The following is a 144,179-nucleotide window of genomic DNA, read 5'->3' on the forward strand; positions in this document are numbered from 1 at the left end:
GGCTACAGATGAGAATTACTTTCTGAATTCCCCAAAACTCATATAAAATGGTCTTAAGTTCTTCAAACATTGTTTTTAACAGCAGAGTTTTTTGGTTGCTCTTATGGTGGTGCTTCTTGTTCTTGCTTTTGCTTGTTTTGGGGTCTTATTTTCAGTTAGCTGCTTGAAACTCTGGTCACTTAATGCATGCCTTAAAATTTAAAAAAAACAACTAAAAACTGAGAAAAAAAATTTAAAAATAAAGAAAAAACACACCAGAGAACATCTAAAAAATGTCCCCTGGTATTAAATATGTATCTTCAGTGTCAGTTACTGGAAGAGTAAATGAAAGTTCTGTGGTTTCAGAACTTTGAAATTTGGGAAGTCTTGTGATTGCATTTAAATGCAAAAATTCCACCTTTTACCATTAGAAAAAGAAAAAGAAAAAAAAAAAGAAGTCCTGAGCCTATATAGTTACCTTTCTGAAGAAGAAAATGCTAATGGCTGGGGACCACAAGGACTTAGCTATCTATTACTTCTAGTTCATAGGGTATTCACTTCTGGTTATTAAATATGTCAGATTAAAGAAGAAAAACTAAAGGAGCACTACATGTAAAGTACTCCATGCTAACATAATCCTCTAATAAACAAGTGCCAGCCTAGTGCAGTGATATTGAAGAGGAAAAGGAAGCCACACTCCTGGTACAACTCCGCTGTAAGGAAAAGAGCATCTCTACAAAAGAGGTCATGAAGGAAATCATGATAGCAGTGGGGGTGGATGGTTTGAAGGAAATATAAATTTGTTTGAGTAAGAGGTCCTCCTTGGGGTAAGATTTATGGAATAGACCAAAATGCTTTCTGGAACTTCAAAGCCATATATACTGGTAGCCAAAATATCAGAGTCATGGCAGCCTTTGCCTGAATGTGGCCCCAGGTCAATGCTCAGGAAAGGAGGGGACAACTGAGCCCAATCTCAGGCCTAGCACACATTCAGGACTCTGAATTGCCTGATGGACTTCTAGCCAGCTGCTAAATTTAATGAAATTTATCTTCTCACAGTTTTCTTTTTTATTTGTATTATTATTTTAAATAGCACTCATTAACAATTTTCAATTCTACTAGGCAAACTTGCCCCTCACCAAATTTTTAATCTACCTTTTAAATCAAATATGAATCAAATTCACTGTTTTAATATTCATCCCAGAGCATCAGCTACTGCTGCCCTGGATTTTTATTAGGTTTTTTTTTTTTCTGTCTCCACAGCTGGGTCATAAAATACATTTCTAAGTAAACTCAGCTAACTAGGACTCATTCTCCCTTGGACTTTTAATCCCTTTTTTGTCTTTTAATCTCTTCTATATTTTATCATTGGTTTACAACCTGAAAGCTTTTCTAAAAATACTATATGTGAAAATTTCCATGTAATGACATAATCACTGAGATATTAAAAAAAAAAAAAAACTTCAGTATAGAGGCAGGAGCTTCAAGATAAATACTGAAGTCCTAAATTAGTGAAGACCCATCACATTTATTTGGAAATAAATGGCATACTTAGTTCTACTTTTGTCATAAAAAGTGTCATAAAAAAGTGTACAGCACAAAAAAAAAAAAAACAACATTTTTTTCTTTTATAAGTAACAGGAATGCCTCCAGCTATCTGAATTAATCATGCAAGTTCTTGGTTAAATTCAATGTTCCATATAGTATGCATGGAAATTATAGTTTAATGATATAATATTTCTTCCTTTTCATGTGTGTGCTACTCTGAAATTTTCAAAGTGGTCAATAAAACATTATTCTATAAATGATAAATTAGTAATAAACAAATAGTTATAAAAACAAATATTTATTTATTTTTAGTGAGCTTTGAAAGTGATACCTAACTTTTAAAGTTGTTTTCTAATATTAAAATAAAAATCATCCTGAGAATGATTGCTATATTGCATCTGTAAAGCAAATCACACGTTCCAATCTTCATACAGAAACCTTTGATGTGAAATGATAACTTGATCATATGTGAAGATTGGGCCATTCAACAGTGTTTGATTTCAGGAACTATAAAAACAATCTATCTCTGTCAGTAGTCATAATATTTATCTGCATAGAAGAATCTATTCCAACATTTCCTGTTTTATAGAAGAAGAAACTGATGTCACGTTAATGAATTGGAAGAATTTGGATCAGAAGGCACTTGAACCAAGCCAGACATTTTTGTTTTTTATTTTGAGACAGGATCTCACTAAGTTGCAGAAGGTCTTGTAAAGTTGCCCAGGCTGCCCTCAAACCTGCTATTCTCCTATCTCAGACTCCAGGGTTACTGGTATCACACATTTACAACATGGGGCCTAGCACTCAAGGGAATGTGAAACAATTTTGCAAGCGTGGTAAAGTCATATGTATCATCATGCCTTTGATTCTGTGTGATAATCAGTATTAATGTCACCTAGTTGCAGGTCATGTGAACTACAATAACAATCTCTAAATGTTATTCAAACAAATTTTCTGCATATGATGTCAGATTAATTTTTGCTCTTAGGAAAGTATATTCTCTTTGTGGGAAATAAAAGTAGAATTGTGCACTCTTCTGTAAACTTAGCAGGCTTAAAGTGTCAGGATTACCAATATGCTAGTAATCACTTTTGTTGTACTATTTTGCCATTGCCCTTAAGAGTTCTCAAGACACTTTTGATTTGAAGCTTCTCCTTTGATTTCTGCAACAGACAGCAAAAGAGTGCTGCTGTCACAATTATTGACAGGGTGGAACATTGAGCCTTTAGGCCAAGTCAAGGAATCTAAGGCTTCATTGAAAAACTTCTAACATCAATTGATTGAAACTACTTTTTTAGCCAGACATATTTGTTCCTTTATAAACTTACACAAGAGACACGAATTAAGTACGTACTATAAACCAAGATCTATAGTATTTCTGAGATTCCAAAAGAAAGTAAAGCTGAATCAGTCTGTAGGTCACTGGTGGAAGACACAGTAGGGGAAAGATAGACAGGAACCAAGACATTCTGAACATATAGGAAGTGAGTTTCTGTAAGAGGAGCTACTGATCCAGTCTTTGAAGTAGGCAAAGAAGATATTTCTAACATCAACAACAGCATGAATCCATAGCAGAATATGGACCAGCACTATCTCTTAGAAAACTGCTATCTTACAGAGGCAGCATAAACACGAGTCCTTAGTGAGAGATGAACCTGGAGGTGTTGGGAGAGGCAGTTTACAAGAACATCTGAGATACTGCTGAGGACAAAGTCAAATTTACATTTTTACATAAAAGACAAGTGTGATTGAATTACACAGAATTGATGCTAGGTACTAAACAAGCAGCTTTGGGGTTATTAAAAATTGCAATACTATGATCTAGATGAGAAACTAATATTTTAATTAAAAATTATATCAGATAGGAGGGACATATTTTATCAATGATTCACTAATAATAGACTGGAATTAATTTGAAAAATAAGTTCTAAAAAAAATTATTCTAGAATACAATCAAGACTTATCTTGTTCTAGTTACTGGCAATTTTGCTTCTGAAACAACTGAAAACTATGGATGTTGACCAAGGTCTAGCACCTAGCAGCTAATAGGAATGAGATTAAGGAGTAGAACATACAGCTTTAGAGTAAAAGTCTACAGCACAGAAACCTTTCCACGTAGGGAGCTAAATGTGATTTTATATAAAAGGTTAACTGATGATCAGAGAAGCAAGTAGAAAGTAAAGAGGAAATGGTGTTAAGGAAACCATAAAGTGAAATAACTTGAAGAAAGATTGGGACCTCCAAATTAAATGCCTTCAAAGAGACCAGGAAACATGAGGAGCACCTTTCTCTCTTGAGAGCAAACTGAGTTGATTGGAAGCAGTACCTGAAAGCTGAAGCAGTGCTGTTGTGAGTTCTAAATGCTGAACAGATATTTGGAGTCTCAGGGGAACCAGGATTTTAATTAAGGTGAACTGTCAGTGACATCACACTGTCAAGGTGCAACACAAAATTTTCAATTCTTAGCAATTCAGACTTGTTAGTCTCCAAAATTAAACAGCCAAGTTCTAACTTTTGTTGGACAGCAGAAAAAAAACAAATGTCCTATAGATCGAGTTTGGAGGTGCTGACTAGGTAAATTTTAGAATGGAAAACAGAAATCAGACTGTCTTGATGTTCACACTACAGCTATGCCTGGGCCTGGTTTTGGAAAGAGCAGTGATATGTTTAAAATCCTGTATCCAAAAGATAATGCTGCAGTAATAGAAAAGTTTTTGTGAGAGGAGTTCTGATAGAATTCCATCTCAAATTATACAATAAATTACTGGAAATAGAGGAAGACTCTATGCTTTCATTGCAATGCTAAAGGACTGTGACAACTGTCGTGATAAGCTTTCTCTATGTTCCAGTTATTACACTTAGGAGTTTTTCATATTTTTACATGAATTAATGCATTAATGAGTTCAATGAAGACTGAACAGTTTATGCTTCCATTCTGAGGTAAAAGCGGCCAATAGGGTTTAAATAACTTGCAAAATATTGTTTGTGTAGAAGTAACAGAAAATCTAAGTCAAAGTCTAAAGTAGCATTTAAAAAATGGTTTCTGGTCTCAAATTATAGAAAGTGTTGATGGTTGAGCTTCAGGCATCATTTGTAAAAACAACAACAACAACAAAAAAAAAAAACAAAACAAAAAAAAATCAAACTTTATTTCCATTCTTGTAATTCTAGGGTTATGTCCTTTTCTGATTGACTTTTTCCATTCAAGTTCTTCCCAAGGTGTTCTAAAAGACTATCAATTTCAGACATCCACACACCTATTTCTAGAGAAAAAAATAAAGAGAACATTTTCTAGAAAGTCCCAGCACCTAGCTCTTTGAGTTTTGTTGGCTTGAAATGAGTCACATATACAATCCTGAAATAATCATTGTTAAAAAAATTTTTAAAAAATTATGTAGTTTAAACGTGAGCCTATTGATTCCACAGAATTCTACTTTTGCATGCATGGAAGAGTGGGTGATAGAAATAGTGCTAGTGTATGGACAGTTTAGGGACTGCTTTCTGCTTTCTCTCTCTCTCTCTCTCTCTCTCTCTCTCTCTCTCTCTCTCTCTCTCGTATTTTATTGTATTTTCACTGGATATGATGGCAAATGCCTGTAATCACAGCGATCCAGGAAACAGGTTGGAGGACTGCAAGTTGGAATTCAGCTGTACTTTACTGAGACACTGTCCCAAAATTTAAAATAAATAAATAAAAATAAAGGTATGTAGCTCAGTGGTAGAGCACTTGCTTAGCATGTGTGAGGTCTTAGATTTAATCTCTAGTACTACACATGCACTGAAATTACTTTATCTTTATAATAACTTTCATAAGATCACATTTCCATTTAATTAGAGTACTTCTGAATTCAAGTATATATAGTGGGCCAATTTTATTATAGTCTACTTTTTTTTTGTATTTTATTATATTTTAAAAATACGTCCCAAAGTCACTTTGTCTAATACACAGAAAATAAAATTCAGATGAGAATTTAATATTAAGGGAAGAGCTCATCACTCATGTTAGTGTTAAACTTTGTTAGCCTATAGGTGATGAAAAAAGAAAAAACATAAATTTCTGTGTATTTAATTTATTTTACATGTATTTAAATAGCATATACTACATACACTTTTCTAGATAATATAATTCATGGTTTTTCAATTTTATGTATTTTTCTTTTCAAATGTTAGCTGAATAAGTGTCAGAATGTATATCATTCCATACATCCTATTATATGTCTAGAACATTTACAATGTTCTAATACAATGTACATAAGGCAAAAGTAAAAAAAAACAAAAAACAAAAAAATGATGCACCTCTTGATAAATCTAATCTTTCCCCAAGCATTTGAGATGCTTTTTAATTCATAGTGGTGAGGATGCAAATGGATTTAGGCAGTCTCAGAATGATAAACAGCAAAGGACGTATTTGATGAATAGAATATTCCTATACATTGGGAATATTTTAAAGAAAAATTTAATAGAAACTGTATGTTAGATTTAATACACTTAAATTGTCTATGCATTTCCAGCAAGTTTATGTACTTATTTACTAAGTACCCAAAATGCAAGTAATATAATATGCAGAATATAAAATTTTCATGCTAAAAGTGGCATTGGCAGAATATATGTTTATGCAATATGCTTTCTTGTATGTTGAAAGTGATATCTGTAGATACAATAGAATGTATGTTGACTGAAAGGATAAATTCATGCACCAACAAATTAATGACTACTTCAGTTGAAGTTGTGAATTAATATGACTGCAATCTACCATTGTCTTGCTACAGTCATCTGTGGAAGTATCAAAGACAGTGATAATAGCATTGACCTTCAATTCCTGTGTTATGAAATGCAGACCGTAGAGATACTATAATGACTTTCAGACACTGATGATATCACTCTTAACTTAATCAAATAAATAAAGCATAATTATCACAAGACATATGCAAGCAGAAGCAAGGCCTATGTGGTTCCATTGTGAAAGAAAGTGACTAGTCTTTTCTGTGTTCCAGAACCCATATACACTGTGATAGAAATTATGAAGAAGAGACAATAAAGACAACTTAATCTCACCAGGGACAAAGCATAATATTTTAAAGTATGTATGCAATGTACATGCACACACAATATGTTAACATATACGCATAAAAATTTCTAATTAGTACAACCTAATTTCATGAACCCTGTTGTGGCGGCTCACACCTAATTCTAGCAACCTGAGAGACTGGGGCAGGAGGATCACAAGTTTGAGGCCAATCTTGGGAACTTATCAAGACTCTGCATCAAAATTTTAAAAGGGAGGGGTGTTGGGGTGTATTTCAGTGATAAAGTATCCCTTGATTAAACCCCTAGAAATGCTAAAGGGAAAAACAAACAAACCAAAAAAGGGTGTTCCACAAAAATCACGAACCAAGATAAAATAAAAAAACTAAAGGTAAAAAAATAAATAAAAATAAGCTAGAAAATGACCAATTTGCCGATTAATATATAACATAATGTGTAAAGGACAGATGATTAAGAATATGATACCAATTTATATTTGTATGTGTGTGTGTGTGTATGTGTGTGTGTGTGTGTGTGTGTGTGTGTGTATCTAATGCATACACAAGATGGAAATGACAATAAACATAAGGTGATGGACTACCAAAGTGCAGTCAAAACACAACTGCATATGAGAACTGATGAGAATGCTAGAAATCATACATTGGCCAAAATGTAAATTAGTATAGTCCTTTGTAGAACAACTTGACAATGGATATTGATATGTTTGAATTCAAATGACTTTAGACTGAGCTGTGCCAATGGAATTATTTGTGTTAGAATTATTTGTGTTCAGAATTATTTGTGTTAGAGACAATAAACAGAAACTTCTAAAACGAGTACTCACTAAGTAAATATTAGTTAAAAATCAGAAGAATTTTTTTGTGCTTTTGTAGGATGTCTACTCAAGATTTGAGTGATCAAAGTAAGGTTTGAGAATGTGTGCATGTTTCTATATTTTATATAAAAGAAAGCTGAAACAGGGATAATTGGGTAATTAGACGGTACAATGAGTTATAATGAGACAAAGACAATGACGTGTTGGAGAAGTAGGATAGGCCTAACAATGGCTTTGGAAAGCCATACACATTCATTTTCTCTATTATCCCTTCTGTGTCATTTGTTATCCCCAGTGAGTGTGGCTCAGTTATTCCTGGATCCCCCAGCACATTTAATGTGACTTATCCCTAGAGTTTGTCTCTCCGTGGAATAAACTTTCTTCAAAAATCCTCATAGAAGCCAGGAGTAGAATGATGGTTCCCAAGAGCTGGGAAGAGGGGGATTGTGGAGTTCTTGGTCAAAATCTCAGGGTAAATATATTCAGGAGATGTACTGTACAACACAGTGACTGTAATTAATAACAATGTACAGGTGGATTTACATACAATGAAAACATTGTGATTTGAAAATAATTTAAGTATTGAATAATACACTCAACATAGGAAAATCACAGTTGAGCCTAAACCTGCTTTCAACATGTTAAGAACCGTTATGTTAGGTTAGAGTTGGGTGAAATCAACACGAACTTATTTTATAAGAAAGTGCTGAATACTTTATTTAATTCGTTATACCTATCTCCAAAAAAGAGCATTGGTGGTTTACCCTCATGGTCAAACGGTTGACTGTGGGAGCTGTTGCCTTCTGTTGATGCTTCTGAGATTACTAAGGGGGTGTCCTATCTACTGTGTATCACTAGCTCAGGCAAAGAGCATATTTCACAATTTGAAGTATGGTTTTTACTGACTGTAAAATGAATGTATGCACAAATTTCATATTATTTTGAAACTAAAACAAAAAGTCTTAAGTTGAATTGTCACTAAGTCAGAAACTATCTGTATTATATACCTGAAAATCACTAATGAAATTAGTACAAATTTTAAGGTTTTTTTAACCCAAAGATTGATAAGTATGTCAAGTAATGCATATAAAAAGTAACTCAATTTAGCTACTCCATAGTGTATGCAAATATTTTAAACATCACGCTGTATACAATAAGGATATAGAATTTTATTTGTTAAAGAAATGAACTAGGGCTGGGACTGTGGCTCAGCAGTACAGCTCTCACCTAGCACAGGCGGGACCCGGGTTCCATTCTCAGCACCATGTAAAAATAAAAGCATTTTGTTGTGTCCGTCTACAAAAAAGATTCCCTCTCTCTCTCTCTCTCTCTCTCTCTCTCTCTCTCTCTCTCTCTCTCTCTCTTCTTAAAAAAAGAAATGAACTAGAAAAAAGTACAAAAATTTTACCTCATTTTATTCATTTGTCCATATAAATTATTTTTCTCAAATATTTTTTCCTGATCACTATAGAAAACATTCCTCAATTTTATTCTGAATTGTAATCCACCCCTAAATTTATATGTCCAATACCAAACTATTCATGTGTATTTCATGACACAGCATTTCAAGAGTTTTTAAGCATAAATGAAGTCATAAGGGTGGGGCCCTAAACTGATAGATCTGGTCACCTTATATGAAGATGAAGAGATGGCAGAGCTCTCCCAGTTCACATGAGCACAAAGGAAAGACCATGTGGACAGAGTGAGAAAGTGGCCATCTGGAAGGGAAGAAGAAAAGTCTTACCAGAAAAAAAAAATTCACAGTTTGGTCTTAGACTTCTTCCCTCCAGAAATGTGAGATCATTGCTTTCTGTTGTTTAAGCCAAACCAGCCTTTAGTATTTTGTTGCTGCTATTGTTTATCATAGTCTTACTAATACCACATCCAAATTGGATCTCAAATGAATTCTAAATATGATCATTTAGATGTTAGGGAACACTTACTTAGTTCAGTTTCTCTCAATTGGGTTCCCTGATGCATTTTCTTTCTTCATTATTGTATAATACAACTCCATGTTCAATTTTTCTGTTGCTCTTAGTTTTATATGTATATGTTAAGGTTGGCTTAACTATTACTAAAAATACACTATTAAATTTGTAATGATTAGGGCAGTGTAAAGTGAACTTGAAGTGATTTGATACTCTGCCTCAAACATTTTGCACACTATCTGCAACCATTTATAAAGTAATGTTTTGTCTGTGAACTACATTCTCTCTGCACTGCAGTTAGAATGTTGTATTATTGTATTTGAATTTGAGGCATAGGAAATAAATTCCAGGCTGTTGTCAACATAGAAGACCCCTCCATTTTCAGTGCAAATCATTGATTAGTATATTATTTTCCTATTGCACACTAAATGCCTTCGCCTCAAATCCACAATCTTTTTCTACTTCCTGGGCATTTAGTAATTAATAATGTTAAGAACAACTGGTGTGCGAGTTTAGCACTGAAGAAGGTAGTCTTGCTTAGAAGCATAAATATTCCTTAAATTTAACTGAGAATTATTTTTTTTAAATTTTTTATAGTTTTAGATGAACAGAATGCCTTTATTTTATTTTATTTTTTGTGGCTGATAATGATCGAACTCAGTGCTTCACACACTCTAGGCAAGCACTCTGCACTGAGCTACAGCCCCAGCCCTCTAACTGAGAATTCTTAACAACATGAAACATGTAACAACATGAAAGTTTTGTTTTTTGTGTTAGTATAGAGAAAAGCATGGGAAAGTTGACATAGCAAGCCAGGCCTCACCTATTCTTAAATTGAACAGACAGCTCTTTTTAATAATGTGCTTCAAGTAGAGAAACATGTATTCTTGCTATCATGTGACTAATAGAACTGAATGAAAAATCTCTGCTACTTATATGTATTAATGAAGTACTCTCACTCTTTTAAGTGACAAACTTTATAAATGATTTACACAAGATTTTAATATTAGATTTCAAGAAAAAAATTTCTTCAACATGTTTATTGGAAGTTCATAATAACATTAAAAACAGACACGTAAAAAGGAAGACAAGATTATATTTGTATTCCTCTTTGATATTGCATGTGGTATAGGTTTGGCAAACTTTTATTAAATTTATTACTACATATATCTATTTTGTTAAATATTTTTATTTGCTACTTATTAAAAATGTTTTAAGTTCAAATGTACCTATACAGTAGAACAATTCACACCTCTCAAACTGCAATTTCATATTTAGGATTAGGGTAATATTTAAAATTGATAGGCTTTTCTATAAAACACATGTATGGTAAAGAAATACAGGTAATGAATCTGAGGGTAAAGATCACTGTTGAGGAGAGGAAAATTTATTCTTGATAAAATGTTCATATCTACAACATTGAGCAAAGATCAGTTTTGATGACTCCTTAAGACAGGAACATAGTGATTCACAGAAGCAAACACTAATCAATAATCAAATTTCTTGTGTGTGTGTGTGTGTGTGTGTGTGTGTGTGTGTGTGTGTATGTGTGTGATTATGGTTTCGTTATGATTAGTGGTATGATTAATGCAACTATTGATGGCATGGAAATGTTGGTGCTGGTGATGGAAAATACTACTCATCACTCTTATCTACTTAGCAATATATTCCTCCTTTCCTTCTAGAAGTTTCTTGCCCTGGGAAAGGCTGCTATAACATGTTTTTCATTTGTTGATAGAATATACCAAAGCATATTAAGCAAAAGCATTTGATATTGAATATCTACAAAAAGTTGTCATTTATTTCATAATTTTTATTTATTTGTTTATTATTGATTTATTGTTTTGTGGTACAATACCCTCAGCTCTTCTATTTTGTATTTTGAGACAAAGTCTTGCTAAGAGGCAGAGATTGGTTTTGAACTTGGAATCCACCTGCCTCAGGTTCTTACTGAGCTGGGATTTGAAGTACACTCCACTGTGCCCAGGGAAAGTTAGCACTCTAATCTCTAATACTTTACTTTTTTTAAAAAAGTAATGGTGAAGAGTGGATTCATTCCTTTAGACTTTATAAGACTTAGTTTATTCAAAGTTCAACTTGAGAGAAAAGGCTAAATAAATAACTGAATGGAAAGGGCCAACTGTGCTTTCCCCAAAAACAGCAACTACTCTGAATGCCTCCAAGGGATAGAGTGCACAGTAAAACTTAGGATGCACACATGCACACACACACACACAATATATATATATCCCTGCTCAGCATATACATATGTGTGTGTGTTTATGCTTAGCAGAGATTTCTAATTAAAAGCAAAATATAATTTTTTACAAGTTATGTATGATATCTTTGATTTATTTTACTCATTTAAGAATAACAATGTCGAAGAAGACATTGGGAAACTGTACTTAAAAGGTTCTTGAAGACTGATTTATGAACGTGCTTAAGTAGATAAGATAAAAATACAGAAAAATTCTCTCCAACTTCCCTTTAGTACTTAAATAATATTCTCAATTTCAAAAAAAAGGAGTAAAGCTGCAGATAATTTGGACTGTCTTCAGTGTTTTTCAATGCCAATGAACCCTCAGTTTAATTTAGTCTTGAGACCAAGAGGTGTTCTGTAGCTATTTGACACTGCAATTAAATATGTTTTTTCACTTTTTTAAGTATTCTTTTCTAATTAAAGGCTTCCTAATGCGTGTATGCAGTTGCTGATTTGTAACCTGAAATTGCAAATCACTTAACCTCTAAAGTTCAGTAAGCCTCTAAACATTTTAGCTTAGCTATTGATATTCTAATCATGAAATTAAAGCATCCACAGTAAGCAGATGAGCTAATGTAAGTGGTGTCCATGTTTTCTTTAGTGTAGAAATCAATAATACTATCTTGACAACTTTCAGTTCAATGATCTATCTACTGGAAATGGACTTAACTTTTAAAATAGATGTCTAAAATATGTGCTATTTGAAGAACAGCTCTATGATTCCACATTTTTAAATTTATTTTAACTCATATGTGAAAATATAGCAATTATATATATTAATGATATGTTGTGTTATCCTTTGACACATGTAAAAATTGTGAAATGTTTAAATAAAATTAATGAATCTCCTCAAATATTCATTATTTATTTATGATGAAAACCTTAAAAATACTATTTTCTTGCTTTTAGATGATAAATTATTGTTATCTATAGTCCCCTAGAGGCAGTACCACACCAGAGCATCTTGCTCTTCCTCTTGTTACTCAGAATATTCATCAACATTTCCCCTATTCTCCACAACTCTGACTTCCCCAGCCTTCGTGAACCACCATATCACTCTCCACCTTTATAATATCAGATGTTTAGATTCCATAGAAAGGTGAGATCATGCAATACTTGTCTTTCTGTGCCTGGCTTATTTCATTTAACATAATGATCTATAGTTCCATCCATGCTGCCACAAGGGACAGGGTTTAATTTCTGGGGCAGATTATTATCCTCTTTGTAACTTTTTTTTTAATCTCCTCATCAGTTGAGCAACACTTTGGTTGTTTCCATTTCTTGGCTATTGTGAATAGTGCCACAATGAGCAGAGGAATGCAGATGGACTTCCACATTCTGATTTCATTTTCTTTAGATATATTTCTCTTAGAACCACTGGTTCAAGAAGTTGTTTTGTTATAAGATTTTTGAGGATCTTTCACACTAATTTCCCAAATGGATGTACTAATGTGCATTCTATCAAGCATTGAGCAAGAGTTCTGTTATTTCCCTATCTTCACCAGCTCTTGTTAGCCTCTAAGTCTTTTTGATACTAACCATTTGTAATACGGTGATGTGATATCTCACTGTGGTTCTGATGTATTGTTATATGATGTTTTGATGGTAACAGTTAAATTTTCTTCATTGGCATAAAATCTCATGACATCCATGAGAAATGCCAAATTCCAAAGGAAAACAGAGTGCAGCAAATTATAGAAATGGCTTTCAACTCTGTACAGGAAGAAAGCTAGAATCACACTCTCTTATTTTCCAGGTGCATATGTGCTCCAGGTCAAGGCCACGGATGCAGATGACCCGACCTATGGAAACAGTGCCAGAGTTGTTTACAGCATTCTTCAGGGACAACCTTATTTCTCTATTGATCCCAAGACAGGTAATTTTTTTATTAGAGAAAACCTAATCACCACTCCTTCAAATATTTAAACTTTAATTAATTCTTGGCATGTAAATCACCTATTCTAATACAGCAAAAAAGATTCTGTGAGCTTCATACTGAGTAAAGAAACTAGCATCTCACCTATCTGCTATAGATAGTGACATGTGTAAATCTAAACATTTTCACATATACTTACAACTTCTCTGGTTGTCTTATTTTAAATTTTCAAAAGTCTACTTTTTTAATATCTGGCTAAATAACTTTTCATTCCAGGTTTCTTAAATGAATTAAATTACATTCCATTTTTAGGCTTATCAGTGCATGGAGAAATCCTAGATTATTTTTGCTGTCTGTATAAGTGTCATAAGTGGCTGGCTAAAGCCAAGAGACACGTTTGTAATAAAGCAAAGGAGAGCATGACAGACATGAAGACCATTGATTCTGTAGTCTGTGTCTTCAAAGCCATCACACTTCTAAAAAAAAAAACAAAACAACAACAACAACAAAAAAACAACAACAACAACCTAACCTAAATTGCAGATTTAAAAGTCAAATATAATATGGATGATGTAGAAAGGGCAGGAAAATATGCACATAAAAGATCTTATATCCCTCCCACTTTTTTTGTGGTGCAGGGGATTAAACCCAAGATCTCATGCATGTTAAGCAAGTGATCTACCACTGAGGAAACCCTCACCCCTATTTTCCCTGATATATCACATGAGATCTCTGTTCTTCTAAGCAGTCTGTTTTTGAACACTAAATACATTGTTATGGAGAGTCATCCACTCTAACCAGTGAATGAAGAAGGTATTCCATGTCACATCAGAGTTAAAGCAGGAACTCCAGGTGATAGCCATTCTATCCCCTCTTATATAGTGCAATTAAATAAGTTGCAAAATAAATTGGGCACTATTATTTATGTTAGCTTAAGATAATGGGAATTGTCAACATATACTAAAATAAACTATCTTTAAAATTTGCAGATCAATTACTCTTGATGAAAAATATTAAATTTATAAATTTTAAGACACATTATATCTATCTATATATATATATATATATATATATATATATATATATATATATATATATATATATATATATATATATGTATACAATTTATTGATATAATCCAAATATATTTCCTAAAAGAGGTATGTGCTGAAATCTGGTATGCCAATGAGATATGTTATTAATAGTTAGCCATCTACTAATGTTGCCTAGAAACAAAGCATATTGTTTTTCTACTAAATTGGAAACAAATGCAGGGCATACAGAACTTACTGTCAATGCTCACTTCTTTCCCTTGTGATGAAGTCAATGGGGAAAACAGAAATTTTGAAGCTGAGAGTAAGATAGTGAATTTCTTCTTTGTCTAGACCCAAAAAAAGAGTTGAGAGTAAAGAGAACACATCTTTCCTTTAAGAATTCTGTTGAGAAATGTTATAGTTTGGATATGAGGTATTGCTACAAAACTCCTCTGTTAATGAAGCAATGTCCAGAGGTACAGTAATTGGATTGGGAGATCTGAAACCTAAAGTTCATCTTTGTTTGAAAGGACTAGATGGTAACTGTAAGCTGGTTGGGCATGGCTGGAGGAGACATATGACTGGGAATGTGCCCTGCAAGGGTACATCTTCCTTTCCCCACCTTCTGCCTCCTTAGTGCAAGAAGAGCAGGATTCTTTTACCATACCCTTCCCCCCATGATATGCTGCCTCACCTTGGGCCCAGAGCAAGGAATTGGCCATCAATGGACTGAGACCTCTGAAACTGTGAACCTCAAATAAATTTTCCTTTTTTAAGGTGTTCTTGTTGAGTATTTGTGGGACAGAGATAAAAGGCTAACTAAAACAAGAAGCAATTATAAGGGGAAGAGAATCCAGAAGGTGAAAATTTCCTCTGGTTTAGACAGAGTATTGTAGATTAAAACTCAGACCATGAAATGCTACCAGTGAGTGTGTAATGGGGAAGTAACCTTTAGAAGGTATTTTACAGTAAATATGGCAGTGAATGTAGGAAGATATATGTCAATAACATTATTAAACAAGATTTTTGATTATTGTTAACTATGGGAAAATTATTTATTTTAGAAGAACGGGGGAAATTGAAGAAGAAAAAAGTTGAGGATGTTGTTCAATGAAGTTTATGTTGACACAAAGTTTCCAAGAAATTACAGAGTTTTGAAAAATGGGCAGAATATATAAAGGATTAATGAAGGGACATCATCTAAAATGTATCCTTTCATTAGATTGGGTCATTAGTTTTTCTTCATATATAAATATAAATGTGATTTTCTTAGTTGTAGGTGGAAAAAATACCTATATTTAATTATTTTTTTAATGTGGTGATAAGGCTCAAATCCAGTGCCTCATATGTACAATGTGAGTACTCTACCACTGAGCTACAAACCCAGCCCCTGGGCTATTTTTTTCTTAAAGAGTTTTAAATCATATCCAAATTTACTTTTATTGAAAATCTGATAAAAAATGAAAATATGAATTACTTCAGTCTCTGAGGAGCACTCCTGAGAGAAAAAAGAAAGAAAAAAAAAGTATATAGAACTTGTGAAGAAAGAGGGTCAGTTTTAGAATACTTTCATGGGTTTGCAATTATGTACTCTATAGACTGCATGTGTTTATATCCTAAGCAGGGTGGCCAATGAAAGATGAATGACTTCATGCTGTTAAGAAAAACTGTAGGTGATGTGGATATAATTAAAACCTAACTGAAAATAAGAAAAAAATATACAGAGATAAACTAAATACTTGTGTTAAGAATATACTAGCTATAGTCAAATTAATGCCATACAGATATCAAGTATGTGAGTCAAGACAAATGCTCTCCTTTTGAGTCTACTTGGGCAGTGTTAACTTTAAATAAATTCTAATTCATTTCAAAAGTATTACACTACACCATAATATATGAATACACATTATGACTTCATAATTTCATGTTTATATTTTTGTATAATGCTTATTATATAGAACTAAATGTGAAACAATTCTGGCACAAAGTACATAATAGATTTTTGAAGCATTGATTTTCACTGGAGACAGAAGTCTTCATAGTAGCCATGCCTCAGACCACTAGACAGAAAAAGAGTGAATGGGGCACTTCATTAAAAGAATGAAAACTAGTTCTTCATGCACAAAAACAATTAAGTAGACTTTTTGTCAAATTTATCACCTTGTGATAGATAAGAATAAATCAAAAATCAAGGATAATTGCAATTTCTCAGAAATACTTTCCATTTGTTCCAGCCATATACCTTCTTTTTATGATTCCTCTTTCTGTTATTAAATAAAATGCATGAAAAGCCAATATTATCTAAAATTTTCCACATTTGAGTGTAGAGAAGAGTTTAAAACAATTCTTAAAGGAAGAGTCTCATCAAAACTTCTGGTGCATAAATACTTAGGAAGAGATAAATATTTCTATATTTTATTTACTAGACATGAGAAAATAAAATTGATGCTTGTACTGATATTTCACTTTGATAAGCCTTCCTAACATTTCTGAGTAGATATGGCAAGATTTTTTTTCTAAATATAAACACATGACCTTAGTATAAATTAATTTATTGAATGAAATAAATCAAGAAATGGTACTTTTTAAAATTTATTTATTAGATAATTTTTTGTCTTAACCAAGAAATACTTTGCTATAGCATGTTCATATATATGCCTTAAGTTATAAATCAATAATATTCATAAAAATCCAAATGTAAGTGCATCTATAAAACATGCATTATTTTATTATATTTAATGTTTATAAGACATTGAATTATTTATTATATCATATAATGATATATTATTATATCTAAGCTTTTATCAGCTAATTATATAAATCATAATGCTTAATTACACTTAATGTTTAAAGAGCAATGAAAAGCCTTTATAAGTTATAAAATATTTTTTAAAACGCAAAATAATGTAGTATTTTATCTAATGCATGGCATCAGAATACTGCTGAACATAGTAACCTTAATAATAGAGATATTCAAGTTAGAACAAAAAATATTACTCTTAATAACTGAATCTAATGCATTAATTAATGTTTAACATTTTTTAATGCATTTAGTTTTTTTCCAAATGATTCCAAGTAACTAGTCTGCATTAATTAACTAGTGATTTCCACATTGTATATCTACATTGTGTATCATATGGTGATGATATTTTGTACTTTTCTAAAATATCTGAGCCCTACTTGAGGAAGCTTATTAATATCAATTTCAATATATTTGTTATTCCATAAACTTTAATTTTGTCTGTATACAAGATATAAAAAAATCAACATTTTAACTTTTTAAATGCAAATTTTAGCAGTATTATGTATATTTACATTGTTATGCAACCAACAATGGACAGATATATTGTATAAATAACAAGGTATAGATATAAAACTAGTATTCTATATCCAGAAATTTTTGGCCAATTTATTTACATTAAATTTGAAACATGTGTCCTTTCTAAATTCTTTTAGAATTTGTGTATGTATACATCATTTATATAATTTATACCAAAACAGTTAAGGGAAAATGCAGTTGCATGAGCTACTTTGTTTTTTTTTTTTTGTTGTTGTTGTTGTTGTTCTGATATTCCAGGCTGTGTGACCCTCCTTAGTTCAGTGACCTTACCAAGATTTTTGTTCTTGAGTCTATCATCGTTCATTCAGATATAATAATCTTCAAATCTATATTCTATGTGTTCTTATGTTTTGACTTTTTTTTAAGGTTTTAAAGTGTTTTGGTATTCTAAACTTCATACTAATATTGCAGCATGGACCATACCATATGTTTTGAACCAATACTTTATAAGACCATGCAAATGCCTGTGATATCTTGTGTCTTGAAAATTATTTTCATATTAATTCATAATATAATTTTGTCAAACTTAAATTTCTAATATCTCCATCCTTCAAGGATAAGAGTGCTCACACAAAGTAGCCATTCTTTCAATATGTGTTGGCCAGAGTGAATGAATTGCCAGGAAACATTAAAACAAGGACTCGTTATGGACACACCAAGGGCAAGAAAATCAATAGATGCAGTGCATATTAAGAAGAAAAATGTGTCAAGGAAACACACCATTATTAAGATAAAAAAGCACACATGTTTAGCTATTCTGCAATGTTTTGCATATGTGTAGCAATATTAGCTGGCCATGAATTCATCATAGAAAAAGATCCCCTTGTATTGGGCATTGTCCCTCTTTAAGAGAAGTGTAATTGAGTTCCACTAGCCTTGATTTAGAATAAGCAGAAAGATATAAGAATGTTTGACCTTGAAAAGACAATACTTCAGAGGGATGTAAAATATGCCGGTAGGAATTAGTTTCATTCTGTGTTGCTTTCGAGGAGAAGCTCTCTCAATGGCTCTCTAATCTAAATACACTGTTTGTGTGTAAAAAGGGGATGTGTCATAATCTTATGAGCTTGACATCACTGGATTTGGTATCATAGATCAATACCATAATCGGTAATGTGTTTAATTAATAATTTTTTTAATGTACATTTATTTATAACCTATGGTCTGGCAGGTTCTTGGCCACAGTGATACTGAGATGAATCAAGTAGATTCCCATCTACTGGGTGGAGCCCATCAAGTCCTCAGAAGGTTATATTTGAATTTTGTAATACACAATTTTCTATGATGAATAATGCTACTAATGGACACTACAGATATAGACTGATTAGAGGGGTGAAACTTCTTGAGGAACATCTCCTGGGGAAAATGACTCCTAAGTCCTATGGAACTGTTAAGGCCTATTATAGTGGGAGTTCCCTGTTAAAAATAACTTGTTAATTCTTCTTATTATCTAAATACATTGTTGACAACATTTACATCTGCATCCATCACTGCATACATGAAGTTCATATAAACTTCATCTATGCAGTGATGGATGCAGAATTTTTACTAATATGTATAATGGCATGGGTATGAGGTGTTTTCTGAAAATTACTGTTTATGCAGTAATATTTAGAGGTAAACTTATTTGGCCATGAGACCTATAAACTTATCTGTCCATCTTATTTTAAATCACTGGGTAATAACTACAGGCAGGTGGGATGTGGCTGGAGGAGATAGATCACTAAAGGATGTGGCCTGAAAGTGTATCTTCCCTGTGGCCCTTCCTCACCACATCCTTTCTCTTTCTCTACTTCCTCACCCAGCCACAGGGGAGAAGCTTTCCTTCACCGAACATGTTCCCCCATAATGTGTTGCATCATCTTAAGCCCAGGGCAATGGAGTCAGTCTGTGATGGACTAGACCTCTGAAATTGTGAACCGCTAATAAACAGTTCTTCTTCTTATTTGTTCTTGTTGATAATTTCTGTCAGAGAGATAAAATCAAAACAATATGGTTTCAAAATGCATCATTTTTGGCCAATTAAGTCTAAAAGGAAATGAAACTCAGTAACTTTTCAAATCAACTGATAACAAAAAACAGATCTCTTATATAGTGTTTTTAATTACTTAGCTGTGAAATTGAAAATGGAAATATATATTATGCTGCTAAAGTTCTTAGTTCTTACACTATTATTATTGTTCCTATCCTGCCATCTATCTTTAACAGGCTTATATATAAAATATATTTTATACTGCTTTCTCCACATTATTACTTGTGTAAAGGTTGATTATTACTTGGTCAATCCTGGAGCCTATGATTTACTTAAAGAGATCACTCTCTGGTCAAAAATAATGCTTATTCAAGATGTTTCTCATGATAGAGCAATTATAATACATCTAAGTCCAAACTAAATCCTTCATCCCATTCAAAATTATATCAGAAATTCTTTTCTGCAAATAGTGACCAGAATTTTTAAAAACACATTAAATAATAATCTCTCTTAAAAAAAATGTATGTATGCTTTTTTTCCATATGGTAAATTAACTGTTACTTTATTAAAATCTACTTTTTAAAATATTATTTATTAAGTGGCTACTGTATCCTTGAAATTATTCTAAGTAAGTATTCTCCAAAAATACAGAGAAAAAAGCTTGCTTTCAGCAACTGATATTTTGTTGGCGACCACAAACCAAAGAGAATAATTAAGAAAAATAAACAGGGTTTTGAATAGCAATAAGAACTAAAGAGAAAATGACAAAGGTCATGAAATGCTGAGGAGTAGTATCTCTCATAGAATAATGACCCAACCCGAGTATTAAAAGTTGTTAATTGCTTGAACTTGCAGATGTGTTATATTATATGCAAAGAAGAGCTAAGTAGCAGGTATAATTTATCCATCAGATTATCTGCTATGGAGATGGGGATCATCCTGTTTCCTTTCAGTGGACCCAAGTAATCCCAAGGGTCTTTCTTAATGAATCAGAGGAGTCAAAAAAGAATTAAAGAAGCTGCTTCTGTTGCTGCCTCAGAAGATGGTGAATAGTGATGAGGATACAGGCAGTTAGGCATTCTCCAGAAGATGAAAATATTTAGAAAGGAACACAGCACTGCTGACAGCTGGACTTGAGGCTAACAAGACCCTCTAGAGTTGATATGGTATCAAGCTATTATATTTATGGTAATTGGTGACAGAAGCAATAGGAAACAAATTTAGCATGAGAGTTTGGATCAAATGACCAAGAATGTTTTAAAAAGATAACTTTGAGGAAAAAAAAATCTGAAGGAAGTTGAGAAAATTTTCATGAACCTACGATGGGATAACATTTGCAGGAGGCAAGAAGAGAAGGTAGATTCCTCCAGTGAGTCAGGAAGGGTGTTAAGGGGAGACAATCAGAGAGCTCAGTGGGAAGGTGGGGATTTTGTGAAAACTTTGAGAGTCCTGCAGTTTCTGAAGACTTCAGAGAGAAGATCATTGGAAACTCACCATTATAGCTGCTCTAATGAGAACACATTGGTGGCCTTTGGGACTTCTTGGGGCTAGATTACTCAGTGAATGGAGAATGATGGGATTCATTTGTTGTTCATCTCCCAAACCCAAACTATAATGCTATTCTAAATCTCTAGGACTTGGAGGGAAGAAAATAACCTGATTCCCTTCTGTCTTTGAAAATATTTTCTTCTTCCATGACACAATAAAGATTGATTAAAATATAGCATAGACATTTCTGTCTCAGAATTAAGCTTTAAAGTGACATGAAGATGAATTGGGAAGAATGTAAAAGGCTTTTGCAATGAACCTTATTCTATGTATTTATTTGATATTTATTGCAAAATAAATAGATACACAGGGAAAAGACCATAGTGAATTGCTAAATCAGGGCATTGATATGGGGGATATTGTGTATCTTCCCTGAATAAAAGGAAAGAAAAAAAACATGCTTGTATTTTCTGATTTGCAGGCAACAAAACATAAAGAAAAGTGGTTTCAAAATAATGAGTATCAAGTACACTAAAAGTATTGCATATTATTTTACCTCTATTACGTGAAGGTAAATAATTTTACCTTTATTACATATAGGAAAAATATAGAGAGTTGTATTAATAAAGGTGAAACAGGAAAATAGATATACATTCATAAAAATTATTAAGAATCTTTTCAGTCTTCTTGCAGCCTTCTGTCTATTGAGGGAAGATAAGAAAAAAAGAGCAAGTGTGTACCATGAATAACGGGCATCTGAGCCTGAATCCTGTTGGATATAGTCACATATGAGTCAGAGATGGAGCTGGTCATTGAGGCAGAAATGACTTCTTAGGAAAAACACACTAACATAGGAACGAGAAAGATGAGCAGCCTGCCATCTGTGGAACAGAGATAATAAGAGTGAGATGTCTGGAAAAGTACAGGGGCACAGGTAGCCTGGCAAGGCTGGGATAGCAGAGGTAGAGTGCTCCAAGGTGTGAACCTCAAATGCCACCCTCTCGGAATCTATGACTGGTGGTGGTGTGTGACTGCAGTGAAGCCATTTCTCCTGAGAGTTTCTCTATCCCAACTATGTTTATAGGGAATATAACAATTCTGGAATTTGCATTGCTCAAATGAATCCCAACCACCTTGTCCTTTCGTTAAATCACCATCATTTTGAATATATGGCTAATATCATGATTGGTCCAAGACTAAAAGTTAGGTTATCAATGCTACTAATCCATGGTCACCCACAAATTAGAAATGTCAGTCTCCCGCTGATTGACACAGTCACTACACTGCTGAAAAAGAAAGACAGCAGGATGAATCTGTCAATCTGCCTCAGATAATAATAATAACAACTGTAATGATAACAACAACAACAATAATAATAAATCTATATTAAATCCAGTAGGATCTGTAATAACTTGGGGATTGTGCATAATAGTCCCCCAAATTGTGTTTTTATTCTGGACTGTCACCAAGTAGATGTCAGAAGACTTTTTGTGAAACTGAAAAGTGATCACATAATTTTCAAGATGCTTTCTCAAAAGGCTTATTTGTCTTTGAATAACACACTTGTCTGCCTGTTTTGCCACTCTGGAGTCTTGTTTCATGTCATGTTCTCTCATCTGCTGGGCCTGAGGGCTCTTCCAGTGGGCTTTGAAGTAGGGACGCTCTGCTGTCTCCTCTCCTTAGAATGCCCCACCCTGTTTTTTTCCAGATCTGCCTCCTCTTCTCTGAGATTTCATCTCCACAGTCTTTCCTCAGAGGAGATTATTCTGACACCCCCACGTCCAAGGCACTTGCTCTTATAGTCTTCACAACACTCATCACCATATGAAATTGCCTAAATCACTGTGTACTTCCTTATGATCTGCTTTTTACTCCCACAAACACAAAACCATTAAATATAAATTTTGAAAGGAACTGTACAGAGAGTGTATGAATTATCATCCCATATGTCTCATATGCCACTATGGGACAGTTTGAGATTAGTTTAATTAAACTACAATTGGCTAAAGCACATGCACACTTTAGAGAATCACTAAGGCATACATAGTACCTGGAGAAGGAATAACAAGAGGGTGCTGTTAGCTTACTAAGACTGAAGGAGAGAGAGGGTCTAGGGACACAGGCATTATCTAGTGAGGGCCCCTGGGATAGAAGAAATGGGATGTGGGCTACTATGGGAATAAAAGCCCAGGCCAATTTCTGTTTTACTTGACAATACACTGCCAATAGACCTAAGGCTTCCTGGAGCCAAGGAGCAAAGTCTAGAAAAGTATTAAAGTAGATCTGTGGGGCGGGGGGGGGGGGAAGGAGAGGGGAGGCCGCAATTGATTGTGTCTATTATATCCTCAATTCTTTTTTTAATTATTTTTATTTTTTTATTAGTTACACATGACAGTAAAATGATCTTGACAATTCATACATTTGAATCAAATGGGGCGTAATTTCTCATTTTTCTGATTGTACAGGTTGCAGAATCATATTGGTCATACAGTCACGTATATACATATAGCAATAATAATGTAATAATAACAATATATTGTCTATTTTATTCTGCTGCCCTTCCTACCTCCCTTCCTCTCCCCACTCCCCTCCCATCACATCTCTCTACCCAATCTAATGTGACACACTTCTTCTTTTTTTTCTCCTCACAACATTATATGTGTATTCTGTATAATGATGAGGGTCTCCTTTCATCTTCCATGCAATTCCCCTTTTCCCTCTTTTTCCCACCCATCTCTCTTCCCTATTTAAAGACCTAAAAAGAGCATAGTACAGGTGCACAGCCACATCAATGTTTATAGCAGCACAACTCACAATAGCTACACTGTGGAACCAACCTAGATGCCCTTCAATAGATGAATTGTTAAAAAAAATGTGGCATTTATACACAATGGAGTATTACTCAGCACTAAAAAATAACAAGATCATGGCATTTGCAGGGAAATGGATGGCATTAGAGCAGATTATGCTAAGTGAAGTTAGCCAATCCCTAAAAAACAAATGCCAAATGTCTTCTCTGATATAAGGGGGGTGACTCAAAATGGGATAGGGAGGAAGAGCAGGAGAAGAAGATTATATCCTCAATTCTAATAACAATAGGTGAATGAAATGTTTACTTTAGTACAAGGCTTGCCTGATCTGTGGTCCCATGTCTTAGTACTGAACTTTACCTCTTCATTCAAAAATTAGCTTTTGTAAAATTATATACTAGATGATCACAGATGCTGTTTATGATATTTTTTCCTATATAATATTGTATTATTTTTCATCTCAAAATGGCATTCTTGGAACATTTACTGTATTTTATAAAATAATCAGACATTCATCAAGATTGAGGGACTATTGCCAAAGAAAATAAACTCTCTGAAGACTATTTTTCTTTGTTATATTATTTTAAATGTGTAAAACTATCTCAATCATATATGTCCATTTATATTGGCAGAAACTATGTAACAATATTCTTCCCATTCTAGTTGTCTTGATTAATACATTAGAAATATCCTCAGTTAGAAGATATTAAAATAATCCCAGGATTAATTATCTCTGTCTCCTTTTATCCAACAAAAATGATTTATTTTAGAATTCTATGGGATGAATTAAAGTAAGTGGCATCATTTTTGTGAAATATTTATACTGTTCTATAAAATTCATTGGTTTGTTTTCAACTGCTCTCCTATAAGTCAGCCACTGTATCTATATACAAATACCAAAAGGAAGGTAGATAGGATGGACACTAATACTAACATGAAAACTTAGTTGGCTTGAAGCATTTTCTTCTGCTTCCTGCTGTCTGGTATGGAAGTACTGCAGCTCAGTTCTTTGCAAAGTCCTCCTACATCAAAACTATGTAATCTATTCTTGCTTGTTTGATTGGTTTTTATATTTTAATTGATTGATACACAAGTGGCCATAAGAGGAATAATTTCCTGAAAGAGAAATTTTCAGCATTTTAAAAAGTGATGTAATGAAAAATTCTCTTTTCATGTTCAATATTATAGTCTTCCCGATTCCCCAGATTTGTACAAGTTACAAAAATGTGCAAATGTTGCATTTTATTTTTGTGGAACCGTGGTTTCTTGAATGTAAGTGATGGCGGAAAGAGCATTATTCTCATCATCACATATATTCTTGCTCTTCCGAAATTTTAATGTACTACCTTATAGTTAGTTAGGCAGCATGGTACCAAAAGAGGGCAAGGAACAGAAGGCAGGTCACCTATCATACCCAGGGCAGATGAAGAGGGCAGGGTGGCAGATTCCATGGGGACAACTTGACAAAATTAAAAATCACAGGGGGAAACAAGATCACAGGAAAAAACAGATATTCTGAAAGTGAGTTATATGTATCTACCCCCTTTGCAATTCTATCTTAATGTTTTGATCTAACTTCATTTCAGTACATAGCTTTTTTTATACACTTCACTAAGCAGAAAGAAACAAGTCCAAAATTCTCTCTCCTTTTCTCTCTTTCCTGCCTTCTCTCTCTTTTCTTTCTCTCTAATTTGATATTGAGGATTTTCAAACACAAACGAATTAAACAAATAAAAATATTTTATATATATTTGTAATTATTATATTTAAAATAAATTGTGCAAAGCTAGGCCTTAGTGAATAGAAGAACAAGTCAGTAAGCATATGAACATATGAATCAAACTCAGGGATTTATCTAAAATTTGCAGATAGCATAACTCAGAAAGAAGTCACACAGATTAAGGTAGGCAGGACAGAGACATTAAAAACTAGAGATGAAAAATCTTAGTTGTAAGATTTAGTTGGAAATAAGGCATCAGGAGCTTAAGGTGGAGACAAACAGATTGAATCAAAATGGTGTCAGTACCAATTCTTGAATAAAACATCATTAGCAAAATGAAGGCTGTCATTTTATAATTATTTCTTCTAAGTGTCAAAAAAAATTTCAGATTGCAGTTAAATCTGAATTGGCTTCAAAATGGCATTTGGTAGTTGGATAGTAAGTAGAAAGTAAAGATAAAATGAGGATGTATATTTGGTTTGTGATTTCAATGCTATGTGCTCCTGTTGACACTCTTTGTCATACATACTTGTTCCATTACGAAACACCACTATTAGTGCCACACAGGTTGAAGGCAAAGGCTGTCCCATCTTACCCTAAAACCATTGACTGAAAATAGGAATTAGGTTAATGCATTCAGTTTTTTTTTTTAAAGAATGCTGGAAGCTTTTACTTACTTCCTTTTGAATAAGTGTAAATATAAATTAGTTCTAAATTTGGACACAAAAGTAGAAACTGAACATCATGTATAAATATGCATATGAACCATTAAATTTATGACTAAAAATGTAATTATGGATAAATTCACTCGAACAATCATTTATTTGGTCAACCAGCTGTTGAGTCCCTTCCAAATATCAGGCACTGTCCTAGGTGCTGGAGGACCTGGTGACAAAGGAGACAGAAGTCCCAGCAATTATAAAGCTTAATGATACCTAAGTGAAAAATCTATTGCTAAAGTAACTGAGGGAGATGGTGAAAGACAAAATATAATGTGCAAAGGAGATTATTCACGAATTATAAAAAACTAAGTGGCATATTTATCCTAGAAAATGAAAGTGAAGAAGAAAATGGTAATCATTAGAAAGTGAACACTCAACAAAAATTGACCATGTACATTTTTTCACATGATTATGTTTACCAATTTTTTAAAACATTCTTATTTGAAATAGACACATTTGTATAAATAAAATTTAACCTAATGTTCTTAGTTACATTTTAGAACTAATATGGTAGTTTTTAATAATTCCTCACTGCTGCTCTATATCTCATTGTAGGGTTGTTTCCGAAATTAAATTATATCTTAAGTATTGAGCATTTAAGGTGTTTTTAAATAACACATGATTTCTCACCGGCATAACTTTGTTAGTGAATCTACATAGAATCATTTTATTGTGGTTGCAATCTATTTTATTATGGAAAGTACAGGATTTGTGATGTTTGTCTTCTGTTACTATTTCCCCCTCAAGGTATTATTAGAACAGCTTTGGCAAACATGGATACAGAAGTCAAAGAACAATACCAAGTTCTCATTCAAGCCAAAGATATGGGAGGACAACTAGGAGGACTGGCTGGAACAACAGTAGTCAACATCACCCTCAGTGATGTCAACGACAATCCAATTCGCTTCCCCAAAAGTATGTAATTTACCCTAACTCAAAATTTGCAGAGCCATTTGAAATTATTAAATTACAATGTTATATAATGCATTAGCAATTAAAATCATTTCCCAGACATTTTTTTTTTGGTTTCAGGGAACATAAGTCAACAGATAAAAATTGCATGACTTCAGAATTTATAATTTCAATGTATTTCACATCCCATATTATTTTAATAGAAAATAGAGTTAATAATTGAACAATCAGACTTATTAAATCAATGTTAACTAAAACAAAATATTTATAGTTATTTGGGTGGGATCTTACCGTGATACATTATTAATTTAAGACGTAACACAAATATACATAATCTGATATAAGGCATCCTATTTATAACACATGTACCATCATATTTTTTATTATATATTTAAGATAATAATTCTGTGACTCCATTTTTGTAAATATACACATGGAACTATTTTCATATACTTTTGTGAATAGGATGATATTGATGATATTTTATTATTTTAGTTCTGACTAGTTATTTCATTTTAGTTTTGCAATAGGTGAAAATTGCTACAGTTTCTTTTGATAATAGAATGGTTCACACCTGTATCCTCTCTATAACTCTGTGTTTCCCTTTGAAAATGAGTATTTCTCACTTGTATTTCATCTAGTTTTCTGTTACAGTATTACATTTAACACCAATCCGTACCTATTCACTTCCCAGTGCATTTTGGGGAATTATTTCTCTGTTCCTCAGAGTTAGAATATTGATGCTGAATGGTTTTAGTCATAGTTTTATAAGAAATTTGATTAAGTCATCAGGTAGTTTTTTTGTCTAGAGAGTTTAAAAACCAAAATGATTTTTCTTTTTCCACTTCAGAAGGACAATTAGGGAGTTCATCTACTAAAATCTGTAGCACTAAGAATATTTAAATAATTGTATGTTTTATTGCTTTGGCTACATGTTTTCATATTTGAATGCTTTGTCACTTTTTTCTTTATAGTTTCAACCTATATTTTCTTCATTGGTATATATTTTTATTTAGTAATCAGAAAGTCTAATTGCCAAATGTTTGGAATGGCATTTAGAAATCATTATACTTTAATGCATATGTTGATTAGTCAATTGAACCATTCTACCAGGACACATATTAAAAAATGCCATGTGATTCATGCTAAACATACATAGTTTCTGTCAATTTAAAAAAAATGTATGAATTTGTTTCAAAGATAACACCAAACTTTAGAACATGGAAAGTATATAACAAAGTTTACTAGATAACGTTATGAGCAATAACACAAAATTCCTTAAAGCAATATTTTTTCTTACTTTTTTATTGAGGGAAACAGAAAAAACATTAAAAGGAGAAACAAATAATTACTTTGATTACCTATTATATGATCTCATTAAAGAATATGGTTCAAATTCTAAAAGCTATCCATGTTTTTTCTTTTCTTTTTTCCTGTAGTTCTTTCTTATTTCTTTCTTTCTGTTTTATTTATTTTTTTTTTTATGTCTGCTTTAAATTCGGCAAGCTGTGATAGATTATTGAGCAGTATGGATTGAGAGATTTTTCTGTTTGCATGTAAAATGTGCAATATTAAACATGGGTTCAGATTCAGGTTTTGTGTATATAAAGCCTGTGGAATCTATAGTGTAGCAAATACGTTCTGGGAAATGTGATATTCTTATTTATATGGGTGATAGTGGTGTTTCCAGGTCAGAAATTCAAAACCACTACCAGTGGAAAGATGTCCTATTAGTGGGTATGTGTCAGGGTTTTAGCCCCTGGTTTCCTCCTGACCTGCGGGAGACATGGGGAAAGCATGCCCTGACCAGGATGAGCCAAGAAAGGCAAAGGTTGATTGGCCTTCGCCACCCAGGCACCCACACCCTGCCCTCCCTCGCCGAAAGACAATCAGACACGCTAGGGAGACCTTCAAAGCAGGATCTTGTTTATTGAGGAAGTACACACAGCTAATATAATGCTCAGGAGCCAATCAGGATAAAGGTCAGAGGGGTGGGGTGAGTTCACTTATACACCCTTCCCATGTTCTGTAAGGGAAGGCATAAGCTATTCACGAGGGTGGAAGAGTACTGGACCTATCCTGGAGGTGGTCTGTTTTTTCTGTCACCACCACACTACCTACTGGCTGATTGCCAGGCGCCATCCCAGCCACATGTGCGGCCCCAAGACTGGGAAGCAGGCAGCAAGTCATGTCCTACAGGTATGGGTGAAGAGTATTTTGTAGAAGTTTGGGCAGGGATAATAGACCTGGAAAATACACAGTGAAAGTCTTGATTCAAGAGAAGCTACATATAGTTAGGAGACACAAATTCCTGCTTAGATCCCACTGAAATAGAAAGATAACTTTAGATCGTATGTAGGGCGTAAAAGAATATGGATAGGTCCATAGGCTTGTTGGGTATTTATTCAAGTTTCAATTTGTGTTTTTAAGAGTGATTAAACAAGAAAGTATGTGAAAGAACAGAGCATTGAAACTGTTAGAGCATTTATAAGCTATTCCATGAACTTTATGATTACTGTCTTATCTTCTTTTTTACAATAACATTATTAGATTAATATTTATCACTTTGCCTATAAAGAAGATGGACCCTTAGAGAGATAAATACTCAGTTATCAACAATGAATTGAAGTTACAAGTTTTTTAACTCTGAAGTTCACAATTCTTCTAATTTAACATGATATTAAAAATAAAAACTATGGTTTTCTTTATATGCCACTCTAAAACAATATTATTTTAAATGCACTTCTAAAACAATCATAACATATATTAAACTGCCTATACTCATAAAGAGAAAAATAAGAGGGCAATAGAAAATTACCTAGCAGATCACTGTGATCAAATTATTTTATGATTGTATTACATGCACATTTGAACCACTGTCTAGCATTATAATAAGTGGGAGATATTGTTGAATTATTTGAAGGAAGAATGTTTTCATGTTTTGCATGAATAAAAAATTAGTCCAACTGCCTGAAGTTTTACATGTCTTTGTGTCAAAACCTTTTTAGTGTAACATCATTTTGAATTACATTCGTCAGAGAAAAAGACAGAATACATTTATACACAGTAAAACCATTCTTTTGAGGCCAGTGCTCATTTAGCAGAAACATTTCTCATATGGAGCAATTAAACAGCAAATGTGACATAAAATTATGAACTGAAATGATATCTATTTGAATGTTAATGTCAAGGAAACATGTATTTCCTACATAAATAACTTAAAGGAGAATTCCCCAGACTAGCTATATTTGCTCATGACTCTTAAGCAGTTATGATAAAAAATCTTGCTTCAGATGAATTTGACATACTTTTTCCATTGCTTAAACATGCACAACATAATTTCTTAGAATTTACTTATCACAGTGCATTATGGCAATGTGTATTCATATGCATGTATGACTTATTAAGCCCCCATTTGCATCCATTTTCTTCTATAAAAGAAGATGGGAAACCATAAATGGCAAATGTATTTGTATAAAACTTATGAAAATAGTTTGTCATTTTACTGTTGATTTAAAATTGATTGCCCCATGATTTTATAACTTTTCTCAGTCTGATAATGATGATGATGACTATGGTATTGACTAATAAATTACTATGTTTCACACAACATAGAAATTGTTGTGTGACAATGATTTGGATGTTCCTTCTCACTTAATTCTTATAATGACTCAGTTTCAGAAATAAAATTGCAATGCTATATTGTTTAAAAAGTAAAAGAGATTCATCCAGGAACTTTATTTTTAAATTAACTCTCTCTCTAGAGTGGAAATTTATTTTTGATGCCTATGTTTACCCAAAAAGTTCCTCCAAGTAACCCAGAAAAGTGTCCACAAATGAAACCAACAATACAGGATCAGAAGTGGAAATAACCTGATACCTACAAAAAGAACTCTGAAATCATATGAAGAGAAAGCATTTTCTTTTAAAAATGTTTTGCATGAGAGTTATATGGCTCCTATCTATTACAATCAGGGATATCTCTAGAGGATCTTTATTTGTAAGTAAGCTACAAAAATATTAATGATTTCTATTACATGAATTTTAAGTGGCTAAACCATCTAACAAGCTGATCTAAAGTATATATTATGAAATCAAATTACTTAAGTAATGGGGTCAATTCAAGAGTATAAACATATACGCACATAGATATTTATGTGGTTATATATACACAAGCATACACACAGTCTCAGAATATGTGTTATATGTGTTAAAATAGAATATCTCCTGGCCTTTGAGTTCAGAGAAGGCCTTATACTACTCATCTGGATATGGTGAGGATCACTCAGTTCCTTTCACAAGCTTCCTTGTTACTCTCAAGTGCATTTTTTACACCTCACTTCCTATCTTGCCTGGAAATTCTGGCTAAGGGCAGGCGACCTGTTTATTCTCCAAACACAAAAAAATAAACAAACAAAACCTAATAACACTCCCATAATATGGCTAATCAAAGCCTTTGAGCCTGGAGTAAGTTGAATACAAATGTTACAAAGTTGTAATATGTATACACTATGTATTTATGTTACATTATTGCAGAAGGGCAATAATGTAACATAAATTACATTAAGGGCAATAATGTAACATAAAACAAATTTCAATGTATTGCTTTTTAGATAAAATAGCTTTTATATGTGATAAGGACTGAAGTATACAGTAGTGTAGAGAAAGCCCACAGAAACAGTAAGTGAAGCAGAGCCTGGAGATATCTCAATAACAGAGTGGAAAGGACACGGGGATCTTCTGGACTCAAAAAGGAAGTTAAGTAAGAGGAAGACCAATGAAGAAATGACTTCAGCAAGAAGATGGCTTTTGTGTTAATATGATGAGCTTGATGGAGGGGAGAAAGCAAAAGGCCATTGAAAAAGGCTTTAAAATTCTTAAAAAGTGTTTTCAAAATCAAAGCCACAAAGAAATATTTCTAAGATATATAAGCAAAGAAGTGATACATGAACTCTCACACAAAGATAAAAAATAACTGAATTAAAGAAATCATGCTCTGTTTATCATTAGAGTATGAAAAATCTTGAAAAGAAAATGAAGTTATGAGAAGATGAAAAAAAGCAGATCAAGTCTTTATTACTTAAATTTCTGACATTAGTGACAGTCTTTAACCATAGTTGTGAAAGAATCCTAAAGCTACCTTTAACTCCATATGGTTCACATTTCTCTACTTCATTTTTGCTTTATTATTGGTCTTAGGAGCTATATAGACAAAGAAACTGGATTTTGAAACTGTTTTGTTAATAAGAGCAACACAGAACCAAGTTTAATAGTAAAAACCTTGGAAACAAAATTCTGATATGTAAGAAATATATCTTATTAACAAATATTAGATGTAATAAAATATATCATTCAATAGAAAAATAATTAAAACTGCAGTTTTATTGAAGTAATGAGTTGAAGTAATTGAATAATGTAAAAATAATATAATTTTTTATTTGAACCTGCATAAAGAGAATAAATTTTTAAATTTCTTCCCTCAAGCACCAAGTATAGATTTTTTAAGTAACTGACAATCACACAACTTGGAATAAAAACAGTGATAAACTTATGAACACAATATATATAAATGTACTGGATGGGAATCCATATCATTACAGAACAATGGAAATGTTGGAAGAAGTGATATCGACATTGATTCCTGAAACAATATTATTATAATAGTGTTAGTGGGAAACCAAAGCTATACTGAAATACTTACAGCACTGCAAAACATGACATCCTATTTAAAGGTTTGTATATATAGAACTATAAAAAATTAGAAGTGAAAAGACAGAAAGGGAAGGAAGGAAAGAAGAAAGAAGAAAGAGAAGGGGGAGAGAGAAAAAAATCAAAGAGTGCATTGAAACCATTCCTGAAAAAATAAATGATAGTCAGATATTTATACATGAAGAGATTTGTAGTGATAGCTAGTGAAACATTAAGGCACGGGCAACTAAACAGGGAAAGTCCAACAGTCAAATACAGGCAATAGAAAAAAAGAAAAGCCAGTGCATTTGCACATGATTCATGATGGTATGATGGCCATTAAGAAATCAAATTAAGAGACAGCTAGTTGGACTGTCAGTTAACGAATTGGTTTTGGCTAAAAGAAACTAAACTCTGCCATGAGAGAGAATATTACAAAACTTCATCTCTTCCAGATTATCTTATTAAAGTCTCAAAAGGAAATTCATGAGTAAACAATCCTTTGAATAAATAGATGAGGTCAGCTGAATTTGAAAGTCTAAATATTTATTTGTTTTAAGTATTTCTATATCTATCTATATCTATATTGATCTTTATTTTTATTTGTTTTTATGTGGTGCTGAGGATCAAACCCAGTGCCTCACAGGTTCAAGGCAAGTGCTCTACTACTGAGCCACAATCCCAGTCTTGAAAGTCTAAATATTTATTAAAATTTTGTTAGTTTACTTATTTTTGGTACCAGGAATTGAAACCAATGGCAAATAACCACTGAGCTACGTCCTTGGCCATTTTTATTTATTTATTTTTATATTGAGACGGAGTCTTGCTAAATTTCTTAGGACCTCCTAAATTTGCTGAGCGTGACTTTGAACTTGTGATGCTCCTACCTCAGCTTCCTCAACTGCTGGGATTACAGGCATCTGCCACCATGCCCAGATAGGATCTTAGTTTAAAGGTGCTCAATTTTTTTTCTAAATCATAAGAAAATTTGTATTATTTTTGTGGAATATTTTGATAAGGTTATTTGACAATATATGTTAGAATTCTTAATGTGCTATATCTTATTTGATTAATCAGAAATTATAGGGATAAAGTCAACTGAAAGAACTATTTACATATTTAAAGGAGGATTTAAGGGAATATTAAATGCACTCTGTTAAGATGAATAAACAATGGAAAGTTATTGATGCACTTGAAAGGATGTGAACTCTTGCCAAGATCCACATCATGTTTATTACCATGTAACAGGAATAGTGAGTATATAATTCATATGTATTGAATATATATATATGTATATATATATATATATATATATATATATATATATATATATATATATATATATAATAGAATGTGAAAGAGATTTTTATTCTGATAATAATTAAGTAATATAAATGGGCTGTTGAAATTCCAATGCAAATTTTTGAAAAAAATATAAAGGACAATTAGATTTGTAGGGAAATATAGATATGTTTATTGAAACTGTAGTTACTATAACTGCAGTATTAGATGTAAAACTTATACTTGCATAGAGGTACTTTGTAAAAAGGAAAGGAGAATCAGAAGTCCAGAAAAAAATGTAGTCAGTTTTCCTTCTTTTTTTGCACTACTGGCATAGAAAGAGTGTAGAAATAAATAAATTTTATCTTTAAAGCCCCATCCCCTTTTGAATATTTTTAAATCTCCTGATGATCTTTTTCTCCGTATTTTCACTGACTGTGCTCTTTAAACTTTGAAAATAGAAACCCTCCTGTTTATGCCTAACCCACTAAGTCACACATTATTGAAATGTACATGCTTCAATATGGCTGAAAGTATTAATTTTGAGTTATTTGTATTTTAAAAGCTTGCTTACTAACAAAATATTGCCTCAGTTTAATTGATTTCAGGTAGTAAAATGAGACCAAGTGGACAAACCAAATAAAGTAATTATTCTGTGGGTCAGAGATGCCACTTGACTTGTCCTTCTCATAACCTAGAACACCTGAAAGAGGTGTTGAACAGATTATCTGAGCTTATAGGGCACATCTCCCAGGACTGTGTTCAATGATGACACATAGTTGACTTGAAATTATCTGTGGTGGGAGTTCTTATGCCATAGAAGTTGACAAACACTAAAACCCAGGGCTTATACCTGCATTCCCTCCCTACTCAATATGTATGTTCATAGTCATACCCTACCAGGGTATGAATGGGAATTATGATAACAGTATAGACATCATAGTTCTAATGTGATGATAAAAATATTTATTGATGGGAAAGATTTTAGATACATGCTACAAAATGTAAAGAAGTTTAGAAATGATTCCTAAAAATAATTATTCTTCTTAAAGGGTAATATGTATTTTAAAATGTCTTTCTTTCCTTCATATTTATGTCCATTGACTTTCTAAAAGCTTTATACATTTATTCCATGTTATTTCTGTGTCAGAAAATAATGTACTCACTCCCTGTGAGTGATAGACATGACCCTGTCTCTTCTTGCAGAAGAGCATGAGGAAGACATTGCAGGTACCTCAGAGAGAAGTACTACGGGAGACTCAGTTAGCACACAATAACAGTAATACAGAGAAGAAATATGTGTGAGATCTCTGTTAGCAAAGACTATGATAGTTGTGAAAATGATAATATGTGTATAGATTTGAACAATTTTATTGGATAAAAATGGTAGTATTTATTTTCTATCAATGGAGGATTTTAATTTATGGAACAGGAGAAATACTACTTGCTGAGACATTGCATATTAGATATCTTTTGGGGGACATGGCAATCCTATAAGCTCTATGTGGAATGCAACAAGATCGATGCCTTGAAGTTTTGGAACATCATAATGTTTTGCCAAGTATGAAACTCAGAAGGTGTATATAGAGAAATTTAAAATATAAAAAAAAAATTAGTGTGAATAGAGTAAATGAAGTCAAGAGGATAGATGAAATTAACTAGAAGAGAAAAATCAAAGGGGCGGCTGGAGACAATGGCTCTTGACCATGATTGTCAATAGAACCAGAAGGAATGTAAAAAATCCTGTTATTCAGGTCTAAACACAGAACCACTAAATTAACTCCTCTTTGGGTTATTCTTGGGCTGCAGCATTGTATCCAAATCTTTCCATATGATGCTAACATGCAGCAGGAATTTTATCTGATCTTGAGGACATAACAAAGGGCATTGGGGAGGGGACAGCTGTGAAGTGGAAGAAACCAGAACTCTATATAGAGAATGTAAGAGATGTTAGAAGTGTGCTTCAAAAAAGAGGGAATGATGAAGAGGGTTGAATGATGCCCAAAAATTGTTAAGAATTTAATGACAAAGAAATAAAACTGGCAATATCAGAGGAAATCTTTAACAGAATAGTGGCTTCAAAAACCAGCCTAAGTCTACATGTGGCTTGCTTGTTAGGTAGAAATAGGTCACAGTGACAATAAAGGAGAAATTATGTTAAAAAGGGGACAATAATTAAAAGGGTGCCTGGAGTCAGTTTGGAGCAAAAGAAAACCTTTGTGAAATAATCAAATATGAACACTGTCTATTCTTGGGAATATCTCAGTTAAGAAGAATATTGATTGTGAAAACAGACTGTGTGATAAATTGTACCAGTATTTGCATATTGCTGGAGTTCAATAGTAAGAAGGGAAGATGAAGGATATCTCAATTGAAATTGACTAAATAGCGGGAGGGGGATGCTTACAGATGTGATAAAAGTTTATTATTTAAATTTTTACCATGATGCTAAAATGCAGTGAATATCATCTAGCCAAGTATTGTCCAAAGTCAAATGTAGAATTTAAAATGAAAATGTCAGAATGCATTTAAGGCTGTTGAGTCATTAGTCAGAACAAGATATTTTGTGTGTGTGTGTGTGTTTTTTTAAACACTTTTTATAGAGTATGGGGAATAATAGAAAAAGTTTATGCTGAGGTATTCTTTGAGAGAGTGATGAAGAGTTCCCATATAATCAAAGTAAGTAGTGTGGTTGCTCTTTTCCTAGCCTCAGGTATGTAGAGAAGAGCCTCCTCAACAACCAGGGCAGATCACAATGGCTGCTGTTATTTTCCCAGACAGGGAGCAAATCCTTGGGATAGTGTTTTCCATATGTTTAAGAATGTTGAAGTACCCAAGGAAAGCTGTTTGTAAAAATAATTACATGATAACAAAAGGAAGGGTAAAGATGTCGCTGCAGAAGGGAAAAATACCCAAGAGTCATTTTAAGTCCTACAAAGGAGATTTTCCTCATATTGAGAATCTGTGCGTGGAGTGCATCACTGAGGGATCTGGAGGGTGAGGCAGTGTTCTATCAAAGTAGAGGCAATTCCTTGCTCTTGGGGGTTGCAGGATGAGATGCTTCCAAGAGTTCTTCACTCACTGCCACTCAGATAAATCAGACCTGGAGAAGCAAAACTATACCTTAAAACAAGGACACACCAAACCCCTAGCTTTGCTGTATCCTACAGTTGGGGAGTAATATCTTGGAGAATTAATAGGGAACAAAAAACTGACCACTATATTGTAGTTACTGCTGCAGATGATGTTCTGGCTCAACATTGTTTTCATCCAAGGAAAGACATTCACTGAGGAAATGGAGAGGGGAAGAAGGAGAAAAATGAACATGCTGTACTTATTCCAATAACAGGAATATTAATGAGGGATTGTTTGCAGGTTTGGGAAAGTGAAAAATCTACATAACACCATTCTAATTTCATTCTGTGAAATACAGTTCACAGTCGTTATCTGGGAAAAGAATTAGTGAAGTTAGTAAAGCTGAGTTTGTGGAGAGTGGATTGGTTTAAAATAGAAATGAAAAGAGAATGGTAGTTACTTTAGCATCTGCATACTTTGCAAGCAATGAGGAAGGTGAATTCTAGGTTAATGATCATAATTTAAACCAATATCTAGCTGTCTTTCTTGTTTTTTCTTAGTCATACATCTCTCCTCTTTAGAAGATTAATATGACTATTAAGGGTTGTCTTTTGTCAGATATAGTAATAAAAGAATGTCAGAAACCAGGCATGGTGGCTTATCCTGTAATGCCAGCAGCTTGGGAAGCTGAGGCAGGGGAATCACAAGTTCAAATCCAGCTTCAGCAATTTAGCAAGACCCTGAGCAACTCAGCAAGACCCTGTCTCTAAATGAAATATTAAAAAGGGCTGGGGATGTGGCTTAATGTTTAAGCATCCCTGAATTCAATCCCTTGTACAAAAAAGGTGGGGGGCATTGGGAATATATATAGGCCACACATTAGTATTTTATTGAAATGATAAATCAAACTTTTCAAGTGGATATGGAAAGAACAGGAACAAGATGAGAATTTATACAGATTAATATACCAGTGGTCTTTCTGATATTGGAGTTGATAGATCACAGTGGGAGTAGCTGAACAAAGAAAATTATAAGTCAGGAAATTCTTAGCCTATTAGCTTTTTCATGTGGTTGTTTCTGTGGTTTGATTCTATGGATTGATGGTTCTGTGGATTGTTTCCTATTAGATGACCTCACAGACCCAATATCAAGTTGGCTCAGTTCACACACTCAGTCTAAATATCATACATGGAATAGAATTATAAACATTGCTTCAGACCTTCGAAGTTGCCATGCTAGATTAATATTTCTGATTTTTCAATTAAATTCTTCAATGACATTAAATTGTTAACACTCCTAGATATGTTTAAACTCATTTGAACATTACACAATATATACATATTTTTAAAAGATGGGGAACCTCATAAATATGTATAAATTTATGCTCTTATGTAATCATTCAAAAGAAAATTATTGAATTCTGAGAAAGACAAAACTATAAAAAATCTGTTTATCCATTTTTATATTGTCTTCAACATCCTGTGGACAAAGCTACTAGAAGCTGCAGTTGGACCTAATCTTTTACCTGAATTACAGGCATGCTAAGTAATTAACTTACTATATAAATATGATTTACATCTGGCCCTATATTTTTGCATTGTCTTATTTGCATAGAACCAGAAGTTTTAGATGGATGAGTTCTTATCACTCTTAGAAAAGATTTATTGCTATCATTACATAGAATTTATAAAACTTAATCCATTAATTTTAGATATATACTTAACAATTCATGTACATGCTTGTACAATTTAGAAGGGACATTTATAACCTTTGTAAACTTTCTTTTCTCTTTTAGTTGTTGAGAACTGAGATTGTATTAGATATAAACATTTCTAAATTGCACTAGATTTTACAAACATTTTGTTTTCCTTTCCTCTTCTGAGTTCTTTGAATTTCCTTTTTTTCTACTATTGTATTTAAAAAGGGAAATAATTTAACTAAAATAGTAAAGTTATTGGTGCCCAATCCTTGACATTTTAAAACGTGTTCAACCTGCACTTTTACTAAGTCAATCATTGCTAGAAAATGCTTCTCTTTTAATTGATACAAGTTTTTCAATGGCTTTAGGTAATGATAAGTTTGTGAACAATTTAAGATGAAAAATTTCAAAACTTTTTTAGAAAACTTATATCAGTAGAGTAGAATGAACACTAGTTCTCTTCAAATTTATTGTCACTGGTCTCATAGCCATTCTGAGACTGAGTTTGGATAGATTTGTCATTCCTGAGGTTCTATTTACAGATGTTTAATGTGTTTGGTTTAAGCCCAGATTGAATTCAATTTTGTCATCAGAAAGGTCTTTTCTTGCGGACTTTTTTTTTTTTTTAATTAAAAAAGTGCTTTAGAATTTTGAAGACAGAGGACCTAAAATATTACTAAACTATCAAAATATTTTGTTATTCCTGAATTCTAAAATTTTCAGAACAAGAAAATAAATATTTTAGTAAAATATAAAATAATTTTTCAGCATTCTCTTTTTTTCATTCTCACACATTTGTATGCAGCTTTCTCTTTCTTACTGTTATTCATATAGAAAAAAATATTATAATGCATATTCATGGGGACATTATCAATAAAAATATTATTTAAAATTTAATTAGTAGTAATGGATAATACAAAGTATGTTATTATATATATATATATATATATATATATATATATATAATACTAAATTTTATTTACTATTGTACCAGTGAATTTTTGAAAATAAATCTACAAGATGAATCAAAATTATTATTACACCAATCTTACAAATAAAAGAATCACTAAATATTTTGCCCAAGGTCACAGAGATATAGGTAAAGTTTCTATAAAGTTATTATTATTTTTTTAATTTACAACAATGTTGGTTGCTTTCTCTTGGTATGTTCTTGACATACTACATTATTTGTCTATTATTACATTTGCTTAAGAAATCAAATCATATGCAATTAGGTGCAATTAGATGGCATTTCAAGGAAAAAACATACAGGATCAGTATTTAAACAATTCTATGTCTAAATCTAATTATGTAATCTACAGTTAGGTGATTGTGTATGTATATGCATATACACATTCTGAATATTAAATGTAAACTTTTTTAAAAAATAGTATAATTATTTAGGTGGGCTCAAGGATACAATTTTGAGTTCTTAAAATGTTTAATAATTCATATCAATTTATTCTTAAACATTTCATATTTCTAGCATTCTAGTGCCGCAGTCCGGCTGCACCAAACTAATGGGGGGGGGGGGTGACGAGCAACTTGTGTACATTGATACAGCAGGAGTGGGAGCCGTTTATTGTAAGACAGGAGGGGTATATATACATTCCACACAGCTTATCTTAATTAACGTAAACTAGATACAAGAGTCAACCAATAAGGAATCTCCACACTTAATGGCTCTCTGGCATTACTTCACAAACCACTCCCTCTGGCAAAATGCCAGGCGCCAACTTGACTTGTTTACAGACCCTAACATTCTAGTATTTAAATTTTTTAATTTGTTCTTTCTAGGTATACATGACAGTAAAATATATTTTGACATATTATACATACATGGAGTATAACTTCCCATTTTTTTGGTTTACAATGTGGAGTTATAGTGGTTGTATATTCATATAAGAACATAGGAAAATTATGTCCAAATTATTCTGTGGTCTTTCCTATTCCCATCTCTCCCTTACCTTCATTCTCATTTATCTAATCCAATGAAGTTCTAGTATTTTTAAGCTCCAATTATTACCTGTCATATACAAATGATCTTTATAAATAGTTGAATGTTGAGCTCTTACACAATTTTTTTGTTATCTGAAGACTTATTGCTTTAAATATAAAATGTATTTTAAAAGTAAATTTGTAAAAATTTATTTCATCTTTTTAAAAAAATTTTCACATTGCTGAAAGTTTTTATGATATTTATAAATTGTTCATTCATTTAATATATTTGGTTATATCATATTTTCTCAGTAAATTAAAACATTATTTATATTTTTTAAGTACATGCACTAAAACCTCGATGCACAGAAGAAATGTAAGTGATAAATAATTTCTTTATTATGTCTTAATTTTAAGGGATACAGATTAGTCAAATGCTGTTACATCAACCATATATGGACAATGCCACTCTGAATTTACCACAAGTTTTCCAAAGCCATTAAATATTAATGAAATTTGTGAGAATGCTCTGAGATGACAATTCTCAAAAAGAACTGCTTAGATAACTTATAACTTATATTGACAGAGTACTACAAAGTATAGCTATCTTCACATTTATTGTTAATGGCCTCATAAAGTGTTCTTTTTTAAAGCATAAAATTCACATCTCAGCATAGTGTCTTCAAGGGGGGTTATTTCATCTCTAGTCTGCATTATTTGGTACCCTTCAAAGTTTAAAGTGCTTTTTCTCACAATAGAGGGTCTCAGTTCTGGCTAGACTTTCCATATTTACTAACCATTATCCAGTGGACATGACTCTAGTCTTTATTATTTTTCTCAATATACAATTTATTTATTTTTGCTTCTATACTTTTCAAATGAAAAGCTACCTTATAAAATTTAATACGCAACTTGAAGCTGCTCTCACTGAATATATTGGAAAGTGTCTGCAGAAATACCCTATGCTCTTTATATCCTCCTATTTCCCTAAAGATATCATCCAACACCTGCCCTGCACTCCTCAGGGAGGTATCCTCACCAACCCAACAGAAATCCCCTGTATAGAGCATCATGCTATTGCTCTCAAATCAATTTTTATTGTAATGTTTAACAATAAATTTCCTAACTAAATATCCTATTAGAGGGAGATTTATAGTACTCATTCAACTTAAACCTCCATTTCTCTATTTTTTCAGCAAAAAATTTAAGACTCTAACACTGATGGACCATGAGATTGAACTGTGACTAATCATACTATCAATTTAAGGGTTTTATTTTTTCTACTGATTTTTATCCCAATCACACAGTGAGAATCAAATGTTGTAGACTCACTTCCTAATAAATCATATTTACATTTAATTGACATTAAAAATTTTAAAAGGGGGATTCCACTTCTTGGGTCCCCTTCTTCCTCCGGGAGAAGTCTTTTGTGCTGTCCCTTAATAAACTTCTAATTTCTACTCTGAAAAAAAAATTCAAAAGGAATTGAAAAATATCTCATATATTCTGTGCTCTGTTCCTTTTCTCTGAATTTTCTCTTTGAGATGTTGAGTAAAACTTGAGTGACTATGCCCCATGCCTTACTGCCACACTAAAAATAAATTCAAGTATCTTCATGCTTGCTCAAAACTCAGGAGTCCCTCAAATCTGTACTTATTGAGAAATATTTGTGATCTGAAGAATGTAGGTGACAATGGTCACATTAATTTCTACTAGGTACTTGTCACTTTTTGATAAAAGACAGATTGCCCTTGAATGTCCCACTTCCCACTTTATCCTTCTTGGAGACAATTGGGCAACATTTAATCCTTTCATTTTTGATTTTTCTAGTTGATCTGGTGGCCTAGGTTTCAAACCCTGCTTAGAATTTAGTGAACATTGAACATCTGGCAGCAACTGTGTTGTTTGGCAAATAAAACCTAATGAAAATAATACTAGTTTATGAGAAATGGCTACTTTGATCAATTACTATGACTTTCATTAAATATGATTCCTTAATAAAGTCTATATTAATGCTCCAACATTGTCATTAGAAAGTTTTATTATCATTTGTTTGTATTGTATATTTACTTATTTAAACTGTATATGGTGTATTCTTTTAGAAAGTCATCTTACATGTATAATACTAAACAATTAATTACTTACTCACAATTATTTTAGGTCAGTATAAACTATACCTTCTAGTGGGACACAGTGGCTCATGCCTGTAATCCCAGCAGCTCAGGTGACTGAGACAGGATCATTGCAAATTCAAAGTCAGCCTCAGCAAAAGCAAGGCGCTGATCAACTTGGTGAGACCTTGTCTCTAAATAAAATACAAAATAGGGCTGAGGATGTGGCTAAGTGGTTGAGTGCCCCTGAATTCAATATCTGGTACCAACCCCAAATATATATATACCTTCTTTCTTGTGCATCAAATAAACAAGATATAGGTGGATATTTAGCCCTCTTAAGACAGAATGTGTGTTCTATTGAGGTGATGTTCTTTCGATGTCAGTTAAAATAAGGCAGATTTCAAAATAATTTACAAGAAAAAATGGGAAATATTTGGGAGGTAGAGGGTAGCTGGCAAAATTTAACTGTTACCAGGGCTGATGAGATTACCAAGTTTTGCCAACTGATTGTGAAATAACTATATATTCTATAAAAATAATTGGTAATGAAAAATGAAGTGACTTAATTTAATAATTTTTCATGCCATCTTGAAGCAAATAATTATAAGTTTAAAAAGTAATTTGTTGAGTGAACTTCACCATGCAAGAAAAGTCTTGAGTGCCGTCATAACTCAATATTCACATATGTACTAGAATTCTAAAAGAACTTAATCACTGCACTTTGTTTGTCCATGGGAAAGTGACATTCAAAATTTTTTTATAGAATTTGAAACTGGAATTCCAGTATCAAAATTAAACATGGAACTTCTTCATTCATTTTAGCATCTGCTAAAATTTTTAACTTTGATTTGAATATTATTGTTTACCCCATTAATATTCACTTTGATGAGATGTTCAAAAAATAGTATGTCTTATTTATTTTCTTTATCTTAAACCTTAAATTTTTGACAAAGGTTTTAAATTATGTCTACTATTTTCATAGTTCTGGAATATTTTCCACAGATAAGTATTCCTTTTTTTACATTTTTTTCTGATCCAGTACATATTTCATGTAATGTAAGTATTCTATTTGGTGGTAAAAATGATCAGTTTAATTTTTTCTCCTTTAATGAGAAAAAGAAAAAAATTGGGGAGTTCAAACTTTATGTACTCAGTTTAAATATTAGAAAGTATGCCAAGTTAATATGTATTAAAAATGAGCTGACGCCTGGCATGCGTGCAGCTCTGGGTTTGATGCACCTCATACAAATAAAGATGTTGTGTAGGCCAAAAACTAAAAAATAAATATTAAAAATATCTCTCTCTCTCTCTCTCTCTCTCTCTCTCTCTCTACCTATTAAAAAAATGAGCTGAATCTTTGTCTCCAATATGCCTTATTTAAATTCATCGAGGTAGAATTTTGTATTAGTGTACAGCTTATCATTTCAGTTCATTGTAAGATGAATTCATAGTCATTGTAATGGTTACTTTCTGTATACATAACCTTCAAATTCATAAATAACTATCCATCTATCTATTATCTATTTATTATCAATTTATTAATTATATATATATATAGATAGATAGATAGATATAAATATATATATATATATATCTTTTTATTGTGTTTTAGATTCTATTTTATTGGTATTGATTACTTTGGTGACAATTATGAAGACTTTTACCCTCACATAGAAGGTATAATTTGATATCCATCATATTAAAATATTTCCACACAGTAATTTTAATATAGCACACTCTATTATTTATAATACCCATTTAAAAATCAAAAGCAGGTCTACTGAAGTGAAAATGAAGTTATTACATATAATCATAATCCTTGACAGCAAATTGCCTTTGCATTTTGCTCTATTATGTTCCAAATTTGATTTACTTTGTGCAGTCTACATTTTTCAAACCTGATAATCTTCCTTTACTAGTTCACTGTCAATGCAAATTACATATATTTTATCAGGCATCCTCCATCTGAAAGTTCCTGAGTCTTCTCCTGTTGGCTCAGCTATTGGAAAAATAAGAGCTCTGGATCCTGATTTTGGACAAAATGCAGAAATTGAGTACACTATTGTTCCCGGAGATGGAGGGAATTTGTTTGACATCGTCACAGATGAGGATACACAAGAAGGAGTTATCAAACTAAAAAAGGTACATAAACAAAGGTTTTGACAGTTTACTATGTAAAAATAATTAAAGAAAATGAAAGAGTATAAGCAATTTTAATTTTACTTTAATTAGTAATATTTTAAATAAAAAAGTAATTATTATGAAGTATTCACTCCCACAGATAGTGTTATTCTATGATTTAACAAATATGGATTTATATTGAAAATTGAAGCATAATAATTTGATTCTGTACTTTTTTAACACTCTTATCAGAGTTTAATTTCTAATTAATTTTATAGCAATATATGTACAAAAATGATCAATTTAAAAATAAAAAAAACAATCAATAACTTTTATCTTACCAAATTTGATCTTGACATTTCATGACTTTTTGGAGAACACAGAGTATAAATATCTAAGTTAGCACATTATTGGTGAGAGTTGATATCACAGTGGAGAAACACTATTGTTGGTAAGTTTTATTCAGTGCAGAAGTGGAAGAAATAAGAAAGGATAATAATGGACTTGAGAATTCTGTAAGAAAAAAGCCTACAGAGACTTTTACTTTTATCAGTTAGGAAGTAAGACTAGAAATATCCCCAGTGACGAGATCATTGAAATAATACAAGAAAGAGATTTAGATGCTAATAGTAGTGAAGATTGAGAGAATTGTGATTCTGGCCAAACTTTAGAGCAAGAGAAAGAAAGGGAGAGTGGAAAGAGCAGTGGAGGAGGACAGCAAAGTTGTTCAGACCCTTGAAAGAAATTGTTACTTGCCCAATATGTAGTTTTGTCTTTTATTGGGTAGTGGCACATGAAGGAGTGTGTAAATGTGAGAAAGAAACCTGATTCCATTGGAGGCATGTAGATTGCTTCCATTATAATGAAGAAAACAATGAATTTTGAGTAGTGAAGTATAGCAAAAAAGTGAATCTTATTAAATTTAGGTCTTCTTTCCCCCTCTCCTTGTACAATGTATACTCTCTTAACCCCAAACTGCAGTACATGTCATTTCTGTTACTATTTATGAACATTTCAACCCAGAAGAAATATTTTTGAAATCAGTGCTATTAATCAGTCTTTTCTTCTCATATTTGTTAGGAGCTCTGAATTTTAATAAGAAACACTATGAATTATAATGAAAATCATCATAAAAGTAAATGTAAGCTTCATATAGATAGTCATTTTGTTTTTATTCCCACAAATGTACATAAATTGTACTTAGTCCAGAAGTTAGTTAACACACATGATACCATCTAAAATTATGCATTAATGCTGAATTTGAGAATTACACAAAGAAAAAAGGTGTATGATTCTTGTGTATTTCTCTATTGTTATTTAGTATTTCTCTTTTCTACTCAGTAACATATCAGTGAATATTCTTATTAATTTTATGTAAAAGTATAATATTTAAATATTTTTCAAAATCAATCCAAATGAAACAACTGTAACAAATATTAATAAGCTAATAATACTAAAAATGGTAGAAAATATTTTACTATTTATGATAATAAATAGTATCTTAAAATTTAAAATTTAACCATTAAATTAATTAGATTTACAAAGTTAATCTGAGTGACAGAATTAATACTAAATTATGCATATCTACATTTAAATATTCTTTCATCTTGCTATTATAAAAGTATTTTATATTCATCAATGTAGTTTTATATATTTTATATTTACTTTTATAGACACCTATTTTTCATCCATGCCTGTAAGTAACTGATGATTAGATGTCAATCAGAAAAATCTTTATTTTTAAATATATTTGGAAAGAAATAGTGTTATATTTCTTTATTATTTTATGAAGTCAAAAATATAATATTTAAAGGAAGTGTTGCAGTTATAAATTATAAAAAACTTAACTATTATTAATCAGTAAAAATGCATTTTCAGTCCAAGGAAAGATTAATAGTGAGTAGGTGCTACATCATTTTTTGTTTGAATTTTTGAGAATTTAAAAAAAAATTATTGGATTGACTTTGAGATTTATAAAACTATGGAAATGCCTTATTAAAATTGAATTACATAATGCAGATAATCAATCTGAAAAATGTATCTCTAAAAAAGACAAAACAGTGTTTCCTCCTGAGGTAAATTAATCATTCATCTTACTGGCATAAAACTCCTTGTCCAAATAAATCTGTGATTATACCTTTCCCTTCATCATTCAAGGGATATTTATGGTGTAGCCACCATGTCCCAGATCCATTTTGGACTCAAAGATAGACATCCCCTGTTCTCCAGCTCCATCCATTCAATTGGGAAAATCGGAAAATTGACACATGAAATATCTCTATCAGCAATGATAGATTCAAGCTGATAGGCATAATTCAAGGTAAAAAGATTACAGGAATGTGAAAGGCAGTCTTATAGTAAATGTCAAGAAGACTTTGGGGCTATGGTGAAATATAAGCATATTTCTGAAGAAAGACAGATGAACAACAACTGTGTACATTACATGTGTTCAGAAAAACTAAGCAACAATTGCAAAATCTCTCTCTGAGGAGGGACTGATGGACAAAGAGACTGGAAAGGTCAGTGAATAAAAGGAATGTTGATTGGAGAAAAGGTATTCAATGTCCCATGATGGAGGTCTTGTAGGTCAGGTCAAGGACTCTGAGCTTGGTAATAATGAGGGGAGTTATATGTAAATCACCTCTGTTCTAATAGAGTCAGTTTACTCTGTATGCTTTGAGGAAAATCAGACTTAAGCAAGTAAGACTTACTTAAGTAAGGCTGAGAAAAGCCCAGTGAAAAGATCACTGAAATTAATCCAAGAAACAGATTGAGATGCTCATAGAAGTAAAGACTGCGAGAATTGGTGATTCTGGCTAAATTTAAAGAAACAGTCAAAACATATTGTTATAACTATTTTTATCATGTAGAACATTACACCAAACAATTCAGTACTTACAAAGCCTGACAGAATACTTGGAGTCACTTTCAATGTTTTAACTTGCTGTGATCTCTAAATAAGGATCCACCAGGGGCAATCTCTACCTAGTAACCTATTCTGTTGAAAAAAATGCAATCTATAGACTACATCTATTAAATCTAAGAAGTAAGTTTTGCAACACAATTTTTGAAATATCTAACATCTATCTACGTGTTGGATTGCATGAAATGTGCTTATGTACATACATACACACACACACACACACACACATATATATATATATATATATATATATATATATATATATATATATATCAAACATGGTGGTATGATTTTATGAAAAAGGAATAATGGAAAAAATATTCAGCTGAATAAAGTGCATGGAAAACTCAAAATAAATTAAAATGGCAGCTGTATTTAAAATACAGAATCCTTTTGGTTAAAGCTCATGTAATAAGACTATTCAAGCATTACATGCAGTAGGTTCTCAGAAAACTTTATCTTGCACTTATTATTGGTCTTTGAAGAATGAAATGAGCAAAAATAAATATGAATGTAAACATCAACAGTAGTATTTTAATTTTCCATATGATCTTAAAATTATTTTTTGACAGTTCCTACATAAATCATATTTTTATGTATACTAAATACTTTTAGGAAATCCATAAATATATATCCTACATATGAATACATAGCTGTATTTTAAAGATGAGTTATTTTAAATTTTTGGCTGACAAAATTTTAAGCAGCAGTAGAGGAATAAAATAATATATTCTTCAATTTAACAGAGCTTCTCTTTTTTTAACCCACTTAAAATACATTCAAATGCTCAATGTTCTGAAGCACATATTTTCAATGTTGTTTTATCTTCAAAATCTTTTATTTAGTTTTATTTTACTGTATACTTCTCTCCTTTTCCTCTGTAGGGTGAGGATATATAAAAATGAAACTCAGGTTTATATAAGCTGAGGAGAATGAAGAAAGCTGTCATTTCACTGTATTACGTTGAATTCAGAGTAAAATTAGGAAAATTTGTAAATCTCTCCAAAGCACACAATACTGGTAAAAACCCAAACCAACTCTTACTCTACTCTTGCATGTTACACTGAACAAAGTATACACAAATTAAAATTCTCTTATGTGTTTTTGAATAATATAGCAATACCAACACTAGAAAAACTAGAATAATGCTTCTGAAAGTTTCAATCACATCTTAAAATCTAGGAGCTGGGATATATTTGCAATTAGAAAATCAGCTGTTTTAAATTCAAAAAAATTCTTATATTTAAAAGACAAATAAACTATATCTTAGTAATTACTCCCTATGAGAAAAATAAAAATAAAATATATACTTATTGAATATAAAAATGAAGAGGAATTCACATTAGTTAAAAAACTCTAAATGGATAAATATATTGAGAAACACTTTGGTTTGCTTGTTGCTGAATGAAAACTTAGGTAATTAAAACAGTAGAGTGAATACTTCAGTAATACAAAGAACAGTTTAATATCCTGCAGAATTTCAGAAAGAGTCCTGTACCATCTCTATAAAAATGTCTGTTAAGAACTACAAAGTAGTGGTGGCATCTTTTTAAAATGAAGAATGATGAAGTAGTGGCCTATTTACTATAAAATAAGTAAAACATTTTTTGAAATTAAAAAGTTTAACCAGTTTGATGTTATCTTAGCATATTTTTATTTTGAATTTACATAACTAAAGATCACATTAAATGTAAAGTAGAAGGATTTTTAAATAGGAGATGAAATATTTGACTTTTCAACAGAACGATTTTATAAATAGGCTGTGGCCTCAATTGGTTCCATTGGGCATCTATATTTTATATTTACTCATGAATCAGTAAAACTCATTAATTTTATCATTTTATATGACTGAGAATTATTTCCACACTATATGACTTGGTAACAGCACCATCATGTGGTAAATTTTAGAATATCTCTTAGGAATAAAATGAAAATAAATTGTAGACTAATTTATATGCTCAAAAAAATTAATAAAATTTAAAATTCTATTTTTAGTAACTCTGACATTCCTAATTTCAGAGAAAGGGGTACTCCTTATGTTGTTTCTACAAATATTATGTTCCTGTTTTTTTTCCAAATATTTGTCTTTCTCTTGTTTTTTTTTTTTAATTTCTAAACCTTGTTTATATTCTTTAAATACCTTGCCCAACTTTTCTTAATAGATTCAACTCTAAATTAACCCCGAATTAACAAAACCAAGGCCAATTTTTCTACTGCTTTGCAGATTTTTCTATTTGAATATTTCTTAATGCTTTTTTCAACCTCAAAATGTATAAAGCCATATTCCTTCTTTTTCTCCAATAAACATGTGACCTGTCTTATTTTTGTCCTTTCTAGTTTTTTTTAACAAAAAGTCCAGAATGCTTCTTAGGTTTCTACCATTCCCTTAGACCTTTGTTTTCCAAAAACAGGGCAAGAGCTTAGCCAGTGATTTCTTCTGAGCAGAAATTAATGTTGTGGCTTATATCCTTCTTTAATACTCCCATCCAACACTTCTAAGTATTTGCCAGCTTCACCCCTTATCTTCCTTCAGGAACTCTTTCATCCTGTGAATGAAGGGTGGGAACTACATCTGATTATCTTACTTAGACTTTTATCTGGTCCCCATTGCTGGAAAAGTCAAAAGCAGGCTGCATATTTTCTTTTACCAGCCTCTGTACACACTGTCACACACATGTACAAGCTCCTTTTCACCCACACCAAATTCACTGCAGGTGTCTACCTGAGTTGTTGAGCTGTTCCACATTCTCATGGAAGTCTCTTGCTCACAGGAATTTCAATACTTTCCTGTTACTTAGTATTATCTCCCTTGCTTATCATCAACGGTTTTTTTGAGCCCTCCTTCCCAAACTGGTTGTCTCTTACTTTATTTTACAAAATTTCAGCATTTCTGCAACAGCACTTGTTGTACTTATGACACTCATTTATGACATATCTGATTTTTCTTATTTGAAGTTCTTTATCGTGTTTATGTTTTGTCCTGTTTGTTAAAGAAAATCTCTAAAATATATAGGGTATTAATGTTTTGTTGGATAAGACAAAAAACATTTCATGTTCACTTACGTACTATATAAAGTTCAAAATATTTTGCAAAGTATATAAGAAAAGCAGTGTTTTATTGATTTCATTAATGGGAAATTTGAAGTGCATGGAAGAAGGATACATTTTTCAAAATCACATGGCTTATTTTCAACTATGGTGTATTTTGAAAAGCATATACTTTCATTGCAATGAATAATGATATGTGACAAAAAAAAATAACTGGCCTCTCCAGATAGGAATGATTTATACTGTACATGTATGTGACTCATATATTTCACTTAAGCATTTATAATACTTGATGAAACCTTTTGTCATTTTATGAAAATTATTATTGACAATGTGTAGCAAGAAGCCCTGACATTATTGCCTTTGTTTTGATTTATTTTGTCTTTGTTACTAGATTTGTTCCAGAAATTATTGTCACTAAAAAACAGACATTGAACTAATGTCCATGGTCTTTCAGGTACTTGCTAAATGACCGTAAAAATATTTTCAGTATTACAAAAGACTGGAATGCAATAACTTTGCAAAGAAAAACTAAATCCATTTTAAATAAGTAGTTCTGTTGTAATATTTTTAGAGATAAGTTGGATGTAGTGTTTATTTTATTCTTTAAATAAAATGGCAATTTTTTATTTATAGTTATATAATTTTTAACTGTATAAGAAATACTGTGAACACTGTCAAAAGTAAAGCCTATATTTAAAATATCCACATTTTATTTTGTTGCATGCTTCTTCACTATAGGGACTTTCTCATGTGGTACAAGAACATCAATTATTCATCAAATCTTTGATTATTTTTAGTGAAATATTGAATTTAATTCCTTCTTCAATGGAGATTTTATATATATATAAGCTTTCCCATCTCTTCTCTCAGAGAGGAATTGACTTTATTGATCATAAAATTAACTCATGGAAAACTTGACTTTCTTTCAAAATAATATGTGTTCTGAACATCTTATCTTTATTGTTCAGCTGGTATATAAACTTGCTTTGGAAGAGTGTTTTTCTAATGTATTTTCATCATGGTTCAGTCTGATTTAAATCTGTTTTCTAACTCCTTATCTTGAAAGGGACTAGTACATTTTGTAAAACATTACACTCCTCGCTCATTTGTGTCCCTTCACAGTTTTCTATTCTCTTGACTGTGAAGACCTACAAAGTGATTGAGTACAGCCTTAATGCCAAGGATACATTGTTTTTTGTTCATTTTTGGAGTGTTCCCTTCACTTTGTTGGTAAAACTGATAGATGCTCATCATGAAAACTGCTGCAATAACATTATAGATGGGAAGACGGCTAAGCCACATCCCTGGTCCTTCACTGTCGGCTTTTCAGGCTGAATTGAAGGTGTGGGTTGAGGTTGAAATCTGATACAAGGTTGGAACTCTTTACCAAGCTAACTGGTTGCCTGCAGAATTAACTTTGCTGAGGTTTTATGATTGTTTTGTTAATTCCTGGCTGAGATCAAGTCTCAATCCTCATAGGTATCCTTTAGGCACTTGCCACACTGGCTCCTGTGCTCACATGTTCACTTGCTCAAGACCAGCCAGAGCTGCTGGGGATATAGCTCAGTTGGTAGAGTGCTTGCCTTGCATGTACATGGCCGTGGGTTCAATCCCCAGCACCACCGAGAAAAAAAAAAAGTCCAGCCAGAATCATTTGCACCATTTGCTAGGTCAGACATCACCAGAATGTGTCTTCAGTCAATGTCAAATGATTAAGGGCCTTAGTTCTATATTCATATTATTTTTTCCACAGAACTGAACAAGTTGACAAGAGTAATATGCCATTTAATTCACAAGTCCCTCACACTAAGGAGCAGAATTATTACATAAAATGGTTGGGGGCAATGGGGACAAAAATAGGGAGCATCTCAGAATTCTGTCTGCCACAGCTGTTTTTTCCCAGTTCTCATGTATCTGTAATTATAGGTACCTGTTTCCACTCAACATTATCTGGAAACAACAGGAGGCCTAAAAGAGCCCAGGGGGTTATTCTGATATTTAATATTAAAAATAGCTTATCCTCCTTTTAAGTGAAACAAAAATTATTTGTCATTGAACATTTTATGTATATTTAATTATCTGGACTTCAGCAAAGAGTAAATAAAGCAATGTAACAAAAAGAAGTAAAAGGTGAAAATTTGACCCTTCTCTCACTTTGTATTCCAGAGAGAAGCTAAATATGCCATTCTCCAATTCACCATAGTCACGGTCTTATGTAGCACAATTTCCTATATTGTGAATTGTTTTCCAAAAGTTCTGATCTTACTAATCTTTTGTTACAGAAAAATCCAAAGAAGTTGCTCAGTTAAACTCTCTTTAGTCAGTCTTTTTCTTATTCTTCTAGAAAGGCTCACTGAATTAAATATGCCCAGAGCAATGTCATAAAATTCTCAAAGTACTGTGTAAAAAATAAATATTTCAAATTTATTTAATCCCATCAAAAATAGAACCAATTTTCTAGCAATTACCAAAAAAAATCTTTTCTGTTCTATAATTATATCAAATGTTAGAATTTTTGTCGATTACAAAATCTCCCTCCAAATATGGCTTTGGTCTGTCAGATGGGTGAGTACAGGCAAGTAGAGATGATTGGTGATTCTTTGCTCTTTCAGAGTTACACCATTTTGTGAATTTGCCTAAGGGTCAGAGTCGTGAAGAAGTCCACATAGAATATAATTGTGGCATTTCTCTTACAATTTTCTCCTGTTCTTTGATCTTCGTAGGAAATAACGTTTTGGTTGCAAAAAAAAAAAATCTAAATGTACAAAAAGCTTCTTTCATCTCACTCTCTATTTCCCTCACTGCCAAATTCTTACCTGTTGTGATAGGCCAGGACTTCTTTAAAAACATACATCATGTCTTATCTCCTAAAAATAAAAGTAAAATTAAAAAAGCGAAAAATGTTTCAGAAGTCTCTTTCTGTCTCTGGCTTGAAATCGGTTTACCAGTAAAGAGTCAAGTTCATCCAGACAGATGTAATGTATTATTAAGAGGGAAAATAAAACTATATATACAATATATAAGCTATATATACAAATATACACATTAGTACAGATAGTCAGAGGCATTTCAACATCTAGAGGAAAATTAGAGATGGGAAACAGTTGGTAAGAATGCCTACATTTTAGGATAGCCGTGGATTTGGTGCCCAAAAGAGAATAAGTCTGAGGTGGGGCAACTCAGTTTGCTTTGAAATCAAGGACTCCAAAGTTGTTAAAATTAGATTGCTCTAAGATAGATGTTAGGGTTCACTGTCAGGAAAATACATTGTTTAACATTTATGGAGCACTTATTTTTTTACATGCAAGAAGAACTTTGTATTTTCTTTAATTTGAATTAGCCAGTGAACTCTTTCAATTTACTTTTTTTTTCTCTTTTTTTCAGACAACTACTATGGTGTTTTAAATGAAATTTATTGCTTCTTCAAACTTCTCCATTAGACAACATGCCTTTATTCTATAATTTATTGAATGCTGAGAGAAAAAAAAAATCTTATTTACCTTTGTACCTTTCTGTTTTTCCAAGGGGATACCTCTTGCCTTGCCAGAATCTTTTATATTTTAACTAATTCAGTGGTGAAAGTTTTAATTTGTTATTTGTTTCTTCCTTTTTCCAAACGAAAGTTATTGTTGTAAAGAATTTAAATTATTACTAATTCACTACTCAGAAACTTACATAATAATCCTAACTTATATTCACCATTATAGTCCTTAATATTTAAAATATGTGTCCTGTCTTGTTTTGGTCTTATTTATTCGAAACTGTTCATTCTCACTATTTGTACTGATTTCTTCTTTTTGTTTTAAATAACATTTTGACATATTTTTCTGTAAATTAGCTGTATTTTCTTGAGTCTGATTCCTTTCTCAAAGCATGAGAGTCAAGCTTTAGATGGGTCAAAATATCATCATGGGATTATCCTCTATCTATGCTTTCTTAGATATTTCATTCCTAATCATGGGACCAGTGGCCATATTATCAATTTTATTTCTATTTGTTTTAAGAGAAATAAACATTTCTAACAGGAAAGTAATAAAAACTGAAAGAAATCAATGTTATATGTTAACAGGTATGACTAAATTATCAGAAAGTCAAATCAATTATTTGCATAGAACAAAGATAAAAATAGGAATAAGAATATAATGAACTTGATAAAATGAAGGGAATAATTAAAGGGGAATAAATGTATGGTCTCATGCGTTAAAAATATTGTGTGGAGACTTACTTGATGCATATACAAGACTTATAACTGATTTTACCATAGCAGATTTCATTAAATTGTGAGAGTTTTTAAATACATAAGTGATTTTTTTCTCTTTTTCTCAGAAGAAATACATAAAATAATACTCATGTCTTTAAAAGTGAAAATAAACCTCCTTTAGTTTCCTCTGGTGTGCTAGATAAAGGAACAGATGCTGACAAGGCAATTAGCAAATCATTGTGGTCACACTATAGGGAACTGCTTTAGCAAACAGAAACTTAAGGGTCCCCGTATTCACTGTTAATGTTAAATTTGTGTTGTCTTAGTTTTTCCTTGGAGATTAGAAGTCTGAGTCATTACACTTAAGCTTATCACTTAACAAAGCAACATAGTAGCACCATATTTCTGGAATATAGCATTTTCAGTTACTTTCATAATAAAACTAACATTTACAGTGAGGGTGAATGTAAATAGTAGCAAGTTAAAATTGAGCATTACTGAAAATCTGGAAAATGACTTGTATGTTTGTTCCAATGCCTTCTTTAATTTGTTCATATATGTTGGAAGCCTGAATTCTTGGTGATACTTACTGACAATGCATGGGAGAACCAGTATTTATATGGAGTTCTGAGAACACAAAAGACCAACACTCTTCATAATTACCATTGTGTGTGATTTTGAATCTTGATACAAATGTTTTCTAATAAAACGACTTATTAATTCATAATTATTTAAAAGAAAATGATACTAATGTCACAATAGGAAAAATGAACTTAAAAATGTGCTGTTATGCCAAATTTACAAATGGAATCTAGAAATTTTCAATTATACAATTCCATTTTTGTTCCATTTCTTTATCACTGCTTGCTTCCACTAGATGTCAGTATTGGATAAGATGTGAGAAGTGCTTTCCTTAAACTATTAACTGATTTCAAACTGCTTTTATAAAATGTCTAACCCCTATCTAGTATGTATGCTCATAAGTACATTATGTAAATTTAATATGTGCAAAAGATTATGTTTATGAGTTACCCAGAAAGTTTGACCTTGTGCTTTACTTACACACTAATTATAAAAGTGAGACATTTCAAAACCAGTATAATTAATACCAACTTGCATTGCTCTGAAATGATGCTCATGGTTTATGCCACATTCTATAAAAAATGTAACACTTCAATTTGGATTTGTCCTCACTACAGCCTTTATATTTTGAAACGAAGAAGGCATATACTTTTAAAGTAGAGGCCTCCAACCTTCACCTTGACCACCGGTTTCACTCTGCTGGCCCTTTCAAAGACACTGCTACAGTGAAGATCAGTGTTCTGGATGTAGATGAGCCTCCTGTATTTAGCAAGCCACTTTACACCATGGAAGTTTATGAAGACACCCCTGTCAGGACCATAATTGGCGCTGTAACTGCACAAGACCTGGATCTGGGCAGTAGTGCTGTTAGGTAAGAATAAGAAATATTTTCTTTTTATGTGTCTTGAAAACAAAACAAAAACTAACAATTAACAATTTTCTGACCAAAAGTGCATCATGATTTACATATAGAATACGATGCTATAAATTATATATAAGAATAGAGGAAGTGCTGTAGGATTTGGACCAAACATCTGTATCAGTCCTCCTTGCAACATTTACCACAGATAAGCTATTGGATATGTCACACAAACTAACAAATCTCAATTTTTAATCTATGAAAGATTTAATAAATGAAGTTCAAAGAATGATTTTCCAAATTAGTTAATTTAAGACACTTTCACAGTGCCTAGAATGTAGCAGCCATGTTATAATTATTTTAAAATTTCTGTCCCCAAAGTTAGTGTTTAAAAATGGATGGTTTTGTCATTTGCTATTTGAAAGCAATTTTTTTTCTTATTGTAATGACTTTTCATTCTGAATGTGAGATTGAGACAATGAAAACACATTTAGTCAGTCCAAGAGTAAGATGAATTAAGGAATTGCCCAGAACTCAGACTTTGCATGGAGCTCTTTTCTATGGATACCTCCTCACTAATCTCTCTCTCTCTCTCCCTCCCTTCCTCTTTCCCTCCCTCCCATAAAGCTATAACTTACAATAGCACTGTGGAGGGATAATAAAATCCCCTTTTCCTTACATTGATCCTGCAATAGGATTGAGACTTCCTTCCATATTCTGTTGTTTGCTAACTGACCCGAACCCAGACTTTGCACAGAGCTCTTTCCTATCAATACCTCCTCACTAATCAATCAATCTCTCTCTCTCTCTCTCTCTCTCTCTCTCTCTCTCTCTCTCTCTCTCCTTCTCTTCCTCTCTTCCTCTTTCCCTCCCTCCCATAAAGCTATAACTTACAATAGCACTGTGGATGGATGATAAAATTTCCTTTCCTTACATTGATCCTGCAATAGGATTGAGACTTTCTCCCATATTCTATTGTTTGCTAACCGACCTTACACATCTTCAACTCTTGAGAACCAATAAAGAACAGCAATAAAAGCTATTCTGGACCAAATTAAGAAAACATTATGTAGTCTTTTAAAACAAAAATACTCTATTGATATAGAGAGGAATAAACATATCTCTTAAGATTTTATGACATGTGGTAAGTAAATACCAAAAATTTGTGTCATGTATTCAGTGGTAGAAAGCACATCACTGTAGATAGCACAATCTGAAGAAGTGGTTTGAAAGCATGTATTTTTTTATTGTATTCATCTGAATCTATCCCATGGGGTGCTCAGTCAGTCTAGGCTGTAGTCTTAGATTACCACAGACTGGGTGAATTAAACAATAAACATTTATTTCCCAGATTTCTGGAGGCCGTAACTTTCAAAATCCAGGTGCCAGCAAGTCTGGTATCTGGTGAATATTTAGAAGATGGTGGTCATCTTCTTCAGTGGTCATGAGGCAGAAAGAGACAGAAAGTTCTCTGTGGTCCACTGTTTAGGAGCATGTGGGCCCCACTCACACAGCTTAATCACCACCATCTCTTAATACCATCATATTGGAGATTCAGATTTTGTATCATGACTTAAGGGGGTGAGATGTTCACAAGCACTATGTCCTTAACATTCCATTCTGACCTATCAAGATTCTTGTCCTCACCTTCAAAATGTGTTCATTCCTTCCCCAGAGCTCCCAAAGTCTCAAATTATTCCAACATAATCATTTGAGTCTAAAGTACAAAGTCTAGCTAAATAATATCTAAACCAAATATGGTTGAGATTCAAGGTAAGATTCATGCTGAGGCAAAAATTCCCTCCAGCTATGAACCAATGAAACCAAACAAGTTATGTATTCCCAAAATACAATTCTGTGACCTAGGTCAGACATCACCATTCAAAAAGGGAAAAGCAGGCAATGCAAAAGTGATGACAAGTCCTATGTGAATGTGTACTGCAGCAGGCCAGACTCCCTTCAGCCCTAAGATTTAAGAATAAACCTTCTCTCGGTCAGTCCTCTGCCCTCCTGGACCACTGGGGCAGAGCTCCAGGCTTTTGCACTCATCAGGGTGCTAACATCACCCCTACTCCTGAGCAGGACTCTACACATGCTGTTGCTCTCTATGTTGGCCCTACCCATGTAGGAAGGTGGCCTCCCAGCCCTCTATTTGGCATCCTCACCCTTTGGCTCTACAGGCATTGATCTTGCACTGTGAAATCACTGGGAAGGCAGCCATGACCCTAGCCCTAGGGAGGTTAGATTATGTTGGAGTCCTTCTTTTGAACTAAGGAAAGCACATGTTCTCAGTTGAAGGTACTGTAGGGCTTTGGAAGTCTGCGAGCCTTCTTTTGTTTTTCTCACTGGTTTCTTCAGTTTTTTTTGGCAGAGCTGCTGCTGCTGTGATGACATCTTTACTCCTGGCTTTTGTTGTTATGGTGGTTAGAGTCTGTTGCTCACACCCACAGGAATCCCTTTATCAAATTAGTAGTCTGCCAACCCCTACTGTGCTCTTCTAAACACACTTTCTCATGTTTTACAGTATGGATGAGCTATTTCCACATTTTAAGATTATGATTTCCACTGGCTTAACCATTCCATCTTTAGTTAATCTCCCTCCACGTTTTGCTGTAAGTAATTAGAATGAACCAAGTTTCTTCTCCAACATTTTGTGTAGAAAACTCAGCTAAATAGTAAGTTTCACACCTTGAAAGTTATATGTTCCACAAAATGCTAGACTGTGAACACACTTCCCCAAGTTCTTTGATCTTTGATAATAAATATTGCCTTTCCTCCAGTTCCTAGTAGGTTCTTTATTTCTCTCTGAACTTCAACAGAATGGTTTTACCATCTACCTTCTACAACACTTGTTGGTGATTTCATACCTGTTCTCTAAGTAGACAGAAACTTTCTTTATACTTCTTTTCTTCTTTCTGTGCCTTATGCAGGTTGACTCTGAATGCCCATAATTTATAGAAATGCAAAGGTCCCTAATACCATCTATAAGGGTTTCACCTCTGAACCTAAATACTCCACAAAATGCTGACCTGTAATACCATTACATTGCAGGTTACAACATCAATATATATACAAGGGGAGCATGGCCACTCAGATCACAACAGATTCTTTATTTTCTATAGCACATCTGTGATAAGGACAGAACTCTAAAAGAAGCACATCTGTCTCACAAAAAGGGAGAAAAATTATAGTAATGAGCATACCTTACTTTTCAGGTCAAGTACTGGCCAGTTTACTCATGGGGCTCAGGCTGTTTTTCTGCATGTCAACATTGCAACATGTTTCAGTTCCAGTTAATCTAAAGAGAATGAGTAGAAAATGCCTTGCAAACAAAATTATAGTTTTTTTAATAAATGTGTAAAGCTATTAAAGAAATACTGAAGATTGTAACAAAAAATAATGAAAACATTGAAAAAAACACTGATTAAAACTCTATACAATTTAATAAAAGAGAATTGGGGTAACAGTCCAATTGCATATGTCGAAATCACATTCAATTTTTTAATTGTTGAATTACATGATGATACAAAAAACATTAACAAAAGTTGTCCTTCTAATGCAGCACTTCAAAACCCTTTCACACAGAAAAATTTAAAGATTACATAAGTAGAACTCATCCTTAGGTAAAGGGACAGTTTCAAACCCAGGAAAATTGTCAAATTAATGATCCTGGTATGAGAAGGAAAAGAAAGATACATTTCAGAGAAATTATCCTGCACAAGTGGGCTTTCAAGTTTCATTGTTTATGTCATAGGAGTCAGGGCAATGCCACTTTATTTTAAAGTCACACCCTAGTCTTTCTTCTAATGAGTAGTGCCTGCTTCCAAGATGAAGATGGATCTAATTGATTCTGTGAGAGTTGTCGAAAGACAGAATTGTTTTGAAAACATGAAACTGGTCCATGTTCATGGAGTAAACAACAAACTTGAATCATGCCAGTTGTGGAAATATCCTGTTGAGTCATCTTCGTTTGGTGTAAAAACATGTTTGCTCACTTAACAATGATAGTGAAAATATGTTCTGAAAACTAAATATCAAATATATAATTATTTGACACATTAGGGTACAATCTATTTGTTTTTTTTTCTTTGTTTAATATCTTTTAACAGTGTTACTATGCAAGGTAAAATTTAGTAGTGTTAATCTTTTATTCTGGATATTTTATTACTGCTATTATTCTTATCATTACACTGAGCACAGTAAAGCCAGAAGTAATATCATCACCAAGAACTAAACCAGCTTCAAAGAAAGATTGGCTTTGATTTTCTGCCTGGCAAACTTACCACACAGTTCCCTAGTAGTCTTAGTTTAATTTGTAAATATTTTCCCCTTTGTTCTTCCAGCCTTTGCCTTTTAATGCTCTCTTCTTCTGCCCCTAGTATTGTCTACCCTTTGTGGTAGAACATGTTACAATAAAGGTCATAAAAATAATTTCTAGTGAGGCAAGTCTGACTGCAACATGTGTACCTATTACTAGCTACTTTTTCAATACACCAGAAATTTAATCAGATGGGCAAAAATACACATTTATCCACAAAGCACATGTGGGAAGAGACACAAAAGTGAAGCCAAGCTTCCCATATGGCATGCTAAGGCAACAGATAAAATTTATTTTAATTATTGATAAAATTGGATCGGGAGATACTACATGTTCAAAAAATGTCCATTCTATTTTTTTATCTTCCTTAGCAGGAATTTTGTGATGATTAAAATAAGTGGTGGTATAAAATATTTCTAGATTAATCTGCCACATTCTATGAGCTGCATATGTGATTTGTTACTTTTCCTTCAGCATATAAAGTTCAGAAGGCCAGATACTGCTCTTCACTGGATTTTTATCTATCTATCTATCTATCTATCTATCTATTTATTTATATTTGGAGTCAGGGTTCTATTATGTTGCCCAAGCTTGACCTAAATTCACAATTCTTCTGTATCAGTCTTAATAGTAGCTGAGATATGATCACAATCCACCAATCCCCTCTCTTCTGCATTGGTCTTGATGAATCCCACATACCTCAAACATTAATGTTATAATTTGTTCTAGAAACTTCACTCCATGAAGCAGTGGTTCAGAGGTAGGGATTTTTGACAGTGATTAGGGCTAGAAGATAATTGGTGGATTAATATATTTAATGGAATAATAACTTGAGTGGATTATTGGGTGGTAACTGTAGGCAGACGGGGCATAGCTAAAGGAAGTCTGGTTTCTGTATTGTATTATATATAATATGATACATATATTATATTATATATGTAATTATAATATATATATTTATTTAAAGAATATGTGCACTATAAGAATTTGTTTTATATAAAGATATATGGTGATGATCCATAAAAAATTGTATTGTATTATATTATATATATTGTATTGTATATAATATTATATACAATACAATACAGAATGCCACTGGAAGCCTGGTTCTTGAATTGTATTATATTATATATAACATCATATTACATATATATAATTATAATAATATATTTGTCTCTATGCTCTTCCTCCCTCCCTTTCTCTTCCTGCCCCTCATTTCTGACTGCCATAGGTTTTGTGACTTTCTTCTGCTACATCATAAGTTTAGAGCAATGGAGTTGGCCAACTATAAACTGAAGTTTTGAAACTGTGATCCCAAAATAATTTTTTCTACTCTAAATTATTCTTGAGAGTTATTTTGCTCAAAGCAATACACAGCTGACTAATACAATTACCTAGAACATAGGGGTAGATAAATAAATATTGGTTAAATTAATGACTTGATTTCTATATTATAAACTACAACCAAATAGCAAACTATTCATTTATAAATATTTTCTGTATGATGCAAAAATCAAAATGATTAAATATTTTGTTTACAAATATAGAACAATACATGGGAAACTCAGTAATTAATTAATAGGACTTGCTTCTAAGAAACACTGCATATATATTTTTTATGGATCATGACCATATATCATTATATATAACAAATTCTTGTAGTGCATACACTCTTTAAATGATTCTAAGAATATATATATATATATATATATATATATATATATATATATATATATATTATTAAAATTCACATTGCAAATACAAAGTAAAGAGATAAGGCTGCAGTTCTAAAAAGTATTAAATATTTTATCTTAATAAATATTTTATAAAGTTTTATAGGTACTACTTTTCCTTAAGATCACAGTATCTGAATACTGTGATCTGAATCACAGTATTTTAAAATAAAAAGTGGTCATGAAAACAGAAATAATTCTCTTCTACTAACTGATAAAATATAATACAGGAAAAACTTACTAGAGTCATAAAACCAACTGGACTCTAGAAAAGGAAATATGTTTCAAGTTTACAATAAGAAACAAATAGTGTGTTGGTTTCTATGCCATAAACTATTCTTCGTGGATTATTTTATTAAGTTAGGAAGAGCTAACTATTTACCATAGTTGAAACTAATTTCCAGTAAAAGATATATTATGAATTCTTACATCACTTGAAAACCTGCAGAATCAAATGAGAAGAAACAACTCCAAAAATGTTAAATGAAAAACATAAAGATATTGTGTATAAATATTGGTGGACCAAAGAGAAAAAGCAGACAGGACTTGATTTGAAATACTTCAAAGAAACTCAAGGCAAACATGCATTAAAGGGGACACTAATTTAGAAACTGCAGTAACAGCTGAATGTGTTAATCTCTGGGGAGTTTGCCTTATTTGAATTTGTCACAACTATGCTATCCTTAAGATTTAGGACCCTCAAGAGAATTATTTTTCTGAAATTGGTTTTTGTATGAAGTCTACTTGCAAATATGCTGATGGCATATAGCTTTCATTAACTGCATTTATAGAAGCTAAGAACAGATAATCATTTTACACAAAGGGAAAAAAAGAGTGGGGGAGGAAATTAATTTTTCTGAGAAGAGATTGATCAAACTTCCTTTTGCTATGACATTAGAGCATAAGTTCTATAAATATAATATCAAAATCCTCATGTATGTAAGCCCTTAAGAAAAAAAGGCCAACACACACACACACACACACACACACACACACACACACACACCTCTGCTTAGGATAGATTTGGAAAAATGCCCTTTCATATATTCATAAGCATATGCATACTACATTTTATTAATAACATTGCATTGCATATTAGGATACATGTTTTACTTCAAAAATATTAACTTTGTATATTGCATTTAAAGCTTGTTCAATAAAAGTATTGAATCAAGTAGGTTTTCACTTGCACATTTTGGGGGTTATTGTTAAATAGTACCATGTTAGTCAGCTCTTCATCAAAGTCACAGAATACATGAGAAAAATAAACTTAAATGAAAGATGACTTATTTGGGCTTACAATTTCAGTTCACAGATTCTTGGCCAAGATGCTTTTGACTTGTGGCATCTCAGTATCTTATGCAGTGGAAAATTGGGGCATAGAATGTCTGTCCACCTCGGGGTGACCAGAAAACCAAATAAAAAAAGTCCTGTTCTCACTATCCCTGTCATAGCCTTGCTCCCAATGATGGAGGTAACTTCCTTCCACTACGCTATGTCTCTTAAATGTTCTTTCAGTAATTTGGAATTGGCAATGAAATATGCATATTCTTTTGGTACCTGTGAAAGCAGAAGTCTAGGATGAAGGAAAAGAAGTGGAGTATAAGAAATTATTTTAGTGATAGGGAATGTGATTTTTTTTGAACAATAAAAAAGTGGTGCTAAATCATGTCTTCATAATTGTTCAAATGCATTTTAAAACTTATCAGTGATTTGATTTTCATAACTGTGATCTCACCTAATCACCTTGGGTAACCATTGCTTGTAAACTCAGCAGGAACCCGCCCCTGGGAGACAATAAGGTATACTTGTTGTAGACATGCTCTTATCATGTTATTGGTCCTTCTGAATCTTGCTCATATACCATATTTCTAGTTGACAATACAAAATGACAACAACACTCTTACAAGCATGCATTGCTTATTTTGTTTTCACTAGGAAAAAAAAATTCTGTTCCCTCAAACCTTATATCCAAATAAGGATTTATTTATATTGGTAGCAAGCGACTATCAACATATAATGATATCATCATATTTAATTTGTACTAGTTCTGGAATGTGCACATGTCTCACATCACACACAATAGAATAGCTCATATTATTTTACAGAGAGAGAAATCAAGATACCAGAAGATCAAATCATGTCTTCAGAAAGGATGGCAAAAGATTTGAAGAAATACAGCTAGATCCCCAAGTTCTCATTATTATAAGCCTTGGAACAAATAGCCAAAGAATTAGCTTTAATTTACAAAGAAATTTTATATTAGTTTAGTAATACATTCAATTACGCAGTGTCACTGTAATGGAAAGGATGGTGATTTATTTCAGAGGCCAACCTGTTTTGCCTTAGGTAACTCCTCAGGAGTTCTGACCACCCAGGTGAACATGGGATGTATCATGGACCTGAATTGCTATGCTTTCCTTTTGTAGTAGTTCAGGTTACTTGCTTTATCTCCAAGTGCTGAGGGAGCAAACATTTAAAAAACCCTTTCCATTCTCTTTCTTTTCTTTTCTACCTTGTGTGTGTGTGTGTGTGTGTGTGTGTTTGTGTGTGTGTGTGTGCAGGGTGATGGTAACAGGGATTGAACTCAGAGGTACTCAACCACTGAGACACATCCCCTGCCCTATTTTGTATTTTATTTAGAGACAGGAGTTGCTTAGTGCCTCACCTTTGCTAAGACTGGCTTTAACTTTGTGCTCCTCTTGCCTCAGCCTCCTGAGCTGCTGGGACTATGGGCGTGTACCACAACACTTGGCTCCATTCATTCTCTCTATAATTTCTTCAGTTGCTTTTGGAGAATAATTATTTTGTCACACTAATTTGAAATTGTGTATGTATGTGTTTGACCTATAATAATTAGTTATTTTAAATGCATAGTAAATAATCATCATATATTTTCCTGAAAAAATACGGTAAAAGTCAATAATCATTAGAAAATTAAAGAAATTAGTCCATGAAATAATCTGTCATAAACCATTCAATGAATTATTAGAATGTGAATAATTTTAGTGTAAATTAACTAAAGAGTACACATGTCTAGTTTTGTAGGAAATCAAGCTTACTTAGAAGAAATAAAAGAAATAAAAAATTCTTTAAAACATAATATAAGCTTTTAAGACACAAATGGTAAATTGCTTTAGATAAAATAGCAAACAGATCCAGACCATTTTGCTGTGGCTCCTAGAGACAGTAAATAAAATTAATGATGACATGAACAAACATACTACTTCAAGGCACTAATATGAAGTAGTTATGATGAAGCTATCTGGAAAGTACTTCAGGATAAGTATGTTTAACACTCATTGATATAAATTAAGAAATTCCATGTCTACCCTCTAGCCTGGATATTGTTAATAAGAGCAGTCAGATGTTCTTATAAAATAATACAGTGCACCCATGTAAGTACAAGGCCCTATGACTGAACAGGGAACTCACTGATAAACTCTAATGAAAGGAACTTCTTATGTACTCAACAAAACAAAATACAAAACTCTTGTTTTGCTATTTTCATTTTTGAGAAACCAACATTAACATCAATTTAAACATGTAGGTTAGACAAAAGAAATAACACAGGAGGATTTTGTAGGAAAGAAGTGATGGATGTCACTCATAAGGACTTGAGGACCCTTCATAGGAACACCACGAGCAAAGGCAAAACATGCATTTAGTGCTGCAGGGAATTCAGAAAATAGCTGGATTGAATTGAGAACCACGGCCCAATGAAGGACGCATAAGATCCAGAGTCAGAAATATTTCTAGGGATGAAATGCCTACATTTATTAAGCACATTCTTTATTTGTATTATCAAACCCTGCTATCTGTATGTTTCAATACATAACAAAGCTGAGAACCTGTGTTTTATATTCAAGACATCAAGTTCAGAACCCAAGCTTAGTATTGGTGTAAACCACATTTTCCACCATTACAGCAAGCTGCTTCAAGGTCTCAACAAATTGAACAAATGGTCACATATAATGCTCTGGGAACAGATGATGTTTTTTTAAAGAAAAAAAAATCTTTTTCTGAGAGTATCTAAAGACAAAATACATGGTCCACATAGAACAAGAGAATGGCAGAGTACAGGGGAGTCTGAACACTGACATGCACATGTATCAAAAGATTCATAGTTAGAATACAATGTGTGACTGTTTAAGAAAACAACAAACAACAAACAACCACAACAACAACAACAAAAACAGGCCTGTCACTTTGGTGCACAACTGTAATCCCAGATACTCAGGAGGCAGAGGCAGAAGGGTGGCAATTTTAAAGCTATTCTGGACAACTTAGTGAGACTCTGTCTTAACTTAAAAGGAATGAAAATATAGTTCATATAGTTCAATGGTAAAGCATCTCTGGGTTCAATCCTCAATACCAAACAACAAAAAAGGAAAGTATGAGAAAATTAAAGGAAAATGAATACATAACAAATATAATTTTAGGGGCTGGGGATGTGGCTCAAGTGGTTGCGTGCTCGCCTGGCATGTGTGCCGCCCGGGTTCGATCCTCAGCACCACATACAAAGATATTGTGTCCACCGAAAACTAAAAAATAAATATTAAAATTTTCTCTCTCTCTCTAATATATATACATACATATATATATATATATATATATATATATATATATATATATATATATAATTTTATTAACACATTTTATATTTATACCTCTTTAGACACCTATTCTAAGCATATTACTTATATCCAAATGAGATATTTAAACAAAGAAGTGAAACATTTCTGTGTGTGTGTGTGTGTGTGTGTGTGTGTGTGTGTGTGTGTGTGTTACTCTCTAATACTCTCTTGAACCCAGGGTGTTTTTGCAACTAAGCTATGTCCCTAGTTCTTTTTATTTTATTTTGATACAAGGTTTCAATGAACTTCCTGGGCTGGCCTGAAACTTACAGTCCTTCTTCCTTAGCCTCCCCTTTCACTGTGTCCCATGTCCCAGCAAGAGTGCCAACTATTTAACCATTCTAACTTTATAATGTGTTTAGTTTGTCATTAAACATCTAAAACAAACAATCAACTATCCAAACTGAGATACAACTTTGAATTTATTAAGAAAAATTTAAAAATAAGGAGAAATATAAGATAAAGAAATAAATAAATGAAAGAAATAAAGATCTCAGTGTTTATATGAACCTTTTTAAACTTATATTTGCCTAAAAAGGTTCATATAAACACTGAGATCTCTAAGAAAAAAGTTTAAAGCTTAATTGTTATTGTTAAGGAAGCAATTACACTCTGAGTGTTGATGTATATGGCTGAAGTTTTCATTAAAATGTTTCTGCAAATAGATTCAATTGACTTTCATTTCATTAGCTGTCCAAACACAAAAGCAACAACAACAACAACAACAACAACAACAACAAAATATTAGCAACTTAGAGATAAGAATGAAGAGATTTTGATATATAATAATTACCTAAACAAAAGACTGTTTTCTACATTGACCTGAATTATTATTTTTACATTTTATTACCTAAGTATAAGATGTAATAGTTTTAGTATAGTTCAATACCATCAAGTACTTTTTACAAAATGTTTTGAGAATTAGGACAGGGTCAAAGATAGCATTTCCATTAACTCAGAGGAAGTTATTTAGGTAAATTAAAAGAAAGAATTTTAAGGGGAATGCTTACCTAATGAAGAGAATAAAAGTTTTTGAGGCATTTCTAAAAACTCATTTACAAAGAAGTAATAAAAACTGTACTCTATCAGGTAGCCTTCACAGGTCAGGTTACTGTTTTTTTTTTTTTTTTAATTTATTTCTATGCAATTGTTAAACCAGTTTTCTTTGCAATAGTCATTGAAAAATTGTATGAATTGTTTTATATATCATAAGTATTTAGTTTTTCATTTAAATCTCAACTATTACTGAGTAAGTAGAAGATGGTACAAACATACTTTATTGTTATGTCTCTTGTTTATTGAAAAGGGTACTGCTGGGATTAGTTGCAAGTAAATATCAATCTATCCTTAGATTTTAATGAAGACTCTTGGAAACTCAAAGTGTGTGATTGTTGTCTCTAGGAACGTATATCTCCTGAAAAGCCCTTCTATATTTAGAAACTATGCCGTGTCTTCTTGAAATGTTCAAAAATTATAGTTGTGGTTTCATTGTCAGATCATGGCAATTATTTTTTCTGCTACTGGTCTCCCAATTGTTATATTGGGTAAAATATCACAATAAAAAAATGATAGCTCTTGTTCAACATTTACTCTTTCATTGGGCACTGGATTCAGTCAGTCATGTGAAGGCAGGACATCAGAAAAATACTAGTCTGTATAAGTTTCAGCCATATTCCAGAAGTCAGGGGGCTTCCTCATAGGAGAACATCCAGAGAAAAGGGTACCAAATGTCACCAGGGGACAATCTAAAAACTGGGTGACATAAAATGGTGAATGAGAGCCAAACACAGAAACCATTTATAATACAGAGCCTGAGAATCTGTGCTCATGGTTTGTGTTTGAGAGATTTGTGCGGAGCTTCGTAGTTCAGGTATTTTAAAGTTGAAGATAATGTATAGCATAACTTGATGCTAGAACTAAGCATAAGTTTGTGGGTATGGAAGTATATTTTATCTGGAAATTAAATGAAATAATGTTGACAGACAGAGGAAACGGAAAACACACACACAAAAACACACAGTGCAAGTTGACACGTGTGATTCTGGGTCAAAGCAACACATTTTATCTTTTTAACAAGACAGTTACACAGTCGGGTACATATTATTTTCCAAATTTTGTAGAAATGAAGAATAGTGTGCATTAGAAAGAAAGATTTCACACCTAACTGTAAAAAGAATGAGTGATATTTTACATCACTCACTCTGTCCAGAAAACAAGTGTTCTTCAAACTATTTCATTGCATTTCAGTAATAGTCAATTTATGTAGTGCACTTATATGTCAGTGTCAGACTGAGCAAAGTAAATGAAATTTGCTTACTATGGTAACAAAATACAGGATGCTGTAGACACATTATTATTTATTTAGAGGTTTTATTTGTTTTGTAGACTGAATTTAAGGCCTTGTGCATTCTAGGGAAGTACTATATTACTGAGTTAAGTCCTCAGCCTGACATATTATTTTATGCATACATTATGCAAATCATTGAATATTTAATATGTTGTCAAAAAACTTAAAATGTATGTAATTAACTACACAAAGTTGTATTTCTGTTTGAATCAAATTTGTAAATTATGACATGTCTCCAAGTATTAAGTATAAGTAAAATGGTAAATTTTTATTTTGTCTGGGAATGTGAAGTTTTTTCTGGGATTTAGGAATTTGAGTATTAAAGCTAATGAATTCTTCTGCAAATCAGAAAAATAAATTGGTTTTCCTGAATAAAACATGTTAAAATTTCTTATTGCCTTCTAGTGGAAATATTTGGCTGTCATATAAACTGGAATAATTGTTTCTGTGCATCAAATTAAGTGCAAAATGTAAGTTGCAAGTTGTCTGTGGAGATTACTATCCCAGGCAGTTGGTAACAGAAAAATGAACAAAACTAGTCTCTACTTTTAAATAATTTAAAAGGCAGTGGGAAAGAAAAGAGATTGAATCACCTACAGGAAATATATACAAGCTATGTTATCTTATTTGGAATCTACCGTATTAATTGAATATTATTGCCGGGGTTCGGCTGCAGCAAAATAACCTGAGGGTGACAAGGAACTTGTGTAGACTGATACAGCAGGAGTGGGAGCCATTGTTTATTGTAGGATAGGAGCGGTATATGCACATTCCCCACAGCTTATCTTAATTAACATAAATTAGATACAGCAGTCAACCAATAAGGAATCTCCACACTTAATGGCTCGCTGGAGTTACTTCACAAACCACTCCCTTTGGCAAAATGCCAGGCACCATCTTGACTTGTTTACAGACCCTAACATTTTCCCCTTTTGTTTAATTTAAATAACAACCATAGTGATTTTTACACAAACCATAAATAATCTGCTACAAGCAGAAGGGGAGGATACAAAATGCCACAATTCCAAGCCAATTGATGGCTCCATGCAAGGAGCCCTTGGAAAAATAATACCAGCAATGACACTGTTAGCAAAGATATCGAGTTACAATTTGTTGTAGATTACAGTTTGTTGTCTCAGTCCAGGTAAAGCAGTGTCTCAATAGATTAACTCACAGTTCAGGTAAATCACAGTCCAGGTTAGTTGTGCAGGCAGCTAGCTTAAATCACAGTCCAGGTAAGTTCTGCAGGCAGCTAGCTTGATCCGAAGTCTTGTTTGGTTCTCAGCAACACTGGAAATTCTTCCACCCTCGTCCTCACCGGCACTGGGACAAAGGCAGGAACTCCAGCAATGATGCTAAAGAAAATCCTGTAGTATTCCAGCAGGTGCTAAGAAAACAACCTTCTGAACAATTTAGTACATTATCTCAAGGTTTTTTTTAACATTTGAAATAAGCCTTAATATTGCTCATTACTCATTAGCTTCCAGGTGTGGGGGAACCATTGTAGTTACCGGCCTTGGAAATGATCAAACTTCAGGGATGCGGGCCATCTTTCGCCTGCAGCATCCCGGGCAGCCCCAGATGGACCCAGGGAGAGTCCGGGGAGTGTTCCGGACTCAAACTGCCACTGGGCACAGGGAGCAAGAGCCTGTGAGACTGTGCCTCTGGGTCAGGTTTGGATTTGGGCTCTCTCGCAGTGGTGTCCTGCTCCCCGGGCGGGGGGGGGGCGGGGAAGAGCCTGCTGCCACCGGTTGGAAAGTCCTTGCTGTGCCATGACTGGCTCACGCACATGGCAGCCGCCGTGCCACGCCAATTCATGCACCCTCCAGTAACGAAAAGATTCAGTAATAGCCTTTTGCTGCAACATTTTTCCTGATAATCCTTGCTCCTCTGAACTTTCTTCTTTCTGACTGGAGTTCCTGGACTTCCATCAACACATGCCCTAACTCCTCTTGGTTCCACTGGGGTGCCTTCTTCTCTTAGTAATTTACTTCTCACCCCTTCCATATTTTCGTCACAAAGACAATACAACATTTCAAGACAAAACAAGACACAAACATACTGTATCAATCTTCTCCATTTTCTCGAAATGGCCATTTGTCCTCTCGCCCTATCTGTCTAGGGACGAGCAGATTTGCTCCCTTCCTATCTATGGACGGGCAGCTTTTTTTTTTTCGTCACTTACCCCCGAGTGTCCTGGGGATCCCCATATGGGCCACCATCTGCTGGGGTCCGGCTGCAGCAAAATAACCGGGGGGTGACAAGGGACTTGTGTAGATTGATACAGCAGGAGTGGGAGACGTTTATTGTAGAATAGGAGGGGTATATATACATTCCACACAGCGTATCTTAATTAACATAAACTAGATACAGCAGTCAACCAATAAGGAATCTCCACACTTAATGGCTCTCTGGCGTTACTTCACAAACCACTCCCTCTGGCAAAATGCCAGGCGCCATCTTGACTTGTTTACAGACCCTAACATATTACATTGCATGGAAGAAAGATGTTCACATTTCCAAGATGGGTAGAGTCTCAAATAATGAAATATTTTAAAAATAAAATGCAGGTTAAGTGCAATATAAAGGAAGAAAAGAATTGTAAAAATTGATGAAGATTCCACTTAATGAATGGCCAATGTGGAACTCTGCAGAGGCCTTCCTTGGTAAAACAAATAAACAAATAAAAATTAAAAAAAATGATCAAACTAAAAAACAATTATTTACTGTCTCTCAAAACTTTTCTAAAGGCTAACAGCACAAGAAGAACTATTTACTCAAGTAAGTAAACAAAAATTTGTGAAAAGCAACAGACTTTGGCAGTGGACCCAAAGCCACTACCTCCCTCCTTATTATGTCCCAGCTACCTTGGTAGAAATGCCTGCCCTGGGTATTTGTGGTTAAAGAGACATGTCTTCCCTCTCTTCAGTAGCCAATCAAGAGATAATGGTTTGCTAGGAGGGTCAGGCTGCCAATATTTCTCATCCCCTCCACCTCCAGGTTTCAGAAGCTAAATTTCTAGTGAGTGTGACTAAGGGACCAGTAGCATCTCTCCTCCAGTCAGTATCACACACAGCTGGAGGTTCTATCCCAGTGAGACTAATAATGTGGGGCCCAAACACCCTGAACAATGAGAGGCAGAACAGGAAGTCCACAGGCTGCTGTCTACACCCAATGCCTAGAGCACTGGCTCAGAGAATTTGCCCAGGCTGAAACAGAGTCCTTGAGAACCCAGAGATCTGAAGCTCTTCTCCAATTACTTGCTTTTATTAAGCCTTAATAGACATATTTCATAATTATTACCATGTTTTATTAGACTTGTGACATAGATACATAAAGGTTGGTGTAAATATGTTTATACCATATTTAATAAAAGCACATAGATATATAGGAGCAATATTTCTAGATAGTACTGGAATTCAGTTAGGGAATTTGAATCTGATAAGGTGTATATGGTCAAACCTCAGAATAGGTATAAGAAAAAATAAATCAATGAAAAAAAGTATAAGGATTTATATTACAATGCAAAATATTCACTTAATGAAAAAGGAAACAGTAGAGAAGGAATAGAGGAAAAAAGAAACAGTAGAGAAAGGAAACAGTAGAGAAGGAATAGAGGAAAAAAGAAACAAAACTTATGGAAAAAAAACTGGCAAATGCAGATTCAATATTAATTCAAAGACCTTATATGTAAAAGGAATAAACAATCTAATCAAAAGGCAGAAAATATAAAACTACATAAAATCTGATGAAACATGATTTGTATGATTATAAATTTCTGGTAGCAAAGTTATCCAATTTGAGTCCTTGGTTCTGTGCAAATGGCCACGCATTTTTTTTCAACATTTTGTAGCAAGTAACTACACTAGGCAACCTTACTTCTTTGGGCCTCACAAATGTCTCAACCCTTTTTTGTATAGATAACACACTTATATCATTTTGCAGTATATCCCATCTTTCCCTCAGTGAATCTGATACTGTGGGACTTCAAAGATCATAGATAGGGGAAGGGCTCAGGGATATTGATCTTGGAGAGCTGAGAAAGTTTCTGCCTATCAGACTGGGCCTGCCACAGAGTGTGGGGCAATATGAAAGTGGGTGAAGTGAAGTCAGTCTGTAAACACAGATTAATTGACCCTGAGAAAACATTTAGTCAGTGACCTTTCGTGGTAAGAGGGTCTCCTTCTGCCGCTTAGCATAGGATTTCAATAAAGTTTAGCTTTTTCATTTCTGTGACTTAAATATCTGATAAAAAACAATTTTATTGGAGGAAAAGATTATTTGAGTACTCACAGTTGCAGGGGTCCTGTTCATAGACAGCCTGTTCTATTCCTTAGGCCTCGAGGTCAGGTAGAACATTATATGAAAGAGTGTGACAGTGGGAAGCAGCTCACATGATGATGAAAAAGAAAAGAGAGAGACTCCGTTTACCAAATACAAAATACATACCCCAAAGACATCCTGTGTCCTCTGTACACACCCTACCTGCCTTTAGTTACCACTTAGCCAATTCCACCAGGGGACTAACTCACTGATTAGGTTCAGACTCTCATAACCTCATCATTTCTTCTCTAAACCTTCTTGCATTGCTTCACACATAATATTTTGGGCGATACCTAATATCTAAACCATAAAAACGTTAAAGCCACTAATTTTGACTTGTAGTTTCCCATAGGCTGGGCATCAGAATTGCCTGAAATTACAGGGAACTCACCTCTGTTTATTTTTACTTTATTCTGAGATTAAGTGTATGAGTAAGTATTTATTTCTGCACTAACCAAATTGTTAACATTAACCCTCAACAATATTGGGACAAATTAGTTGTCTTTGATTTTGGAGAAACATGTTAATATTTAGGATCCAGGGGATATAAAACCTCTAAGGTACTCTCAAATATGTCTGTTAAAACATTAATACATGTGTGTACATGAAGTTAAAAATGAATGTGGAAAGTATTATCAAGTAATATATTGGAGAGGTATTCTAAAATGTTCTTAGAAATGTATGATGAATTTAAATTTAAAAATAACATAAAGTAGCAGTTCTTGTCTGTCACGTTGGAGAGTACCTAATATAAATCATGCACCAAGGTCTACCTACACAAGAACAAATGACTTTTAAACAGGAGGCAAGAGAATGTCTTTTATCATTAAAAACTCCTCAGGGACAGAATTATTTTATTCCTTGACCCCATCACAATTTTTATCCATAAAAATAAAATTTCCAGAAAATTAAACACATAACAATATATACATATAGAGTTAATAAATTTAAAATATTTTCTAAAAACTACCACATTCTTGCACAACATTCATGATACCTAAAATGAATGAATTTTACGGATGAAGTGGGTGAAATTTTTAGCATATAAATTATATCTCAATAAAGTTTATGGAAGGTGAAGTACATTTTAGCAAAGTGGGAACTTACTGGAGCAGTTCCAAAATCGCCCACAGTGTGTACTATTTCCTGAGGAAACCCCTTATAAATGTTTACAGTTCTAATATAAACATATTTGCTTTAAGTATCTGAAATCTGTGTTTATATATGTTCTCTTCTTCAGTCCTACCTATTCCCTCAAAACATAACAAGTAATTCTGTCACCCCTGCACGTGTCCATTTCTACCAATTTAAAGTCAGCTAATGTATCTTGTGTCTTCTTTGGGCTGCAAGTGTCCCTTTCCTCATCACTCCTCAAAGCCTGTTGAATCAAGTCTCTTTACAACCCTGCTTACTCTCCGTCTTTTGTCAAGATTTTGAAGATCCAGAAATGCTCACAGTCTCATCCTCTTCAAATACATCCAACAAGTTACTTTTCTAGGGGTTAAATGTAAGCCCCCGTGACCCTGCTCAGCAGTGTTGATCTCCCTTAGCATGTGGTCTACCTACTTAATAGTATGTCTAAGGTCTTCTTTGACCTAAATCACTCATCTTCTCATTATTGTTCCTCTCAAGTATTTTCTATAGCAATTACTAACAATGTATAATTCTCTATACTACTTTCACAGGTCTGATAGTGTGGTTGCATTGCTCTCTAAAATACCATCTTTTCCCTTTCACTTTGGGTTTTTTAGTCTCTTTTTCAAGATCATTTCTCCATATCCTTCTAGTGCCACCAAACATCAGGCACAGGATGTCTTGCCTGAACCATTTGATTTTACACTTAATGCCTTTTCTTGGCTCTCCTATGGTCTTCCCTATCCCTCTATCAGTCATTAAGATCATGTGTTGATATGTGTAACCCCAATTCTTGTTTATTTTACTTAATTTTCATGTTTCAGCTCTAGCAAGGTGTCTACTGCATGATGTACACCCAGCAAATATAATGAGTTGCATGATTGAACATAGTATGCATTGAAAATTCTTTTTAAAATGCTAGCTGATAAACACATTCAGTAGCAATTTTCTTCTTCAATTAGGCATATATTTAGTTGAATAGAAGTGCTTAAAAGGACTATTGTGAGACAATTCTTTCTTGTTCAAAAAAGAACATGCTACAGAGAGAATTAGACTTATTATATCCTCATGCTTCCTGACTTTTAAATGTAACTTAACTTCATTTATATTTTTGAGAGCATTCCTAAAAGATAAGCTATTATATTGAAATCACATGGCTTCAATGCATTCTCACACCTCAAATCAACAGCCATGATATAAAAAGATTAATTGCACGGTTTATACCCTGTTCCATTACATTCAGTAACTTCAGGTGGGAAAATCAATTACTAACAAATATTGACAAGTTTAGTTCATAAATCTCATTTGTACAGGCAAACAAGTTTTGATCTCTGACTGCAGTGACATGAGAACTACAAACTTATCAGAATAATAACAAGCTTGCCAGAATAATAACCTGCTCTTTGGAGATACACTTCCCTTAACTGAATTTTCATGATGAACACAGGATCACTTTTTGTGGCATGGGTATTTTAATGGGCCAGCTGCAATAATGTCACCTGCTCTCAGCCACTGTTATGAACCTATCTTTTGTTCCCCTGCCAGAAACATAATGTTTGTAAATGTTCTGTGCATCACACCATATGATTAGCAGAGCTCTTCCTTATAATATCCCTTGTCAATTTGGTAATAATACAGAGTGATGATCATATGGGGATCATTACTGACTTGTTCAAATATCAGCATAAAACATTGAATCTATGGAAACTTGGACAAATTCTTTCTTGTTTCTATGGTTTCATTTCTATAATTTCATAAGTAAAGTGGGGAGATTGATAATATATTTTTAGAGCTACTGTATGAATTAATGATAATATTTATCAACATCGAGAGAAATATGGCAAGCTTTAAAAATGCTAACTCTTTTTATTATAATTGATAACATACCAGTTCATGTGTTCACCATTTCCTAACGACTTAAGTGAATGAAATTTCTGTTTTGTTATTCATTTTCTTGGATGTTCTACTCCTATTGCTTCACATAAGTCAGCAACATTTATTACCAAATATGTCAGACAATAAAAACGATAAAAAAGACATCATTAGCAAAGGTCACCACTTCTTTTTGAAAGTTGTCCTGACATATAGTATAATAAAACAGCAATGGCTCTTTTATGTTTGTATAAAGACAAATATTTTTGTACAATCACCAAATTGTCAAAGTTTTTCCTTCATTTTCCATTATGTGATTTTTTCCCCTGTCTGTGTTAAAATCAAGATTCTACCTCAGTTCTGGCATAGATTTTTGTTATTGTTTGCAGAAGTCTCCCTCATCCAAAGCCCTTTCACAGCCACTGTTAAGGATTTTTTTTTTACTGCTCAAAAAAGTTTAGTATTCAGCAGGTTAAGGAAACCCATGGTCAGCTTTAGAATTTCAGTCTCTGCTGAGCTTTCAAGGTGTCAAGACCCTAAAATAATATGAACAGCAGGAGTACTAAATCTTTCATTATTTCCAGTTTCCCCTTGAGCATACTGACTTTGCAATAAAGAAGCTGTCATTTACACTCTTCTTTATTGCAAGGTGGGTAATAGCTACAGGGAGAAAAATAAGGAACTGTGTCAAGTTAGCCTAACTGCCATTATGATTAATGTGTAACCATTGCACATTTGCATTTACTCTTTTCACATGCAGGTACTTCATAAATTGGAAGAGTGATGGGGACAGCTACTTTACAATAGATGGAACAGAAGGAACCATTGCCACTAATGAATTACTAGACAGAGTATAATTTCTCCGTAATTGCGAGTAAAGTTAGTAAGTATGGCATGGACAGAATCAATGTTATACCACAGTTCTTTGGATTTAACACTTTTAAATGAGTCCCTGCTGAGATGTTTTTTATTTTTGCAATAACAGCTGAGTGGTCTCCCGGGGAAACTCAGAAACCTGTTCCTTTTCCTCCTAGCATAAGTCCAGAGATATTGTGACAGCTGCCAATGAGCCCTGTTTGCAGTATCGCATGAATACCTAGAAAAGCATTTCATTGTGAGGTCTCATCGTTTTCACTCTGTACTCTCAAAAAGTCACCAGAGTGACAGCTTTTCTGCCATGCATGATCCTAAGAGTTTCATAGGCTGGTCAAGAAGAAATAATAATCAAATAAAATTACTCACTCTAAAATATTTTTTGAAATCAAGAAGAGCATTTAAAAAATCTTCTCCCTGTCTCTTTCCTGTAACTAGAATATATTTTTAATAAATGTAACTGTGGAATACACTTTTAAGTGCGATTCTGCAAAGAGCTGCAGAGAATCCCTAGAATTGTTTTTAATTGTTCCTTGTGTTCATTTCTGCTTGGTCCAAAATAGAATCCTGTCAACTGAGCTTAATTGTAGTTCTTATGGTTTAACAGTATAATAGAGAATGTGATAAAAATTTCTTTAAGTAATCAATTAGAGTGGAAATGTGACATTTGACTCTTTTTACTTGGTTGTTTTCAACAGAAATGCATTCCCCTAGTTCTTCTGCTTATGATTTCCTAAAAGTTTTGGAAAATCCCTAAGTATCTTTCATTTCGTTTTCTCATTTGTTTTGTGCATCTGGTGCAAATTTATAACACTTTTGCTGCTAATTTCACCTTTCAGATCAGAGAGAAGCTATGAATAGTTCTGTGGAAAGGTTTTGATCAGTCTCAACTCGGTGGGGGCATAAATGTGGAACAATTTTTTTATCTGTAACAACTGCGGCTCAACATGAACAGTCAGATACCTTACCCCCATGCTTTTAGAATATCGTTAGCCAATTTTACGACTTTCAGGTAACTCTTGATTGCTAAATAACTACTGCATTGTTTGTTTCAATACTTAACTCTTAAAATTTTAACCTGTCATGTGGAAAGTCTAGCTATTCTGAGGCTGCCATAAAAGAGAGATCGCCTGTTGATGCTCAGATTACAACTGGGGCTCAGTTCAGCCTTCCAACACTACATGTCAGTTGATGGTTATGTCAGTCTTGAAACCCCTCATCCAATCTACTTTCTAGATGAATTCCACTTGCTAGATGAATACCACAGTGTACTCCCCATTGCCTTATGAAACTAATATTAACTCATGGAATTGTGAGAAACATGAAAATGTTATTTTTTACTTTCCATGTCAAGGTTGTTTTTTGGTAAAATGGAAATAAATCACTGAAGATTCCAAAGAAACCATAATTTGTATATTTGAGAATGTGGGGATAAGGATATAGACATTCAGGTCTCTTGGGTTGGGAGTGAAGGAAATAAAAATGCATGAATTCCTCTTATCTGTCCCACCACTTTTAGTGTTGAGTTGCACTGATAGTAAAGGTAAATGTTTGAAGGCCAATTATTTTCTTGTGTGATTTGATCCTTTAATGTTGGGGGCTTTTGGAGACATTTGCATAGAAATCAGATACCACCACACAATGGTAAACCTTAAACATTCTTAACTTCCTCTTGATTGTCAAGCAGCCTTCTTGATAACAGTATAATTCTTGATAACAGTATAATTTCTCCATGCCAGTTCCTATCTGCTATGTCCACTGTACCCTACGAAAACTCAAAAACTCTTGCCAAGGTAAATTATAGGCTGTGCTACCACAATGTCTTTTTCTTGTCATTTTTGTTCAGATTGGACCTTCTTGCTCAGCTAGACTCAGACACAGAGTATGAAGTGAACTACTTGAGCGAATGTGCTATTGTAGAGTTGAATACCAGTCAGCTAGTCTTGGTGGACCCTCCACCTGCATTCTCTGTACACTGTTTGCTGTAGTCTCACTTGTGGTGAACATCTTTCTTCCTTTCTGTTCTGTATCTGCTGTACTTGCATAGGTTAATTCTTTCCTCTTGATAACTTTCAATGATTAATTTCTATAGAATTTTGAGGACAATTAATTTATGAAAATTATTTTCCTAAACTATTTAATACAAAACCATTGTGAGTAATGCTAAAATCACTTTGAAGTAGGAGTAATAGACCCCTGCCTTACTTCAAGCTAAATGTTTGTGGATAATCCATTGGTAATCTTTACCATACTATAAAAGTTTTCTTTCTCCCAGTAGCTACAAAACCATGGTAATGGTGTGAGAATAGACATAAAAATAATGTCCAGGGCCTCCTTTTAGAGCCTTTAGCTTCAACTGCTTGAAGCAGGGAAGAAAGTATAAACCCTTGTGTGAAAATAAAAGTCTTCAGTCACTGAAAAATTAGATTTCCTAAATTTATAGAACCATATTTGGTTACTTATCTCTATAATTAGTGCACATGCTCTCCCAAATTGTAAGCTGTAGATTTTAGCAAAATGCGAGTAAGGAAATCCTAGTTTATGGATAACAAGTTGTTTCTTAGCCCTAATAGTCAGCACTGGAACTTAGGTATATAAGATACATCTGTACATATGTATCTCATGTGTCTAAGAAATCAATTTCCTCAATAAACTTGCAAGGTATTACTATCTACAGTATAGGAGTAAAGGAATTCAAATTGTTTATAGCACTGTGTCACACAGCTAATGATGACAAACCTAAGATTAGAGCCCTGGACTCTTTACCAAAGTAGATTTTGTGGATTGGGTACCAACAGTTGTATAGCCATGCTTATTCATGAGAGTTACGTGGGTTATATATACTCCTCTCTCTCTCTCTCTCTCTCTCTCTCTCTCTCTCTCTCTCTCTCACACACACACACACACACACACACACACACACACAATATGAGAGTGATGCCAAATTAATATTCCTAAAACAGACTGACCATCAATTCCATTTTGAGGAATTCAGTATCTGTTCAAAGACGATTGAATGTATATTAGACCCATCAAAGAAGTCTTCTAGGACAAAATAAAGATGCCAAAATATCATCACATGATAATTAGAGATTCCATAATAAAAGCTAATTTTGAGTCTTTATTTTTTGCAAATGAACTTTTAAAGTAAACATGATTCATATTCCAATTCCTTAAGCTGACTTCGTTGATCAAGCTATCCCACTGATCAGATATTATTATCATAGTGAATGGATGAGAAATAAATACCCAATACTTGCTCTTGCATGAAGAATGAAATTGTTTAAGTAGACCAAACTGCAGGTTGAACTAGTATATGTTTTGACCTGACTCTTCTATTAAAACCTCTCAGGTTAAGTGAAATGGTACAATGACAGAACAACTTTAAATTAATTAAAAATCAATCATTTATCAGTGTTGCTATAGTCAGAGGTCCAAATAATTCTCAAGAATTTTAAAAGAGAGGGAAGCTTCAAAATTTCACCTCATTCAAATTATCAGAAAATTTCAAAAGGCCAATGTATCTAAATATTTTGGTGTTAATGTAACAAATGCCCTTAGTTAAAGAGGGTAAGTGACCATGACACTGAAGTCCTATAATTTATTTCATATTTATAATATATACAAATTACATAAGAGACAATTTTCTTCTTATTGATATTCAAATAATAACATGGATTGGTTTTATTTATTATGAAATAAGTAAAAAAAAAGTCAATGAACTCTTTTCCTAAATGCTATTTTTGTGAAATTTCATATATTTGTGTAAGTTCATGAGTTGAAATTTAATTGTTTGGTAATCAATTTTTAAGGTGTCTGCATGAAGATATTTTTATGTTAGAACTTATTTTACTTAATATAGAACATGTGATATGATTTTCATATGTACAGAAAAATCAAGTTATAAGATTTTTTACTATAATTCAAGCTCAACATGAATTATGCATTTATTTTATTTACTATATTAAGAACCATTTGTGCAAACATCATTATAAATAATGTCAATTCTTAAGGACATTGCAGTGAAAGTATAGATAGAAATTAACCAAATTAATGAATTAAAATAAGTTATAATTGTTAAAATTGTGTTTAATTCCATAAAATTCATATTTAAGTAAACACTAGAAAGAAGTTGCAAAGGGTTGACTGACCACTATGTGGTTTTAAAGTGATGAAAGATTTAAGTAAAAATAAATGACCTTTAGACAGAATATTCTTTTTTAAAACATTTTTTAGATGTAGATGGACACAATACCTTTATTTTATTTATTTATTTTTATGTGGTGCTGAAGATTGAACCCAGTGCCTCATATGTCCTCTACCATTGAGCCCCAGCCCCTGGCAGAATATTCTGAAATGATTCTCTGTATGCCAAAAAACTAGCTATGAAATTATATTCTCAGACAAGGTGAAGTAATAATAAAATAGTTAAACTATTCTAATACTTGTGTACCCATTAACTCATATGGTCCCCTTTGATAATACTTCAAGGTTAGTATTACTATCCATGGTGTAGGAGTGAAGAAATCAATGCTTTGAGACATTTCTTCGTAGCCCAGCACCACACAGCTAAAGAGAACAAACCTGGGTTTGGACCCTTTGACTCTCCAAAATACATTTTGGGATGTGTATCCACTAACTTCTGCTTCCTTCCTTTATTTTAAATGAGTAATAACAATAGTCATGGTAATTTTCAAATGCATTTTGAATAAAAAATATGGTACAGATGTTCTGTAAATGGGCTGGCTATGCTACAAAAACAAACCAGTAACACTTTTTCCAAAAATAGATGGACATGAGACTGGGAATTATATTTACACATTAAGAGAGGAAGATTTGAAATGTGTTCTCAAGCACATCACTGCTGTTTGTCAGCAGGTTCCCAGTCTTTGCAGAGGAAGCCTATGAGAAAGTAGAAAAAAGACCTCTCCTTAAAGGTGTGGTGTTATTTAACTTTGGGATATTAGATAATTATGCTATGTTACGAATTGCATCAGAATTCGGTCACATAGAACACCAACATTTATTATCTCATTTATTCATTCATGGGTGAAATGAGTCCTCTAAATGTTCTCTCATTAGACCTTAATTAAGTTCACTCCATAGGTGATATTAAGATTCAGTTTCTTGTAGGATGATGGACTTGAGACTTAGAATCTCAGAGGCTGTTGTTCCCAGGATGTTCTCAGTTTCCTGTAAATGAGAGCTTCTAGGGCAGTTTACAACTCTCAGTCAGTGCGATCAAAATAAACACAGGAGACAGAGAATGTGTGAAAGATCAAAATTAATCCTTTTTGTAATTTTTTTTAGACATTGATGGGCCTTTATTTTGTTTTTTATTTATATGCGGTGCTGAGAATCGAACTCAGTGCCTCACATATACTGGGTAAGCGCTCTACCACTGAGCCTCAACCTGAACTCCATGAAATTGAACTTTCTGTAACCTACTCTGAGAAATTGCATCACATCGCTTTTGCCACATTTTGGTTCAGTAGAGGCAAACTACTAAATCTAAACAACATGTAAAAACAGAGAGTAAAGAAAGTGTGTAAAAAGAAGGCAGTGATAATTATAGACCATTTTAAAAAGGTTGACTATTTTATGTGACTCTTGGCAACTAAATAAGTTATTTTAAAAAGAAGAAAAATTAGGAACCATATTATCTGGCCTCTAAGTCCTGAAAATTTTGTGAGAGAAGCAAATATCTGGTGAAATGATTTAAATGCCAATTCAAAATAAAAAGTGTTCTCACTATATCCCATATAACTTTTAATTTAAACTGAGTGTTTAAAACATTAAAACACACACACATACATTGTGTGCATGTAAGAACAAGGAACAATAAGTCCTACCACCACATAAAACTTTAAAGCTTAAAGAAACATACGGAAAAATGTACCTTGTCATAGGGAGAAGAGGGGATTACAGGTGGGGAAACTGCTTAAGCAAAGTCGTAGAGGTATCAAAGTTCATGTTGAGATCAGATCCTGCAAGCTTTGTTGGACAGTTGGATGTACAGAGGGAATAGAGGGGAAAGATTGTCTGTAGTCTCATTCAGCCAGCTAAAACTTCACTGAGAATTTAGTTTTTCCAATATGTTTGAGTCTACCCTCATTTTGTTGTTTCTACCTGTATGTCCTTTGCTTAACACCTTTCTAAAAGGCATGTATTTCTCCAACTTTTTTTGTTGGTGGATTTGGAATGCATTTCTTTAGTCCAGCACTGACTGCCTCACAGTGTATTATCTGGTTCACTGTGATTGACCAGGGAGCTGGTGACAAGGGTGAGTTGGAATTCTTTGTGGTGTCTGACCAGCAGTACTCTCCTACTCTACTTCCCCCATTGATTGGATCACTTTTCAAAATAGTTATAATATTTCTATGCATGCTGTTGAAAACTAATATCCTTGGGTTGCCTTTTTTTTCCTACTATTATTCCTCTACTCCCCAACTATGATCACAAATATCACAGTCATCTGGGATAATTTTTTTTTATAAGACAGATGTTTGGGTACATTCAAGTCACATTGGATCAGAATTTCTGGGATTATTGTCAAGAAACCTGTACTGGAAACAAGCACCCTATGTCATTAAACAAACATCAGGTGGGGAAACTGCTTAAGCAAAGTCATAGAGGCATCAAAGTTCATGTTGAGATCAGATACTGCAACCATTGTGGGACAGTTGGATGTACAGAGGGAATGTTGCCAAACTCTCCAGTGTCCTAAAGATGAGCACAAATTGAGGGAAATAAAAATGTGAAACCTGTCACTACTCAGCGTAGATGAGGTTTGATGATGGCATGGAGCAATTGCTTATGATTCTAAGCCCATGTCATTTTTTCTTCCTTCAGGTGCCCAGATAATTAACCTTCTCTTACTTTTCATAGAAGCCTTTTCATAGATTCCTGGTAGAATCTAGGTAGTTTGTCTACCATTTTATAATTTTCTTTTTTTCTTCCCCCAAGTAACTATTTGAAACTAATTTGTATTCTCAAATGAAAATAAATTTTATTTATACTAGAATTGGCAACATTTCAATAGTAGTTCTAAGAGTGATACTGTGAAGAATGAATCACTTGTAAAGTTTTCAAACTATTTCATAAAGCTCTGCAGTGTATCATATAACATGGAAAAATAATCATTAATGTTATCTCGATCATCAACTTAATTTAGAAATGTTTCCATTTTGCTCACTATTATATGCTATGCAAATATAATGAAATCCAAATTTATGTTGTGAGAGCTTATATTTTATTTTAAACCTTCAACTGCTTATGATTATACTAACATAATCAAACTGCTTAAGAGTACTTTAAATCAATATAATTGCTTCAACAAAATCACATGTACAACATTAATGTCAGCCTTATTTTTTACTTAATTAGTATCAGTTTTCTCAAGAAGTAAAAACTACATGATGAACTTTTCACCTAATTGCTGAAATCCATATACAAATATATATTTATACAAATATGATAAAGTTCCATTAACACAGAAATATTCCTTTAACCTGACAGAGTTCAAGAATAGAAAAAAAATATCAAAACTATTACATTGACATGATATATCATATCTAATATATTTGTAGAGTGATATTATCAATTTAGCATGAACTTTTTGAAGAAATGTCTTTATCTTATACATCTTTGATTCCAAGGTATATTACTCATTATGAACTACATGGATATGTTTGTAATTAATATATTGTGTATGTTCAACCTTTCTTGAAATATATTACATATTAACAATTTAAGTCACCAACACTACATTATACCTTCTATTCATTAGAATCTCAAAACTATTCATCATGAGTATAAATAAGACAGCAATATTTTAATATTTTTTCATTTATCTATTCCTTTGTGTATCTTAACATGCCATTTTTAATGTTTATAAAACAAAAAAAAAAAACTTCATTAGATGGGCTTATGGAATAATGACCATAAAGCACAGTATCCTGTAAAAAAAATAGCATGTAAAAATGTCAATCAAAAGAAAGCAAAGAAGGAGGGTGCTGTGGGAGCAGAGAGAAAGGTATCAGGGAGTACCTCCACAATACTGCTGCATGTTAACTATAATGTCAGGGAAAAGATATTAAAATTTTAGTATATTGGATACTAGAAATATCATCTATTTCATTCTTGATTGTAAAAAGCACTGATACTAAGAATAAAGTAATTGAATATAAAAGAAATAAGTATATGGAAAATATTTAGGGTGAGTAAAAGGTGACACTCTTTTGTATTTGTCTTTGTCTCTTTCCCTATACTTTTCTCATCCCTATAATAAAGATAATCAAGGTGAGAAAAAATTAAGGTTTGTGTTCTGTTCCAGCCTATGTGATATTTCAATATTATTATGAAGAGGTAAAAGCTGAAAAAAATGAAATAGAAGTATGAATTGTATTTTTGAAAATGTATGCTGATTGAAGAATAATTAAAAGGATTTAAGAAAAGCAGGTTTGGAGAACAGTAGAAAAAGCTAATAAATAATTTTGTTATAATTTAAGACAAAAACTTGAGTGTTCTATGAAGCGTTGACAGTGGATGAAAATGGAAAGATTAAAATGATGAAAATTGAAACTCATTTAATGTTAAAATACAGGGTGGGGAGTGAGACATCAGTATTAGGGGTCAGGTTTCAGGTAGGAGATAAGAGTAAGGGGTGCAGTAAACTGATGTAGAACAGAGAAACAGAAATAACGGTGTTTTGCAAACTCTGAGCTTAGTTTTGAACATAAAGGGTAGAATATGCTTGCTCCTCATACAAATCATTGCCATCATTTGTGTATACTTGTCATAATTCAGTAACAATTTAGCTTTGAAAAATATATTTGGTGGGGCTGGGGTTGAGGCTCAGTGGTGAACCCTCACCTAGCATGTATGAGGGGCTGTGTTCGATTTCAGTAGATATATGTGTTTATCAGCAAAATAGATTATAAGTGAGTATGAAAAAGAAAAGTTAAGTAAACTGAAAATGTGCCCATAGAAGAAAAAAATGATGAGGATGTAGAAAGACAAACAAGACATGAATGCCTAGAAATGAACAAGTATTTTTAGGAGCTATAAACCACATTTTGAATAATCAAGAAATTATAGAAGAGGCTAAAACACAACTGATTATTTTGTGCATTATATTCTTATTGCTTTTGCATCTTAGTTGATTATAATGAAAGAAAACTACATAGAAATATAAACTATTAATGATTTATTAAATCTCTGTAACTGGGTGTTTCAGAAATTTAATTACTTACCAAAGGACATTTGTTCATTAATTTTGATATAAAATCATATTTATTATAAAATTAATATTAGTGAATTCTATGTGTTTTCAAAATTCAAATATTTCAAATTATTTATTGTTCATTTATTAATTTTATTTACATTTATCTTTAACTAATACATTAAGGTCTAAAAAGTATACATATTTGTGGAATAACAAGTAATATCTCAAAATCTTTGAACTTGTGTAATATTTATATCAGGATCACTATATCTATTGCCTGGACATTAATCATTTCTTTATGGTGAAAACAGAATCCTTTCTCTAGCTTTCTGAAGTATACAGTATAATTATCTCTATTTCTATTTTTATTGTCATAAGTAATAGAATTTCATTTTGTTTTCATGGCTGAATAATATTCCATTGTAAATATCTACCAAATTTTCTTTATTTATTTATCAAGTGTTGCATTTCTGTTGTTTCCTTTTCTTGGCTACAGTAAACGTGGCAGTGTATTTTTTCTTTTTGACATACTTATTCCATTTCCTTTGTGTATATACCCAGGAGTGGAAATATTATATCATACGGTAGCCCAATTTTGAAGTTTCTGAGGGATTATTATTCTGTTTTCCTAAATGGCTGTACTAGTTTACATTCCCACCAACAATGTGCATGGGGTCCTTTTTTTCTATTTTCTCCCAGCACTTGTTATCTTTAGTCTTTTGATGACAGCATTCTTGCTGGGATGATGAAATGCCTCATTGTGGTTTTCATTTTTTTCCCTGATGATTAGTGATGTTTAGCATTTTTTCTTATTCTTTGTTGACCATAAAATATTAATCTAATGTTGTTGTAATTATTATAGAAGAAGTAATTTGAGAATAACCTTTTATATTACAAATGGTTTTACATAAAGTAAAATAGAATTGATAGGTGTATAGATTTCATTAAGCATGGATTAATTCAGGGAACATACACTGAGAACCAAGGAATCAGTGGGGCGTGATCCATACAGTTTTCTTGTCTTGTCAACTCCATAGAAACTGTTTTAGCTTTTCAGCCTAGTCTGTTTTTAATACTATATTTATTTGTTTGTATATTTTATTGAGTATCATGTAGTAGCACTGTGTTATATTCTAAATGTCAAGATAAATATGGCACAGTTCTTGTCCTCAAGGAATTCAAAGTATCTAATACTTCATATTATTTTAAATTTATATATATAATTTACTCTTCATACAGTTTTCATTATGAAAAATAAAAAGATTAGTGATATTGTTAGGGATTTTTTTTTCCTTTGGAGATCACATTTTGTAACCAGAAGCACAAAAGGTAATATTTGATTTCACCATAGGCATCTATGAATAATTTAAATCCTTTTTATGGATTGCTCAGTCTAGTTGCAGATCACACCACAAAACAGAGCTATTATTAAACATAGTTTAACTTGACTTGCAATTTAGAAGTGAACTGGTTTAAAGAGGAAAGCCAAAGAAAGCCTTTATTATTCACTCATTTACATGTGTCATACTCAGTTTGTACAATTATAATTCAGTTTTTGGTATAAAAGGCTACAATTCCAATTTTGAAGTGATTGTAGTTATAATTTAGTACACAATCACAAAATGGAATTTTCACTGATATAGCTATTCCAAAGCTCTTGTCATTTTTAAATAAGGAAGCAAAGTAGCTCCCATGTTTATTAATATAACCAAAACCTGGTATTTGTTAGAACTTTACAATTTTCAAAACATTTTGTATTAGACTTCTCACTTGGTTCTAAGAAATGTTGCATTATTTGACTATATTTATTGAGTATCTACAGAGCTGAATACTGCAAAACTCTCTCTTGGCTCTGAAAGGGGTTTCCCCATAGCATGGTGGCTGGAGTGCATTATGAGGTGACTTGTGGAAGAGAGGTGATAATTGCCTGGGCAATCTCAGGCAGCATGCCTTCTTGCTCTTCAGTTCCTTCATAGACATCTCAGATCTCAGGATTTGATAAAAACACTGAGGAGACTCAGAATTCTGCTTTGGCTTCTGCAGAAATCTTAGGGAAGATTCTGCCCATTTTCTCACCTATTCATAGATATAAAATTTTAAAATTTTGTAGATCACTAGGACACTATGGCAAATTTAAATCTGGTACAGAGTCTCAAGGTACTATGTAAAAGAGAGCTCTCCATAAATGTATTGCCTTCGGTTTGCTCTCTATGAAACCACTTGGCACTGAGAAGACCTGGGAGAGAATAGTACAGTTACATGAATTTTACATTCTCTTTAGGTAATAGTCTTATTTATCTAGGATTATCAATGTTATATATAAAGAATAGTCACTAGTTACCTGTTTCTAAAAAAGATTTCTGATTTAATTTCCAATTGATAACAGGCAGACTAGAGTTATGGGAACATGAAGGGAATAATTTTATTAAATGTACTAATTGTGTTAATTCCCACATGCTTTCTTTTTTAATAACCAATTTACCTGCAGTCCTGCCTGGCTTAAGTTGACAGAATATGTTAACAGTCCTCAGCACACTATCTATTATATGAAGGAAAAATGCAGGCCCAAATGCCAATTAGAATGCAAATTATTCTCTCTGAAAAGGGGGGCTTTTTACACGTATCAGATCCTGTAACTCAGGATGAAAAGTATGATCCACCCAAATCATAGAATCTATAAGAACAGCTTCCTGTGAGTACAGGCAGCTTGGTCCAAAGTGACCTACAGTTGTGATGACAGTGAGGACTTGAAAGTCCAATGTCATCCTGCTATCAGTCAAGACAAGAGGTGGACCTGGGTAGGATTCTCTGGAAACTTCCCTGGGATCCCCAATAAAATTAAAGACAGGAAAGGAAATATTCTCATTCTCTGAGAGGACCAACCGAGCTTTTGCCTTGAGAATGTTCTCCTTTCCTATCACCACCTAGCTGGACTGGCGATGAGCAGGGATCAAAGGACCTGACTGTATCAATAACTAAGAAAATGGTTAATTAACCACACAGTACAGAAACATAAGACACGATGGCTCAGCTCGGTGAACCCAAGGGTCAGCTCCAGCCCTGGAAAGACAAAAGAGTGAGCACACGGAGAAACTTTCTGTTTATTGGGGAAAAGATATTCAAGAATATTCTACTCAAATAAGGCAAGGATTGGGTTTTAGGGGTTTGCTCATTCCCTTTAAGTAACGCCCAGGTAGGGCTTGAAGTGGGCTCTGTTGCTGAGCTAGGGGGTAAAGGCCTTTGTTTATAAAATATACTGGTCTGTACTTTTGCTTTCTTGTGAAGTTTCTGTTTGGCTTTGTTATCAAGTGATAAATGTTTCCTCTATTTTGAAGAATTTACACTATTTGGTTTTTAAACGTTTGATAGAATTTCTAGTAAAGACATCTGGAAAAAGGCTTTTAATCGTGAAGAGATTTTTCATTATACCTAAATTTTCATACCTGTTTTAGGAACACAAATGTTTCCTATTTCTTCTGTCAGTTTTGATCATTTGAATCTTTATAAGAATTTGACCATAATTTTTTTTACTATTTTTTGCAATAAAATAACTTATCATATTTCTTTACAATATTTTGTTTTGTTTATGATTAAAATATATTTCTTATTTTATTCTGATTTTGGTAATTTTTTTTCTTTTTCCTTATTTTAAAGTTGTACTTTAAATATGAATAAACAATTCTAATTCTCATTCACTGAGTGAGCATGAGAACGGACTGCAATATCGTTTAGGATTTGGACAAACATCTGACAAAATATTTTGAAGGCATGAGAGACAAATACAGAATACTTTCTTTTATTTCTCTTCTTTCTTTCTTTTTTCTTTTTTTCTTTTTCTTTTTTTTTTTTTTTGGTACCAGGGATTAAACTCAGGGGCACTCAACCACTGAGCCACATCCCCAGCCCTATTTTGTATTTTATTTAGAGAGAGGGTCTCATTGAGTTGCTTAGTGCCTTGCTATTGCTGAGGCTTGTTTGACCCTCCTGTCTCAGCCTTCAAAGCAGCCATATGTGCACCCTGCACCTGACCAGAATTATATCTTGGTTATCATAAATGGACCACAAATTATTAATTAGCAGATAATTAAAATATAAACAAAGTAGACTAATGATAATGGAAATTTAAACGGTCTATTAGGAACATCACAATTATGTGTGACATCAGTTGTTTAATGTTTACTAAGCCAACAATTGAATTTGTTTTTTAAGTATTAAATAATAACTAAACCCTGTATAATTTTGTTGTCAAATATTTGGTCATTATACTCTTGCTGAATCAAAGTTAAATAAAATTTCATTATTGCTCTGTGAAATATAGATTAGATGGGTCAGAAAGAAAATATGTCATTACTTTGTCAACATACTTTAGTAAATTGTATACCTAAATGAAAGAATGCTGCATTACTTTTATAAATTATATACTATGGCAAAAAGTTCAAGGCTTATTAGACTTCAGTAGTTCTCAAACAGAGATGTTCTTCCTACCTAGCTTGGCACTATGGAATTCAGTATATTGTTTTTAAGCCCTTAATTTTGAAAAATTAAAAATGTATTTAATAGAGAAAAAATAACAGAATTAAATCCATAAACCCATTACTCATTTTCAGCAATATGAACATGCTGTTTTTATTGTTTTTCCTCTATCCTTGATTGAACATTTATTTTATGGCTTTTGTAATGCTGGCTTCTGACATTTAATTTCAGGAAATCTAGATGTCTTGCAGTGCACAGAATTGTTTCACACAACAAAGATTTGTCTTAGTTAAAACGCTTAAAGCATCCCCTGGAGAAACACTATTAATAATAAGTTATTACAGTATTGATGTTTTTTTGTGAAAATTTACTCATAGAAAACATCAACTAAAATGACATTTTAGGGCAATAATTCAATAATTCAAAGAATACCCAGAATTTTTGATGAATGAATGTAGGCCTGAATTCATTTTGATAATCTTTTTACATATTATAAAAGTAGATTGTTAAGATAAATACAATTGAGGGATAAGACTTGTCTCCTCTTGAAGAAATTCCCTCTCATTCTAACCTAATGAAATAAAACTCCTACCCTAGAAAAAAGTGGAAAAGAAATTCTCCTCTTCATGTGGGCTCTGGACTTGAACCCACTTTACCATGTAAAATAGGAAGTAGACTGTTTCCCATTGTCCAGATTTTGAACAGGTTGTCATTCTTCTTAACAGCAAAATCTAAGACATAATATAAATTATTTATCTATTTTAAGTGGCTGTATAATTATCAGTGTGCTTTTTAAAAATAATAATAAATAATAGAATTGAGAAGCACTAAGGAGCCAGAACATCTGATTCCAAGTCAGCATTTTTACCTTCAATTGTGGTTTTTGGAAAAGTCACAACTCGCCATTTTTTTTAAGAGTTCCATATGCATAATAGGGTTGATGATAGTGTCTATATAATAGTTACCATGAACCATAAATGAGTTAATCTGTATAATGTGTTTTAGAATGTTGTTGATTCATTGTTTACTTTTTAAAGTATTAAGCATTTGTTTTATTTTTATTGTTGATATACAGTTTTTTTTAGAAATTTAAACCAAGTTTAGCAAATTTACTGACTTTTATCCCTATTCTGCACTACATAAATGTAAGTACTAATAAAATAACTGTCTCTAGCTAATCTCCACAGAATATAACTGGTCATAAGAATAATAAGAATTTCACCAAAACATTGAAAGTTATGTAAAACATCATCTTATTTAATACAACAAATCTATGAGGTAGGACTTATTGATATCCTGTGTTTTATATGGGGAAACTCAGTGAAATAACTGAATAAGAAAGGTTCAATAACTTTTGAAAACTAAGCCAAAGTTTTTCTTATCAAATAATTTAGTATGCTTTCACCAATATCAATGTCTACATCATATGTATTTTCACAATCATTCTTCAAGATTAACAACATAGTTTTCATAATTACACCAAGTATCCTCATTTCATATATTCTCTGTCCATACTGGTATACATGAGTAGATTTCACAGTGACATATGGCAACGTGTAGATATTTTTTGTGTTAACGTTCAACATTTTAAAATTTCTTTCTACTGAATTTTATAGACTTATGACAATCAGTCATTCAAAATATTTGTGTACTCATTTCTTTAAAGCTTTCCAGATAGAGGTGTATAAGAATATTTTGAATTTTCAATAACACTATAGAAGAATTTAACTTCTTCTACAGAAGAATCAAGACAGAATGTATGGTAGAATATATACGTCTTTCAATTTTCATACTCCTGGACTTACATTTTTAACTCCCCTTTCTTCTAGCTGTGTGATCTGGGTAGGCCTTTAAAAATTTGAGACAACTGATTCATCTGTAAAATCTTAAAGGTAAATTTTGTATGTTGTAAGCTAAAACTTACAAAATATTAAAGTATTATGTTATAATTTATTAAACTAATTATTTAAAACATAATACTTTTATGTTTTGTAAGTAATACTTTTATGTTTTGTAAGAAATTATTTAGAGCATACTTCAGCAAATGACAGGTAGCAAAGGGTAAGTTATTAGGTTGATCCCAAACCCTGTGATGGGATTTTAACTGATACCTTTTCAGTTGAGATTTATTTTGATACTGTAGAAAGAACCTATTTACTAACAAAAGTTTGCTTATTCTTTTCTTTCATATAATCAACAAGTAATTTCAGGATATCCTAGCTTTCTATGATATTCCTTGATTTTACTCCCTTAAAGCTATTTTTTCTAATTATAACTTATGTAAATCAATTTCTCTTTCTTCTTCATACTCATCATTCTTTTATTCAGGAAGAAACTTCTGAGACGATTAATTTCAAAAGGGTAATTTAAGATGTAAAACATGGCAGAGAGTAAAATTTTTACTACATTTGTAAAACTTAGAAAACTATATTTTTTTAATCTAATAAAAAATATTGCTAATGGCAAAGATTAGTCTTGTGAACTAATCCTGGTAAGATAGGTAAGTCATTCCACCAGAAATGCCCTGAACTTATAAAATGCCAGCTAAGTGGTTGGTCTTACCTAATGGTGAGTTTCAGGGATGAACCCTGGTAATATGCCTTGTTTGTGTTCTGACACCTAAGCATCAGTGTTGCACTGATGTTCTTTATTGAATAAAGAATAACTAAAACAATTTTAATCATAATTTATGTTTTTATGTTTCAACAGGTAATCCATTATTTACCAGCAAAGTCAACATACTAATTAATGTCTTAGATGTCAATGAATTTCCTCCAGAAATATCTGTGCCATAGGAGACAGCCGTCTGTGAAAATGCAAAACCAGGACAGGTATCTTACAAATAGTGTGAATCGAGAGTATCTTACAAATAGTGTGAATCGAGAGTACACCAATTACACTTGTAATTTCATTGACTTGTGAGGCTGAGAAATGAAGATAACAAGTTTGAGGTCAGCCTCAGAAATTTAGTGAAACCCTATTTCAAAAAGAGAAAAGTGAAATGTAACTCATTGGTAAAGAAACCCCGGGTTCAATCCCAGAACCCACTGCCCCATGCCAAAAAAAATGTTTAAAGACACATCATATGTGTATATTTTCAACTCTAAGTCCAGACATATATACATGTGCATATGCTCATATTTCAGAACAAGTCCTCATAAAATACATCATAAGAGATATTAAACTTGAGTGGATTATGGTGAATATGGATGTGAAAATAATCCCATGGGAAATAAAGTTTTGATTTCCTAGCAAGTTCTTTGGATTATGCATTCTGCCATTTTTGTACTCTCTTACTGTGGCTTTTCTAAAGAACTTAACTGTGAGCAAACACTCTATGCTGATATATTGATGTGAACTTCAATCACTTTTAAATAACATAACCACTTACTTAGGTAAATTGAATGAGTTTTAATTCTTGAAATAAATTTTACATTTGAAACAATATTTTTAAAGGGCACGCTTTAAAATTTACTGTCTTTCAATTTGTGCATGTAATACTACTTAGTAGATTATTTGTCCAAAAGCTGTGCACCAGTAATATGTACTATCAATATAACTATTATATGAAGTTTAAATAAAATTTAGAGCCCATGTTCACTCTAGTAACATTTCAAGTGCTCAGTAATTGTATGTGTCAAGCAGACACCATTTTCTTGAGTAAAGTTACATTTTCATAAGCATGGATACTTCTAGATTGACTGTGTTGTCCCAATCATTCATAGATGATGTGAGGAAACCACTAAATGAATTACATTACTACATATTTTCATCATGTTACCTCAAATAAGAAATCTGCATCATTAATTTATAATAGTCACAGAATGGATTAAACCTTATCACCTTGAAAGCAACCACAATATGGATGTCTGTTTCGCTTGTTCTGCTCCAATGTTTTTAATAGTAGATGCTACATAAGTATTTGAGGATAAATTAATTTTTTTGATAATTGGAAAATTAAAAGAAGTTTACAAAACTTCTACAAATTAACTATTTTTTCACTTTTGAGGAGCTCCACTGTGCCAAAGTATATAAAAAAGCCATTTTTTGTCTTCTGGATACTTAGGAATATCAATAATATCAGACTAATCAAAATCTTATAATGCTCCAAATGAAATTAGCCTCTGGGAACAGAGCTCTATTTAGCTCTATTTGTCTAATAAAGTAAAAGATTTGAAATACTGATACAAGTGCATGTTACTAGAGATCAACCAGATTTTCTTATTTGTGGACAAAGTAGTGAAAAATCTGTTGTGTTCTTGCGAACTCTATATCAAAAAATATCTTTTGGGTTTTTGTGTCCTACTCCTCAATACTTATGTTCAAAGCACAGTGCTGAAATGTCCCTTGAGTTTGCAGGGTGTGTGATATATTGCCTTTTCTGCTTTGGGTACCCGACTATAGTGCCCCTGGCCTACAAACCATGCATAGCAAATAGCTCTCTCTTCTGGATTATTCTTGAATATATATAAAATACATATATGGGTATATATATATATATATATATATATATATATATATATATATATGTGTGTGTGTGTGTGTGTGTGTGTGTGTGTGTGTACTTTTCTAAAAAGGAGAGAAATAGTAGGGAATAAGTTGGTCTTATGTAAACCTGTGAAAATTTATGTGAGAGTTATTTTCTTCAGGGCAGTGCTATCCAAATAACGTTTCCAGATAAATGAATGTCTTTAATAGTTTCTATATGCTGTCCTAAGATGATTTTCTTTCTTCAAAAATATGTTCTTGATATTTTGTTGTTAAATATTTTTTAATTTAATAGTGGCACCAGCTAACAACATTAAGAAAACAAAATAAAAATTGACAATCAAATATTGGTCCCTAAGTAATGTACAGAACTTTTAGGGGTGAAATTCTATGATTGGAGTACATTGGTCTGAGCCAAAAAAGTTAATTTTTCAGGATATGTATCAAGATTCTTTCTAAATTATCATATTCCATTGTCTAATGATGAATTATAAAAGTCTCATTTATGACAATTATACAAGGAAAATAAATTCTGTGCAAAGAGTTTGCACTATGGTAAGAAATTAAAATTTCAAATCCAGAATCCAAAATCCCTAATTTTGTTACTAATGCTGCACTGATACATAAATGCCAATAACAACTGTGATTCATCTATCCATTATTTAGGTATCTCTCTGTGTGCCCAAACATATGGGAAGGTAAATTGTATTCCGGAGACTGGATTTAACCAGGAATAAAAACCAGAAATAAAACAAAAATCAAAAGCATCAGTTTAATAGCATCAGCCATATGATGAATATTTTTCACAATTATGGCAGGTTACCATAATTGAATATAACGTCTTCATCTGCCAGATTGAAATTTAGTTCAAAAGCATGATCCTCTGATCAGCACACATCCTTTGTCTTTTCCCACACATGCTTCCTGAAATTAGTCTTTCTGGAACACAGCTATTGGATATGTTGATTCAAAAGTGCCTGGAAGCCATTCTGATTTTGTTTTGTTTTGTTTTGTTTTTGGTGGAATGGAATCCATATTCTTGTGCATGCTAAGTAAGCACTCTACCACTGAGCTGACTGTCTAATCACTTAAAGCCATTGTAACTTGCTTATCTATGTAGTGAATTATGAATGTAATAGTTTGGCTCTGAGAAATTACTTTTTGATTATTTTCAAATTTAAGAGCATCTCACTGAAATATCAGGAATTTAACTAGACTATGTGCTACTTTTGGTGACAAAGAACATTTTTTGAAATAGGGATTGTAATGCTTATTATGGAAATCTATAAAAACATATTTTTGTTCCTAACCAATGAAGGAAAATTAACGTAACAACAGAAACAATATACACATTCTTTCTTTGTTTCCCATTGTGTTATACATGAAAATAAAACTCATTCTAACAAACAACAGTTCTAAAATTTTGCTATTTCTAGCACTTTTAGATAATCAAATATTTTGTTTCCAGTAAGCAGCTTCATGTTTAGGCTGGAAAGAATTTAATTCATCTAATTTAAAATGCAAACAAGTACATTTTAATTTCATTTTGCTTATTAGTGAGAATTTTCAATGCTGTTAAGCTTTTCAGTTTCACATATATTGATTTAGAATTAACCTGTGTCCTATAATTGAGCCTGCTATTAAAACCTGTAAACATTTAGAAAATTGTTTAAAAAATTATGTGTGAGTAATTGGCCTGTTAAAATGAATTCAAAAAGTATAATTTCTGTAGCATACTTTATTAAATGGATTTATAAACCTGTTATGTAAAGTTCCTTTCAAAACTGATTGACTTCAAGTTTAATCTTAACTTTGTTTCAGATAATTCAGATAGTCAGTGCTGCAGATCGAGATCTTTCACCTGCTGGGCAGCAGTTCTCCTTTAGATTATCCCCTGAGGCTGCCATCAAACCAAATTTTACAGTCCGTGACTTCAGAAGTAATTATAAACACTTAAAGATTTACCTTTTTCAAGTAGCTTTTTCAAAGGGCACACATAGAGGAATCAATACTTTTCCTAAAAGCATTCAATTTTGTAAAATAAAGAAATCCACATATGAGAAATCCAACATTGCCTAAATAGTAATAAGTTAAATATTTAATCTATATGGATCTATCTAGAAGGCCAATGTATTTCCACCATACAAAGGAATGTCTCTTAATGAGCCATGCATGTAAAAAGCTACCAGACAAATTGAAAGTTGTCCCTATCAAATATATCCTTTGGCTCCCATGCATATTTCTTGTACATACAAATAGGTAACTCTATAGTATCTGTTTTATTTTAATAACACTCAGTATAGCACTGGTTACTAATGTAGATATTGTAATCAGAATGATTCCCAGGCCATACCAAAATGGTTGACGCTCAGAAAATTGTACTAAACGATGAGAACTTCACCCTACTTGTATTAAATTCATGTATACAAAGTATAAAACATAGTGGTTATAATATATTACTGCCACTATAATTTTAGTTATCCCCTCATATACCATGTTTACACTTACTTTCTACAAATATTCTGGCCAAGATTGCTACTACTTCTGCTATTACTATTGCATGTGACACTATTATATCCACTACAAAAAACATAAAGAATACTGGATTTCAGATGCTTCTCAAAGTATGATAGGATTATGTCTCCATAAACTCATCGTAAAGTTGAAAATATACTAAATTGACATTGCATATCATATACCTACCCTACTAAACATCAGGGATTAGCATATCCTATCTTAAATGTGTTTAGAACAGTTTGTTAATCTGCAGTTGGTCAAAATCATCTAACAGATTGTCTATATTAGAATAAAGTTTGGAATATATTATGCAATTTTTAAATATCATACTAAAAATGAAAAGGGTAACAATTTCATACTATGGGTATGCTTTCATACAACATATGGACTAAAAATATTTAACCATGAAGTTGGGAACTGTCTATATTAAGGTTTATGTGTTCTCTATTAAGTAATTGCAAATTATAGTTTTGCTTTTTGCCTTTTTGTTTGTTTTTGTTTTTTGCTTTGACATTTTTATCTCTTAATTTTTTTTTTTGATTTTATAAATAAAGTGACCACTGGAGTTTACATTTCAGGGGCACTCGACCACTAAGCCACATCCCCAACCTTATTTAATATTTTATTTAGATACAGGTTCTTACTGTGTTGTTTTGAGCCTTGCCTTTGCTGCGGCTGGCTTTGAACTTGTAATCCCCCTGTCTCAGCCTCCTGAGCCACTGGGATTACAGGCATGTGCCACACTGCTCCTGGCTTCAAAATTTCTATATGCTAAAAAATAAGAATTAAAATGCCAATTTTTATAATATTTGGTAGTGAGAAGCTAAAGTTTTAATAAATTCTGTTTCTAGAACTAAGTACTTAAATTATAATGGGATGATAATGATGGTGATTATTGGTAGACGCCCAAGGATGTTTTGAGAAAACTGGGTTTGCTTTAAATAATTAGAGAAAGAAATTGGAGTACCCATGTATTGTCACCAAAGAAAGTTGAGTGAGAATGACTGAAGAACAGCTGTACATGAAACAGCACCCTAAAGTTGAAGGATTTTATGAATAAAACAACCACATGTTTTATCATGAAAATGGTAACACTTCTGAGAACAGAAGTAGACAATATTTATAGTTTTCAGTTAGAGCAACCCATCTAAAATAGAGCTGTCCAAAACAAATCAGGTCATTATGTTCACACTATTTATAAATAAGCTAAAGGTATAGTAATTCAAATAGAGTAATTTTATAAGTCATTGAAAAGTTTATGCAACAGTATAACATGTTCAGATTTTCATTTTGGGAAGATCAGTCTTATGTAATATGGAAAAGACATGAGAGGGAGAAAAGATTAGTCCTGGCACCTTTGCATTATCGTGTGAGACTGGCTGTGAAGATGAAGACAAGAGGATGGAGAAAGAATTCATAGAGCCCAATGCAGGATGCCCTTGGTTTAATTCATGAATATAATGCAGACAAATAAGATTTCCAGATCATAAGATTGACGCTCATATCACTTACTCACTCTGAGTATCTGCTATGCCCCCCTAATCCATCTTTGTTGGAAGACCAAGATAATCATGATAATATGGACCAGACCCTCTGGTCTCAGGAGCAGTGTTGGCTTATAGACTGCACATATACCTGCTACAGAATTTAATGTCAATTATTGCTCTTCTTTACTGCAAGCTATATTTGTTCACTTTTTAGGGTACAGAAAATGTTTTAAGTGGGGAAATGAGGTTTACTGTATCTTTTTTTTTCTCACTATTGACAATGTACAATTTTCATGCATTCTATTTTCAAAAAATAATAAACTGAAAATAAATATTTTAAATATCCCAAAAGATTCTAGACACTGTGGTGCATTTCTGTAATTCCAATTGTTCAAGAGGATGAGACAGAAAGATCACAAGTTTGAGGTTCTGCAAACTAACGAGACCCGTGTCAAAATAAAAACATAAAAGGCTGGGGAAGTAGCTGGGAGGTAGAACATTCCTGAGTTCAATCCTCAGTACTGCTACACAAATAAACCTATTAATTATTTTCACTCAGGTTACAACACTTAATCTTTGTTCCTTTTCCTCAGATTCATGTAGAAAAACATCAAGTGCTGAAGATTTTAGAATTGCTTCGACTAGTCTCCACTTTTCTATCCTTATTGTCCCCACAATCATTTGACACGTAAATTTGATTGGGAGTATCCTAGTAGACACCTGGCATTTTAAAGTTTTGTTTCTTAATTTTAAAGTGTTATGTCTGTAATAATAACAAAGTAATCTTACCAAAACAAACCCTGATCTTATCACATGTATACTTTGTTCATCAAGGTACTCCATTTTTCAGTAACTTCTGTTGGCTCCATTGAGTATCTACAAACAGTACAATGTAACATAATGGAAGTGATAACATTTTTAACAGACTTATATTTTATTGAGTAATATATTTTTCTAATTTTTTAAATCTATTTTCAAGTGGGAATTATGAATGTTAATATATTGATAAATAATAAACTACATGTCAATTTATTTCTAAAAATAAAACATTTGGGGGGAGTTTATTGGAAATAATAATGAAGAGTTTTCAAATAAACTAAAATTTATGCTTTCATGAATAGAAACATATAAGAAAAGAGCAAATGAATGCAAAATAATATTTTCAATTGAAACATTAATTAAATTTATATGAAATGGAATTTTGGTGTCTTTTGTTTCTTCAAATATCACTACTATTAATTTTCTTCAAGTTAAAATGATTTTCCTTTGTAATTACATTAAAGTGGTAATAGTTCATGATTTTCACAAATTGTTATGTATTTTTACATTTATAATTTGAATGTATTTTTCCATCTCTCTTTTTTTATCTAATGTGCAAGAGTGAAAGCATTTAAATACCTACACATGCATACACACACACACACACACACACACACACACACACACACTCATACCTGCAGGTGTCTGTTGGTATAAGGATTAATTCCAGGACCCTAACACCCATAGAGTCCAAAGTTTTCAGAAATACAAATTTCTTATAAAGCATTTCATAGTATTTACACATAATCTGTGCACAGCCTTCTGAAAAATTCAAATCATCTCTATGTTACTTATTATACCTAACACAATGTAAATGATACAAAAATAAACAGTCAATTTTACTCTTTATGTATAGCAATGGAAATTTTTTTCCATTGCTTGTTTTCTCAAATTTTCAATCCATGGCTATGGAATGTGTGAATATGGGGGGTCCGTATATAAACATGTTTATTTGTTTATGTATAAATGATCCATGTAAAACACAGGAAAAATCACAAGTTTAATCTGAAAGAGTCAATAGATTTTTTAAAAAATATTCTTTTTAGCTGCAGATGGACACAATACCTTTAATTAATTAATTATTTTTTTTAATGTGGTTCTGAAATAGAACCCAATGCCTCACATGCTAGGCAAGCAAGAACTCCACCACTGAGCTACAACCATAGCCTCCGTCAATAGATTTTTAATGAATTTTAAAGAATAGATTCTTATATAAGATATTCAACAGATTAATGCTTTAATTTTTTTGTTATGCTAATATGTGTGGAAATATTCTTTTCCTCAATGACATTTTCATATAAGAAAAGAAAAAAGAGTAACCCAACGACTTCTTTTCTCATAAAACATTCTGTATTTTTTTTCAAATACGAAAGCTAATTCTTGCAGCAGACAAGATTAGTGTTTCCTCCTTCTTTAAGGATTATTTTTCTGGCAGCTTTCATGATGATATATGACATAACTAATATAAGGTTGCATTTTACCAATTCAAAAAGGTCTTCTTATACTTAGTGGATACCAACTTAAAGAATTGAAGTGAAACTCACAGTAACCATGTTATCTGAATGTCCTGTTTTGTAGACAACACAGCTGGAATTGAAACCAGAAGAAATGGATACAGCAGCAGACAGTAAGAGTTGTATTTCCTCCCTGTTGTAATAGAAGACAGCAGCTACCCTGTCCAGAGCAGTACAAACACAATGACTATTCGTGTTTGTAGGTGTGACTCTGACGGTACCATCCTGTCTTGTAATGTGGAAGCAATTTTTCTGCCTGTTGGATTGAGCACTGGCACTTTAATTGCAATCCTACTATGTATCGTTATACTTTTAGGTTAGTTTTAACATTAATAAAGTTCTCTCTCACACACTCCTATGTCTCTATCTCTGTCTGTCTCTCTCTCTCTTTCTTGAGCGGGCATGCTCTCCCTCTCAGTTTACCATGTAAATAGATTTTTGTTCAGTGAGCTGTCACTTCTTGTTATAATTTATCTATATTACAATATTTTATGAGATATATTTTTATTTAATCCCTCATAAGTCACATAATTTAAAATATAAAACTGGATTTTCAAGTTTGTGGCCTTTGCAAAATGAGATTCTCTCTAAAAATATCTATTTTTTGGCAACAATTTCTCAATTCATTTTATATTCTAGTAATTACTACAATTGAATAAAAGATCCTATAGTCTTCTAAGAAATGTACTAGGTGAACAAAAGCTCTCAAATTCTGAAAAGAGAAGAAAGAAAAGGGCAGTAAAAAAATAGAATATAAAGGAATCCCCAAATTTTATTTTCTTCAGTTAAAACTGCCTTTCAGAAGCAATTCTTCTTCCAATTTTCCCACATACCCTCACATCAAAATTTTAACTATTCCTACTCTGAAGAAAACTGACTAAAATATCTAGGCACACAACAAAGGAAAAGGACTGAAGTAAAATGTGTTCACCATCTCTGTGATAGTGACTGTCAACCAATTTCAGGGCTTTGCCTCTCCCATCAACTGTTCAACTTTTCTATTTCACTTTCTAATTTATTGCCATATTCACACTAGTACAGAAAGATTTCAATTTTGCATCACTTCTTTAAAATCAAATTACAACAGAAACACTGCTGGGCACTGTGGGATAAGTTTGTATATGCATATTTTCCATTCAGGAAAAAATATTCTGAAAAAAATGAACACTTTCTAGTAACTATAGGATAGAAAGCAAAACTGTTAAACCACTTGTAGAAGGTAGAACATGGAGTAAGAAATTCGATGATACCTTGTGAGAACATGCCTTGAGTCAAATGTTCATGCTGTCTTGAATGATAAAGTTGTAGTCCAATTTACATGTGTATTATTAATTACATCTAAATAACTTTCATAAGCATAATGAAATATTATGTCCTTATAATTTATAATAAATAATTATTAGTATCTATTTGTGCTGTTGATATAAAACTTAAAAGAGCACATTCAAAAAAATTCTAACATCTGGAATTGAACATAATCAATTAGGTTTAAGTTCAAATCAAGTGTTCCTTTCTCATTCTGCTCATTTGTCTTGTGACTACTGGAATGCCAGAGTAATTCCATAGCAATTTAGCAGCTCTGCACTTTCCCTATGACTTAGGGAATCCCAAAACCTAGGAGACTTGTTTGATTGCCTGGGGAGAAAAAACCGAGTTTCATCATGATGAAAGAACTCTATAGTTCTATGACAACAGTCTTCCAAACTCTTCCAACATAAGTAAAAAGGATTTTGCTCCCCTAATTATTTTTAATTGATTAAAATGAGAAGGCACATTGGGAGTGTATTGGTCTATTTGTATTGCTACCTTGAAACAGGGTAGCAAGTAACATGTCTGCTCATCATTACAAAGCCCTGAAATCTACCATGCACTCCTTCATTCTATGCTTCCTAATGCCTGCAAAATACCTGTGCTATTCTAGAGGCTGTGAATTCACTCGAACAGAGTAGTGAATATTGGCACTCTTCATCTTTCCATGGTGTCTGCTTAAATATCCACTATTCTTTGACTTCTGTAACCAATCACAGACTTCACTAGGTCTGCCATTTTCATTTCCTTTGTGAGTTGATGGGAAGCCCAAGAATTCAGTGTTACTTGATTTTATTTTAGGTGGACTTCAGGGAAGTCTATAATAGTCTGCTTTACTGCCATGATGACTCCTAAACCAGTTTGCATTCAGGAATTCTCTATGAGGCTTTCAGTCTCTCACATACTCCCCAAGCAATCAAACAACAGTCTCTTAGGTTTGGGGATTCTCTAAGTCATAGGGAAAGTGCAGAGCTGCTAAACTTCTCTCAAAGTCTCAGTGTACAGAAGTCCTCCCTAGGTTCCCTCCCTTCTTCCAATGCCCTGACTCTAATTTTGGAGAAAGTGAAATAACCTACTTTCATCATGATGTATTCTTCTCTACTCTCTAGTTTTATGACAAGAGTCTTCCAGACTCTTCCATTGTAAATCAAAAGGATTTTGCTCCCCTAATTATTTTTAATTGATTACCTCAAAAAATTATTAATTTTATTAAAAACACAAATTTCCAATTTCCAAATGAGAATACTACAATTTGGAAATTAACCATGATAATTACATCTTGCAGATGATGATGATATTTAAGTTTTTTTTTTTTTTTTTGGTATCAATTCCTAAAACTCTGTATGGTTAGAACATCCCCACCCCCACCCACCCCGGCATTTTTGTCAAACTGAAATCTAAAATATGGAAATATAAGGGCAAAAATGATATTTTGAATAACTGTTCTGTGGTTTCTTGTTATCATTTCCAAATAAAGTTGTTGACTTCAGACAATGAGAAAAACATAAACACATACGTGCTCCTATTGATTGTAGTGTTTTTAATCTAAGATTGGAAACAGCATGCCTTGATCAATTTTAACTTTCTTGGAATGATAAATGACTCATCTGCCTTCTTTTCCCCAATTGCAATTTGTCTCCTCTCAGCCATAGTTGTGCTGTACATCGCATTGCGCAGGCAGAGGAAGAAGGATACCTTGATGACCTCCAAGGAAGACATAAGAGACAACGTTATTCACTATGACAACGAAGGAGGTGGAGAGGAGGACCCGCAGGCCTTCGACATGGGGCGCTGAGAAACCCGACAGCAGTCGAAGAAAACAAAATCCGCAGGGATATCAAGCCAGACTCACTTTGCCTGCCCCGCCAGAGGCCCCCGGTGGAAGACAGCACGGACATCAGGGACTTCATCCATCAGAGGCTGCAGGAGCACGACCTGGACCCTGCTGCCCCGCCCTATGACTCGCTGGCCACCTTCGCCTACGAGGGCGCAGGGTCGCTAGCCAGGTCGCTCAGCTCCATTGACTCGCTGGCCACTGATGCTGACCAGGACTACGACTACCCGGCAGACTGGGGAGCGGGCTTCAAGGTCCTTGCTGACATGTTCCGTGAACAAGAGAGCTACAACCCCGACAAAGTCACTTAGGGAGAGGCAGAGGCTAGGTGCAGAGGAGGAGAGATTTTTTAACAGGAGCAACACAAGTAGACATCAATGCGCGCACACACACAGGCTTTATAATGCAGGATTCTTTTGATGATCTGGTTTCTAGCAAGTGGCTGTATTTATCACACTGTCAGTTTTGGTTTATTCTGTTGTCACAAGATAAATCCTATAATATGTACTTGCTTTGTTTTGTTTTGTTATTTCAGAAACACGCTGAGACAAGCTCAGGCCTATTAAATACAATTTACTGACATGACAACCTACAACGAAGATAGCTATGTGGCATCACGGTGGAAGAGTGTTAGATTTTTCTTAATTCCACTAAAGTGTCTATTGAAACTCTTATCATTTAAAGTGGTGTGCCCTACACTCTGCTGTGATGTGGTTGCAGGATTCAGTGATAAAGAGGAATAAACAAAGACATCTTCAAGGAGCAATAGCACCCTGCTGACTCTTCTCATTCCTTTTGAGACAAAAAGGAAACTCTGATCTCCATCTTCTTATAATTCAAAGGTGTTTCTTTTTAAAACTGTATGCCAAGACATATTTGCTTTTCCTACCCTTTCAGAAAATTGAAATAAATATAATAATATCAAATTAAATATGTAACCCATGAATTTGAAAAGCCATGTTTGATCGTAACATCAGTTCATATTAAAGAATGTTAATTAATATATTAGTTTTTTCCAAAAAAATAAAATTTTAAAAAAGAAATGGAAAAAAATTCCTCTTTATAAAGGGAGGCCTCAGGGCTAAAATTCCACATTAAAATAAATATTGGTTTTGTTTTATACTGTAGTGGTGTGTGGAAATTGGTTTTAAAAAGTCACCAAATCATTTAAACTCTCAGTTGTAGATAAAATACCAGCTTCTATTTCTATGAATATTTTCAAAGGGAACAACAACTATTAAATTAAATAGAGAAAGAGCAATTCATTACAGTTTCTTAGATTTTTATTACATTCTAGTGATTCTTTCTTGGCCAATGAAAAAAATACATATCAAATAACATAGGCTAGATGTACAATACATCTCTAAATATTTTTTATGTTATTGAACAAATAAGTCAGGGACTTCAGAATGTTGAATCCAATGACTAAATCTTAAAAAGGACACAAATGCAAAATCAGTCAGCTGATGCTCTTACTAACATGTACTTTGTGAATGCCATTCTATACTACAGCTCAGAGTTAACTCTTTGCTATCTCACAAACAACAATCCTCAGATTCATCATCCTTTACAACTTCCCTGTAAATAGATTTTTAATTTGATACAAGTTCCTAAGAAATATTCAATTTAATGAGCATATTAGTAAACTTCACTCATGTTAATTTCAACTGGATTGTATACTATTTAGAAATACACATAACAGATATTAACTAATTAAAGTTGTATATTTCTCAATATTAAACCTATAAATGTGTCTTCTGAAAGATAAACACTATGTATAATTAGAAAATTAAAGTTGTTGTAGTTCCATCTGAAATCTAAGATCAATATCTAACTATAGTTTTAAAATATCTATGAATATATTTAACATTTACAAGATCATAAAACCAAGAATTCACATATGGGAAAATCACGTGGAAATATGAATAACTGGTAAATTATACTCAGCCATATGCACACACAAATGCTTACTTTAAAATTATCTATTATTGATGCTATGGCAATGGGATCCTTCAAATCTGCATTTCCCATCTTTTTCCTCTTTCTACCAGTTGCATAGTTTCCTTTTCTCCTTCTGAGGAATGACTGACGAACTTGCTTTCCTCTACTGATCACCCAGTTTTTACTTCAGTCTCATTCCTGAGAACTACAATATTCATGTAGTATAATACTTTCTAATATAGTACACTTTGGGAAATATTTACATACTTTTTTAGGAAGCTTATAATATCATCATATTTCCCAAGAGAAAAATTAAGATAATTTCTAGATTTGCCCACACAACATGATTCACTATGTAATGAAGAAAAACCTCCTGAAGAAGGTTAATGTGCAATATCATTCCCTTTTGAAATGATTATTATTGGCAGAAATTATTGCATTTGACATTTTGTAAAGGAATATCATTGGATCTACATTCAACAGAAGCCATGTGACGTGAAGAAAATTAGGAGGGGCAGATTATGTGAAACCATGTGACTAAAATACTAAGCAAAAGTATGAAACTTGTGGATCTTATTTTAATCATATTAATAAATTTTATTTTTAGGACATCTATCTCTTTTACATTTTCAACACTATTTGTGTGGTAGGGCTACTTTAACAAAATATCAAAGATTGAAATGCTTAACAAGAGGTGCTTTTCCTTACAGTTCTGGAGGGTTGGTTTCTTCTGAGGCATTTCTCTTTGCTTTAGGATAAATTCTTTGTTCTGTATTTTTACATTGTCTTCACTCTGTGTTTATGTTTTTATTTACTTTTTTAAAAGAACCTTCTGAATATTAGATTTGGTCTTAGTCATGTAACCTTTTTTTTACCTTACTTATCTCTTCTAGGTCCCTAGCATTGAATGCAGTCGCAAAGACAAATTAGGAGATAGATTTCAGCATAGGGATTTGGCATATAACAATAATACAGATAATCACAGCAAACTTTTTTTCAACCAAAAAAGCATTTGATTTCTAATAGCCAACCACCCAATTATGTCAAAAGAAAGTGATGGAAATAATCTTCATTACAATGGGAAACTAGAAAAATCGATATGGGGAAAGAGATCTGTTAGTATTAACTAATTAGAAGTGTTACAGAATACTTTTTATGCAATGACAAAAAATAGATTTAATATATCAATATTTTTATTTTTAAATATTTTTTAGTTGTAGATGGACACAATACCTTTATTTTTAAATTATTTTTATGTGCTGCTGAATATAGAACCCAGTACCTCAGTGTAGCAGGCAAGCACTCTCTCACTGAACCAGAAACCCAGTCAAATTTTTAAAAAAATTTATATTAACAATCACAAAACTTCATTCAAGCTTTAAGCAATATAAAACTATTAATAATTTTTATTTATATGGGTAAATATTGACTATTAACTATAATTAAACTATAATTTTATTGTCTTGCATATGTATCTTTATAGAAATATATATGTACATATTATATATAAGTAAGTATGTTACTTATAAATTTTTAAATATACTACCTTTGATTTTATTCAAAGAATATTTATCAACATCCAGCAGTGAAACTTTGTGATTGATACACTAGAAATAATATAAAATTGCTTTTGTACCAAATTCTGTCTCGGGCTAGTAATGTCCAAGGAGGCAAGTTCCTTCTTCATCTCTCAATGTTCTAGTGGTCACTGTGGTAAACTTAATTTGTTGCACCCTAATGTTTTGTAAGCTTCCTCTGAAATTAATTGGCTATTAAATTCTAGCTATAATCACAAGTCCATTAAATCATTTGTGGATTACAAAAAAATCTTGAGACTCATAGAGATCTTTAAGTCATAAATCACAGAAATCTTTGAAGTATGTAGTTGATTGATCATACATTAAAATTTTCCACTTCTATCACAGAAAGGAGCCATTTTTAAAATACAGATGCAGAAGTTCTTTAGGTGTGCATAGGAAGAGAGAGAAAATAGTATGAAAATAGCTACAGCCCAGATCTTGAGGCAAAGAGGAAAAATAAATCATCAAAAGGAAAGATTAAAAGATATTCACTATTCCCTATAGAAATCTTTGCAAAATTTTCAATAGCTATTGTATAAAACTGAGAATTACTAATAACAGATGTAACTGCGTATGTATTATATGTGAGGTGGTCAAATTGTGACTAGAAATAAAAACGAGGTGATAAAAAAAATCAGTAAACAGTCTCAGTATCCTTCCGAAGAGTATGCCTGTACAATGGATCATTGTATAAATCACCCCCTGCTTGAAAATATCTATTTTTGCCTCCTCAACTACAGCAGCTTGTCCGGATATTCAGTTCTTGTTGTAATCGTTCCTTCCTCATTATTTTAAGTATTCTATCATATTCTGGCATACAACTCAGCTGAAGAGACAAATATGATTGCACTACTCTTTCATGTGTATGTGAAATGGTTTGTGTTGGATGATATTAAAATTTTTTTCTTACCCTCTGAGTTACAAAATTTCATACTAATGAGCCAAGGATGAGAATTTCCTAATTCTTAGGACTAGATATTTGAGGGCTTCTGTAAATATGCAGCCTCAGAACCTTCACTTCTGGCAGATTTTCTGGTATTCATTATTTTGTTGCTGTTTTGTTTGTTTGTTTGTTTGGTGGTCTGGATGTAATGGCTCATTGTATTATATTTAATTTTGTGTCTTTTAATATTTTATCCTATTTTCGTGATAATAATTTTCTTGGTAGTTCTCTTTTTTCCTGCTTGCTCTGCTCTTATATTTAGATGAGTCATATTTAAATGAGTCTTCATTTTCTGTGATGATGTTAATTGTAGCTTCTTTTTAAAAACAGTTACACTTTTTTATTCTTTCATACATTATGAGCTTCAAATGAGTACAGGAAAAAGAACTATAGATTTAATTGTAATGTATTCCATTTCAAATTCAGATCTCATTTCAGTTTTCTGCCAAACATGATATGAACAAATTCTGAAACTTTTAAGTGTTCTGTTGAGAAGATAGAATCTCAAACAGCAGCAATATGAGTTCTGGAGTTTATAATTTCACACATCCCTGTTCCACCAAACTTCCAGTCATTTACCCAAAACTCTTGACTGCTATTAGACAATATGCCACATTCTTTATTGTGTAAAAATACAAATACACTGATGTGCATATACGAATAATATAAAAATAGCATATCTAGATGATTCATAAATATTTGTTTCCTTAACATTATGTTATTTATCTTCATCACTCTGTCTAATTATGGCAGAGACATATAAACAGTCACAATTATATAAAGACTTGGAAAACCTTAATAATTTGTCTCTGACATTTGTTATAAAACAGTGAGACTAAATCCTTATGGTTGGTTAATATATGTTACACTATATAAATAATACACTTATATATTAGCCATTGCATGTTAATAAGTCTAAATTTTATTATGAACCACCACGTTGTTCAAGTTTCTTGAAATTCTTAGTGCACATATTTTTATAACAGTCAGTCTGAATCTCTATTTTTTCCAAAGTTCTTAAATTCCTTAGGTATTTGTGTTTAATCACATTTTTTATTGTCTCACTTTAAAATTAATGTTATGGGATGTACTGATACCCAAACAACTTGTGCAAAGTTGAGAAATAAAAAATAAGTAGGAAGTAAAGTTCTTTATTCATGGAGAGTTAAATAAATCTAATGTTAACTTCCATTCTTGGTATTTTCTCACTGGTTTTCCAACCACAACACTGTTATTTACTACTCTACAATGAAAAATAAAAACAACAGGAACTTCTTGGAATTATGGTTCATAATACAACATATTATTATACTTAATCAAGAAAATAACATTATTATTTCTGATATCCAATATCTTACCCAAGAGTCAAGACTGAATGACACAATATTTTTCCCCAGTACAAATAGAACTCTATTACAAAATTGATGATATCCATGTGTGTATTACCAGTAATCCAAATATATGAAACCACCTTGCATTATACCTTTTTCTGCATTCACATAAGTCATCTAAATACAACCTTGGCCTTTATTTTTCAATGCAGTTATGTTCAACGTCATTTCTTTTTAGCTGCCTTGAGTGCACTTCTACCTTAACCTTTAGCAACACTAAAGATACAAATTCCAAAAGTAATTTACTTACCTTATATTTCTCCCAATACATCATTCACTGAATATGATGCTTGACCTGATTGAAAATTACTATATATATATGGTCACTGAATGATTTAAGATGGTCAGTAACAATTATCAAATTTTTCTTTCCAAATTTCTGCTCTGTAACCATTTTTAAAGAATCAACAACTAAAATAGAGTTTCTACTGAGCACACACTATGCTAACAATTATACTATAAACATTTAATTCTTAGAATACATTGATGAGACACTAATTATCATTATTATTTTGTAAATTAGTATATCAGGTTTAAAAATGTAACGAAAGGCCTCTATTTAGACAAAAGCAAGTGGCAGAGCCAGGACCCTAACAGAATTCTGAAATGCACACTTCAGTCAGTAATGAGGTACAGTGTACTGTACTCTCCTACCTCACTCATTCATGACTAACAGCCTAAAGTCTGTCTCTTTTGAAGCTCACTAGTAACTTCAAAATTGAAACCCTCCAACGACCTTTCCTTTCATCTTCCTGTGATTTCCATGGTTTTAAGCACATTGTCATCTCTCATCTTCAAATTCTGCTTCCACCCCTCGGTTCATTCTTTTTTTTAAGTATTTTATACCCTCACATGTTCTACAGAGGTAATTCCACTGAGTGCTCACTCTGTTTTTATTTCTTTCTTTGTTTTGGTATCATCAACATTTGGAGTTCTTTCATGAAGCAATTTTTATCTCTATAGAAAATAGCATTCAAAGAATTCTTAAATTTATGTGTGTATATCTATATACACAATATACATACATATAATTCCTATAGCATATATATATATATATATATATATATATATATATATATATATATATTTATATATTTATATATAAAACATATTCATAAGTAAGTAGTATTTGCTACTTTCTAAATATATACTCCTGGCAATTCATTGGCTTTGAATTCATTAGATCCAAATCTATATATTCCACTTTCTGAATGTAATATTTCTGTTGTTAAATGAACTCTAATGTACTCTAAACTCTTTGTTTTCTCTCTCTCTCTCTCTCTCTCTCTCTCTCTCTCTCTCTCTCTCTCTTTCACACACACACACACACACACACACACACACACACACACAAAACCTTCCTATCACTCGCCCTATTATGTCAGTATACTTCCACCGAGATATGAATAATCTTTATTTCCAATACTATTGCCACTCTCTCATTGTATTGCTGTTATAGTAATAAAACAACTGTTAAAAATAAACTTTTAAAATTACTAAGTGCAGAAAACTTATATATGTATAAATATGAACATATATGTATATATACATATAAATACCCTATATTTAGTTTCCCCTACTCTTACATAATTTTTTGTTAGGGTACCAGAGATTGAACTCAGGGGCACTCGACCACTGAGCCACTTCTACAGCCCTATTTTGTATTTTATTTAGAGACAGGGTCTCATTGAGTTGCTTAAGTCCTCACTATGTTGAGGCTGGATTTGAACTCAAAATCCTCCTGTCTCAGCTCCCTGTGCTGCTGGGATTACAGACATGAACCAGTACTGATAATTTTCAGTCAATTAAAATCTGTATTTTCCTTATTTTTACCTAATGTGCTTTCACCGTTCAGGATCCCATGCAGGGTTGTCATTGCATATGGTCACTCTAAGATTCTCATGGCTGTGACAGTTTCTCAGATTTCTACTTCACAGGTTCTTGGAAGTCTGAAGGATTACTGATCAGGTGCTTTGTGGACTGTCCCTCACTGGGTATTGGTCAGATATTTTCACTTCATGATTTGACTGAGGATGTGTTCTGGGGAAGAACAGAGACATAAAGTGCCACTCTCTTCACATAGATCAGAATGATATGCTATTCAAATGACATCACTGTTGATATTAACTTTTATCCTCTGGCTGAGTTAGTTTTTCAGGTTTTCTTATTGTACATTCCTAATTTTCCCCAAATCCTTATGCAGTTCTTGCAAGAGAGTTTATTCATGTTGCCTACATGTAAGAGGCATGGAGCTATGTTCTGTGACTTAAGAGCAGAGTTTCATCATAAAACATTTTAATTTTGCATGAGATATGTGTCTATTTTCAATTTATATATTTAGTCATCTATTTATATGACAATGGACTCATAGATATTTGATATTTTGGCCTATAATTTAATGTTACTTTATTCATAAACCTATTTCCATTCATTTATATAGCCCTTTGCATGTCTTCAATAGTTCTTTTTTTGTGTGTGTGTGTGTGTGTGTGTATTTGGTTGTTAGTATATTCTGAACACTGTCTTACAGTCTGCCACTGCAATCTCCAGTCTTGTCTTATAAACTATTTTGACAGAGTTCTAGAATTAGCCATTTCTTCAAAAAGGCTTATTTCTTTTTGTTGGAAATTATCTTACAAATTTGTGGGAAGGTAAAAGTGCTTCTCATTACCAGGTGTGTGTTTCATGTCTTCAGATAATAGAACAAGAAAATACATGTGTGAGGATCAGAATCTGTCTGTAAGTGTTGCAGTGTGTAACCATCTGTGGTGGCTTCATTAGGCTCAGAATGAGTCAGGGTAACATCACATCTATAATTCTTTACCACCTACATCATTGTTTGTAGTCTTTCTTGTTTATGAAAAACGTTCACTCCATTACTGAGAAAACTACCTCTTAGCATCGGTCCTCCATTTAGGAATTCTTCAATTCCAGTATAGTGTTTAAGAACTATTAAGCCATAAGACGACTTTATCAGAATTCTTTAGCCTTCAGTCTTAGATTTTTCAATGTCACTCATCATAACTTTACCAGTGATGCAGTTTTGACCATTTGTCAAAAAGTGAGATTATTTTGTCACTTTCTCTTTCAATTTTTAGATCATTTTATCTCCTAAATAAAAATTCTAGTTTGCATATTAAAAGTTACTGTTTGTAATATAATGGTCTATAGATTTTGACACATTTATAGTGTTGTTAGTTTACCATTTTAGTCTCAACAAAATAGTTTTACTGCTCTAAAAAAGAAAATCTGCTGCACTTCTCGTAATCTCCAGAGACTTCTCTAGACTATTGTGAAACATAAATTATGAACTATCTTTGTGTTTTTGACTTCCATGCTGTTATATAAATAGAATAATACATTGTGTAGCCCTTGTACACTGGATGCTTTTCTTGGCAATATGAATTTAAGAGTCATCTTTGACTTTGTGTGATGTGATAATGCATTTGTTTTTATGGAATTCATTCCACTGTATGGATGTACCAGTTTATCAATTTGGCTACTGAAGGACACCTTGGTTGCTTCTAGCTTTCAGAGATGGTAAATAAAGATTTATACAGATTCACATACAGGTCTTTGTGTAAACACACATTTTCAAATTACTTGGGAAAATATTTAGAAGTCCAGTGGCTTTTAGGAGTATATTTCTGGACTTTCTGTTCAGTGCTATTGATCTTTGTGTCTACTCCTTCACAAAACCACAGTCTTTTGATCACCATCACTTTCTTTAAGTCTTGAGATAGAGAATGTGAGTACTCCTGTTTTTCTTTTCAATGTTGTGTTGGTCATTGAAGGTTTTTGCTTTTTAATACTCATTTTGAACAAATTTGTTGATAGTCAGGAGGTAATTTTCTTAGAATTTCATTGTAATGACTCAAATCTTTAAATTGATTTGGAAGGGATTCACTTCTCAACAAAAATGAATATCCTAATCCTTAAACATTGACTACTTCTCAATTTATTTATATGTCTCTTACTTTATTTAATAGTTTTTGTAGTCTGTGTAAAGACCTTGTATATAATTATTAGATTTATACACAAATGGTTCTTTTTTGGTGTGTATTGTAAATGGCATATAAAACTTTTAAAATTTTAATTGTTCACTGGTATATAGGAAAGCAATTGACTCATTCTAAATAAACTTGCATCCTGTAATATTGCTATATTTGCTAATCATTTGAGATTTTTGTACATTGCAAATTTTATACACAGACATTTATGTCATACTCAAATAAACAAATATTTATTTCTTCCTTTAAAATCAATATATCCTTTTATTTATTTCATTGTTCTAGGTAAGAATTTCACTGCAATGTTGAAGAAATAGTTATGGCAGATATTCTTGTCATGTTCCTGTATTGTGACTGATGTTAGATAATTTTTTTTTTAGGTAAAATCAAGTTAGGAATATTCCTTTCTATTCTTAATTTATTGAGACTTTTTAAAAAATAGAGAATCATTGTTGGACTTTGTCAATATTTTTTCTATTCATTGTATGATTATAATGATTTTTCTTGGTAAATCAATTGGCATTGTAGATAACATTTACAAATATTGAATATCGAAGCAGACTTGAAATGAATCACCTGTGTTTGTTATATACATATAACCTGGATTTCCTTTCTTTGAATATCACTTGTAGTTTTGATATTAGGGTAATGTTAGCTTCATAAAATACATTAGCTAGTATTATATATCCTTGTATATTTTGGAAACATATTATTTAGAATTGGTATTATTCTTACTTGAAGTTTGGAAGAAATCCTAAGTGATATAATCAGGACCTGTTACATTTTTAGTATAAACTTATTGTGTGTTTAATTGATTTAATAGGTTCAGGGATATCTATTTCTCCTTGTGTGAGGTGGGGTTTTGTTTGTTTTTGTTTTTAGTTTGTGTCTTACAATAGGACTCTGGTATCAAGGATATAAAATTTGTGACCCTAGGCTTGGTCACAGTATTCACTAGTTATAATTTCTATGCCTCTCAAATTCACAACAATGGTGATCAATTTTAATTTGTTTCTGGTGTTGCTAATCTTTGTCTTATTACTTTTATTCATGGTTAGTTTGATTGCTAAATAAAAATAAATTGGTCATTTATATTTTTAAATGAAACAGATTTTTTATTATACTGTTTCCTATTTTCATTTATTTCTGCTCTATTTTATTTTATTTTATTTATAGTTGTTGTTTTTGTTTTGCAGGGCTGGGAATGACTTCAGCAGCACTTGATCACTGAGATATCCCTGGGCACCTTCTTTCAAAATTTTAAGACAGGGTCTCACTGTGTTGCCCAGGCTGACTTTGAATTCCTGCACCTCCTGCCTCATCATGCCTAGTAGCTACATTACAGTTTTGAGCAACCACTCCCACCTTCTGTTCTAATTGTTACTATTTCTTTTACCTTATGTGGTTTATATTAATCTTTTTTCTATGATGTTTTAGGTAGAACATAAGTATAACTAGTTTTGAAATATATGCATTTTTGAGGTGGGGTTTTTATATGTTTTCCAGGCTTTTCTTGCATTCCTGATGCTCCTTCTCTGTTTATGTGGAGATGGGATTGCAGGTACACTCCACAGTGGTCCAACTTCATACATGCTTTTCTCTGAAGAGAGAATTTACACCGTGTCCCTGAAATTTTAACAGAATACATTTTAATTTCCATTGGGTCCTACATATTTTTAACTTCTCTGAAAACTTCCTTAGTTTATGTATTATTTAGAGAAGAATCTTTAATGTAGAAACAGTTAAGTTTTTTTCCAAGTTTCTGTTATTGATTTATACTTTTATTTATTTTTATTTTTATTAATTTTTATTGTTGGTTGTTCAAAACATTACATATTTTTTTGATATATCATATTTCACACTTTGATTCAAGTGATTTATACTTTTAATTCCACTGAAAATCTAGAAAATATTTTGTTTGACTTCTGCATTTTATTTTGTATTATTTTTAATTTTATAAGTTTGTTCGGGCAAGTTTTTAGCCAAGAATATGGTTTATTTTGGTTAATGTTCCATACCTGTTTGAAAAGAATGTGCATGGTACTGTCTTTGGATGGAATATTCAATGTCAATTACATAAAATGGACAGGTAGGTACATCTCATTCATATCTTCACTGACTTTTTTACCAATTTGATTTGTAAATATCTATCCAACAAATAGATGTGGAAGTTCCTATTAAAATTTTGGATTTTTCTATCTCTCCCATGTCTGTTTCTTTTGCCTCATTCACTTATCTATAATTGTGGTTCTTCTTGGAGGGTTGATACCTTCCTAACACCTGATAAATGTCCTTCTTTATGCCTGAAAATTTGTGTTTTGAATTTAGCTTTTTCTAAATTTTGTATAGCGAATACAGCTTTCTTTTGATTAATGCTAGCATTGCATACATTTACCTCTTTATTTTTACCTCTTAATAATTTTAAACCTATTTTCAAGTGCAGGTTATCTGAAAAGCCAAATTCAATATGCTTCAAAATCTAAAATCTTATGATTACCATCATGACACCACAAGTTGAAATGTCATAATAGGCTTCATGGAAGAAGTCACAGTCAAATTATATGCACTCTAAAAATATGGTACAAAAATACCAAGAGATTATGAATATAAATTGCAAATGAAACATTTTATGATTAGGTTTGGGTTCTATCCCCAAGATATCTCATTATGCACGTGCAAATATTCAAATATACAAAAAATAAACCAAAATCTGAAACACATCTTGTTGCATCCATTTCTTATTTTTGTATACTCAGTATTTATATAGAAAATATCAATACTTCTTTTTTCTTTACTCTGATCATCTATGACTTTTAATTGGCATATATGAAATATTATACTACAGTTTATTTGCATTTGGGGAGTGTGAGGGACTAGGAGATTTCTCTACTCTTCTGATTAAATATCAATGTTTCACTAAAAATATATCTCAAGTCTATGACTTTTCAAAGTACTTTTCTGTGACAAATAATTTTATTTTATTATCTGGTGTTTACTCTCTTTAGTGTTTCCAAACTATTTTTCTTTCTATTTGTAGTTCAGAAATGTTTTTTTTCATTCATTGTCAACATATGCTCTTATAAGTTGTTGCTTAAATTTTCTCTATACAAAAATGCAAAGTTAAAATAAAAAGTGAAAATTAGACCTTCCTAAATATATACTAGAATAAAAGTGAGTTGCTGATGATACATGAGAAAAAAACAAGTAAAATTTGCTGAACATTCAATTATAATAGCCTGTTCAGATGATTTTTGAAATATCATTGTTTATGTGTGTGTGTATACATATACACATTCCTCTAAATATTAAACATGTTGGATGTACTGTTCTTAAACCCCGCAACATTATGAAATGGAAGTAGGGTTTGGTATATTATGGCTGTCTATTTTATACACACTTGTTCAATTATGGCAATATCACATACCAAGTTGTTATTTAGGAATAAAACATGGAAGATGCCATTTCTCAACAAATTATTAAACTATGGACACAAAGAATGAGCAGAGAAAAACCTTAGGCTTTGCTCATTAGTGGTTAATAATGAGCATTTATTATAAACTCCTTTAAATTCTTGAAAAATGAAAAGGTCATATGCAAACTAAAATGATAAAAATACATCATGCACACAGCATATGAATGTTCCAGCTGTAGATAGAAAATGAGGAAAATCTGAAATTATTACCCTTAAAAATCCAGCCTCATTATGGCATCTCTGAATGGCTAAAAAAGATTAAGTCAAATTCACAAAGCAAATTAGAGATATGCTTAAAGCTTTGTTCTCATAAGTATGCCCTATTTTGTTTCAGAGAATTTATCTCTCAAGGAACGCTACCTTGTAGATATTCAAATAATATGATTAATTTATAGAGTTCTAAGAGAACTTCATAAAGAAACAATAGCACAATTCATAATTTAAAAATATTTAGGACGTAGTGAAATGCATTTTAAAATATAGACATGTAATTTTCGACTGGAATAATTATTTGAATGAATATTAAGCAATAACATTCATGTTTCAGTTACTGCCATCTTTTCATTTAATCTACACAAAAACCTTATGGAAATTATCAGCTTGAGTTTAAAATGCACCTACAGTTACATATCTCTTACGTGACAAGTTTTCTGAGGAGAAAAGTATTTCCAATAAAAATGATAACAGTGGGCTGGGGATGTGGCTCAAGTGGTAGTGTGCTCACCTGGCATGCATGCGGGTGCGACCCGGGTTCAATCCTCAGCACCACATACAAACAAAATGTTGTGTCCGCCAAAAAACTAAAAAAATAAATATTAAAAAATTCTTTCTCTCTCTCTCTCTCTCTCTCTCTCTCTCTCTCTCTCTCTCTCTCTCAATAAAGGTAAAATAAAAATAGTAACAGTAAAAACAAAGGTCAGAAAAAAGCCCAGTTTTACAAAAACAGAAATGATAAAAATGAGATCAGAAAAAAAAATGCTCAGTTTTAAACTCCACAAAGAATTGTTTCTGCATAAAGATGTAGAAGTTCATCTACTCTGATGTCTGTTCCTTTCCTTCTCAGGCACTTCACTTCTGAAGTGGACCCTTCTATCAAAAGAAGCCACTCTCATTTACAATCAGTACAATTAGACAGGCAAACATCTTCCCTAACAAAAGTCTTGTTTTAAGATTCAGTTTTCACTCTGAAGGAAAAGCAAAATATGCTGTTTTGTCAATTTGTTTGTGGTCAGATTTGAACGTCTAATTTTTTTTTCAGGTGTGAAAACTGAGACACTAGAAGTTATACAATTTTCCACGGCCTCAAAGTTAATAATTTTGAAAACTCTAATTGGAGCTTTTGTAGAATTTCCTTCAGGAGTTAAGCTCTTCCAGTTTCATTTCTCTGTCTCTTCTTGACATACCGAAGCTTGATAATCACTTACTTATCCCTGGCCGGTTTCTCTTGTCATTTGTTATAGAAGTTGTTTAAAAATTATCTGGTGGTTTCATTTACGTTCACTGGCACACACCCACCCTTCTAGCTAATCTCTGCAGAAAATCATACTTGCAGCTTTATAGAGTAACTAGTAATTCTCTTTGTTCCACAGTTTCCCACTTCATCCTTCTTCCCTTGTCTCTTATAGATAGCATTTGCACAATTTTCAGTAGTGTCAATTTGATAGTATCTGAGCCAAAGCATACTATACTGCTTGTACTCTTGAAAATTATTTTAACGGATAAAGCTCCAAGGAAGATATTTTTCAAGTCACTATACATTTTTTTTAATATTTTTTCTTCTAAGAATTTATTTATCTTTTATTTTGCTGATTATCAAGTTGTCAGGGTTTTCAGATCACTATCAGAATTATGTTAATATTCTCTTGAGTGCTGTCATTGTCATTTATTCATTCTTTCAAGAAATACCATTCCTTGTGTATCTATTTTGTGCCAGTCAGTAAAGAAGCTACATTGGAAAAATCAAAACGATGGCATTTTTATATGTCTTTACATGAATTAGGCCAGATAAACAATAAATAATTTGGACACAAAACTGTTCATGTCTTAATACATCCATATAACATAAGTAACAAATATTCAATTGTTTTTTCTTTAGATAATACACACAAAAAAATACATGGTATAAAGCTTCTTTAATAGAGCCATCTTTTTTTGTGAGTTTTCAGGCTCAGGTTACTAAGATCATCACTAAAAGTTACTGAAGTATTTAAGAATGATTTTTTTCTTGGGCTTATATGAAATGTTTTGCTTCAGATAAACAAATAACTTTTTTCATAGTAGCTGTACCAAAACTCATTTATCCAATCAGATAACAGGTTCATTTTAAAAATAGCCTACAACAATATAAAACTATTTCAAGTCATAATTTTTATAAATTTTAGCATTTTATTAAATAGGCAGGTAGCTTTATATTCAATAATTCAACATTTTGTTTATTTTTGCAACAAATATTTATTGATAATTCAGTAGGCTGAGATGTTATATTATACAAGGAAATGTAAAAATTATAAAGTCATTCTTCTTCTTTTTTTTTTTTTGATACTGATGATTGAACTCAGGACCACTCTACCACTTAACCACATCTCCAGTCCTATTTTACATTTTACTTAGAGACAAGGTTTCACTGAGTTACTTAGTACCTCACATTCTTGCTGGCTGGCTTTGAACTCAGGATCCTCCTGTCTCAGCCTTCCAAGCCACTGGCATTCCAGCCACCGCATGTGGCTCATTCTTATTTTTTCCATTCTATTAAAATAAAAGAATTCCATCAGATTGTATGTATATATACTAGATATCTGAAGGAATTTGTGTTTCTATTCTTTAATCTGATGGTGGATTAATCAATTGCACATTTTCCCAGTGCTTAGTGTACCTTCTTGAAATCCATGCAAAGTAGTCAATAAATGTCATGAAACATAATTAGTATTCATGAATTTTATCTTTGTAAAATTAATGAGGTGACACTTTCACTTTATTATGTAGCCTAATTCTCTTTAACTAATCACATGTGGATTTGTTTTACTTTTCCGTTCAGAGTATGGCATGTATAGACTTATCTTAGTATTCTGTCCATAAAGCAGGAAACAAATTCTTACAAGAATAAATGAAGTAATAAACTATTCAATTGTTTTCTTTATGCTTAACACAAAATTTAGCATGTTAGAGAATAATGAACAGGTAGTTAATTTTAACAAGAACATTCAGATATGAGAGAAATTTGAGGAGAATTTAATAAGAAACTATTTGGTTAGATATTATGAAAGTACATTATTTGAAAGCATCTCATTCTACAGTCTCATCCAAGTATGTTTTCTATCCACATTTTCTGGTTTCTTTTGGCTTACATGTCTAAGAAACTTAGTAACTCTTGTACAGTGGTAATATCATTGTTCCAAAATATTTTGTTCAGTGATATTTTGAATTTCCAAAGGGTAAACAGAAGACCCTTTTTATTTTAAAACAGTGTAATAATATTTCATGTATGAAGCTGTAGACACTAATAAATTGAGCATTTTCAAGGGCATAAAATTTTTCCCGTAAATAATTAAAGATTCCCTTAGGTCCCGGGTATGGAATAATCAAGCATTTTTAATGACACTGCATAAATTGCTTAAAAAAAAAACAAGAAATGTGGGAGAATATTATAACACCAATAATCAATGATACATGCTTCTTTATATCCATGTTCTGAACATTGCCTGAGGACCTCATCATGTGACATGATTTGGGTAAATAGGGAGCCAAAACTTGCAGTTTAAAAAGTTAAAAGTGACTGCACCTGGGGCATGCTCTGTTCCATTTTTGCTTTGGATTTATTCACCTTATGAGAATGCCTATGTTGATCCTACGGAAACACATGGCCAGAAGAAAAATCATGAGTATCCTAAACGTGGCCCTCATGATCATACAGCTCAAGCCAAGTTTATTGATCAAAGCCTTTTGAGTAATCATAGAAGACCAGCAAACAACCACAAAAGTTGGCCCAAGGCACACTGTTGACTGACAGAAGAAATGCTTTTTTAAACCCCTACATTTTAGAGAACTTTCTTCTATAACAGCATGATACAAAGATATATGTTGAGATTGTTCTAGCTATAGGGACTATGTGATTAGTGTGGGGTTTATTAAATAATATATAATATCTGCATAGCAATTTAGAGGCAATATGCCTTCACAATTACTCTTTTGCTTGTTCCTACAGACTTCTAAGTTTTTATGGCTTTAAAATTTCTTTCTTATTGTTTTTATTCATTTGTTTTCTGCTATACCACATACCTATGGAACTAAGGGTAGCATATGGCAAAGGTCCAGAAAGTGTTTAATGAGCAGTGGACCATCAGCAGAATCAAAGACAAAATATAATCTTGAAAAAAAAACAAATATTACAATTATATGCAATTAAATTATATATTTTATTTCATATAGTTGATTAGGTAATTATATATTCAAATAACTCAAAATCATAGTGCTTGAGTGTATTTAGTAGAAAAAAGAAAATTTGAATGTTTAAATCTACAGACAATAATAGTATATTTACAAAGGTTTACATTCAGATCTTTGACAAATCAGATTTTATTGTTCTATGCTAGAAAATGTCTCCCTGCAAAATGATGTGATAAGGAAAAGAACTTTGAGAGAAATTATCTCAGCTTGTGCTTGGTTTCTAAATACAATTACATGTGACCTTATAAAAGAGGGAAAAAGGGTGTCTGATAAACAGAGGAGAGAAGGTGATGTCAATACAAAGTAAGGTAAAATCTGAAGATGTTCTCCTTGAACGCTGCACGGAGCCAACAGACCAAAACCGTTGCCAATCATCAGAAGGCAAACAGGAATGGAGCAACTTTTCCTCTGGGGGGCATGTGGCCCTGCGAATACTTCAGTTTTGATCTACTGGAACTAATATCAAACTTCTTCCTCCAGACCTGTGCAAACATAAATTACTGTTGTTCAAATCCAACAAATGTAATTTTTCATAGCATGTATGGAAAATTATTAAAACAACATTTTGCCAAGAAATAAAATTTAAAATATCTTTTAAATTAACATTTTAAATGACCTCCAAAATAAAGAAAAATCTAAGTCACCATGAGAAGCAGCAGCAGGTAGGGACATATTTACAGTGGTAAGCCCACCACCCACTGATAACAGCTGTAGCATGACTATAGACTTTCAATGACATTTTGAACATGCTTGAAGGTGAAAAGAAGATGATGAATTTTCATTGGAGGACTGACATATTTTACTTGTATTTGGATTTAAATTATTCAGAAACTTAAATAATTCACTGATTTTTATTTATTCAGTTTCCATTTCCCTATCAAATTATTCAAATATGCAATTCATAAGATATTTTCAATATAGAAGGGTTTATCACCCAGTCAGCATTCATTCTTCCTAAGAAATTGTGAATTACATACAGTTCACATTGTTGGCCCTTTGATTCTGGTGTCACCGAACACACCCACTAGACCAGTGACAACCTTGATTTGTTTGTTTGGTGAGTCAGATCCCCACAGAGAGCACTTAAAATATGAAAACAAGACTAAATACATGAAAAAAAAAACTGAGATCCTTGGTAGATGAAAAAAAAATCCCTTTACTTTGATGAACTTGGAAGCAACAAATAGCTACTTGATCACAATAGAGTCTAAGAATTCATTCACAGAACTAAGGGAGAGGAAAGTCAGAAGTAAAACGGGCAAAGCTAAATCTCAGTGCCATGCTTTTGAATTTTTTGATTTGTTAAAGTCTAATCCCTTATTTTCTTAAAAAAGTTGAAATTGAGTTTTTAGGAATTTACAGTGGTTGAAAAATATTTATTTGTTCTTCTGAGTTATACATGACAGTAGAATGTTATTTTGACATCTCATACATACATGGAGTATAACTTCCCATTCTTGTGGTTGCACATGATGTGGAGTTACAATGGTGGTATATACATATAAGAACATAGAAAAGTTATGTATGATTTATTCTATTGTTTTTCCTATTCCTATCCATCTTCCATTCCTCCTATCCCCCCTCCCCCATGTAATCTGATGAACTTCACTCCTCTCTCCCTGCCCACCCCCAAATCTATTGTAAGTCAGTATCCACCTACCAGAGAGAACACTCATTTGTTTTCCAGGGATTGGCTTATTTCACTTTGCATGATAGTCTCCAGTTCCATCCATTTACTGACATATGTCATAATTTCATCTGTCTTTCTGGCTGAGTAATATTAAATTATATATATGTACCACATTATCCATTCATCTGTTGAATGGCACCTCGATTGGTTCCACAGCATAGCTATTATGAATTGAGCTGCTATGAACATTGATGTGGCTGAGTCACTATAGTATGCTGATTTTAATTCCTTTGGGTATATGCTGAGGAGTGGGATAACTGAGTCAAATGTGGTTTCATTCCAAGTTTTCTGAAGAATCTCCATACTGCTTTCTGGAGTGTTTGCACAAATTTGTAGTCCCACTAGTAATGTATGCATGTATCTTTTTTTCCCACATCCTTGCCAACATTTATTGTTACTTATATTCTTGATAATTGCCTTTCTGACTGGATTATGATAAAAATCTCAGTGTAGTTTTTTTTTGTTGTTGTTTGTTTTTAAATACTTTTAGTTGTAGATGGATATAATACATTTTATTATCTTATTTATTTTATGAATGATGCTGAGGATCAAACCAGTGCCTCATACTTGCAAGGCAAGCATTCCATTGCGAAGCTACAATACCAGTCCTCAATGTAGTTTAAATTTGCATTTCAATAAGAAATTCATTAGATTAACCACATTAAATTATTTGTGCTTTAACAGTGAAGGATAGAGATTTTAGTCAAATTTTCTGTTTCTCTTTAGGTCTTTCTAAGTTCATAATTATAAATATCAATGTTAGTTGCATGAATATATAAATGTATTATATATGAATGGTGAAAGGAATTCTATCAATTTTATTACAAATACTGATTTGATTAAAAGATGTTTATAAAATTTATTATTGCTTTATTTTGTCTTACTCTTTTCCTAAAATATTGATTCATTTAAAAATTTATGTGACTTAAAATGAAATAAAATAAACTGTTTTAATACTTTAATTTTATTTATTTATTTGTATGTGCTTCTGAAGATCAAACCCAGTGCCTTGCATGTGTAGGTGCAGGCAAGCAAACACTCTACCACAGAGCCACAACCCCAGACTCAATTTTATTTTTAATGCATTACATTCACCAATTTTCATTAAAACCAAGAAAGTTTTTCATTGTTTTAATTCGTTCACATTTTAATGAAATCAGAGAGAGAGTTAGAGAGAAAGAAAGAGAGAGACATTTCTCTTGCTGGTGTGCAAAATTTGATATACTCTTTTGACTTCAAGGCAAATAACCTACAAGATTAGATCCATACTATATGTAAAATAAGAGAAACTCACAAGGTTACTTCTAATATTATTTAAAGTTTTTTTTTAAATTTTGTTATTTAAAATATATTTTTAAATTTTTCTATTTTTTTATTTTTTATTGGTTGTTCAAAACATTACAAAGCTCTTGAAATATCATATTTCATACATTAAATTCAAGTGGGTTATGAACTCCCATTTTTACCCCAAATACAGATTTCAGAATCACATCGGTTACACATCCATGTTTTTACATATTGCCATTCTATTGACTGTGGTATTCTGCTACCTTTCCTATCCTCTACTATCCCCCCTCCTCTCCCCTCCCATCTTCTCTCTCTACCCCATCTACTATAATTCATTTCTCTCCTTGTTTTTTTCCCATTCCCCTCACAACCTCTTATGTGTAATTTTGTATAACACTGAGGGTCTCCTTCCATTTCCATGCAATTTCCCTTTATGCATGGCAGTAGAATGTATTTTGACACATTATACATACATGGAGTATAAAATTAGGATCCCATTCTTATGGTTGTACATGATGTGGAGTTTCACTGGTGTGTATTCATATATGAACATAGGAAAGTTATGTCTGATTCATTTATTGTCTTTCCTATTCCCATCCCTCTTCTCTTCCCTTTATCCTTCTTTATATAATCCAATGAGTTTCCATTCATCTCACCACACCTTGCCTTATTGTGGGTTAGCATTCTTGTATCAGAGAGAACATTTGCCCTATGAATTTTTTATGAGTGGCTTATTCACTTAGCATGATAGTATCTGTTTCCATCCATTTATTGGGAGATGCTATAATTTCACTCTTCTTTATGACAGAGTAATATTCCATTATATATATATATATATATATATATATATATATATATATATATATTCCACATTTCTTAACCATTCATCTGTTGAAGGGCACCTAGTTTGGCTCCATAATTTAGCTATTGTGAATTGAGCTGTTCTAAACATCAATGTGGCTGCATCACTGTAGTATGCTGATTTTAAGTTATTTGGCTATATACTAAGGAGTGGGAGAACTGGGCCAGTGGTGGTTCCATTCCAAGTTTCTTGGGAAATCTCCATCCCACTTTCCATACTGGTTGTACCACCAGTGTTCAATTAAGGACATGTGTTGTATTAAATAATAAACTATTATTCTACTTGAGAGCTCACAAGAGTAGTTATATAGTGTTTTGTCTTTTGTGAGAACTGTCAGTATTTTTGCTAACATTTAACTATTGGAGAAGTCAGAAAAGAATTTAAATTTTCTGACTCCTAAAAATACATAGAGATGAAAAAATGCTGCTGCTGTAGGTTACCAGCACCATATGTGAAAAATTAACTAGAGCTAAATAGCATAAGTTCCTTTTCATTAGGACTCACATTTTGAGTAACACCTCCAAGAAACTCATATTATTTTTAACATTATTAGTAAAGATAGCCTTTTTTCCCAGTCTTAATTACTATACTTCCCATCTGAGAATATTTGGAATTCTGACCCCTCAGATAGACATTGATAAATAAGGATAGTGTTTCTTTATCAGTGCAAGTCAGGCACTTAGTTCCAAAATTATATCCTGAGTCAAAGTACTGAAATTTGATCAACATCAGCCCTATGTGCTTTATAGTGCTGCTTCACAGGCTAATTGTTGACAGCATGGATAACACTGATACAAAGCTGTTTACACTTTAGAAAATTAGATGCATTTGGTAATAAAATGCTCTCCGTGGGGATGAGTGTGGCTTTTTATTGATGTAAACGGCAGGAAAATACCAGAAACAAGAGTGACTTGATGTGGAATAGAAAATAGAGTATATAGATAAAGCAAATTTATGCATCCAATTTGATTACAAGCATGATGAAAGTACTTCAGTGAGGGTTAGAGAAACACACAAAGGTTGAAGTCTCTGTTTTATATAATCATGTCTTGTTTTTAAAATTGTTTTTAATATTTATGTTTCATTGTAATTGTCAATGCATTTCCAGAGAGAATATCTTATTAGTTGAAAATAGTTTATACATGTTCGTAATCTCTGAATAGGAGCAATGAGGAGAAACAGTGGGATTTACTGCAATGCATGAGAACCAGCGGCTGACTTTATTTGTATGTGTTCCAGTACAACCTGTGCTAAATAAACCATTTCTCAATGTGTTTTTGTTGCCTTTTAAAGCTCTGAATAAAGATTATTTGGTATTTAAGTAATAGCCCAGGGACAGAAGTTTATTTGAAAGAAAATTATTAATGAACTGTGCTATTTTGATAGTAAAAGTATTCTGCATTTGATTTCAGCAGTGGTAAATAGGTTTTCAGGTGATAGGATCTAAGAATAACAGCACCTGGGCCTTTAAATTTCAGCAAAGCAATGAGAATATTAAGTCTAATTCCAGTTAGAACTTTTCTATTTATGGTTTATAACTGAACATTATGCTGAAAAATGGAGCTTTAGTAAGTTGTATTGCAAAATACATTCAGGAAATTATTCTTCAACACAATTTTAGTTCTGAAATTTAGAGAAAATAAGAAGTTTGCCAAGACATCCAAGATAATACACAGCCTTAGAAAATTTCAGTTTAAAAAAGTAATCAAATTAAAGATTCTCCAAAGAGACCATTTTTTACCTCCTTTTCCCTGGAGGTTCAACAAGAAGTTTAAATAAATACAAGTAAATAAATAAATTGAATAAAGAAAAAAGAAGAAAGAAAAAAGAAATATTCTCAGTTCCCAGTGTTTGTACCAGATACTATTTTGAGAACATAGACTAACTTCTGGAGTATGATGTATTTAACTCTTTGACATATTCAGCCTGTTTATAAGTATCATGGTGCTATCTAGAAGTTCTGAGCCCACTTAATGCTCATGTGGATTCCAGCCAGAGTAGAAGTGAGGAGGAATGCCTCACGGGTGTTTTTGTCAGAAATAACAGTAAGAATCTTTCTACCAAAATAAGGATATCAAAGGGTACTTCATATTTAATATTCTAAAAATAAAATCATTTAAGATTGTGCAATTTTTGAAAAAAGCACCATAATTAAAAAAATAAATTCACATGTAAGAATATTGACTTCTTATTTCACTTGTGACAGCAATATCTGAGTTAATTTTTAGTATTTGGAATTTTGAAAATATATTTCAATAAATGTTTGTGTTAGAATCTGGATTCCATCAGAAAAAATATGTAAACTATTTTTTTTTAACTTTATGAAGTGTGTAATAAAATATATTGGGGGATTCTCTCATCATTGATTGTCTTAAATTGTTTCAACGTCTGAACTTCCTTAGGCCTTATCACATAATTCAATCTCACTTTACAAAATATTATCAAATTATTTATTAAGCACCGTTGAGGGACAAAGCATGGTTTTACCAATGGTACATATAGGAAAATAAATATTACAGATCTTTCCCCAATCAAATTAGCAGAACATTTAATAAACCATATTTTTGTAGGAAAAGAGACATATTGCAAAATTAATGTGATTTGTGAGAGAGAAAATTCTGGTTGTCCATGCCATTTTCCACCTGTTGACCCAGCATGGTAGAGTATACTAAAAGGATGCATGTTCAGAATATGCAATTCTCTGAGCTCTTTTTAGGTTTCAAAACTGAAACAATTTTACTTACCTAAGTTTTAGAGATTTTGCTTTTGTTATGATAGATATTTTGGCAAAGAGAGACTCAGATGTGCAAAAAAATTATTGATATTCCTAAAGTTTCTTACAACTTATATTTGGTTAAATGAAAATACAGATAGCACAATTTAGAACCTTTCATTGCCTATAACTTACACAATTATAAAACATTTTAAATGAATGTACTTAACTTGCAAAGACATCCAAGATACCACACAGCCTTAGAAAAGTTCAGTTTACTTAACATTAGGAGAAACAGAATCCTATAATAAAATATTTTCATAGAAAAGCCTTTGTAGTATCTTCATATTAAAGGAAAGAAAAGCAATATGACATATCACAGCACACGCCCACATTTTGCAGAAGTCTGATTATATGGTTAGCCATAATCTGTGTTCAGTTCAAATGTGTTTACATTGAGTTTTACCATCATGTAGGAGGAATTTACAAAATAAGACCACAGTAAACAAAATTTAAATAAGCATAGTATTGTTTTATCTTTTATTTCATATTAACATATACTATAATCTTTATATTGTAAGTCAATTAATGCATGAAAAATATTTTGTAATATACTAATGTTAATATCAATTAATACTAATAAAATAAGTCCTAATCAAGAGCTTTGCCTTAATCAGAGCTTCCTTCAAAGGGATATTTACACTTCTGATTTAAATGTTCCTTCTCAATGAGGAAATTTGTGTGTTTGATGCTAACTGACTCAGACTTTATAGGTGAAAAACGTAATACAACAGAGTGCAAGCAGCTGATCTTTAAGCCAGTAATGTTTTCAGGGTAGATGCAGCACCATTTAGTCATTTGGAGAAAGACTGTGATGCCAAGGATTATTGCAAGAAGGAGGAATGCATGAGAATTATAAATATTACATGGACCTTTATCATGAGAAGAAATCAGTTTCCTTTTGGATTTAACACAAGGTCTACTATCAGTGTGTGATTTATTCAAACATATTTTTGTCTTTCTTATTCTCCAAGAAATAAAACTCAATTTTTTTAAAGTAATGTGTATTCTCAACACTTTTATATTGAGGTTAGTATATATTTAATGTTTTAAGAAATAAGTTATTTTGTATTTTTCTGAGGATACTGTTATTTGTTTTATTTGTTTAATCATGGATTTTTTAAATAAAATTTCTTAAAACTTTATTTCAAAAATATTATCTACTAGTCAATATTTTAAAGAAAATAAATTCTATATTTTACTTAAAACTATGTTGTGGGAATCTGGCAAGTATTTTCTCAACTACAACAAATTTTAAAAGTATGTCAAATATTTGAAATTGCTTTTGAAATTGTACTTATAAGATTATATGGGGAAAAAGTTAATATTTTTCAACTTTAAAGAGACAATGGCCTTGTTCTTAGAAATTTTAGCTGCAGGTGTTAAAGCATCAGATATTATCCTAACATTTCCTTAGGATAATTCACAGTGATGTTAAACATCACCATTACTAAACAAACTATATTAGCATGACTGAATCTCGCCTTTACCATTTCTGAAAATGGTATTCAATCTTTGAATGTATTTAGTATAGAATTGAATTTCTGAAACGATCATAGTAAAAATTAATATATTGAATGAGTAGACAATTAAAAGAGCCAAAAAACTAACTATAATTTTTTAATATCAGGAACACAAAAATGATTTTTAAAAATACATTCATTTTTCACTACATAACAAAAAATATAATAATACAGTAAAAACATAAAAATATCACATACTTGGGAATTAGTTTACATTTTTTAATAAAAATATTCATATGATATTGAGAAGGTAGAAAAATGTTTTTATCACTTGGTATTATATATGTTGCTTTACTTTTTAAGCAAAATTATCCAGTTTGATGAATTTACCTGCAAATGCCATCTTTTCATTCTTCTTTATGGTTAAGTACAACTTCATTGTGTTTATATGCCACATTTTCTTAATTCATTTGCCTTTCATGGGCACATAGAGTGCTTTCATAAATTTGCAATTGTGTATTGTGCTGTTATGAATACTATATCACTATAATATGCTGATTTTAGATCTTTTGCATAAATATTTTACTATTCTTAAATTTTGTTATTTAAAATAAATTTATCTTGAACTGATACTTAAAAAAGACAAAAATACACAATTAATGTTTCAGCAAGTGATGTTTTGTAATAGGTACACATTGTAGAATCACATTAAACATATCCCTCCCTCTCCAATATTTATCATTTTTTTCTTTGTAATGAATACTTAAGAAACCTCTTCTTCTACCATTTGAAATACACAATATGCTATTATTATATATAGTCACCCTACTGAGCAATCGCATACCTGAATTATTAATTCTGCTTTAATTCTGAACTTTAAAAATGCCACATAACTGTATTGTTATTTTTAAGCATTAGCATGCTATTAGCAGTTGTAAGCTTCCTTATAATATCTTAAATGTGATTGAAGCAGAATAGAAAGATATTCTTACCACATTTTTCATTATACTAATTATCAAAATATTAAGATGTTCTACAAAATATTTTTATTTATTCGCTAAAGGGGATCTGAAGTGTAGAAATTTTCTGAATAGGAGTGAGCTCTGAATTGAGCTTTCTATTCATGAGTATGTATTAGGTCTTCTAATTGCTACTCCAGGTCTACCCTGTAACTTCTCCTGCTCTATTCAACCATCCTGACAGAGCAATCTGTATAGTTTGGACGAATAGACCTGGGTCCTCTGGTTTCTGCTGGGGTTGGCCAATGAGGAGCCCTTGCAAGAAAGCAGAGAAATGAGAGGGAGAGTAACTTTTCCTTGGTTCTGCCTGTATGAGAAACTCAGGAAACTAGATTTCTTCAATAAAAGGTCTCTAGGGACACTGATAGCAATTTTGATCATTTCCAGGTTTATGCACTATTATTTCTTGAGGTGCTTCTGCAGTTAACCACTTGGTAATATCATTCAAATTAGAATGTGTTGTGTGTTTCCTATTGGGACTCAGATACATTAGGATATCTGAATTTTTTCTCAACATTTAATTTAAAAATTGTTATTGTTTAACCTCATTTGCAAAACTAAGGAAATACAATTCTCAGCTTATGTGCTTGTTAAAAACTGTGCACTGATAAAAGTGTTGGATAACAAAACAATCAGAAGGTTGTGCATACAGGGTAGATTCTGAGGATAAAACTGGAAGAAAGCACTATATAAGACCTAGATTAAGTATGTTAATCTAGCAAAGAAAATATGTGCATAAGCTCTCTTGAGAGAACAGTGAAAATATGAAAAAAAGAAAATAAAAACACAAAACCCAATAATATAAAAAGTAGATAACAAATACATTAATTAGCAATCATAAGAAAAAGGAAAACTGACATCAGCTTAGAGGCAGTAGAAAAGTGGATAACTACCACTGAGTTTTGAAATTTACTCTGTTTAATTTTGTATTGATTATGCATACATTTATTTATTCACTTACCCAACCAATCATTCATTAAATATTTATATTCATTGATGTTGTCAGGCAGTATATCAATATTTGAGTAGCAATGGTGATGAAAATATTGACATGGCTCACAAATGTATTAGTGAGGGGAAAAGGAAGGAATATCATGAATATACAGAGATAGAAGTGACAGTCTATTAATCCTGTTTCGAGTAAATAAGGAAGTTATTCCTAAAGCAAGGATTTATATGAGAGATGATTCCAGGAATTACTGGTAAGAAGAAAGAGTGAATTCATTTAAGAAAAGGAAGAATACCAGGGGAAAAAAAGAATAAGTACTATTAATAAATAAATAATTGGAGTGAGCAACTGGATTCAATCCTATTGCAGATCCTCAGACCAGTAATAGCATTGTCCTCAGAATATCTCCACACCCACTGCAGTGTGAGAATGATAGTCTTTTCCTATCGATCCACTTGCTTCTTTCCTGAAGGCTATATTTCAGGAAAATAAACTTCCCTACAGTTTTCCCTATTTGTGGGTGAGAGTATACAGAAAGTGCAGGAACAATATGAACAATATTCTATGAGTGGACACTGATAGCATGTGCCACCGGTTTCCAGATAAAGTGGTTTTCCAGAAGAATATCCATATCTATAACTGCAAGTTGTGCTGCCCATATGGGGGGCATTATTTGCATGGACCTAATTGAATTAAAATGAATAAAATATAAAATTAAAAATTGGGTTTTGTCCATCATAGCAGTGATACATCTCTTTGCCAATAGCTATGCAGACCTAGGAGTATTAGAGAACAAAATTATTGAAAGACATTTTGTTCGACAGTAGTGCCTTAAACATAACATATTACATTTGGAAAAATGGTTTAAATCTTATTGTGACATTGGATAAATATTTTCACTTGTCAACTTTACTCTTGAAAATGAAACATAGGGAATAGAACATGTGTAAGTATTTTTTTTCTTTTTATTTATTTATTTCATACATGACAATAGTGGAATGTATTACATTCATAATTATCCATTCACAGCACAGTTTCTCATAACTCTGTATATAAAGTATGTTCATGCCAAATTATGCCATTATACTGAGCTCTCTTATTTTTTTGCATTGCAATTTTTAATACACCTTTATACCATAATTTATCAGATCTCTGTTTGCATATAAGGTATGTTGACACCAAATTCACATGAAGATTATGCTAAATTATCCAATCTCAAAAAAAATGCTGAATGTTTTCTCTGATATAAGGGGGTATGACTCAAAGTGGGGTAGGGAGGGAGAGCATGGGAAGAAGATTATCTCTAGATAGGGAATAGGGGTGGGATGGAAAGGGAGATACAAGGGGAATAGCAAGGATGGTGGAAGAAGAGGGTCATCATTATACAAAAACATGTGTAAGTATTTCTAACTAATTTGAGAATTAAAATAATAGACTAAGACTATTGGTTTTGAATGTGTTCCAACTTTTATTTGAGATGCCTTGTATTTTTATAAAGAATATTATACTTCATTTACTAATGAACATAAATTACTTTTATCCACAATAACCTGCAATTTCTTCCCTTGATTTTTAAGAGAAATATAAATATTTGTATCATTTTAGTAAAAGTAAATGATTCTTAGTTCATTTTATCAACTTTTTTTCAAAAGGACTTTCAGGGTCAGGAATTTCTCTTATATGCTCCTGCCATTTGGAAGAAGTGAGAAGGATGTTTTCTTTTAACTTCTATAAGAGTAGGGACAAAGAAACTGCATATGACCTCTCTGACTTTATATGACTTTGCATATATATAGTTTTCCTGAATTTTTTTCCTATTAACTTTATTGTCATAAATCTTTTCTGTAAATATGGACTTAGGGTAAATCGTTTGACTACTTTGATTAAATCATGAAACTGGTAGATAGTCATGGAATCACAAAGAAAATATGTAATACTTTAAACATGTACATACATTTTTTACCTTAAATTAATGCAATAAATCCTAAACTTCTGTTGTCCCTTGCAGCCTCTTTATAAGTAATGAATCTACTTAATGTATCTTGCTACCTACAAGTGTATTCTGTCTCACTGGACTCAAACCAGAATACCATGCACCTGCTTCACAATGTATATCTTAAATCCTTAAACTTCACTTTGAAATTGCCATTTCTCTAAGTGAAATGATCAAAGTCTGCTCTTAACTCTGCCCACTTATCATTCTCTAGTAGAATAATTTCCATTGAAGGAACAATATTATTCAACTTGTCCTATTTTATAACAAAAATTTAACCTTAATTTTGAGTCTCAGAACTCAATTTAATTACGTGGTCATTCTAGTAGTTCTAAGTGCCTGTAGTCTAAGGGTGGAGATAACCAGACTTCATGTTTCCAAACTACAACTTGAAATATGTGTCAGTGCTGCTTCTATAGTGGCTTTCCAACTCCATTAAACCCCCACCCCCAGTGCTGCTTTAATTGTGATTTTCCTTTTATTTTATAGTTATTGCATGCAAATGCCCATCTCTGAGTTTACTTTCTTGGGAGTCTGACATTTAATAGTTACAGTCTATGACAAATTAGGGAATTATATGCAAAAAGTTGCATTAAGACAGAACAGTGAAATGTTTGGGGCTTTAATTTTAAGACAATTTAATTCAAGTTCTCCAAAGCATCAGTTAAATGATTTCAAAGGAATGATCCTACAAATGCAAAAATAAACAACAATCACAAAAATAACAACAGGGTGTCCTCAGTGAGAAAAATACATTTCCACAAATTTCTTGAAAATGGGATAAATATGGGAGCCAGTATGCCAGTATTCCTGTAAAAGAAATGTTATCAGTATCAGAATGGAGTCATTATTGTCTAACTTTGTCAAAGTGGAACCAGAAGACCATACGAAAAAAAGAAAAAAAAAAACCTTTCACTTAGCATTCCTGTAACACACCTTATTGTAAGAAATTCCTATACTTCCTAAGGGTCCCACTCACGGTACTACATAGATAATAATAGACAGTTCCTGGGGCCTGCAGTACATCCAAAAAGTCACCTGTACCAAGACAGATGCCTAGCAAGGGCTGCCTGCATCAATGAACAAAGGCAAATTCCCAGTATAAGTTTCTGTGAACAACAAATTTTAAGGCAGCTTAGCTGGATTCCTTTTTTTGTCATTTAGAGTTTTCATCGTCCCACTCTTCAGGATATATCTGTGATTTTCACAGTATGAAGTTCTCAAGTTATAATTCTTTTGGTATTCCCAATTAAAAGGTTTGTTTTGGAGGACCTATCTCTATGAGTTTTAAGTATTTGTAATTTTAGATTGAGAGAAAGCAATAAAAAGAAGTAGCCCCAAATAAAACAGCAATGGTCTATGGAGGTTTGCTGGGCAGAGAAAGCAAAAAACTGTTTAAACAGAAAGCACAAATAAAATTCTTCCTCAAATTCAGTGTACATTTTAAAGGTAAAAAGGCAATACATAAAATAATTAGTAACTTTCATTGATTCAAAAGAAGAGGAGAGAGAAGCTTCAATATTTGCTAAAAAAAATTATGTTTACTGGAAAATCAAGTAATTATATTTTAAATTGATTATTATAGAAAAGTTTGAGTGTGATTTCTAAATATGGCTCTATTTCTAAATGAACACCACTGAATTTGAAAAAAAAAGAACTGAAAATGATATGTGGAGTGGTGGCTAATACTCTTTATTATAAGCTCCTTAGAACTATTTCATTTATTTTATAAGATGCCCAAATGCCTATGACAATACTTAGAACTCATGGGGTAGTAAAACAATAGCAGAAGAGATAAGGGCGGGAAAGGTGCAGACAGAATTAAGATTTAGTATTCCACTGAATGAACAGGCAAGGAATTACTGCAACAATGGGAATGAAAATTTTGGCTCTCAGTTTTCCAAAATGACTGAGCAAACAGAAATAGAAGAAGAAACAGGAGTCAGGAGAGCACCTGGTTCAAAGGACCATTGTGAACAGCTTTTACTTTAGATGATATAGAACAGGTACTAAAACCTGTTCAGCAGCCACTGGAATTGTGAGATTAATGTGTGGAAAATATTTATATTTTGTATTTTAAATATTTTATATTTTCAGATTCTATTATTCAAAAAAATTATGAAATATTATTCATTGTGCTTCCTACATACATCTTGCTCCTTCTGTTTTCAGATGAATAAATTGATGTACTTTGAAAATGTCTAGAGTTGTTAAAATAGATGTGCAAAGAGAAAGACAAAACATCTATTTTTTGAAAACTTTCTAACTGGGCTTTTGGCAGTCAGAACATTAGGGACTGAGGGGATGTGAACATAAAATTAATCCATGTAACCTTTTATGACAGGTATGTTGAGGAAAAGAAAGAACTATCAGAGGCCAATGTAAGCATCAGTATTACATTGAAGGGCTGGGACTGAAGCTCAGTGGTGCAGCACTTGCATAGTATGTGTGAGGCACTGTGTTCCATTGTCAGCACCACAGAAAAATAAATAATTATGTATTTCAAAAAAAAATCAAGAAGAATCATATGGAATTGTATGGGGTAGAGAGGGAAGGAAGTTATGGCCTCGAAGGAACCCAAAGGGAAAGATAAAAGAATATAATTGGGAGATTTGGGTGGTGTAATCAAACCCCAGCATCACCATTTTTAGTCAACCAAGTGGAAGACAAAGGAAAAGGGCAAACTTGAGCTTCTCACCCTGGTGAGCAATGTTCTTCACCTGAACTGAGGCTTCCCACAGATTACTTCCCTGTTTATCTCCAGAGATTCTCAACAGAAAGCTGCTATCCCTTCGTCTGGAATTTTCTGAAACTGCTGTGTATGAGTCTCTTTGATTGTATCAATAACATCAGTAAGCATTGCCAAAGAACAGAATGTCCTTGGCTTCTAAAGGGGCTGTAGTAGGATGGGTTTTCTACAGTTATGGGGCTGGGCCTGGGGAAAAAAAGCATACATATTATATCATGAAATTTAGAAACTAATCATTTATTGTCATTTTGCTTTTCCCCCTACTGACAATAAAAGTTATTTTTCTCAAAATTACTTAATTCTTAGTTTTGGAAAAAAAAATTCTTCCAATTCTACACGGATTTTTGCTATTTTAAAGACTGATTTATAAGGCAAATATGAATATGTGAAAAAGTTTAAGTATAAAGTATAAAGACTATTCTTCCCTTCTTTCTCACATTTTTTTCTACTTTTCTTTGTAGTTCTCTCTGTGAAAATAAGAACTTCTCTTGAAACATTAAAAAATACCCAAAGCTAGAGGGAATATACAAACTTAAATATTTCAAACCTTCCTTCATCTCTCTTTTTCTCTCTCATTTATTCCTTAGGTACTCACTTCCTTGCAATTTCATCTTTCAGTGTTTCTGTTATTTATATTTAGAAGCCTGACTGCAGATGAATGCATTTGAAACCTAAATATTTGTGGAGAAAACTTTTTCAAGCAAAATTGAATGAGATTTATTTGACCTCTGATTCCGTATTTCTTCCAGGACTTATGTATTTTTCTCTCCCTGTGTCCCTTTGTCAAAATGTTCTGGAAATAATTTGATAATAACATTGAATTTCCATTCACTAATGACCACTAGTGCCTTATAAGAGTATTCTCCAGCAAATTTGCATGATGGTTTTTTATATATAGACAAAAATCTATCTAGTTTTTTAGCTATTATTCAAAAACATATAGTAATTCTGACCTATTTTACATGTGCATAAGCAAACAGATATAGATAGAATTTTGCATTGATCTGTACCCTTTCTTAATGAAAATTTACATGGCAAGAATTTTAGGTAAGTACCAGGCTTCATTTCAATAAGTAGTTTACAGAACAGAAATATATAGCTTGCAGTACAAAGCAGAAGTGTACTTCAAAGCATAAGGAGAAGTGATGATGTATACGAACAAAGGCACTGCCCAGATTCCCACTATAGGCCACTGTGAAAATTAGGGATGCAGGACTGCTCGGTCCTGATTGATTTATGGTTACAGTCTACTGAAGTAGAGTTCATCAGTCACCTCTGATAGCAAGATGAAATTTTTCTGGTTGCTGTTTATATTGGCAGTTAAAACAGAAATATTCTCTGAGCATAGGTCAAAAAGTACAGCTTGTGGTTCTTCCAGGGTCACAAAGTGTGCATGGGAGCCCAGTCAGCAAAGACTATCAAGACTTCATTTCTAATTTAGATCCTAATAGCCCTTTGGGAGCCTTCTTGGAAATTTTTCTTTTTTCTAAAGTTCAAACTTTCATGTATAGGTTTCACAAATACAGTATAAACTACACTAGAAGATATATTTTTTCTTAAAGATATTCAAGTCAGATTATTGTTTTTCATTACTTTTGAAAGATGCTCAAGAATAAATATAACGATGTCATTAGAATCATCCATAAATCCATTTAGTCTGTGCCATGCCATGCGATGTGCCAGACATTAAAGTAGCATAAGAATGGAAAGTTGAGGCCCACCTCTTATGTTCATCAAGAGCATCCTGCACAGTTGTGGTCTGATTTCCACATATGTAGCCTGACACACTCTTATTACAAGGATCTACTGTAAATGAAAAAGCAGCTCTATTTATTCACTGAGTTTGAGAACTGTGTGCACACAAACTCTTCTTTACTAATTTAATACCCTCTTCTATATAATTGTGACGGATTGGAGTAGCAGATGCATATGGCTATTCTCTGTCAGAATTTGTGTCCAGGAATAAAACTTGAGAATTTTTGTTGGTGTTGTATAATTGGATAACAATTATGCTTACTGTCATTTATTTTTTTCTCTTAGTGATATCCTCATCTTTGTAGTAGGAGGAAAGGCATTTGCCCCCTGGGTCTCGGGGTAACAGTTACCAACACTTACCTACCTTTTTTTTTCAGTATCTTTAGGAACACAGAAAGAATTATTTTCTGAGATTAATATTTTTATAGTGTTAGATCATGGGTAAAATTTTATAGTAAATTTCTACCTCCAGTCCCTAATAAATTTAAAAAAAATAGTAAAATACTTAAAACTCACTAGCCATGTGTTATGTTTTAGATTAGGTGTTCCCCAAAAACTCACGTGTGAGACAATGTGAGAAGGTTTAGAGGTGAAATGATTGGGTTATTAGATCCTTAACCTAATCATTGCATAAATCCTCTGATAAGGATCAACTGGGTAGTAAGTGTAGGGTCTTTTAGACACAGGAAAAAAAAACTGACTAAAACACCATAGGAAAATATGTTTTTTTATAAAATCTGACAGATGATAATAGTGCTTGCAATGAGGTGAGTCTTTTGATGATGAAAATCTATTTAATGACCTTAGTTCAAGCACTGGGTTATTTTAGCTTTGGTGCAATTTTTACTTTTAAATGAAAATGAAAATGAAAAAACCACACTAGAATCATAATCAGGTTTAATTTTAATGTCATCCTTTAGGTTTTTTATTTATTTTCAAAGTTTTTATTTTATGAAAATTCCTCAAAATCTTTACATAACTGCTTATTTTAAAATTAGAATATACTATTTTAAGATTAAATCATTTTAAAAATAATTTATAACTCTAGAAATCTTGATAGAAACAGCCTTCCCTCTTTTAATCTAAAAGGTTAAACAACAAATATTTTCTGTTTCTATCAAGAATTCTAGAGTTATAAATTATTTTTAAAATGACTTAATCTTAAAGCAGTATATTCTAATTTTAAAACAAGCAATTATGTTATATGTATAAAAATTTATGTCTGATTATAAAGTTATTGAAAATAGCAACTAATGTTTCACACTGACAATGCAAGTCATGACATATATTCAGAATTTGTAAATTTAGCCTCTGGTTAATCCATTAGTTTTAGTGGTATAATGTGTACAGCTACATCATCAGGTTGACAATGACCAGTAGTTAGATTATTATCATAGATATGTATGTGTGAAAAAATCCATGTAGTTGTTTCCTCAAAAAGTGAAATGGACAATAGTGTTATTCCTTTCCAATTTACATATTTTTTACCTGAAATTGAAAACTAACTACTATTTATTTATTATTTTCCCTCTTAAGTAGTCCTAATCTGACTGTAATATTTTGAGGACTATCATGTTTTATACAGGATGACATTTTATATCATTTGTAGTGATCCTTTAGCAAATTTGTAATTATTTGAACAGTATTAACAATATTTTGGATTTATGAAAAGACTTTTTTACATTCAATTTATTAAAATTATTTAAATTACCTAATGTGTTGTTTTGATAGAAATGTGTTGTTTCATCTGTAACCAACATTGCAGCTCTTGATATGCAGACAAGATAACTTTACAGTAGAATCACTTTTTAAAAACTATTAATGAACAAAGCTGTTATCTATTGCAATTTAGGCAGAAATCAGATATGTATTCTTACACCATGAGTTTTCATCCCCAGAAAGAGCATTGAACTCATTTGCATTGATTTTGTCATCTCTCCTTCCTTTGAAAATTGACAGATGAATAACAATTTCTACATTGGAGTTGTAATCATTTAATAACATATCCAGGTATATGCCTGTTTCATTAAATGTGTAGCACAGAACAGAATTTCTTCTCTGGGAGTGTAGAATCCCTCAGTATTTGAGGAGACTAGAGTGGGGCTTACCTTCTTATCGAGAAAATAATTACTAAAAATAATCACTAAAAATAATTATCCACAGTATTTGCCAGTGTCAAACAGAATGGGACTAGAATTAAGACCAGAGACCTTAATTCTAAAGGTGACCAGTTGTTTAAGTTGGTCTCTTCCTTAATTACACTGATTCTAAGCCACTTTGAAGTTTCCAGCCTTGTAAAGATGGAGAAAACAGAACCAGGGCAAGAACCTTTATGGGCATGTAAACAGAAAGAAAGCGCAATTTCTTCAATAATTGACAGTTCAACCCAAAATGAGCTGTGGGAAACAAAAATTTTTCTAAAATCTACTCAGTATTTATATTGTTTGCAATACCAAGTAACTGATAAATTTGTAATTGAAATTTATATTAGATTATAAAAGTATATATATATATATATATATATATATATATATATATATATTCCCCCCTCCTAGGAGATAAGCCCATTTGTTAAAATTAGACTTCACTAATTTACCCAAACTTTCTAAATATCTATATTATTTAAGTTATATGTAATTATACACAACTGTATATTTTACATAATGAATTTTATGTAAAGTATAATTATAGATTTGATGTACTGTGTATACAAGTATATTTAAATGTATTATCTATTTAATATATAATATATATATATAGATATATATATATAGATATATATATATATATCTATATATATCATGCTATATAAATGTAAAGTTTCTTGTTTTTATCAAAATAACAAAAGTACTCCAGTACTCATTGAAAATAATTATAGCTTATATTAAAATTAATTGAATTATTTTATAATAGTTAAGAAAATGATTTTTATGTGAATTTCAAGCTTTCTACAAGCAATAACCTTATTAATCTTAGTATGCTTTATTCTTTGTATCTATATTTGTGCTGGAAAAAGCTGAGTGTTGTAAATTCCTTGAAATTCTTGGTTTCTTCTAAATCACATTCTTGAGCTGGATAAAGAAGCGTCTCTGGAACATCAGCTAGGGATAGATTTATTTTCCCTTGTTTTCTCCCAAGCACTGAAGAGTCAGTGAGGTAATAAACTTATGTTCTGCTGCACTCACTGTAATACTTTAGTGAATTGCTGTGGCTTTCATGAGAAGGCCTTACAGTGGTTCCCTGCAGGGCTTATGTCTCTGTTGAGTGGCAAGTGTGGGCTGCTTCAGTCATTAAAAACTCCTGGCAAAATCTATTCCTAGAAATGCATGCTGATGCTCACAGGCGGCGGTACATAAGAGTAAGAAATGAACAGGAATTATAAGAATTACCTTTTTTTAAAATAGTATATACATCTCAAGGAGGGTATATTTTAGGTTCTCTGAATTTTAGATGCTAAGTGTTTTCAACATCCAACATTTAGTTTATTACTTTATTGGTCTCTATTCAGATGCTTTTTCAAGAAACATTAGTGACTATCAAATTAATTATGTCAACTGTAACCATAAAATCAAACTGGTAAGTTTTAAATTACATTGATGTTTAGAACCACCTCAAAATCTGATCATTGGACTTGGGTAGAAATATCTTTTCAAAAGCTTCTTGGTTAATTTCATGATACATGCAGTTTTGAGAATTTTTACACTAGTCTAATTCATTTAATTTATGGGAACGGTAAACTGAAGCCGAGAAAAGTAAAATAATATACACAAGGTGATAAAGAAGTCAGATTTAGTATTAGTGAGACCCAGTTCCACAGCACAGCAATTCTTCTAAAATAGTGGCATAAACCTTATCTTAATCTACATCATTTTGATATATGATATCATTCATCTATATCATCAAGTAACAGCTTAAAGTTTAAGTTCAAATTCATTTTACTCCTAAACATACCCTTTCATTTTTCGTGTTTTACAT

The 144,179-nt window shown here is 32.3% G+C and overlaps 1 pseudogene; it reads left to right on the forward strand.

Moving 5' to 3' along the window:
* The first annotated feature begins 27,295 nt into the window (after positions 1 to 27,295).
* LOC143388041 (cadherin-12-like) lies at positions 27,296 to 106,276 on the forward strand (annotated as a pseudogene).
* Positions 106,277 to 144,179: the final 37,903 nt, after the last annotated feature.

The sequence above is a fragment of the Callospermophilus lateralis genome, unplaced genomic scaffold (assembly GCF_048772815.1).
Source record: "Callospermophilus lateralis isolate mCalLat2 unplaced genomic scaffold, mCalLat2.hap1 Scaffold_1350, whole genome shotgun sequence".
Classification (NCBI taxonomy): domain Eukaryota; kingdom Metazoa; phylum Chordata; class Mammalia; order Rodentia; family Sciuridae; genus Callospermophilus; species Callospermophilus lateralis.